The sequence below is a fragment of the Amia ocellicauda genome, chromosome 6 (assembly GCF_036373705.1).
Source record: "Amia ocellicauda isolate fAmiCal2 chromosome 6, fAmiCal2.hap1, whole genome shotgun sequence".
NCBI classification, from domain to species: Eukaryota; Metazoa; Chordata; class Actinopteri; order Amiiformes; family Amiidae; genus Amia; species Amia ocellicauda.
In genome coordinates, this window is record NC_089855.1 from 45,058,760 (window position 1) to 45,180,762 (window position 122,003).

Below are 122,003 nucleotides of genomic sequence, written 5' to 3' on the forward strand. Positions count from 1 at the left end.
AGTGGTAGGAGAAGCCGTGGGAAGCGATGAGGGGGCCCAGGGAGGGAGTGTAGAGAGAGAACAGGAGCGGGCCCAGGACAGAGCCTTGGGGAACACCTGTGAGGAGAGGTTGGGGGGTGGATGAGGAGCCTCGCCTTGTCACTTGGTAGGACCGGTCGCTGAGGTAGGAGGAGAACCAGGTGAGAGCAGTCCCAGAGATCCCAAGGTCGGCGAGGCAGGAGAGGAGGATGGAACACACACATAAACAGTATACAGTAATACAGTATTTACTCATTATTTTTTGATCAGTCAATCAGTCAATTTCTATTATGCTTTCTTTCTACCTCTCTTTCCTCTCTAAAGAAGTTATGGTGGGCTCTTCCAATATTGGCACGGAGACCAGTGCTGACTGTGGGTACGAGGCCCTCGTGGAAGTTGCGAGGGTGGAGGCTGAGGAGCAGTTGACGGAGCCAAGATGTTACCTACAATGTCAAAGGAATGACATTAGACTTCTAGGAGTAAGTGCTGTTCTTTATATTATTATATATATGTTTCATTTGCTCTGCTTCTTTGCATTTATTTTTATTGGATGAGAAGTGCGAAGAGAAATACAGTTGAGAAAACATATTTCTATTGTGGTGTAAATGGGTGGATTATTTCATGGTAAGTGCTTCAAATCACCAGACTTTGCATTTACTTGATGTTCTGTTCATTCAATGCAGGCAGATTGACAACCCTCACACAATAGAAGTACAATTCAGTGTACTTGAAGTATACAGGGTGTCCAGTATACTAGCCTATCAAATCTTTGCATGGGATGAGGTAACGCACCCTTGTATTACGTTGTGTGGAGCACTGTCTGTTTTTGGAAAACCATGGATAATAATACTAATAATAATGATTGAGATGATGGTGATGTAGTGTTAAGGGAGGGTGTATTTTCATAAGAGAATTCTAGCTCTGAGCTGGAGCTCTGATCTAAAGAAGACTTCTCCCCCAAAGTTACTAGAATTCCTGAGCTCATCGGCCCATGAACTGTTCTATGTCAAAGTGACAGTTTTGGAAGTATGGCTCACCTAGAATGGGCCAAATGGCTTGGAATCCCTGCTGTGAAAATGTCTGAGGAATATGGCCTGGAGGTAATAAAACCCTTTGAAGCGGGCGAGAGCTGAAATCCCGAAAACAGAGCTACGAACCTAGGCCAACCAGCATTTCCAAAAGATGGCATGGATTGACATCAGTCATAAAGCCTCCACCAATAGGACACTGGGGCTGAAACCGTAATCCAATCTCGCAAACTCAAGAACCAATCACCTATGATCTATCAGACATAAAAATTAGCGCACAGCACTTCTTCATTCTCACTCACCTGAACCAGTAACTCGCTGCCTCAACTCAACTTGTAGCTCTGTTGCCAGAAACGGAATCGGAAACCAACCAAGTCTTTGCCGGCAACAAAAGAGTTTAACTGGGAGAAGGAGATTGAGCCGTACGAAGAATTATGTAAAGAACTTTACTAAGTAAAGAACTTTAGAACCTGCGCTGCCCGCCTGTGCCCACCTGATCAGTGGAGTGTGTGCAGCTCGACAATTGACTAAGTCGACTGTAATACGAAAGTGTTCAGTCATTTAAATAGCTATTGAGTCTTAAGAAACTTGACCCTTGGAATCGAATAGGGCCCTGCTTTCCTCAAAGACTTTGTCTTCAAGTAACTATGGTGGAAATCCCTGTTTACAAAGAAGACATCCTGTGCACACCCTTGGAGCCTTCAAACCAGTGGAAAATCATTTTGGAAAAGACTCTACTTTCGCGAAACCCCAACTTCCAGGTGCATCAACTGAGTGGAAGTTCTTGGACAAAGCCAAACCGGACTGCCTTTGTTCCAAACCACACGGACCTTGTGCCGTGTGTTTTTATTTGAGCACGAAGACAGAGAGGCCTCTCTGCGATGAACTTCAGATGAGTTTAACAGTTTGGAGTTAATTATTCATGACATTTGAGAAATCAATTAGAAATGTTATTCTGTGAGTCATAAAATTTAGAATGGGTAATATCTTTTAGTATTTTCTTAAATAAAAATGAGTGCTGCATTAAACTGTTTGACAATTTTAGAAATAAAATCTGTCAACGCTGATAAATATCTTATCATTCCTGTTTAGTCTGAAATTGACACACATTAATAGACACTAGATTATAGGTGGCCCTGCCTATCCTTAATCATTGAACAGTAATCAGTTAAGGGAAATTGTGGTAACAAGAAATGATAGAATCTTTCTCAGCACCCAAATGTAAATGAGACTGATATATATAACAAGAAGTTATTTGACATAAATACTAACCTGCATAGTTATTTTGATGTCAGACTAACAATACTAATGAGAGACTCGCCTTCGTCTTACTAACCGGTATTGTACTCAATGTGTTTGTAATTTTGTGTAACGTTTTGTGTGTTATCATATGCGATTCCATGTTCTTTGATTTGGTCACGGAAGTGTATTGTCTTTGATTTGATGATCTTGAATTAATTTTAATTAGTTTTTCCCTTTTTGAATGACTAATGTAGTGCTACATTTTATCTTTGTTTTTAATAAATTTGAGAATTTATATATTTAGAATTGGTGTCTGCATCCAATTATTGCAGAAATTGAGTTCTACAAGATTCTAGGATTCTTGATAAGGTGATACTTAAATTCACTTCTTTAACTGAAATGTATAAGTGTACCTTACGCTACAGTGATGATGATGAAAATTACAATAATAATAGCCACGTTTCATTGCGGTCTCATTGACACATTTTGGCTCTCCTGAATCACACCGTTTGTGTCTTTCCCAAATTCAGTTACTATTTACACATATCTTCTCTTCCAAGAAATATATAAAAATGATAAACACGACCGACTTACAGAGACCAGTGTGTGTTGTTTTGGGTTTCTTCCCACCTGTGTTCGGTATTCCACTTCTGGCCTTAATTTAATTCCCATTCAGGGCTACCTTTAGGAGAAGTAGAACCATCATAAAGTGTCCCTCAGAATCACATCCTCACCCCCAAAACTAAAGCAATCAGCCTGCTGATGCTGTTCTGAGCCCATTCTCTTGTCTCTGTGGTCACAGGCCGCCCAGCTGCTGGTTGGCATAGCGACAGCTGTTCTTGGAATCATCCAGCTCACTACGCTCCCCTCCTCCATGTGCAGTGTGCTGCGAATCCCTCACTTCACTGGACTCCTGGTAAGTGCAGTACCTTTTATATACATTGATTATTCCCACCCTTTTAGTAGCCCTAAGTGTAAACTGCCCAATCACCCACCCACCCACACACACACATACCTTCCTGTTGCTAATAACACTTATGTGAATGTAGCCCTGGTTCAATTGTGACCAGTCTGCTTGAGCTACTTCTGCTCTGCACCAGGGTCAGAAGGCTGACCAAGAACAGCACACAAGAGGCCCACTGAGTTTTCGAGGTGGTCTATAAGGAGTGGATGGTCAATAGTGTCAACCTTAAATCCAAGACAACAATAATAGTTGTTACCTATGTCAGAGGATAATAGGACATCATTAAATAGTTTAGTGAAGGCTGTTTCAATACTGTGCCCAGGGTGAAAAGTTTATTGCAATTTTCCATAGATATTACTATTTATATAGGGTACATTTGTGGAAGGGGGGCTGTGGGGGATTGGACCTTTGAACTTGAGTTGAACTTAGGAGGGCTTCCTAGGGGGCGGGGGGCCGTGTCACTGAATAATTACCATATTGATGGGTGGAGTTGACAGGGCACTGTAGGAATGTACAGGGTGGTGGGGGTCTTCACCTGTTTTTCAAACCCTCCAAAAGATTTGTCTTTAAGCCAGACTGATTCTGTAGTAAAATAGCTCTTTTTCTCTATATGTGTGAAGCTCCAAAAGAGCTCTATTTATACCCTCCAGATTCCTTTGTAACATAGACATTTTTCCCTATGCTAGTGATGCTCTAAAAGAGCTCTATTTAAGCCCTCCCAATGATTTTGTAACGTAGATATTTTTACCTAAGTGAGAGCCATGAGGCGGTCTCTTCAACAGGGTCAAAGGGGTTACCTCTTTCAAATGACCAAGGGTTTTGTCGGTCTGGAGTTTTTTGTTAGCTAGTGGGGGTGGCGAGGAGAAGTCTACGTCTTTTGTAACCTCAGAACGGTGAAGAATTAGTATATTTGGGGGTGGAGTTGACAGTGCAGGAGAAGAAATAGCGTATCAGGTTAGATTGCAACTTTTACTTTCAGAGCTAAAGAATGATAAGTCAGGCTAAATGGTCTAAACTTTAGAAAATCCTGAATATGCACAAAAGTAAAAGAAATGTACTACAGAAAATGTAATTGGAACTTTCAGTAATCAACATAATATCAGTAAATACCACTCCTACCCAAGACCTATATTTTCCTGCATTGTAGAATATATCAAACTTATTATTTAAAGAAAAGGTAAATGTAAAGATTGAATAAATACAAATATTATGGTTTTAAATGTGTGTGTGTGTGTGTGTATTCACAACACCATGTGATGTAAATGAAATGTAACGTTACTAAGTTAACTTAAGAAATCCTTAGAAAGACCATAGAATATATATGTAATATAAGAAGCATAGAAGCTTATACACTCACCTAAAGGATTATTAGGAACACCATACTAATACTGTGTTTGACCCCCTTTCGCCTTCAGAACTGCCTTAATTCTACGTGGCATTGATTCAACAAGGTGCTGAAAGCATTCTTTAGAAATGTTGGCCCATATTGATAGGATAGCATCTTGCAGTTGATGGAGATTTGTGGGATGCACATCCAGGGCACGAAGCTCCCGTTCCACCACATCCCAAAGATGCTCTATTGGGTTGAGATCTGGTGACTGTGGGGGCCAGTTTAGTACAGTGAACTCATTGTCATGTTCAAGAAACCAATTTGAAATGATTCGACCTTTGTGACATGGTGCATTATCCTGCTGGAAGTAGCCATCAGAGGATGGGTACATGGTGGTCATAAAGGGATGGACATGGTCAGAAACAATGCTCAGGTAGGCCGTGGCATTTAAACGATGCCCAATTGGCACTAAGGGGCCTAAAGTGTGCCAAGAAAACATCCCCCACACCATTACACCACCACCACCAGCCTGCACAGTGGTAACAAGGCATGATGGATCCATGTTCTCATTCTGTTTATGCCAAATTCTGACTCTACCATCTGAATGTCTCAACAGAAATCGAGACTCATCAGACCAGGCAACATTTTTCCAGTCTTCAACTGTCCAATTTTGGTGAGCTTGTGCAAATTGTAGCCTCTTTTTCCTATTTGTAGTGGAGATGAGTGGTACCCGGTGGGGTCTTCTGCTGTTGTAGCCCATCCGCCTCAAGGTTGTACGTGTTGTGGCTTCACAAACGCTTTGCTGCATACCTCGGTTGTAACGAGTGGTTATTTCAGTCAAAGTTGCTCTTCTATCAGCTTGAATCAGTCGGCCCATTCTCCTCTGACCTCTAGCATCAACAAGGCATTTTCGCCCACAGGACTGCCGCATACTGGATGTTTTTCCCTTTTCACACCATTCTTTGTAAACCCTAGAAATGGTTGTGCGTGAAAATCCCAGTAATTGAGCAGATTGTGAAATACTCAGACCGGCCCGTCTGGCACCAACAACCATGCCACGCTCAAAATTGCTTAAATCACCTTTCTTTCCCATTCAGACATTCAGTTTGGAGTTCAGGACATTGTCTTGACCAGGACCACACCCCTAAATGCATTGAAGCAACTGCCATGTGATTGGTTGATTAGATAATTGCATTAATGAGAAATTGAACAGGTGTTCCTAATAATCCTTTAGGTGAGTGTATATGTAGAAACTGTGAAATTTCAATAAAACTCAATAAAAGCAGCATTTGTAATAATATTAGTAACAAAACATCAAATTATTATAAAATAATTATCTTATGTAATCCATTCATGCAATAAGATTAAGTAAATGCAAAAACCTATGTGTGTATGTATATTTATATCATTTAAACATTACAATAGCTTGGGGGTGCAGTCTGAAGACCTTAATGGTCTTGGTTGTATTGACAGTAAGACATTTGAACAGTCTTCAGTACAACTAACTAGTAACATTCTTACAGACATAAAGAACGAAAACACGATTTTAATAACGACAGTAAGTACATGAAACTAAACCACACTTATTTAACTTAAGAAATACAGTATATAACTGACATTTAACTGAGCACAGCTCTCTTTGTTAGTTAGATAACTCTCAAACAGAAGCCTTATAGTAGTAACTTTCTTACAGAAATAAAGAATGATGTTAAGAAAAAGTAAAATTAAAAAATACTGAAGTAACTTTGGACATATTAAATATATATCATTCATTAAGTATGTGTCTATTAAAACTAGTAGATTTATACTTTTTGTAGAAAAATTATCTCAAGTCTCAGCATCTCAGGGAGTAAAACCGACCCAGCAGCACATCAACACAATACAGACAGAGGCAAGAAGGAGCAGCAACATTAGAGATAACAGCGAAAGATAAGCGTAGGGAAACACAGTCACACTGGAGTTACACCGGATCATGCGTGAATCAAGCGGATCTGTAGTGAGATAGTTAACCCAAAACATTAGGGAAAGAAAAAGAGAGATTGGCTAGAAATAGAGAAAACTGATAAATAAATAACTTAATACATAAATAAATCACCATAATAACAGGGTGAGTTATAAAGAACAAACCAACACAGTCGAATATTTGAACGTTTTATTAAGAATTTGCTTCACCAAAACAGTTTACACAGTCACTCCACTGATGCCCTGACAGGATCACACTGCAGTGGAGGGGCTTCACAAGCAGCACGTCCTGCTCTCAGCACCGCGGTGGGGGTTTGCAGGAGCGGCAACAACACAAAACAGACCCCCTAATGACTGAGAATTTATCACCAGAAAACCTGTACAAATCCAGCGGTCAGGCCCTTTTTGAACCTTCAAATAAAGAGTTCAAAATGTCCTTATTAATCATGCACAGTAAACAGAAACAGGGCTGATATTGTACAGATATGAGAGACACCAGATGTATTTCACTTCAAATGTTTAGTTTTGCAAACTGCTTTATGAGACTCATTGTCTGTATCTAAGCAATGTACAATTGTGTTGAAACATGCACAGTGCACTGAAATATGACATACTGATTTGAGTATTTCGCTACAAATGTTGAAATTTGGGAAATGCTTTATTATTATTATTATTATTATTAGTAGTAGTAGTAGTAGTAGTAGTAGTAGTAGTAGTAGTAGTAGTAGTCGTAGTATTTCTTGGCAGACGCCCTTATCCAGGGCAACTTCCAACATAAGTGCAATATAAAATGTATATTCTATATCCAAGTCAATTCCGGTTGTAACAAAGCATACATAGCAAACAGAAATAGTGTATACTTTATATTCAAAATACTTTGTGGGCTTATTGCATAAATCGATTTTATTATTATCGATTTATTGGCATTCCTTTTAAGTGTATGTAGTCTGGTGATAACATAAACCTGTTTTTTTATGTTTATACATAGTGACAGACTGACAGACAGACACAGCATCACCCTGAACAGATCTGTCAAATCAACAGCTAGGACCTAACAGCGTATAGCTTAAGCATCTAGGGTTTAAAACGGCATCGCAGATTCTCAGTCACCCGGCCAATAGTTCACTGATTATCTTTGAAACGTGAGCAGAAACAGAACCAGCGCAATTCAGATGAATATTCTATACATTGAGCTGATGTAGCATCATTTCCTTTCTTCCCACCTTGTGTATGTTATTAACATTAAAGAAGCATTTAATAAAATAGATACCTCTCTGATTCTTATTTTGTACAAAAATATGTTCTTACCGGCTTGTGTCTCTCCCTGCTAAATCTGATTTCGCTTTACTGAATAAGCCGTACCCCAAATAATGTAAAAAATAAGTAAAGTAGTTAAAAAGACAAAAGTTATACACATCAACCTGTTCAATGTGTCTCTGTATACAAACTAATTTAGTATTGTTTAAATTACATCCTTTACTTCCTTACACACTGGGTCATCCAATGTTTTGCTAAAAAGGTCTGATCTGGCATGAGAACTGCAAGGTCTTGATGTTTTTAATTTTCATTACTAAGGTATTATCATTTCCAGACAGGATCAGTAAACTAAAGGAAAATAAAATGAAATATTTGTGCTTTAAAAGATTAATTTCACTTTTACATTTGTATTGATTTGTATTACAAATAACTTAAATAATAACTAAACTGACCACCCACCACCGCCTGTTCGGGAAGAAAGGTTTCTGTGAGCGCTAAAGACAAATTAAACTTTCCAAATAGTGACATTAAAAATAAACTAACTTGAAAGTGTAAAGATTGCATCTGTCACGGGTACCTCAGGTACGGGAACAGTGGACCCAATTGCAGAGCGCGGAAAGGGTGGTTAATTCAATTCAACCCATCGTGCTTGCTTGGTGTCCATTAATATCTAAGTGATCCAAGGATCCTATCCAGTCTATTTTTAAATTTTCCAAAACTTTCAGCTTCTATCACATCGCTGGGTAGTTTTTTCTAGATTGTGACTACTCTCTGTGTGAAGAAGCGTCTCCTGTTTTCCGTTTTGAATGCCTTGAAGCCCAATTTCCATTTGTGTCCCCGGGTCCGTGTGTCCCTGCTGATCTGGAAAAGCTCCTCTGGTTTGATGTGGTCGATGCCCTTCATGATTTTGAAGACTTGAATCAAGCCCCCACGTAGTCTCCTCTGTTCCAGGGTGAAAAGGTTCAGTTCCCTCCGTCTCTCAGTAGGACATTCCCTTCAGACCTGGAATAAGTCTGGTTGCTCTCCTCTGAACTGCCTCTAAAGCAGCGATATCCTTCTTGAAGTGTGGAGCCCAGAACTGTCCACAGTATCCAGATGAGCTCTAACTAGTGCATATACTACTATAAGGCTTCTGTTTGACCTTGGAGAGTTATCTAACTAACAAAGAGAGCTGTGCTCCGTTAAATGTCAGTGATATACTCTATTTTTTAAGTTAAATAAGTGTGGTTTAGTTTCATGTACTTACTGTCGTTATTAAAATCGTGTTTTCGTTCTTTATGTCTGTAAGAATGTTACTAGTTAGTTGTACTGAAGACTGTTCAAATGTCTTACTGTCAATACAACCAAGACCATTAAGGCCTTCAGACCGCACCCCCAAGCTATTGTAATGTTTAAATGATATAAATATACATACACACATAGGTTTTTGCATTTACTTAATCTTATTGCATGAATGGATTACATAAGATATTTATTTTATAATAATTTGATGTTTTGTTACTAATATTATTACAAATGCTGCTTTTATTGAGTTTTATTGAAATTTCACAGTTTCTACATAATATTTGTATTTATTCAATCTTTACATTTACCTTTTCTTTAAATAATAAGTTTGATATATTCTACAATGCAGGAAAATATAGGTCTTGGGTAGGAGTGGTATTTGCTGATATTATGTTGATTACTGAAAGTTCCAATTACATTTTCTGTTTTACATTTCTTTTACTTTTGTGCATATTCAGGATTTTCTAAAGTTTAGACCATTTAGCCTGACTTATCATTCTTTAGCTCTGAAAGTAGAAGTTGCAATCTAACCTGATACACTATTTCTTCTCCTGCGCTGTCAACTCCACCCCCAAATATATGAATTCTTCACCGTTCCGAGGTTACAAAAGATGTAACCCCCACTAGCTCAAAGAGTTCCAAACCGACATAACCCTTGGTCATATGAAACCCTCGCGGCTCTCACTTAAGTAAAAATATCTATGTTACTTAATATTTGGGAGGGCTTAAATAGAGCTCTTTTGGAGCTTCACGAGCATAGGTAAAAATATCTATGTTACTAAGGAATCTGGAGGGTATACATAGAGCTCTTTTGGAGCTTCACACGTATAGAGAAAAAGAGCTATTTTACTACAGAATCAGTCTGGTTTAAAGACAATTTTTTTGGAGGGCTTGAAAAACAGTTGAAGACCCCCACCACCCTCTATATTCCCCCCCCCCCCGAGTTCAACTCAAGTTCAGGTCAAAGGTCAAATCCCCCGCAGCCCCCCTTCCAAAAAAGTGCCCTATATTACTATTGATATTATTTACTGTGAAAAATGACTGTAGTTAAGCTGAGTCACTGCTTTCTTTGACATTTATGAGAGAAATGGAAGGTTTAAGGTCTATTGTCATATTTACAATGAGATAAACATTTTTTAAATAGCTCAGTAGGTAAAAGGATATAGTGCATGTAAAGGATACAGTGGGTTGTAATGTAGAGATCAACAAGGTTATTTTTGATGATTAACTGGGCAGAAACATTCAAAGGCTCATACACTCAAAGCCAGCCAGCCAGCCAGCTGGCCATGACTGTACAGTGAAAGCAGCCCGCTATTAAAAAGTAATAGCAAATCTAGAGGAGCCAAGATGCTGCCTGTGAGTAATGGCTGCATGTGTCTCTTTTTACTCTAGTTCATTTGTGCAGGGCTCCTGACTTTAGTGCTGGACAGTTACCCTCGTCTTCAGCCTGTGAGTACAGCTCCTCTCCATACTGCTTCTTCTCTTTCTACTCCTCCTCCTCTCTCTATTCATTTTCCATCCAGCTCTGTTGTACTGAAATAGTTATATATGAAGGTGACACACACAGAGATGCAGGTGACACAGAGACACAGGTGACACACACAGACTTAGATGACACACACAGTGGTAATGCTGTTCTGTGTCTGTGCCCAGGGGTTCTTCATTGTCAACTGGGCGTCCTTTGTATTTGTCCACATCGCAATTGGAATCTACATCTTTGACCTGGTGAGTCCTGTAACCTTTCCCTCTTCACCATAATGGGCACCAGTTCTTCATGAGCGAATGTGTGAGGTCCACAGGTATAACACACGAATGCCTCATGCACTGCCACTGAGTCCTGCCATTAATCACATGTCAGGTCAGGCAGGGCTAGGTTGACAGACTGGGTTTGTGGGTCAGCTTAGATATGTGATCAATATGAGAACTTCCTGACTCATACTTGTGGCATTCATATATGAATTTAATAAGAATTGGTGCATGTTATGGTAAAGTATGACTTCTTTATGTATTGTCTACTTTATTACAATGTTTTTTGATCATCCAATGTGTGAGTATACCTTTGTCTATGTCTTTGTTATCTGTGTGTGTGTCAAGTGTGCTACTCTGTTTGTGTCTGCCTGTGTGTGTGTGTGTATGTGTGTTCGTGCTTCCTCATCTATCTCATTGTCCCTGTACATGTGTGCCTCTGTACATCTGTGTCTCTGTGTGTGCAAGCATCAATGTCTAGGAGTGTGAGTGTGCGAGTGACTAGGAAACCAGCAGAAAGTGCTAAAAAATAAGCTCCCCAACACTCACACAGTGCAGCCAGGTGCCTCCCCAGCGCACCGCACCACCCCGACTCCCCAACGCTGGCTGCTTTGGGCGGCCTGGTGCAGGAGCCGGGCTTCAGAGAGCCTACATAGCCACACTGGGATGGGCATTGGCAGGGACAGTTGGTTAATTTGTACTACAGGGGCCCTTTAACAGAAACATTTAGTATGTCAACCCTTTCCAATGAGTTTCCCTGTTTTTCACAGTACCTTTCTTTTGCTTCCCCTTTGTGCATTTATTCTTCACTTATTTATTTCCCCACACAACTTTGTTTGTCTGTTTTTCTCCCACACAGGGCTTACAAATGAAGACATCAACAATTACATTTCAAGAGAAGGTGAGATACACTCAAATGTGCAAAGCATGTAGTCAGATTCAGCGATTTGTTAGTTTTATCATTTTTGGGGAATGCCACCTTGAATAACTGCCAGCCCCACAGAGAAGCAGACAAAGCACATTTCCTTGATTGGTTGTTATTAAAGATTCTGAGGAGGGATTCTGTGGAACAGCCTTCAGGCTATTCATGAATTTTGGTCCCTATGTCTTCTCCATGGCCAATGTGGTTGTTTATTTCCTATCTTTTTATTAACTGTTTCAATCTCAAAGGCTGCACTGTGAAAGGCGGTGTACCCAAAAAAATACCCACCTAATTGTGTAGTGGTTTTAGTAAATCCTAGGATACACCAATGAAGAAGTAACAAGTTTATTATTCCATAAAATATAAATATAGGTTAACCTGGAGCCCTCCTCTAACATGGAGTGGGGAAAAGAACTAAGGATGTGACTTTGGAGAAGTCTTTTGCATCTTCAGATAGACAATAGGTCTTATCTATCGGAAGTGATTACATTATATTAAAATACAGTTGGTCAACATAGTTTACCTCCTGCATATTAATTAACATAGTTTTTTTTGCTGTTGTTGAAGCGTTTGATGTGCTGATTGGTGCTGGTCAGCGTTCTTCAGGTAGCAGATGTTTATCAGATACATTGTTGTAAGTCCTTAATCAAATACCTGAGCCCCAAATCACTCAACTTTTATACTGTTTAACTGTTTTAGCTGATTGCATATCTTGCATAACACAGTGGCTGAATTAATTAATGTAAAGCCCATAGCTGATTGAATAATTCTAAAGACAGAAGTTGATTGAAATAACAAAAGACAACAGCTGACTAAAATAACCTTAGACCGAAATGCATTACGAACTAATAATGTAGCCCCCAAAACAGAGTAAATACAAACTGATGGTTGCTTTATAGACAACACTAAATTAACAACATGAAACAATTATTAATATGTAGAATATAAAGAAAATAACAAAAGTAAATGTTCCCACTATAATTGATACCGAGCTCAACAGAAGCTTGTTATTGATGGTACAAAGGCAGGTCCACAGTGATGTGTCCTCGCTCAGGGTGGGTCTGGGTTTCTGGTACTATGGGCAAAGGGAGAAGAGGTATTAAATCGACTCAGCCTTTCAACTCTCCACTGCCCTGTCCCCAGTAGCCAATCAGCATTCAGCTGCTCTCTGGACACTTGTGTTGTCTTTTGTCTGGTGTGTGTTGTGCTGTTTTGTATTGTTACTGTGTTGTGCTGTGCTGCAAGTAAGAAATGCGCAGTAGGTAATTCCGCCCGTCATACTTCATTTCCAAATCACACACTCACAACATGTCATCAACTGCAAAAGACAGTGTCACATTGACATAACAGTTGTTGTGCTTTGTTGTGTTTTTGTTATTTGTTTGTTTTATTGTGTGGCACAGGATACCTCAACTGGAAACAGATGCTGAACACTCTGCTACACCAGAATGTGCCTGGGTGACCCTACATAGTATATTATATATACATTATACCATATTAGGGGATATGTGTGTAACTGTGGGCTCACTCTGTGTTCTGCCTGCAGCCCCTGGAGCTTCTGTATCTGGTGCTGATGGCACTGGCTGTTCTGGAGATAGCCTTCCTTTACTTCTTGGCCTGCCTGATTCAACTAGAGAAGAAGGTAAAGAGCAGATATACAGGGGGTGTGGGGTGCTGGGGAACAGAGAATTTTACCCAAGGTTTGGGGACAAGGGTAAGAGAATAGGCAACTATTTAGGGGGCCAAGCAACAAAGTTGCTGGAACCCTATTGTAATTGTTAGGATTATTCTTATTTAAAAAAAAAAAATTAAAAGCCTATAAAAACCAAACTGCTGGACGAAAAGTCATGAAACTTCATACAGTGATAGACGGCTATATGTCACATGGTCTGGTGGCCATATTAGTTCAAGTGACAAATTTTGGACAATCTACAAAAATCTTCTTTTCTGAAACCACAAATGGGATGGATGTGCAACTTGGTGTGTGTTGTTATGTTATGGTCTATATTCAGATTTGTTCAAGACAAGTTGATAGGTCACATCGTTTAGCAGCCATATTGGATTGGACAAAAATCTTCAAAGATCTTCTCCGAAACGGTTGGTCTGATTGATACGAAAGTTGATTACAAAAACAAGATGGCCACCAATCAAATTTCAGAGATGGTTAAATTGCATGAAGTTGCATATAGTGCAGTATTGAACTATATTGGAATATCTTGAACTCAATGTTACTTGACAGAAGTAATCCCAATGTCAAAATGGTGGTCATAGGTCACATGGCTAGGCAGCCATTTTTAATTTGAAAAAAAATGAAAACTCATGAAACTTCATAAAATTGTAGAGCCTTATGCAGCGCTATGCCATATGGAATATGGCTGCCATATTCCATATGTCACATGGCATGGCGTCCATTTTGGATTTAATGCCAAGTTTGTATAACGTCATCTTCTCTGAAACCGCAGGTCCGATTGCTTTAAATTTTTTTGCAAATGCCTTTGGCTAGGTCCTCCATCAGATTTGTTAAAGGTAATATGATTGATGAGACAAGATGGCCACCATGAGCCAATCAAGTTACAGATATGGTTAAGTAGCAAATAAATGCATATTTTGCATTATTGAACTATGTTTGAAGGTGTTGAATTGATTATTACTTGACAGGATTGACCCCATAAGGAATATGGTGGTCATAGGTCACATGGGTAGGTGGCCATTTTCAATTTGGAAAAAAATGAAAACTCATGAAACTTCAATAAATTGCAGAGGCTTATGTAGAGCTATGCTGTATGGAATATGGAGGTCATATGTCACATGGCATGGTGTCCATTTTGGATGTCTTTGGATCATTTTCAAACATCTTCTCTGAAAAAGTTGGTCCAATTGATGCGAAATTGTGTACACATCAAAGGTCCACCATCAGATTTGTTTAAGGCAAAATGATTGATGGATCAAGATGGCCGCCATGAGCCAATCAATTTTCATCAATGGTGAAGTTGCATAAAGTGTCATAAACAGCAATTCTGAACTACATTAGAATGTGCTAGACTGAGTGGTACTGTGTAGATGTGTATTTGGCCCCCTGTTATATTTAATATTTAGTTCTGTGACCAGTGGGAAACTGAAACGCAAACCTGAAATGTCAGACTTCATCACTGATTTCCCCTCCTAAGCCACTGTGTGTTCCTGTGTGTGTCTGAGTGCCTCTTCTAAGAAGTAAGTAATAATAATGATTATAATAATAATGTAAACAATGAGAACAATAATAATAATAATAATAATAATAATAATAATGACTATAATAATTAGTATAATAATATTAATAATAGATTTTCTCTCCCTTTCAGCAGCTCCCCACCAACATAATGGCTCTGAAGCTGCTCCCAGGAGGGGGAGTGGAGATGGCTGCCCTGTGATGTCAGCACCTGGCTGGACTGGGGGGGCACAGGAGAGGGTGGGAAAGGTACAGCCAAGAAGGAAAGAGGAGAATGGGTCTGTTCTGTATTGTCTCTCTCTAGGACTAGGGCTGGATACCCTGCTGTACTGTACTGTATTATACCTGAACCCAACATACATTTTGACTTTGTAAATTACACACAGTCACACACTTCATAATTATTCAGTTTCCTTTATTGATTTCTGTTTCTGGAATGTCACAGGCAGAGTAACTGAGTCCAAGATGGCAGATGGTTTGTAAATTTAAGCAGAAGATGAAGAATGCCATCAGGCTGCAGCTCATCCACTCCTCCAGCAACCAGACAGGGCATTCAGGCAGGCTAATGACCTCAGTCACCTCACAGGGTGCACTCATAGAATTCAATATTCTACTAGAAGCACGCCATCTTACGAGGGTCTGACAACTTCCTTACAAAAATACTGTATTTCAATAAAACTGCAGCAAGAGTGTGCAGCCTGTGGAACCCATCTGAAATTAATCAAGTATACAGAACAACATATCTATAAGTTGATAATTGTGTTATTTTAGCAATTGAAGTACTAAAACATTGCATTAAATTGTCTATAGGTAGCAACTGGCATAACAAGACATACTGTAAACCATCTCCATAATGTTAGTTACAACACAATATGGAAGGATCATGAAAGTGTGCTTATTTGTACATAAATGCCTTCATTTTTGGTTAGTTTTATATCAATTTAAATTCCACTTGAACTACAATTTTAATCTTTAGTCTATTTGCAAAATATTGTTAACACAAAGACAATTTAGCTCGTTTTAATTTTGGGTGTAGCCTCATCCATTAACTGACAATTATGTGTGTGTGACTATTTTATAAATTGTGACCATCAATGTTTTTCTTGAAAGTTTTGTAATTAATAATGAATGTATAATATGTTGGTGTAACAACTTCAGGGACAATGATGGTGGATCCAATCACATGCTCACTAACTAGATGGGTTTCTCAACCCAAACAATTAATCCAACAAGGGGAAATCCAAAAGGCAAATTAACAAGAGCACTCCAGTGGTCAGTCGATTAGGCAAACAGAGAAATCCAAGAGAGGTAGTCAGGAACGAGAAGGCAATGGTCAAAACACAGGCAGCTACAAAGACCAGACTAATGCTCCACAATGACTCTCAAGAGAATACAAGACTTCACAAAGTACCAGGGGAACAGAGGGTGTGAGTGCTGGATGAATGGAAAGAGGAGGAGGATGGAATAAGTGCACATGGGTTGTGAGGAATGTTAATTGGATGATTGATCCTGGTGCTGGGGAATGTGAGCAACAGGGTTTATTATTCAGGTGAGAAGGACCTCTGGTGGTGAACTGAAGTAGGGTGAAGTGAAGCTGTGATAGTTGGTGCTAAAATGTCTGAAACTTTGAGAGCTATGCAAGATGGAGTCAACAGCTGCAATGCCTCTTTTATTCATTGCTATGGGTGCACCAACCTACAAAACACAGCACACAGACACATGCTGACACAGATAGATAGACACTCAGACAGGAAACCCTGTCAAACCCAGAAAATAATGTCTGAGATATTTGTATTAAAACTATGATTCTATTAACTGTGTGGGGGTGGGTGTATGTTTGTGGAGGTCTGTGTAAACGACAGATATCAGTATATAGTCAGGTTGTAATTTGCTTTGAAATGTTTCTGACAGTTTAAACTGTCAAATGTAAAAGTCGCCCTGGATAAGGGGCATCTGCAAATAAATGAATCATAATTATACTGACTCATGATTATCACATGACAATAAAGGCCAATCCTTACAATAAAATAAGTCAATCTGTAACACAAGTGTCTCTGCTGGAGTTTTACAGGCCCTCTATGCAGTATAGGGTCCAGGGCCTTGTGCTGTAATTACACTGTATGTTTCTATTGGACTGTTTTATACCATACTCTATTGTTTTGTTCTGTGTTCTGCTTTATTGTACTGCATTGTATTGGACTGTAATGCATTCTATTGTACGGTATTGTATTGTATTCTACTGTATTGTATCTATACCAAAATCAACATCAATAAAAATGTGTTAACAAAAGGGCCCAGCCATCTAAAAAGGCAATATCAAATCAATAGGCCAAGTTATAAGAAACTAGTGGGATAAGCTTCCCAACATGGAGATATTAGATGCATCAGTCAAATTACAAAAAAACTATAGGGTCACAGTTGGCCAGTGTCAAGATTGTAAAATTGTAAATTGTAAAATTGTCCAATTGTAAAAGCGATACTGGAAATGATGAGTCTAGGAAAATGCGGACCTAAGGACACAGTCCATGTGGGAGGCAACAAGAATTGCAAGGGTTAGAGACGGCAGTGCTTTACTGGGCAAGCTGAAACTCTGGTGCTCTCAGTTTGGTCTACTGCTCAGGCTGGTGTGGTCACTGACTCTCTACGAGGTTCCCATGACAACAGTGGAGAAGTGAAAGCTTTAGTTTTGTCAACATCAGGAAATGGTTTTCCACGCTGTCTCAGCAGAGTGGGAATTCATGGTAGAGGAATTCTACAGCTACCAGTATCCTCTCCAACTGAGTAGTTTAAGTGTGCCAGGGTATGTCTGGAAATTAATTTAGAACATAAAGACAAATATGTGAGGGAAACAGCACCCTTGTTGAAAAACGGAAGAAGATGGGCAGCAAACAATGCCGTGGAAGATTCAAAAGCTGTCTTTTGAACTGGTGAAATCATGAGGCAGGTTTAGCATGAATCTTGGTCTCAGTTCAGCACCACCTATATGGCACAAGGCAGCCCTACCTCAACGGAGGAAGCTGGTAGTCAACATAGTGCACAAGCAGGAAGAAATAATGAGGTGTGTAAAGGCAGTGTCCCAGGCCAGGCAGGGACATTGGATGACATGGGAGTGTGTGGAACAATGCAAGATTGGCTGGTGGGTCCTGTGGTCAAAACCAAACCTCTGGACAGGAGTGGATCCCTTGCTATCTCTGTGTTCATCACCTGCAACTTTTAGGCACATTTTGACAGGATGTAAAGTGAGTCTCAACCAAGGAATGTGGTTTACTTGGCATCATGATCAGGCACTGCAATTTTTGGCCTCAGCATTGGAGGAAAAGCCTAACATGATCAATAAGTTGCCAAGTTCCATCTAAATTACAGGCAAGTGCAGCATTCCTCCATCCTGGGAAGAACCCCCCGAGAAAGGTAGTAAACCCAAGTCATGTATAGGACAACTGGAAGCTGCAGGAGAGTTTGCTGTTTGAGACCACAAGACAATATCTGGTCTAAGGTTAGTTGTACCAATTTCAGGTGGGAATACATTAAATTGGCATGAAATTGGCACCACTAACCCTCGATCAGACATTGTCTTGAACAGCACACCTTGTTCACCTGGTAGAATTCACAGTGCCATAGAAGGAGGCTGTGGATGAGGCATACAAGAGGAAGACACCTCGGTATTCTCATCTAGCTGTTGAAGTGGAACAACAAGGATAGAGAATGCAGGTTTATTCAGTGGAAGTAGACTTTTAAGCATATGTGGCCCACTCTACAGCTAGGTGCTCAGGATATCTATGGCATCAACATAGCTCTCAAGTCTCAAGCATTGGGCATGAGTCTCATACATTGAGACCAAATCTCACGCTCTCACACATCATTGCTGAAATCTCACGCATTTGGCCAGAAATTGTCTGTGTGCACCCCCTGCTCTACAACATACCCACACACACAGACTTTAGTTGACAAGAGTGGTTTCTGTCATTGAAACTTGTGAGCTATGCATCAAATGGAAGGAAATGCAAATGGATGAAGACTCAGATGGATCACTCACATGTAATAGAACTCATCATAGCACCTTGAAAGATCGGTTTGGATGTTTTTCATGTACATGCCCAATAGGGGCCTTGCTGTCAGGAGAGACCCACCCCCGGCGTCTGTGAAAAGTCTCCTCCTGACTGCAGCTCCCTGCCATTTCTTCTTTCACCTGCCCGTGAATGTGCTGACGGTTTCACTTGCAACCCTGAAGCTTGAGAAGTGCGCTCCCCTACTCTTCGGAGTTAGGTTTTCCTCATTGGATTATATTCTTGATTAGTCTTTCTCTATCTCTATCTCTTGGAGCTCAGACTACTGTCTTTTCTCTATTATTATTTGCATTTCAGCTTCTCTTGGAGGTAAGTGTGCATTAGGAGTCTCGCTTGGAGCCGGCTTAGGCTTCGTGATTTACTGCACAATTTTACTTTCTGTACCATTTTTATTCCTTTACAGATTTGAGTGGCGATAGGAGAGGGTATCTTGGGATCCTTGGGATCTTGACCTCTGTTGGCGTATTTTAACCCGCTTGACATGCCGAAAACAGCTCTCGTCACCGAGCTCGTCGATCACTCAACCTTGTCGACATCGACCAACCCCACCGATTCCTCGCCCCTGTTGCTCGACATCAATCAACCTCATCAATCCCTATACCCTGCTGTCGACATTGATCAACCTTGTCGATCCCTCGACCCTGCTGTCGACATCAATCGACCTCTGCGATCCCTCAACCCTGCTGTCGACATCGACCTACCTCATAGATTCCTCAACCATCGACATCTCGATGAGCTCATGTCGACCCGCTCTCGACCTCTGGACACCCGTGTCGACCTCTCGGACCTCGACGTTGACAACCTCGACTTCATCATCAAGGGGGACAGTCTCAGAGAGGAGGAGTTTGGTGAAGTGCTTCGATATACTTGGACGGTCTGGACCCGGACGATCTAGAGACAGACCTTCTCACAGGCATGAAGCCTAAAGGGGCTTTCCATCGCTGTTCTGGATGCCAGGGCAAGCTGCCCTTGGATGATGGACATGATCTGTGCATGCGTTGCCTAGGAGAGGAGCATGCCAGGAATGCGCTGACGAGAGAAGGATGCTGTGTGCATTGTGCGGCTTTTACTGAGGCAATGCACTGTAAGAGGACTAGAAATTTCCCGTCTGCCAGCTGTCACAGCAGAAGCTCCGCTCACCACTCCTCTGTGGGCTCTGCTCTGCGGGGTACCGTAGCGAGCACTTCTCCAGGGCGGAGACGCTCGTCCTCATCTCGCTCCTCCTCAGCAAGAGTGCAGTCGGCTTCCCCATCTCCACCTCCACCTTCACCTCCTCGCAGAGCACGCTCTCTGAGACGCAGATTTCCGAGGGCGAGACGCTCCGGCTCCGCGAACCCCTCCACGTTGCAGGAGACAAGAGACTGAAGGGATTGCGTCACTGATCAAAACAGTCGGGGTGCTGGCGGACAGGCTGGACTCTCAACAACAAATACTGAACATGGTGGTGGCCTGTCTTCCTACTGGAGATGAAGCCCCCCATCTTCCACAGCCGCCACCCCAACTACCACCGCCACCGGAAGAGGCGCTATCTCACGTGGCTTCTCATTCCAATATCTCAGATGCGTTTCCTTTGCGGAAGAGACCGAGAGAGTGAGCTCAGTGTCGGAACTGTTTCAAGGACCGAGCATAGAGTTCAAAGGCGGCTACGGCATCATCTGTGGGGACATCAGCAACCAAACAGACCATGGCCGAGGCAGAGGAGACCTCAAGCTAGACCGCAGTGGCTAAACAGCCCAGTGGCTCGCAGCCTGACCAGCGCCACAGGAGCCAGCTGCCGGTGAGGGGAAAGAATAGATTCTCCGGCTGGAAGCCTAGGGGCAAAACAGATGCCCAGCAGCCCCATGCGAAGCCGCAGCAGCATCCCTGAAAAGGTGCAGCCGTCATCGTCATCGCCAACCCCACTCCCCCACAACAGACTGACTGGACTCGATGGCAAGCCTGCACCCAGGACTCCTGGGTGCGAACGACGATGATCCACGGATACGCCCTCCAATTCCACTCTGCCCCCCCCCTTCAAGGGGATGCTGCCCACTACTGTCGGATGTCCCAAAAGGGCTCAAGCTCTCTCTCAGGAGATTGCGGTGATGCGGGATAAACGAGCAATACGACTAGTGGCCGCAGAGGACTTTTGAGCAGGCTTCTACTCGGGGTTCTTCCTGGTGCCTTAGAAGGACAGAGGCTTCCAGCCCATTCTCGGTCTGAGGGTCCTCAACATGTTTCTGAAGAAAAGACCTATCCGCATGTTGACTGTGCAGCGTATCCTCTGGTCCGTCTGGCCAGGTGACTGGTTCACGTCAATAGACCTCAGGGATGCCTATTTCCACGTCCCCATCCTCCCGGCGCACAGGAAATACCTGAACTTCGCCTTCCAGGGCCAGGTGTACGAGTTCAGTGTGCTGCCGTTCAGCCTCTCTCTGGCTCCCCACACCTTTTCAAAGTGCATGGACGCAGCCTTGGCCCCCCTCAGGACTAAGGGGATAAGGATCCTGAACTACCTGGTCGACTGGCTGGTGTGCGCAGACTCCAGGCTTCAGGCGGAGGAACACACAGTGGAGGTCATACGTCACGTGACTGCACTGGGTCTCGCAGTTCACACAGAGAAAAGCTCCCTCGAGCACAGAGGGCGACTTTCCTGGTAATAAGACTGGACTCTCAAAATATGCTTGCCTACCTGTCCAGAGACAGACTCGAGTCGTTGGAGAAGTGCCTGGCATCATTCAGAAAGGCATCGACTCTCCAGCTGGTGAAATCTCAAACGCTGATGGCGGCCGCCTCAAATATTCTCCCTCTGGACCTGATGCACATGCTCCCATGCAATGTTGGGTAAACACCCACAAGCTACACCCAGCGAGACACAAACACCGCCCACTGACAGTGACCATGGCGTGCTGGCAGGCATTGTCCTGGAGGAGAAACTGCAACAACCTGCACCTCGGCTCCCCCCTCAGATGCCCACACAGATGGGAATTCATCACCACAGATGACTACGGAACAGGCTGGAGCGCCGTCTGGAATGGGAGGGGAGTCCAAGGAGTGTGGAGCGGCCTCTGGTCAGCTGCACACATCAACGTAAAGGAGCTAAAAGCTATGCAGCTGGTGCTGCACCACTTTCGTCATGGTCTGACAGACAAACACGTCCTGGTCCGGACGGACAACACGTCACTGGTGGCCTACATCAACCATCAGCGGGGTTTACGGTCCCCCAGACTACATTGTGTGGCATTCAGACTTCTCCTGTGGGGGCAAGACAAGGAAAGGCAGAGGCTGGGACGAGCTTGGGTCGACCTTTTTGCTACACAGGCAACGACTGACTGTCCTCTGTGGTTTTCCCTGGAGACGGGAGGCGGCCCCCTGGATGTAGATGCCTTTGCTCACCCATGGCTGCAGGAACTGTTGTATGCCTTTCCCCCCACTGCCACTTATTCCACTGACACTGGAGAGGATTCGCCAGGACGGAGCTTGAGTTCTCCTGATCGCCCCCCGGTGGCCGAGACAGTTGTGGTTTGCAAAGCTGGCACAGATAATCAGCGCGGACCCTTGGCAGCTCCCGCTTCGATGGGACTTATTGACTCAAGCAGAGGGACTGTTGTGGCACCCCAACCCAGCACAGCTGCAGTTGTGGGTCTGGCCCCTGAAAGGCACCGTTTGATGTCTCTAGGGCTGCCTGTGAATGTCGTGGAAACGCTGCAATCGGCCAGGGCTCCCTCCACCAGGGCCCAATATACTAAGTGGTCAGTTTTTCAGAACTGGTATGTAGAGAGACGTGTGGATCCCGTGTCGTGCCCCATATTGACAATCCTGTGCTTCCTGCAACAGCTGCTTGAAGACAGGAAATCTGCATCTACAATGAAAGTTTATCTGGCTGCCATATCGGCATCTCACAATAAAATTGACAATGTCTCCCCAGGAATGCATGTCCTGCCGATCCAGTTTCTGAAAGGTGCGAGACACTTGAGACCACCGATAAACGACACAATTCCAGCCTGGGACTTGGAATTAGTGCTGAAAGGACTGAGCGGTGCTCCCTTTGAGCCCATCTCCACAATGGAGCTCCGCTTCCTCTCGCTCAAGGTAGCTTTTCTTGTAGTGATAACGTCAGCAAGGAGAATTAGTGAAATTCACGCCTTGTCTGTGGATAAAGCCTGTCTGATCTTCTCGGGAAGCAATGACAGAGTCACTCTCTGGATGAACCTGGCCTCCCTGCCCAAGGTCGTGTCGGCGTTTCATATAAATCAACCTATTGTCCTGGAGTCTTTCCATCCCCCTCCACAAGAATCAGATGAGGACCGCAGACTACACACACTGTGCCCTGTCCGGGCTTTGAGGTGCTATATGCGGAGGACTGCGCAGAGACGCAAATCTGACCAGCTGTTTGTCTGCTATGGTTCCACCACTAGAGGGAGGGCAGTTTCAAAACAGTGACTGGCGCACTGGGTGGCGGACGCGATCCGGCTCACCTATGAGACTGCTAATGTTCCCATGCCTGAACACATCTCAGAGGACTCAACGAGGGGACAAGCCACGTCATGGGCTCTTTTTCACGGTGCCACACTGCAAGAACTGTGCAATGCTGCAACCTGATCCGGGCAACAGACCTTCACAAGGTTCTACCACCTCAACGTTGCGGACCAGCTGCGCCCAGGCTTGGGCACGCAGGTACTTCAGTCAGGTGTCAGGACTCGTGACAGCTCTGGTATAGTCTTCCCATTAGGTAATGGCTGTCTTTCGATTTGAAAGGGAACAATAGGTTATTATCATAACCCCAGTTCCCTGAAAAAGAAAGACAGCCATTACTCTTCAGGGGTTGCTTGGCCAGACGACCTTCCTGATGAAGAAATGGCAGGGAGCTGCAGTCAGGAGGGGACTTTTCACAGACGCCGGTTGCGGGTCTCTCCTGACAACAGGGCCCCTATTGGGCAGCTTTGGTACATGTTTTCAATGATTGGCAGGTCAGAAGGCTCTTCCCATTAGGTAATGGCTGTCTTTCTTTTTCACGAAACCGGGGTTATGATAATAACCTATCGTTCTGTAAAGTGAAGGAAGAGGGATGTGAAATTTGAAGCTTACTTTTCAGGTATGAAGAACACAGTAAGGAATTGAAGTCTTTGAAGCACAGAGAATAATATATGTATTTAATGAGCTCGGAAGAATGATGTGCGAGGGTCAACCCCGCAGTAAGACTTAGTTCTTAACAGATATGAGTACAGCTTTAAAGTAAAAAATGACATAGGGTACTGTGATCATTATCCAATCAAAAAGCTTAAAAAGGTGCAAGCTCTACATCAGGAAACCAGATCTCTTCCATTGATGGCATCCAAAGTGTCATGATCTTCCTTGACAAAGGTCAATGAATTAATCATTCACTATAAAGTGACATCTCCAGCCTGTCTGGAAAAACAGTAAATCCACGAACAGACACTATGCAAACTGACAGATGTGGACTGTTTATCTGTTGGGTGATCCTCTTATAATAATCAGAAGTCAAAGTGGAGAGAGGAATTTCTAGAGGGTATGCCCTGAACAATCGCCTTGTTGGCTTTCGCTAGCTCGATAAATCTAATTTGCACAGTCTGTATACATGCTATTATTTCTAATGCTAATAATAATAGAAAACATTATACAGTTAATATAAAAAAATTATCCAGGGTTTCTCAATGTACAAAGTCCATAGTGAACAACTCCACGCCTGTCCCCCTCCTCCATGTGTGTATAACTGTTAATGAATTACTTTCTTTACATATTAAATCCTGACTTCTAATTTTATTCCAACACTCTCTGTCATGCAATGTAGTAGACTCCTACTCCATCTCCCCCTCTCACTCTCTCAACTGACTGAACGGTTACCTTTTCTTGCTCTATCTCTTTCTCCATTGCCCTTTCCCTCTCTTCTATCATTCTCTGTCCATTAACTCTATCTCCTCAGACGTGTCTGTTAAACAATGGCAAACTCGGTGGAAATAGTGAGCCCCTATCTCTTTCGCTACAAAGGCTTTGTCTTCGCTCATGGAGATACCACCCCGGAGTACATCAACTCACTGCAGGACTTCGAGATCCGCGACAGTGATGTATTCCTTGTCACCTACCCCAAGTCAGGTGAGTGCTGCTGTCTGCCTGAGAACTGCATCGACACTTTTAAAATAATGTTTTTACACAACTGAATTTTGAATTTTGTGTGACTTAATTATACTTTACTAATCATAATTAATACTACTGCTGTTCTATTGATGTACTACACTTCTATAGCTACTGCTACTAAGACTTCACTACATGTTACATCTGTTATTGCTACGAGTTATTATTGATACACAGACTGACTGATACATTGACAATTATACTGGTATCCTGTTATCTACCCCGCCTAAAAGAGGTATGAGATTAAACATTTTTCTGTATCAATGGATTGATGATCTAACATTGATTATTTATTGTCATCTGTCCTGGTCGATAGTATAAAACTAAGAAGTGTGGATAATAGTCATGTAGACACTCGATTTTAAGAAATTAAATATTCCCTGGAAGTATTATACGATACCATACGTGTAAAATACACTACAGTCCGGCGAGCAGATTAACACTTTGGACCATGCCACTAGGTATACTGTGTGTACAACAATGGTATGTAAAATATCTGTAAATACATGTTTAAGTCTAAAATGTTTGATTGCTGTATTTATTGTTCCTGAGCACTGGACCTGTCTGTCTATGCTTTGGCAACACAGGTGTCAAATATTCATGCCAATAAAGCTTTTTAAATTTGAAATTGACTGTGGATACTATGTGCATTTGAGAGATTGTAAACCAGTTTGAAAGCATAGAGCCTGTTTTGGCGACTTTTATATTATGCAGGAACAATCTTCTTACCCCCTCTCTCTCTCGCGCTCTCTCTAACCCTATCTTCCTCCCCTCTTCCCCCTCTCTCTCAGGCACAGTATGGACCCAACAGATCATCACCCTATTGTATGAAGGAGAGGTAGAGGAGGCGACGCAGAGGGCAGGGCTGACCTACTCCAACAACCTGGAGCGAATGCCCTGGCTGGAGTTCAGAGGGGACCGTTCAGACTACAGCCTGCGTCCCTCCCCCAGGCTCTTCTGCTCCCACCTCACCCCCACCCTGCTGCCCCGCGGCCTGAGGGAGGGGAAGGGCAAGGTCAGTCAGTCAGACAGTCAGTGTATCGGTCAAGTAGTCAGTGAGTGTATCAAACTGTATAAAACATTTAAGAAAATGCAACTGTTTAGTGTAATTTGGTCATGTCAAACTAACGACTAATCAGACATTTGTCAATCATGTAACAGATGTTTAAGTAATCAGAAATTGTTCAGTAATAAAAATCCAGTCTAGTCCATTTATATGTAGCCCCCTGTTAGTCTGTGATGCCTTTCTTCTCCGCTATTCAGATTTATTCTATTTTTAATATACTTTTTTTTTTTCAATTAATAGTGTGGAGTGTGGTGTGTTGATAAATGATAAACTCTGAGGGACTGACACAACAAATTGTGAAAAAATGTCAAGGGGGTCTAGACTTGCTATAGGTTTTCATGTGTGATTCATTGGGAGGCACACAGTTTACTTCGTATTTTTCCCCTCTTCATGTGTAAGTATGGATAATTAGCTTACATAATAATTAGCTTAGCAGCAGTGGCAGGAGCAGCAGTATGATGAGGATGTTGATGCTGCAGGTGGTGTATGTGATGAGGAACCCCAAGGATGTGGCAGTGTCCTACTACCACTTCTCTCAGGCCATGACCAAACTGGAGACACCTCGCAGCTTCCAGGACCTCCTGGACAAATACCTGGAGGGAAATGGTAATGAGAATGTGTGTGTCCATAACGTCAGTGTGTGTGTGTGTGTGTGTGTCTGCATGCATCACATCTCATCTCTACTCTGATTGGTCTGCAGTGGGCGGGAGTTCCTGGTTCGACCATGTGAGGACGTGGCACAGCAGCAAGGGACTCTTCAACATCCTGTTCCTCACCTATGAGGAGATGGTGCAGGTGAGGGGGCTGGGACAGTTGGTGTATCAATGTATACGTGTATGGCTTTCTTACTGTGTGTGTGTGCGAATATATATATATAACAACTTGTGTGTGTGTCAGGACCTGCGTGGGGCTGTGCAGAAGCTCTGCACGTTCCTTGGCCGGCAGCTGGACAGCACGTCTCTGAACAGGGTGGTGGACAGGGCCACCTTCCGCAACATGAGGGCCGACCCGCGCGCCAACTACGAATTCCTGCCTGCTGACCTGCTGCTGCGAGAGCAGGGCCACTTCCTGCGTAAAGGTCAGAGGTCAAAACCCCAAACCAGCAAGGGGGTTAGAAGAAAGTGTTCAGCTTTGGATCAGAATGAGTGTGTTTGAGAGTCAGTGTTTGCAGGAGTGTGCAAGTAAGTGTATGTATTTGAAGGAGCATGTGTTAACAAGAGTGACAGACAGTAGGTGTATGCAAGTGTGCGAGAGACTGTGTGTGTGTGTAGTGGATGAAGGTGTGAGTGCATGTGCATATTTCTAAGCCTGAGATTGTGTGTAAGTGTGTGAGACCAAATGAGTGTGTAAGAGTGAGTGTAGTGAAACCTGGAATGGCCAACGCCACCCTGCTAACCGGGCTGCTGTCAGGAACCCCCCTGTCGAGTGTAGTATGGCACGAGGATATTAAAATTGATCCTCTGTATGCAAGTTATTAAACGTGCTAGTTTTATTTGTATTGAGGCAAAATAACAATGCTGTAATTATTCCAATCCTATAGATTTTTTGACAGAATAAACAGAATTTGACTGTATCCATTTTAAACAGTGTTCACGGTTCCAAAACATGGCTGATATGAACACTATTTGGGCTGCGCCCTCGACTTTTAAATCAAAAGTATGGGCTCACTTTAGATTTTACAACATTCAAGGGAAGCACCTTTATTGATAGGTTCAGAACAGCCAAACATAGCAAATATTGTTTTTCTATGTTCATACAGCTCTGGAAAGAAACCACTACAAGAGACCACAGCAAATTTGTCTTAAATCAGCATCTCTACATGTATGGCAGCCATTCCATTCCAGTGTCTGTTGGCACAGGCACACCTCATTCTACTGAATGAGGTACTGATTAGGTGATCACCTGAACCAAATCTTATTTAAAGAGGAAAAGTATAAAAACCACTGCTGTGATCATCACTTTCCTCTTGCAATAGGATCAGCTGGATGGCAAAAACAGTGCGAGTGGTACCTCAAAAGTAATTGGAATCAAAAAATAACTATTGACCATGCCAAAAGAGCTGAAAAAGAAAGTTTTGAGTGAGGAAAAGAAGGGTTCAATTCTGGCTTTACTGGCAGAGGGATACAGTGAATGTCGGGTTACTTCAATCCTTAAAATTTCAAAGACGGCGGTTCATAAGAACAAGGTCAAGCGGCAGACATTGGGGACAACAAAGCTACAGACCGACAGAGGGCGAAAACAACTCTCCACTGACGGGGTCAACACATTTGAAAGGCACTCAACAACCGTAGGATGACATCAAGTGACCTACAAAAAGAATGGCAAACGGCAGCTGGGGTGAAGTGCACGGCGAGGACGGTTCGAAACAGGCTCCTAGGGGCAGGGCTGAAGTCGTGCAAAGCTAGAAAAAAGCCTTTCATCGATGAGAAGCAAAGAAGAGCCAGGCTGAGGTTTGCAAAAGACCATAAGGATTGGACTGTAGAGGACTGGAGTAAGGTCATCTTCTCTGATGAGTCCAGTTTTCAGCTTTGCCCAACAGCTGCTCATCTAATGGTTAGACGGAGACCTGGAGAGGCCTACAAGCCACACCCCCTGTGAAATGTGGTGGAGGATCGGTGATGATCTGGGGGTGCTTCAGCAAGGCTGGAATCAGGCAGATTTGTCATTGTTAAGGATGCATGAATCAAGCCATGTACAAGGTTGTCCTGGAAGAAAACTTGCTTCCTTCTGCTCTGACAATGTTCCCCAACTCTGAGGATTGGTTTTTCCAGCAGGACAATGCTCCATGCCACACAGCCAGGTCAATCAAGGTGTGGATGGAGGACCATCAGATCAAGACCCTGTCATGGCCAGCTCAATCTCCAGACCTGAACCCCATTGATAACCTCTGGAATGTGATCAAGAGGAAGAAGACTGATGGTCACAAGCCATCAAACAAAGCCGAGCTGCTTGAATTTTTGTGCCAGGAGTGGCATAAGTCACCCAACATCAGTGTGAAAGATTGGTGGAGAGCATGCCAAGACGCATGAAAGCTGTGATTGAAAATCAGGGTTATTGCACCAAATATTGATTTCTGAACTCTTCCTCAATTAAAACAGTAGTATTATTTAAAAATTAATATTAACTTATTTTCTTTGTATTATTCGAGGTCTGCAACACTGCATATTTTGTTATTTTGACCAGTTGTTATTTTCTGCAAATAAATGTTCTAAATGACTATTTTTATTTGGAATTTGTGAGAAATGTTGTCAGTAGTTTATAGAATAAAACAAAGATTTTCATTTTACCCAAACACATACCAATAAATATTAAAACCAGAGAAACTGATCATTTTGCAGTGGTCTCTTTTTTTTTTCCAGAGCTGTATATACATTTTACTTTACAATTTGAAAAGGCTGAATGCACTAGCGATTCTTATTTAAATATAATCAGTTAAATACCTAAAGGCACAGTGCACTGGTCAAGTCTTCTTCAGTCCATATGCAGTGTTCAACAGCTGTGTGTGCTGCTCAGTCTCTGTTGAGGAATTTTATTTAATTCCTAACTCTTAGAGTGTTCTAAGTAAATTTAATTGACAGACTCATGGTTACTGTATTATTCAATGTATTTTTGGAAAATTGTGTTTGGAAGTATGATTTAACCGTTTGCAATGGTACAATGATGAACAATAAATGGCAATATCGAATCGCAATACATATACAATTCTGAGGATCGGAAAACAGTGCAATACATACACTCACCTAAAGGATTATTAGGAACACCTGTTCAATTTCTCATTAATGCAATTATCTAACCAACCAATCACATGGCAGTTGCTTCAATGCATTTAGGGGTGTGGTCCTGGTCAAGACAATCTCCTGAACTCCAAACTGAATGTCTGAATGGGAAAGAAAGGTGATTTAAGCAATTTTGAGCGTGGCATGGTTGTTGGTGCCAGACGGGCATGTCTGAGTATTTCACAATCTGCTCAGTTACTGGGATTTTCACGCACAACCATTTCTAGGGTTTACAAAGAATGGTGTGAAAAGGGAAAAACATCCAGTATGCGGCAGTCCTGTGGGCGAAAATGCCTTGTTGATGCTAGAGGTCAGAGGAGAATGGGCCGACTGATTCAAGCTGATAGAAGAGCAACTTTGACTGAAATAACCGCTCGTTACAACCGAGGTATGCAGCAAAGCATTTGTGAAGCCACAACACGTACAACCTTGAGGCGGATGGGCTACAACAGCAGAAGACCCCACCGGGTACCACTCATCTCCACTACAAATAGGAAAAAGAGGCTACAATTTGCACAAGCTCACCAAAATTGGACAGTTGAAGACTGGAAAAATGTTGCCTGGTCTGATGAGTCTCGATTTCTGTTGAGACATTCAGATGGTAGAGTCAGAATTTGGCGTAAACAGAATGAGAACATGGATCCATCATGCCTTGTTACCACTGTGCAGGCTGGTGGTGGTGGTGTAATGGTGTGGGGGATGTTTTCTTGGCACACTTTAGGCCCCTTAGTGCCAATTGGGCATCGTTTAAATGCCACGGCCTACCTGAGCATTGTTTCTGACCATGTCCATCCCTTTATGACCACCATGTACCCATCCTCTGATGGCTACTTCCAGCAGGATAATGCACCATGTCACAAAGGTCGAATCATTTCAAATTGGTTTCTTGAACATGACAATGAGTTCACTGTACTAAACTGGCCCCCACAGTCACCAGATCTCAACCCAATAGAGCATCTTTGGGATGTGGTGGAACGGGAGCTTCGTGCCCTGGATGTGCATCCCACAAATCTCCATCAACTGCAAGATGCTATCCTATCAATATGGACCAACATTTCTAAAGAATGCTTTCAGCACCTTGTTGAATCAATGCCACATAGAATTAAGGCAGTTCTGAAGGCGAAAGGGGGTCAAACACAGTATTAGTATGGTGTTCCTAATAATCCTTTAGGTGAGTGTATATTGGCACCTAAGTATAGTGATAATATTGTGATAATATCGTAGCATGATGTCTCTCAATTCCTGCTGACTGGGCTGTTCTCCGTGCTGCAGGGACCACAGGCGACTGGAAGAACAGCTTCACTGTGGCGCAGAGCGAGAGCTTTGACAGCGTCTTCCAGGAGAGGATGAGGGGCCTGCCGCTGGAGTTCATATGGGACATTAACAAGCAGCCAGAGTGACTGGACACAAGAGGACGGGGGGCAGGGAGGGGAGACTGAGTGATTTTTTTTTTTTTTTTATATATATAATTTTAACCAAAATATAACATATAAAGACAAATAACTTGATTGTACTGAAAAACGTTATCTTTAAATCTTAAAACAAAGATCATTTGATTTGTCTGACATACTTTGAATATATAAGATTCTCACTCTTTAATCATCTGCTGAACAATGAGTCAAACACTCTGACTATTAGAGAACAGTCTTGTATCTAGAACTTTCCAAAGACTGATTTGTGTTGTACTACATCAAATGTATAATAACGGCACTTTTAAAGTTAGAAAAACACAAACCTGTACTTTTGCAAATCAAAACTAAATATCTCTGCATAGGCTATGTGAATTTCTCCTGCATATCTGTTCTTATAGGTTACTAAATATTTGAATTAAATGCCTATACAGCGTTTCAGCTGTAAACTAATCAAAATTCATGTTCTAAATACTTTCTTCTTCAAATACCAGACCTAGTTTATGGAGTAGGCTACTGAATATAATTTAGACAACAATCTGGGCTGTTATAAAATTGTCAGTGAAAATTATTGACTGCAGAAACGCGTAACTTGCTACACAACATATATTGATATATTATCAATTTTTTAGCAGATGTAAAATTTTTGTAACAATTGAAGAATCGCACCTGATAAAGCTCTCATATGCCTGTCCTCCGATCGGCTCGGCTTTCCTTGGAATTCAATCTTGATCACGTTGCAAACTCAGGTCATTAGATCACTGCCTTGATCAGTCATCAGTTTGATCATTGACCTATGCTAATTCTTTTGGGTTTTAAATCCAACCAGTTGATTTAGCGTTTATTAAGACTGCTGTTGGCACTACAATTCAGATCTATAGAGGACTGAGAACATGCCCCTCAGACTTCGGTCAGCACCGCCCACACACACACTAGAAAGAAATAAAGACACTACCAGGCTGCTAAATACAACTGATGTACATAGCTGTAGCCCGACTGAGCTATTTCAAAGTGCTGTCACATTGCTTAAGGGGTTATATTTTAGTTTTTTGCAATGCTACATGGTTAATGTTTTATACATTGCAGGGAATTGATTATGGTACTCTTCCTTATATTTCTGGTCGACGGTTTTTGCATTCCTGCTTGTTTTGCTCCATTTTCTAGGCGGAGTATCCATTAGCTCGCTAGAAATTTCAAGAGACTCCACCATGCTTCTTTTCGTATGATGAAAACATAGTAAAGAGCATGGTATGGAGCACTCATTTGTCAACTTGCAGGGATTAATCAATCAGCGACCACGTCTCTCAATGTACTCAGAAATCGGGTTTACACTGACTGACAATTTCCAGGGGTTTCCCCGAGAGTAGTAATTCCTGCGGCAAAATTATGAAAAACCAATGAAAAAAAAAACAATCCTAATTGCTGTTGAGCGTAATAGCGTGATCAGCATTATAAAAGCATAATCATTACGTCTAAATCATAATGGTTGGCATGACTGTGTAACTTGTTAATTAATCCTGCTGCTGAAGACCCAAATGTGTAAGTACATATATAAAATCATGAATAAAATACATTAAAAAGCCCATAAATAACAGCAGTGCAGCCCAGTGTTTTGACAGCTCGTCTTTATTATTTATGATTTTAGTCCATGTTACAGCTGGTACAGCCCCACCTGGGCTCTTCGACCCGTAAGTTTGGCCCATGTGGTCGTCCACTCCACTGCTCAGTTTTCCTCATCTGAGAGCAAGAGAGAGAGACATTTAAAATTACTGGAAACTACCCCTTCAATTCATACTTCACCCCTCCAGACTGACAGTGAGATGGACAACACACAGGAAGACATACAGAGACAGACACACACAAGACATTTGGGGCCACAGCATGGACACAATTACCACTGTTAAATACATGTGCTCACACACATAATCACTCACATACTCTCTCTCTCACCATCATCCTCTTCGTCCTCCTCCTCCTCTTCTTCCTCCTCATCCTCCTCGGAGCTGAAGGTGCCGTCGGGGAGACTGTACACCCGGATCACTTGCTGCAGATGGACAGAGACAGCTGAGGTACTGGTGTGTGTACAGTCCAGTCTCTCTCTCTCTCTCAACCTGTTGTGAGGTTTATGTTATAGTCCAGTCCAAAGGGTGGGTGGGTGTGTGTCTACAGTCCAGTCTCTCACCTTGTTGGGGTCCTTGAGGATGAGGTACTTGCCCTCCTCCAGGCGGCGGCAGGTGTCGATGACGCAGCGCAGGATGCCCCAGGCATTCTCCATGCTCAGGTTGATCTGGCTGGCAAACTCATTGGGCTTGAACTGCTGGGTTCCAAGGATCACATGACGCGCAGAGTCCTTCACATGGTACCGGGACACATACCTGGGAGGTGGGAAGAGTATGAGTGCATATTGGAGACGCACAGTCTTTCACATGGTACCAGGACACCTACCTGAGAGGGTGAGGGGGAGAGAATGACAAGACAGACGGCCACACACACAGAGACAGAGATGGAGACAGACACACTTGAAGAGAACAGGCTCAGTGACCAAAGCCTGGCCATGGAAACGGGCTGACTCAGGCAGACCTGGCTGCCCAGAGAGGACCAGTGCTGTGGTCACTGAGACAGGAGAGATGGACACAGAGATGCACTTATTCTTGCAGAGACAGACAGGCATACAGAGAAAAAGTCTTACCCAAGCTTCAGGTACTCGGACCCAGCCAGCATGGCACAGCAGGTCCAGCGGGCCAGTTTGTAGCTGTTGTTCTTGAGCTCAGTGGCCAGAACCGCCCCCCTCTGGGAGTCCAGCTTCTGGCGCCAGTCCACTCCATTACAGTACTGAGAGAGAGCGGGTCAGAAAAGTAGTAAATAAAATATAAATACAAGCGAATAAAAGCAGCACAAATCCACAACAGTCTCAAACCGATATTACAGTGCATGTATGTAGGCTAGTACATATTCAGCAGCTGCTCCCTCTCCAATAGGCTGGGGAGTCACAGTGCTGCCCAAATTCAACCACCTGCCTCACATTTCAGGAAAGATTCCTCCTGTATTTCTCTATTTGAAAGACAACAGGAAGGGTGTCGCTGTTCCGAACTGGCACCACCGCTCTTCCCTGGCCATGCAGGATGTTTAGCAACATCCTTTTTCAATTGATTTGTAAGTGTCCAGCCAATTGAATGTTTCTCTGTCCCTCTCTCTCACCCTGGAGTCCCACTCGTTTAGGGTCTTGACGTTGATGAAGGACACTTCTCCGTTGGCACCTGTCATCACTCCATCGTGCTCACAACGCACGATCAGGTCAATGTCATCGCCCAGCTTCCACCGTCGGTATCTGAGAGAGGGGGAGAGAGAGAGACTGTCAGTAGGAGCCACTGAAGGCCAATGGGAGTCAATGGTGTTTAGTGGGGGTCTTCTACAGGACAGTGGAAGGGGGCAGGACTCACCTGTAGGCCACAGATGCCACTTCGCTCTTGTCCATGTCCTCCTCCACGAAGGGGTTGGGGTTGGGGAACTTGTACTTTTCTCCTCCCTGAGAGAGAGACAGACACCAGGACAGTTTCAGTACAATGCATTTCAGTAGTGTGCTGTGTCAGTACAGTGTGTGAGTTGTGCATCAGTGAGCTGCCCAGACCCATACCATGCGCAGGCACTGCTGGGAGAAGTTGTGGTTGATGTAGGTGGCCTCCATGGCAAGGTTGCGGGGGGAGTTGAAGGAGTTGCCCTCATCCTGGGGGGGCTCGTTCGCAGTCTCACTCACTGTCAGCAGGTCTGAGACACAGGCAAGAGTCAGTCCATAAGGATGGCTCCAGTATGGGCCCCTATACTATAGTCCACGTTGCGTGATGTTACTGGTTTGGGGTAGAGGGGGGAGACTCACCAAAGTCAGAGTTGTCCCTCTTGTCAAAGAACAGCTTGTTGCCCACCCTCTGCACGATGATGTCCCAGGAGTACACTGAGCGTGTGCAGCACATCAGCGTGGCCAGGATCGCGTCTGTCGCAAACACATTGCCCTGCGTCTTTGCCAGCTAAGAGAGGGACAAGGAGAGAGAGATGGGCACAAAGACAAAGAGGGGGAGAGAGTGAGAGAGAGAAAGATTGTTAGACAATAACATTGACCAAGATTATTTTGTGTAGAGCAGGAAGTCAGTGTGGGGTGACAGGGGTGTACAGTTCAGGGGTTGGGGAGGAGGGGGCGCTGACCTTGCGGATGACCGGGTCGTCTGTGGTGGTGACCGTGTGGAAGATCCTCTTGATGCTCTTGAGCTGCCTCTCGTTGCGCGTGGTCACTCGGTCGAACGCCTTGTCATAGTGCTCCAGAGCGCCACAGCACTCACTGACACAGAGAGGGGGGGAGGGAGATGAAAGGAGTAATCATAACATAACCATAACAATAATAACTGTAGTAATTAAGAAAAAGATACAGAGCCACAATGACATGAGGAGGAACCGTCATACTACAAGAACCGTAAGAATATTAACAGTAACAATTAGAATATCCCAGTCTGGGCCCCTATACTATTCTATAGTCCGTCGTTTTTCAAAGTCTGGGTGGGGTTAAAAATGTGTCACCAAAACAAATTGTAGAATATAATGTCTGTTTTTCTCTCAGAGTATAATAAAATTAGTACCTGCAGTACACCTGATAGCCACATGAGGCAATATAGTGCAGAGCACTCTAAGCATGGCTATTTAGTGAGCGCCCAAGTGAAACAGCCACTGGACCAAAAACTCAGCGACAGCATGCTGTCCCGATCACTAGTGTCGTCCATCACCGAACTATAAATGTGCAGCTATGCTCCAACTACTCTAGACCCAAAACTGATTAGAGCAGACATGGAGGATGAAGCGGAATTTTAATTTACACATAGCCTAATGGTTTGCATGTCAAAAATCTGCAACAGCTGATAACAATAATACTGTAGCAACTTGACCAAACAAGGGGGACTTGTGTTCAAGGAAATGGGGGATGGGATTTGTACATAGTTGGCTAGTCACAGGGTTCGACATTCCCCATGGCCCACAGGCCCGGGGCCAGTACATTCTTCTTAAAAGGAGTATATAATATTGTGTTCAATTTCATTATGCTGATAAAACACGCATGGTTCTAAAACATTGACGGAGAAAATCACATTTTCCATGTGATCCAAAAGTGGTACTTTCCGTTACCATGACAACACAGCCTCTAATTAAGAGGTTGACCGCCAGAGAGAAATTAAAATGTGTTTTCCATAGGATTATTGTAACATTACAATTGTGAACAGTGGTCTCTGGACAATTGCATAGACTTGGAAACGTGATGTTATGCACATAAGAAGCAAGTTATTGAAATATAATACAAATGCTATATAGTATATATAAAATTCATTTTTCGATTGAAAGGTATTAAATATGAACAACTTTGTTTGAAGAACTTAAATATTCATTTCTATAAAATTAAAAAACACCATACAAGAGATCTCACATAACCTACTGAAAGCTGTCATGCGTGGATTATCCAAATATTAAGTGATGGCATTTTTCATATAAAATGCCCATTCCCCACTGGACAATGATTGCTAGCAAACGTGTTTGTAAATGAAACCCATACAACAAGCAAACTCGCAAATATGCAAGAACAAGGCACATCATTATCACAAAAGGATTGGATCAAATAAAGAAAAATGTAGTAAACGCAGACACCAATGCAGATAATCAGAAAGTCTTTGTACTACTATAAGTTGTCTAAAACTCCAGGCTTTTTTTTTTTTTTAAACGGTATGTTTAAGATGCTGCAGTCTCCTTGAGTTCATACTACTACTACCAGCTCCACTCTGTTGTAGGGATTTAGGTTTTATGTAGTTGAGTTGTTCACACTCGGCTTCCTGGGCTTTATAGTCCAGAATCATTTAATGGCAAACTAATGTATCAGTATTATTACACAATGTCGGGCTATAAACTCCGATTAACTATTTTCTCTAACCAGAGCGCGGGATATTAGTTGGCGTGGAAACAGCGTTAAAGACGAATTCCACAAACTCATTGTACAACAGTTTTAATCCGGCCCCTGCAAAGGTGGTGTATCATTGAGTAATTAGGACCGCAACAGCTTGTGAATTAGGAAATTGCGTGTGAAAACTACAATTCCCTTCAGCCATTGCGAGTGTCATTGGCGCGAGGTGGGGTTTTAACAGCCCATCACAGGCTGAGTTACTGTCCATGCTCCTGTTCTTTCAGTAATATGCAATAAACTCAACTCAAAATGTCCAAGAAAAGAAAAATCGACAAGGAAGATAGATTGTTTCAGGAAAGATGGGAGTGGGAATATCTGTTTGTGGAGCAGAGTTTAAAACCTGTATGCCTCGTTTGTAAGGAGAGTTTAGCCATGATGAAATAATTCAATATACGGCGGCACTATGAGATTAAACACAAAGAGAAGTACTATGGGTGTTTGGAGAGAGAGCAAAGGCTGCACAAAGTGGCTGAATTAAAAAAAAAAAACTACAGCAAACCATGTGTAGCAGGTGGCTACAATTTAAGACTAATAGGGTTTCTCAGTTTGATGCATCGTACCCTAATTTCAACCGAATTCAACTTGACTAATTGTCAAGTTATTGCTATTTACACTTGCTGTTGTTTTAAGCAACAGATGCTATTTCACAGAGACAAGGCCATTCTGGCAGTGTTGGTTTCTGCTGTTGTTGGTAAGTCTGGCTGCATCGCCTAAGTATTGTATTATATTCTGTTAAATCACATCTATATTGTAATGTTATCTATTTATAGGGCAAGATTGGGTGGCGCATTTCGCATCCTGGCTGTGGTTGCCGGAGGTAAATGTTTTTATTCTCTTTTAGTGATGTTAAGCAGTTGCATTTACCAGTCACGGTACCACAGACCCGCCTGCACGCTGCATAAGACCTCTCAGTGTTTGAAGCACAGACCAGTGCGAACAGCTGTTTCACTGATGAAGCTCAGCAAATCCCCCCAAACATCACGACTAAGTATAATTCTAACTTTTTAATTTAGAGTGTTGCCAATTTTTTTCAATTGACAGTGAATTATAAATAGGGATGAGTAAATATTTATGCTGCCCTCGAATTAAACTTGAAATGGCCCGTGGTAAAATTGAGTTAGACACCCCTGGTCTACAAGAAAAAGAAAGGGATACCTCCACTCGTTACAGTACAGTACAGTACGAAGGACTGGTAATACTGTGATGCTAATACTGTACTTAATGAGAAAGAATGAACGGTCTGACACTGCGATGACTCGACAGAGAAAAGAACGTGCATCTTAACTAAGAGTCATAATGGTGCTTAATTACTATGCACGGCAAACAAATTTTATAATTAAAATAATGAATACAAAATATTTATTTTTATGTATTTCATTATTATTAAAAATTAGAATAGTAATAAGTTCATGAATTTGAAATCACTAATACAGTCTAATACTAATACACTTTGTTTGTTAAGATTAAATTGCCATAATGTGTTTTTTGGAGGCAGGATGCCTCTGATCTCAATGACTTGATTGTTGTGCCCAGTAATTCAGTAATATGATTCATTTTAGCAAATGTGTAGGAATAATTAACATGTGAATTTATTTGAATTTAGCAGCAATTATAAAATCACGTTTAAAAACATAACGGGGTTGTAGGTCCAGGTAAGAACCCTACTTAAGAAAGGGAAAAGAAAGAATAGTCTGGTGTTATAACAACAATGTTTTACTTATTGAGAAATTGGTGGTATATAAACTCTGATTGCATATTCAGTACTTTTTTGTGTAGTCATTGTCAGTTGGGTTGCGAAGGTTTGTCATTCAAAAATGTGGGTCACCTGAAAACACCCACACAGCGCTGGCTCCACTATACTATACTCCACACAACAACAGCCCTGCCTGCCCACACTCACATGTCCAAGGGGTCAGCCACCTCCATGTAGCGCATCTTCATTAGCCGGGGGAAATCCATCTCCTCCTTCACCTCCCAGTCGCTCCGTACCTCCACCGAGGAGTCTCTGGGTTTCAGCTAGGCCTTACAGAATGTCGGAGACGCACAAAGGGGTCAAAGACGCAGAGTCAGAGCTAGATACACAAAGTGGGTCAGTCAGGGATGCACAGAAAAACAGCAGCCTTTTACCTGTGACTTCTGGTCCCACTTTTGACGCACCCCAAACTGCTTCTGAAACTTCTTCTGCAGACGCATACGATCCCTGCACAGAGACGAGAGGACAAATTTAAAGAGGAAAGGAGACAAAAGGTGAAAATCAGATCACACTAAGTGCACAGGGGAATATGGCAGAAGTGCTCCAATCACAGGGAACAGCCTCTCTATCCCATTTTCACCGCTCTCCTCTCTCACCTCTCCTTCTGCTTGGCGCTCTTGGGAAGGGTCTGCATGTTGAACTGCATCATGTTCCTGCGATCCTTATCCCGACGCAGATTCCTCTGGTGTATGGACAGACAGATAAATGGTCAGTGCCTGGGGGAAACTCATGGGGCTCATCTACGTGTGTCACTACGGCAGGACAGACTCTGTAAAGATCGTGTCACTACCGCTGTACAGTGAGACTGACGGACATCGTGTTAATATAGCTGTGAGAACCTCATGCTGTTTCACTATCAGTGTCACTACGGCTGGACTGGAAAGACGCTCAGGGGCTGGTCAGAGTGGTGGACAGTGACGTGGTCAGTACCTGTGCGAATCGCATGCGGTTCCTCTGGTAGGCCGTCTTCTGAGTCTTGGCTGTGTCCACCAGCTGGAAGCTCGTCTCATCCTCCTCGTGGAAGTAGGCGTACTGACTGCCCCCCCCGAACTGGGACGAGTACTTATCTGCACACACAGACGTACACAGACGCACGTTAGGATATCTGCCTGCAAGGCCACAATCCTGCGCGTCACCGACACACTGGCTTTACTGAGCGTGTACTCTGGGTGTCTGTGTATGTGCAGATACACATTTACTGTTTTGGTCAGCTATGCCATCTATCTATATAAATGGCATGTTGACTTTTCAGTTTTGCCAACATTTTAATACAATTGTGCTATAACAGACCCGTGCACAGCCGGGTATAACTGTGCGTTATATATAATGACTCACTTGTGTATCTTTTGTCCTGGTAAGTGGCTCCTGTCCAGTCAGCCACCTAAGAGAATCCAAGAGGATGAAAATCAGAGAACACCAAACATGAGACACATTCCAATGTAAACTCAATGCTAAGCTTAACCTTCATTGCTACAAACTTTGTCACTTTCCCTCTCACTCTCTCTGTATCTTTCCTCTCTCAATGTGTCTTTATCTTTCACTCCCACTCTCAGTCTTTATCTCTCTCTCTCTCTCTCTCAGTTTCCATCTGTTTCCGTGCGTGTATGTGTGCATGTATGCTCACCTTGCCCAGCCTGTCCCCCTTGCTGAATGGCTGGTATGGCATGTCTTTGAACTGGTCAGGCATAGCACAGGGGCCCCAGCCACAGGGATTGTCCTGGATCACTGGGGCATTGAATTTCGCCATGGCCTGAGAGGGAAGGGAAAGAGGGGAGTACAGGACAGCATGTTACTGTAGATAGAATAGAGCATTACGCTATTGAAGATCGGCTTGTCACTGGAACAGCCTGTCAGTGTGTAGGAAAAGACACTGCACCCAGAATACAGTCAGTGGGGTCACCAGGCTGTGCTGCACTAACAGCAGCAATTGAGGCATTCAACCACCACGCCACCGACAAAAGCTTTATTTCAATGCATGCAGGGATGTTAAAATGTTCCACTTCTGAAGGGGCCTATGGTGAGGCACCAATACCCACCCTGTCTCTCCACCGAGTCCCAGCTTGGCCTCAGACTCCAGTTCAGCACTGCTCTCTTCAGGGTCAGACAGCCAGTAGGCCACCAATCAGCTTGCGCAGTGGACTAGTCATCACTGACCCCTGACCTCACAGCCTGCCCCCCAAACTGCCCTCCTATCCCTTTGTGATCAATACATTATTACTCTAATTAGGATTTTTTTGTTACATTCCAGTTACAGAACAGGACATGCCTGACCACACTGGTAACGGTCACACAAAAGACCCTCACCCCACTGCCTTATATTCCCAATAGCTTGAGGTCTCCATACAATAGACTGTATGTTCAAGTCTATAGATTCGCATCATTCAATAAGACGCAGTATTTGCTATCTGAACAGCCTGGCTATAATGTGGGGGAGGGGTGGCGTTCTATGTTCTTGGATAATTTGTAATATAAGGAAAACGCCCAGTATGGTTAGGCCTCGCCGTGGCTTCAAAACTTTACTTTTTTTTATATAGAAAAACACGCAACACCGGATAGCAGTTTCGCTCGCTCCTCACTGTAGCAGAGAAGTTGTGACGGGGACAGAATTCACCAAGGCACCATTTTACCGGTTTCTTCTCTGATACGTAGCTCGACACAGCCTACTACACTTTCCCGCACATATTAAAACAGCATACACTCCTTTAGATATATAACCAAAGGAATATGCGTTTAACAGCCAAGTGAACATGTTCTGGGCTTTGCACATATAAAACAAAATGTGTCGTCCGATTACAAAGGTGTGCTTTTAGCTATTTTTGTACCGTAAAACCATCTCTTATGAAACATCACCAATAAAGGAGTATTATCTGTATATGTAGGGTTTATCTGACTTCAATACTGCCCAAGTCGCAGTCTCCGGACGATTTTCGATACATACCATGCTTGCTTACCTCAATGTTGGCGACGAATGCGCGGATGTTAATAAATTAGAAATCGCCAGCTGCCAAACAATTCTAACGTGAAATTTCGCCAACGCCGGCGGAAGAGGGCCAGAGAGGGTGCCGTAAAGCGAGCTAGTCTTCCTGTCGTGATTTGTAACTTTGGTCGTGTATTTCAGATTTACGCAGTTCTGCGCAGATCTGCAGAAATCCACCGATCCCATTGGTGGAGCCGCGCAGATCCGCGCAGAACTGCGGAAAACTCTGCTACACGAACGTTGCTGCCTATTAGAGAGAGAGAGACAACAATAATCATAACTGTTATTATTTACAACTACACCACAATGATGATAAATCTTTGAAATATTCTTATTATCAATGTTAATTTTAAGAAAGATCAGGTTAACATATATGTCTGGCTGTACATCTGCGGCGAAAACTTAACGACATCATAAGTGTGGTGTATGCTCATTCTCATATGGCACCTCTATCATTCGGAAATGGCGCTCCGATGACTCGTAGCCAATGACGTCACCAGAAACCAACAAGGAAAACATTAAATAGAGAATAAGCCAATGAGCGGCGAGGATCCAGATACTCAGGGCCCAAACGACAACTGGGCCTGCTTTACGGCAGAGCTGATGCAGTGAGAGAGAGAGAGAGAGAGAGAGAGAGAGAGAGAGAGAGAGAGAGAGAGAGAGAGAGTGACAGGTAAAGAGACAGACGTGTGGGGGGAGTTTGCCGGCTGTGACAGGTAACAAATACGAGACACTCACTCACTGGAGTGGAAACCAGGGCTTTTTCTGTTAGTAAACTTTACCGAAAGAGCCCAGTAACGTACAACTACCACGGTACATATGTAAATTACACATTGTACCTTAGTAGGAATGCAAATAATTCAAGACACATATAACCACTATTACTATTAATAGTAGCAGCAGCAGCAGCAGTAGTAGTAGTAGTAGTAGTAGTAGTAGTAGTAGTAGTAGTATTTGTTTTCTTTAGTCAGACATAACGTTTTATAGTTGTGACAGCTAACGCCCTGACACTATTGTACAGCACTATATTGTTATATAGCCTACCGTCACAAATATATATTGGTTTCTAACAAACTTATCTACAAAACAACAAACACTTGCAAATGAACATGTTTGACAATTAAAAAAAAAAAAAGTTACTATTCCATCACGTTACTTTAGTTCACATCAGTAGGCAGAAAGGCCAAACGGATGACTTCTCTGTAAGACCTCATGTGCAGAATGAGCCAAGCTGCACTGGCGTGGGGTGTCCTGTTGAGTACTGCGTGCCTGGGCCTCATATGGCAGATAAGACATTCTAGCAGCTTTTGTGTTGTGTTCTGTTCTGTTCTGATGTGTCCTATTCTCTCTGGGCAGGCAATGCAAATCTGGCTCCGAATTCTGAACGTATTACAGCGAGAAACGGTCCGAACTGCCTGCCTAGTGAGTGTGTGCGCGCAAATGTGTGTCTTCCTGTCTGTCTATACGTGCTTATTATCTGTGCGTGGGTATGTTTGTCTATACGTGCTTGTCTGTCTATGTGGGTTGTGTCCATGTTTGTATCCATATCTCTGTCCAGGGGTCATCAGGCCAGGGTGGACCCAAATAATATTTATTCTCTCCTTTCCTTCCCTGTCTCTCACTCTCAAATTCAAATTAAAAAAACAAGCTTAATTGGGATGAGGACTTGGTTTTGGTTTTGCCAAAGAATTTAGATACGCTCTCACACACACTCTCTCTCTCTCTCTCTGTAGGCCGTGTTGCTCAGTGTGTTGATGCTCCCATTGCTAAGGACTGTGGGACTGCGTGTGTTCTCCATGGCAACGGAATCCTACGTCTCCGGGACTCACTCTGCCGCCTTTGTCACCTGTCCTAATGAGCAGGTGGCCAAGGACCTGGCCAGGTAATTGTAAATTAATTGAAATTAATTAACTGAATTATTGAATTAGCAATGCAATGAGGGTCGGCACTTCTTTACACTAAGAGTGACAGGGGTCTGTCCCAGACGTGAGCTAGAAGCTAACTGGCTGACTGACATTATGTGACTGAGACACTAGGTGATTTTGTTCTCCTCTTTTTATCCAGAGGTATTGTGGAAAAGAAGCTGGCTGCCTGTGTGAACATTGTGCCAAAGATCACATCAGTGTGAGTTTGACTTCCCTGGATTGGATTGGACTGGGAGGGTGCTGGACCTTGAATGGATTGGTCTGTACTGGGAGGGTGCTTGACAGAACTGGACTGTACTGGAAGGGTGCTGAACTAGGCTGTACTTCACTGAACTGGGCTGTACTGGGAGGGTGCTGGATTGAACTTGACTATGTGGTTTCAGGTACGAATGGCAGGGGAAGATCGAGGAAGACAGTGAGGTGCTCCTGGTGAGGTCCCTTTTATAATAATTATAATTATTGTATTGTTATTATTAATTTGGCAGTGCATTTATGAAGAGGTTTACAGGAGAACAATATAATAATGTAAAAGACACTGTATCGCACACAAGCTTTTGTAAGGATACACTGCACATTAAAACAAGAGCCCACAACGCAGTACGGTACAATAGAATACACTACAGTACAGTAAAATGAAGAACCACAGAGGTCCTGTCAAACGTCAGCACAGACACTTGTGTTATTGATATATTTATTTTATTGTGACAATTGGCCTTTATTATCACATGAGAATTTTGTCTGTATAATTATTTATTTCTCAGCAGACACCCCTATCCAGGTTGATTAATGTTTACATAAGAAACTTTTCAAAGCAAAGCATAGTTGTATTGAAGGGCTGCATCTGTTTCCTCAGATGATTAAGACCAGGAGCTCCAAAGTGTCGGCTCTGGCTGATTATGTGAGGTGAGTGTCACTATATTTACATTCCACAAACTGTGCCGGGGTGCCGTCAGTGTGGAGTCCTGCTTCAGCCCCAGAGAGACCACTGTCTAGGATCCAGCTGACTGAACTGGGCAAAGTTAGTGGGTCAGTGAGATTGAGATCAGCGCTTGTGTGTATGCAAGCCTGGGACTGACACTAGATGGATTTCTGAACATTACACACAAACATACAGACACACACAGTAAACGCTAGTAGTTTTATTGACAAGGCTTCAGATTTTGTTTTGAAACTCTCTTGAAATTCATTCTGGGCTGACCATGTGTGTCCCTGTGTGCATCTATCTGTGTGTGTGTGTGTGTGTGTGTGTGTGTCTTGTAGGTCGGTTCACCCCTATGAGGTGGCTGAGGTCATCAGCCTGCCCATCGCCGAAGGCAACCCCCCCTACCTGAAGTGGCTGAGTGACACTGTGCCTGAGTGACCTGCCTCACTGGCACTATCTGGTGGACAAACTGCAACTTGTTTTCATTATTTTTATTATTATTGTTATATATTTTTGTTAATTTTACAAACCATCTGACATCTTGGAATCAGTTACCATGGCTGTGACATTCTGGAAACACAAATCAATAAAGGAAGCTGAATAATTCTGAAATGTGTGAATGTGTGTGTAATTTACAAGTCAAAATGTTTGTTGGGTTCAGTAATAGAACAGTACAGCAGGGTCTCCAGCCCTGGTCCTGCAGATACACAGTCCAGACCTCTTTGCACTGCCAGGTGCTGACATCACAATGTGGTCATCTCCACCCCCTCCTCTGGAGCAGCTGCAGAACGATTGAGTTAGTGGGAAGCTGCTAAAAAGGGAGAGAAAAAGTATTATTGTTTACATTATCATCATTATAATTATTATACTTATCATAATTACAATATTTATTATTATTACCTTCTTAGAGCAAAGCCAGTTGAGCCATATATATATATATATATATATATATATATATATATATATATATACACTCACCTAAAGGATTATTAGGAACACCTGTTCAATTTCTCATTAATGCAATTATCTAACCAACCAATCACATGGCAGTTGCTTCAATGCATTTAGGGGTGTGGTCCTGGTCAAGACAATCTCCTGAACTCCAAACTGAATGTCTGAATGGGAAAGAAAGGTGATTTAAGCAATTTTGAGCGTGGCATGGTTGTTGGTGCCAGACGGGCCGGTCTGAGTATTTCACAATCTGCTCAGTTACTGGGATTTTCACGCACAACCATTTCTAGGGTTTACAAAGAATGGTGTGAAAAGGGAAAAACATCCAGTATGCGGCAGTCCTGTGGGCGAAAATGCCTTGTTGATGCTAGAGGTCAGAGGAGAATGGGCCGACTGATTCAAGCTGATAGAAGAGCAACTTTGACTGAAATAACCACTCGTTACAACCGAGGTATGCAGCAAAGCATTTGTGAAGCCACAACACGTACAACCTTGAGGCGGATGGGCTACAACAGCAGAAGACCCCACCAGGTACCACTCATCTCCACTACAAATAGGAAAAAGAGGCTACAATTTCCACAAGCTCACCAAAATTGGACAGTTGAAGACTGGAAAAATGTTGCCTGGTCTGATGAGTCTCGATTTCTGTTGAGACATTCAGATGGTAGAGTCAGAATTTGGCGTAAACAGAATGAGAACATGGATCCATCATGCCTTGTTACCACTGTGCAGGCTGGTGGTGGTGGTGTAATGGTGTGGGGGATGTTTTCTTGGCACACTTTAGGCCCCTTAGTGCCAATTGGGCATCGTTTAAATGCTACGGCCTACCTGAGCATTGTTTCTGACCATGTCCATCCCTTTATGACCACCATGTACCCATCCTCTGATGGCTACTTCCAGCAGGATAATGCACCATGTCACAAAGGTCGAATCATTTCAAATTGGTTTCTTGAACATGACAATGAGTTCACTGTACTAAACTGGCCCCCACAGTCACCAGATCTCAACCCAATAGAGCATCTTTGGGATGTGGTGGAACAGGAGCTTCGTGCCCTGGTTGTGCATCCCACAAATCTCCATCAACTGCAAGATGCTATCCTATCAATATGGGCCAACATTTCTAAAGAATGCTTTCAGCACCTTGTTGAATCAATGCCACGTAGAATTAAGGCAGTTCTGAAGGCGAAAGGGGGTCAAACACAGTATTAGTATGGTGTTCCTAATAATCCTTTAGGTGAGTGTATATATATAAATAAAAACATACAGCATGAGGTCCATGTGGTGTGGTACAAAGTCAGTCTGGTTCGGCTTTTTCCAATAACTTCCACTCTGTCGATGCACCTTTGCAAGCAGGGTTTCCACCATAGTTACTTGAAGACAAAGTCTTTGAGGAAAGCAGGGCCCTGTTCAGTTCCAAGGGTCGAGTTTCTTAAGACTCAATAGCTATTTAAATGACTGAACACTTTCGTACTCCAGTCGACTTAGTCAATTGTCTAGCTGTAAAACTCCACTGATCAGATGGGTACAGACGGCCATGCGCAGTTTCTAAAGTCCTTTAAAATAATTCTTTGTACGGCTCAATCTCCTTCTCCAGTTTAACTCTTCTGTTGCCGGCAAACACTTAGTTGGTTTCTGGTTCCGATTCTGGCAACAGAGCTGTAGGTTGAGCTGTGGCAGCGAGTTATTGGTTCAGGTGAGAGAGAGAGAGAGAGAGAGAGAGATGCCATGCGCTACCCTTTATATGCCCGTCAGATCAATAGACGATTGGTTCTTGAGTTTGTGAGATTGGATTTCGGTTTCAGCCCCCAGTATCCTATTGGAGGGGGCTCGATTTATGACTGATGTCAATCCAGCTCTCGTCCACTTCAAAGAGGTTTATGACCTCCACGCCATATTCCCCAGACATTTTCACAGCAGGGACTCCAAGCCATTTGGCCCATTCTCAGTGCCATCCTCCCACTTTGACGTAGAACAGTTCATGGGCCGATGAGCTCAGGACTTCTGGTAAATTTGGGGGAGAAATCTTCTTTAGATAAGAGCTTCAGCTCAGAGCTAGAATGCTCTATCAAAATACACCCCCCCCTTAACGCTACAAAAGTGTATTGCTAGTGTAGCAGTAGTAGGTGTAGGATGTGTCTCCAATAAGATTAGATTATGACTGAAGTAACAGCAGTGATTCATGTGAAAACGCTGTCGTTAGGGCGTGTGCGTGTGGAGTTGGGTCTGTCTGTAAGGACACCATGTAAACGTAGAGCTACATCAATAAGGAAGGTACAGTGAGGGAAAAAAGTATTTGATCCCCTGCTGATTTTGTACGTTTGCCCACTGACAAAGAAATTATCAGTATATAATTTTAATGGTAGGTGTATTTTAACAGTGAGAGACAGAATAACAACAAAAAAATCCAGAAAAACACATTTCAAAAAAGTTATAAATTGATTTGCATCTTAATGAGGGAAATAAGTATTTGATCCCCTATCAATCAGCAATATTTCTGGCTCCCAGGTGTCTTTTATAAGGGTAACGAGCTGAGATTAGGAGCACTCTCTTAAAGGGAGTGCTCCTAATCTCTGCTCGTTACCTGTATAAAAGACACCTGTCCACAGAAGCAATCAATCAATCAGATTCCAAACTCTCCACCATGGCCAAGACCAAAGAGCTGTCCAAGGATGTCAGGGACAAGATTGTAGACCTACACAAGGCTGGAATGGGCTACAAGACCATCGCCAAGCAGCTTGGTGAGAAGGTGACAACAGTTGGTGCGATTATTCGCAAATGGAAGAAACACAAAATAACTTTCAGTCTCCCTCAGTCTGGGGCTCCATGCAAGATCTCACCTCGTGGAGTTTCAATGATCATGAGAACGGTGAGGAATCAGCCCAGAACTAAATGGGAGGATCTTGTTAATGATCTCAAGGCAGCTGGGACCATAGTCACCAAAAAAACAATTGGTAACACACTACGCCGTGAAGGACTGAAATCCTGCAGCGCCCGCAAGGTCCCCCTGCTCAAGAAAGCACATGTACAGGCCCGTCTGAAGTTTGCCAATGAACATCTGAATGATTCAGAGGAGAACTGGGTGAAAGTGTTGTGGTCAGATGAGACCAAAATCAAGCTCTTCGGCATCAACTCAACTCGCCGTGTTTGGAGGAGGAGGAATGCTGCCTATGACCCCAAGAACACCATCCCCACCGTCAAACATGGAGGTGGAAACATTATGCTTTGGGGGTATTTTTCTGCTAAGGGGACAGGACAACTGCACCGCATCAAAGGGACGATGGACGGGGCCATGTACCGTCAAATCTTGGGTGAGAACCTCCTTCCCTCAGCCAGGGCATTGAAAATGGGTCGTGGATGGGTATTCCAGCATGACAATGACCCAAAACACACAGCCAAGGCAACAAAGGAGTGGCTCAAGAAGAAGCACATTAAGGTCCTGGAGTGGCCTAGCCAGTCTCCAGACCTTAATCCCATAGAAAATCTGTGGAGGGAGCTGAAGGTTCGAGTTGCCAAACGTCAGCCTCGAAACCTTAATGACTTGGAGAGGATCTGCAAAGAGGAGTGGGACAAAATCCCTCCTGAGATGTGTGCAAACCTGGTGGCCAACTACAAGAAACGTCTGACCTCTGTGATTGCCAACAAGGGTTTTGCCACCAAGTACTAAGTCGAAGGAGTCAAATACTTATTTCCCTCATTAACATGCAAATCAATTTATATATTTTTTTGAAATGCGTTTTTCTGGATATTTTTGTTGTTATTCTGTCTCTCACTGTTAAAATACACCTACCATTAAAATTATAGACTATAATTTTAAATATTAAAATAATATAGACTTATAGATCATTTCTTTGTCAGTGGGCAAATGTACAAAATCAGCAGGGGATCAAAAACGTTTTTCCCTCACTGTATGTGGATAGAGTTTGGTTTGAGTTAAATGTGTTTATTTGAACGCTGGGTTATTATGGGACAGAATCACAATGGTCTTCTAATATAATGGCCATTGTGACGTAGAGCTGGAAAACTAGTGGAAAACCTGTTTAAGTGTTAAACCAAATTATGTCAATAACTGCGGAGGAAGTTTCATATTAAAAAATAAGTATATGACCTGATATGCAGAAGATTCTCTTTAATACATATGAACAATATACTTGCAATACTCATTTTAAACAAAGTGCATCTCTGAAACTGTCAACTTTTTATTTATTTTTTTCATCGTTCTATAAAAGAAATTATAAATTATTTGTTAAAATTGTTACTTGATGAAGGATTTCATTTTTCTGTCTACATTTGGGAAGGAGTTGTCTGTTGTGTATGAGTATCCTCGGTGACAACCCTTGGTTTTCTGAAGACTTATCTGAGCTTATTCATGAGAGAACTCTGGTTTGATTTTACCTGAATGACACATCTAGAATTTGAATAATCCTTTTCAAATTGTGGAAAGTTATTAAGTGCAGGTCAACTCTTCCTGTAGTGCTCTCCCAACATGTATTACTGTGAACACCAATATTGTTATTGATAAGTCTCGGATTCATTTATACAAATTGTATCTAGAGAATGCACAGCCACACCTGTTAATGACTCTGTGAACAATGAGACTTTTTAACTTAACATCGTTTACTATCAGCTTTGATTAATACTAATATGTCAGTTGGTCCTGATGATGTGGATCCATATCTTCTGAAATGACCCCACAAGGCATCCTACATTTATGTCATTCATTGGAAGGAATCCCTCGTGGTTCTAGTAGGTTCCAGGTTCCACACACAACCATCTGTATGGCTAGAAACAGGATTCACAGTCACAGTCCTGTTGGGAACTGTTTTGTTGTTGAAAACTGCCAACTGCAGCTGGTTAATACTGCATCGCCTCAGAGGACAAATTAACTACAGAATTATTTTATTTATTTTTACATCATGATGCAGCTATTAATTTAGTCTGAATGTGTTGTGTACAAACCCCAGCTTCCAATTACCTACTGCACTGTTTACTAGGTAGGGCTTTAGAAATAACTAATTAAAATATACATTTCTTAAAACTTGTCCTTTAACTGGTTCATCCAGACACTGACTGACTGAGTGTCTCAGTCTCCCTCCCCTGTCCCCTGTGCTCTTGTCTCCAGTCACTCTGGCTGCTTGTTAATGTCCCAGATGAACTCCAGCGGCAGGCCCCTCATCCTCTCCTGGAAGACACTGTCGAAGCTCTCACTCTGCGCCACAGTGAAGCTGTTCTTCCAGTCGCCTGTGGTCCCTGCAGCACAGAGAGCAGTGTGGAGTAGTGGTTAGGGCTCTGGACTCCTGTGGGTCATGGATTCAATATCATGTGGGAGACACTGCTGGTGTACTCTTGAGGAAGGTATTTTACCTAAATTGCTCCAACTGCATAAATGGGTAATTGTATGTAAAAAATAATATATTGTAACACTTATCAGTCGCCAGGGATAAGGGCTTCTGCTATGAACTATAATAATAATAATAATAATAATAATAATAATAATAATAATAATAATAATAAAGAGAAAAGCCCAGTCAGTGTCTGTAGGTGTGACTGAGGGTTGGTACCCAGAGATGAGCAGTTCTGTCTCTCATACACACATGCATAGGCTGGAGGAAGGGAGGGTTTGACCTCTGACCTTTGCGCAGGAAGTGACCATGCTCTCGCAGCAGCAGGTCAGCAGGCAGGAATTCGTAGTTGGCGCGTGGGTCAGCCTTCATGTTGCAAAAGGTGGCCCTGTCCACCACCCTGTCCAGAGATGCGCTGTCCAGCTGCCGGCCCAGGAATGAACAGAGCTTCTGCACAGCCCCATGCAGGTCCTGACACACACACACACATACACACACACACAGATTATACATACATACATACACACACAGTAAGACACTTACACATATATCCACTAATACACTGACTGACCCAGGACCACCCCCCCTCACCTGCACCATCTCCTCATAGGTGAGGAACAGGATGTGGAAGAGCCCCCTGCTGCTGTACCACGCCCTCACATGGTCGAACCAGGAACTACCACCCACTGCCGACCAATCAGAGCAAAGATTAAGGTTATATAGCATCTTTCACGCCAGATTAGAGTGCATGCACACAGAGACACACACTCTCACTCTCTCTCTCTCATTTTCAATTTCAAGTGCTTCATTGGCATGACTGTTTGATACAATATTGCAATGACAGAACATTCTATCAACAATTAACATGTAAAACAGATGCAAATACAAGAAATACAATTTACAAAAACATCAAAATATACATAAACAATACAACCATATTATATCATGTATATAGTATATTGAATTCATATATAGATGTGTGTGTGTATATATACATACACATACACACGCATAATAATAATAATTATAATAATCACAGAGGCTGCTCTGTCACAGAGGAGAAACACAAAAAATACATAAATAATAATAATAATAATAATAATAATAATAATAATAATTATTATTATTATTATTATTATTATTATTATTATTATTATTGATGTATTTATTTGTGTTTCTCCTCCCTATGTGAGGGGCCTCAGTGTCCCTCTCTGTCCCTTAGGCTGTGACAGGCACCTGTGACTGAGCAGCCTCTGTGATGCAGCTGGTTTCCTCTCCTAGAAGGATGGGGAATGTTTCATGGTCAGGTAGTCAGGGAACTGTATGAAAAAGTTTTGTATTTTTGAGAAGAAGGCTTCCCTTGATGTGCTGTATTTGGGGCACTGTACTACAAATTGTAGATCTGTCTCCACCTGGTTGAGAGGACAGTCCTCTCTGGGCAGCCATGTCTGCCTGTGCCTCTGTATTGGCCAGGCTGTGCTCACTGAGCATGTATCTCGTCAAGGTCTCTCCCCCGTGCCAGGTATTCTGCCGGGGTGTACTGTATTTTTAGGGCCTTCCAATTGACTTGTGTTTCAGTGTGTGTCCCAAAGGGAGAGGTATTCTTGTGTGTTTTGTGCTATAATGTGGTTGACTCTGATTGTCTGTGTTGGAGTGCTGCTGACAGTGTGGGTTTGTGTAGTGAACTTCAGGATCAGCTGGCTGAGGGGACTCTTCTCTGGGCTCTGCTCTTGGTATGAGGAGGGCTTCATGGTGGTAAGAGTTGATATTACGATTGTTTAGATGCAGCCACAATTTCATAGCTCTTTTTTGGATATGAATCAGTAGTGGGTATTGGCCTAATTCAGCTCTGCATGCATTGTTTGGAGTTTTCCTTTGTATTTGCAGGATACATTTGTGGAACTCTGTCTGTTCTACATGCATTTTCTTATAGTGCATTCACAAACACACACACTGGATAGTTAGTTACCCTTTCCCTCCAGGTATTTGTCCAGGAAGTCCTGGAAGCTATGAGGCGTCTCCAGTTTGCTCCAGGCCTGAGAGAAGTGGTAGTAGGACACTGCCACATCCTTGGGGTTCCTCATCACATACACCACCTGCAGCATTTTTTAAATAAATAAATGCAAATATGAAAGACTTGGGTGACCATACCTCCTGGATTTAAATTAAATGTTGTGATGTCCTGAAAATTCTCTCAAAATCATTTAAATGTCTTGCTTTTTAGTTTGCCCTTCTTGAGATTCACTTCAAACTCTTAAAATAATTTTTTTATGTGATTGGTTGCATGAAAAAGTGAACATATGTATGCATTTAATGACTGCAGAATTACATCACTACCATGAAAAATGTACGATTAATACAACCGCTACCTGATCCATTGACAACGGTCTCAGGACAAGGTATTTGTCTTAAGGAATCACAAGTTGATGCTGCACACAATGTTATATATGTGTGATTAATTTATATAGCCTTATAAATATATAGATTATATATTTATATACTGCACTGTACTGCACAGGGACAAATAGTGCAAGATGTTTTTACTGCAGTAGTTACACTGACTGACTGATACACTGACTGACTGACTGAGGGGCAGGAGTAATCAAAGCAGATGAGATTACCAACCTTGCCCTTCCCTTCCCTCAGGCCACGGGGCAGCAGGGTGGGTGTGAGGTGGGAGCAGAAGAGCCTAGGGGAGGGACGCAGGCTGTAGTCTGAACGTCCCTCTCTGTACTCCAGCCAGGGCATTCGCTCCAGGTTGTTGGAGTAGGTCAGCCCTGCCCTATGCGCCACCTCCTCTACCTCTCCTTCATACAATAGGGTGATGATCTGTTGGGTCCATACTGTGCCTGAGAGAGGAAGGGAGTGGGGGGGTAGAGAAGGAAGGAGATGAGAGAAAGAGGGCAGGATTGTTCCTGTGTAATAAAACACAAAAATGTCTTCCTGACACTGAAAATATTTGAAACGCTTTGACAGTTTTCACAGTCAAATTCAAATGCAATAAAGCTTTTTTGTCAGGACTGTTGCCAATGCATTGACAGCCAGGTCCAGTGCTCAGGTACAGGGCAATGGGAACAACAAATACAGCAATTACACATTTTACATTTTAACATGAATTTACAGATGTATTACATACGATTGTTGTACACACAGTAGTCTATATGTAATGTCATGTAACTAGAGTGCTCAGCCTGCTCACAATAGTGTAGTTTACATGCATAATATGTATAATACTGCCAGGGACTCTGGCCAATATTTTATTTCTAAAAATCGAGTGTCTACACCGTTGTTATCCACACCTCTTACTTTTATATTTCCTGACCAGGACAGATGACGACAAATATAGAAAAATCTCATAACATTTTGTGGCAGGAGTATAATTACACATTACCAGCATAATTGTCAAAGTACAGTGGTTCTCAAAAGTATTAACCCCCCTTGGACTTCTCCACATTTCTTTGTGTTACAACATGAAATCAGAATAGAATTAATTAGGAGTTTTTGCCACTGATCAACACAGAAAATGTCCATAATGTCAAAGTGAAAAATATAATATGCAAATTGCTCTAAATTAATTACAAATACAAAACAGAAAATAATTGAATGCATAAGTAATCACCCCCTTTACTATGATACACCTGATTAGGATGTGGTAAAACCAACTGTCTTTAGAAGTCACGTAATTAGTTGAATGAAGTCCACCTCTGCTCTGTACAATTAAGGTGTGTCACATGATTTCAGGGTAAATACACCTGTCTCTGGGAGGTCCCACAGTTGGTTAGTATAATTCCTAACAAAAACTACATCATGAAGAGGAAGGAACATTCAATGCAAATCCGGAATAAGGTTCTTCAAAAGCACCAATCATGTGTAGGATTGTCCTGGAGTGTCAAAGGCTGGACCTCAATCCAATTGAGAATATGTCGAAAGAGTTGAAAATTGCTTTTCACCAAAGGTCCCCATGCAACTTGATGGAGCTTGAGCGATTTTGCAATGAAGAATGGGCAAAAATTGCTGTGTCCAGATGTGTGTAATGTTGGGGTCCGGGAAGTGGTGAAGAGATCCCCCTGGATTCCGACTGGATTCCGACTGGTTATTATAAACGGGTTTTATTCACACACGCGTCTCTCCTTTCTCGCCCCCTACCACTCCTCTTGCAATCATACACTTCCTGTCTTACCCATACTGCTCTAGCATAAACTTAAATAATGTTATTTATACCTATAGCTAACAAACATTTATCACACAGTTTAAAGGTATATCATAAAGTAAACATAAAGCTAATGCTTAAACTGGTGTTCAATTCTCTTTTAATATATTAGTAAAATATATTTATTCTAAACAATTATTGGAACAATTTTACATGTGCAACGCTAGAGACTCATGGCTGTAATTGCTGCCGGTACCTCGACCAAATATTGACTGAAGGTGGTGATTATGCATTCAAGCATTTTCTCCTGATTACATCCATTCTGATTTCATGTTGTAACACAATGACATGTGGAAAAGTCCAAGGGGGTGAATACTTTTGAGAGCCACTATATCAGTCAGTCCGTGTATCAATAATCACACTAATAATAAGACTTAACTTGTAGTACAGTAGTACGTAATTACTACTGTGTGGCGTGCGTGTCACTGTCACTGGACGATGTTTCGGTTGTGTAAATAAATATAGTTTTAAAATAGTCAATGCGGTTGCAGGGCAGACAGTGGGGGCGCGGGCAGGGCCGGCTCTCTACCCGGGCAACACTCACCGGACTTGGGGTAGGTGACGAGGAACACGTCGCTGTCGCGGATCTCGAAGTCCTGCAGCGAGTCGATGTACTCCGGGGTGGTCTCTCCGTGCGCGAAGTTATAGCCTTTGTAGCGAAAGAGATAAGGGCTGACTATCTCCACCGAGCTCGCCATTGTTTAACACACAGGTCTGAGGACAGAGGAGATCGAGAGAGAGAGGGAGAGGGAAAAGGAGAAAGTTCACGGTCAGCTGAGCGAGCGAGAGAGAGAGAGAGAGAGAGAGAGAGAGAGAGAAATGTAGGGCTGGTTGTCAGAGAGCGAGAGGGGTAGAAGGAGAAGTCCTGGTCTACCCCAGTGTGTGTAAAAAAGGGGGAGGAGGGAATAAATGTTAGGATAATGTATGTAAAGAAATAGTAATTCATGAACAGTTATACAGATAGAGACGGAGGGCTCCCTATAGCGGACTTTGAACCGATTCCCGGGACAAAACGCCAACTTAGGGCGAGAAGAGGAGCTTCAGACTTCACATCCCCGGCATAAAGTGTTGACTGAGAGGGACAGTGCAGTAAAGGATGCAGATCATTACAATAACTGGAGTCTCATTAGCCTGTATTAAAACAATGATAATAATAATTTGGTGATAATCATTTTATTAGGCTGGTATAAATTCTTCTTCTTCTTCTTCTTCTTCTTCTTCTTATTATTATTATTATTATTATTATTATTATTATTATTATTATTATTAGCTGTTTAACATCATCCTTTATCCAAGCCTTTATGGTATTGAAAAGACTAACGAACAATATTTATTTATTTATTTATTTTAGTTCTAAACTGTTACCTTAATATGTGGAAACCAACTCAGTCTAAATGAAAATAAAGTCGGACAAATCAGTGTCAAAAGAGGTAAGATTAGGCTGGCTAAAAAATGTGATTATTATTATTATTATTATTATTATTATTATTATTATTATTATTGCCCCCCCCCCCTCCCCCCAAGTTCATCCAAGCACTGGGACTGGTCAGCAGAGGAGAAAACACTGTCAGCACTCCCCCCCCCGCACTAACACCAGAGAAAACACCGTTGATCAGCCCCACTATAACTTCAAGTCGAGAAACGCCCCTGGTCCTTAGCCTGTATGTTTATAGGGAAATAAACTGTGTTGTTTGTTGCATCCAACGTCTAGTTGCTTTTCGTATTCTGTAGTCTACCACACGTATCCAGGGGAAATGCCTACAGTACTATCCACCCCCTGTGGGAGTTTCTTATCTGTCCCACCCACTCCGGAGAGGGACGATGAACAAGGGGCATGGGAGGTAGACCTCTTCACCACAAAAGAGAGACCACTCAGTGCTGTTCTCCATCTGAGATTGCTCCTGAAAGCTGGGGATGGACGTGCTGGCTCACACATGACCACTGCTCTCCTCTATGCATTCCCCCTTTTCCTCTTCTCCCAGTGGTCCTGGAGAAGATCAGGAGAGAACATGTGACAGTCTTACTGATTGCCCCCAGTGTCGTTCACACACTTTGCCTCCCTCTTGTGAGGACAGCTGTGGCAGCTCCCCCTTCATGCAGATCTGCTGTCACAGGCTCGGGGCACGCTGTGGCACCCGCTGTTCCTGCTCTGGGTCTGGCGTCTGAGCAGGACTGCCTAACTGCTTTATGTCTGTCTGGCGAGACCTCCCTCGAAGAGGTTCCAGTATATGGCAGACTTTTCAGTCATGGTGTCAGGACAAGGGTAAAGATCTGGTCACCTGCCACATTAGGATCATTCTAGTGTCTGCAGGAGCTCTTGGACAAGGGCAAGTCTTCATCCATGCTCAAGATGCACTTGGTGGCCATCTCCACTTGTTAAGTCCGCATCAGTGGTGAGTCACTTGGATCCCATTTCCTGGCTTTATCTGGGTTTATTTGGCAGTTTCTAAAGGGGGTGCACAGGCTTCGGCCTCCCAGCACACCATTCTAACCTGATTGGTGCCTTGATGTAGTACTGGACGTTTGAACCACTTCACTCAGTTGCTGAAGATGCTGTTTCTTTTGGCCATTGCATCTGCCAAACGCATGAGTGAATAATATAAATATCAGGCCATGGTTATTTGTCAGGACCTTAGTGATCATTGTTTCATTAAATGTATTCTTAGTGGTTAAAATATAAGCTTCCTCCACTTATCTTGTTTAAAATACGTTTAAGGAATTGTACTGAATAAGCCCTTTCACAAGATTTAGCATTAGTTGACTGAAACAATGTAACACTTATTCCTACTGTCGAAGATTCATGGACTTTTTTTTAAGTTAGTTTTCTAACTATGTTTAATAAACATGCTCCTTTTAAAGAGATTCGATATTTTAAATCGTATCTCCCCTTGGTTTAATCTATTTTATCCTGATTTGTCTGTTGTACTAGAACAAAAGAATCTTGTGGTGGAATGCGAAAGCTTTAAGGATCCAACTAAATGTCTCTGCTTTAGACATATTAGAAATAAGTGCACACAAGCCCAGATACTTGTAGTTCTCTAACTGCTCAAGAACAACTTTACTTAAAGTACCAATTAATTATTTAAAGTGCATAAACTTTAAACCCCATATCACCAAACCTTGGCTGTTATAGATAAGTACTGTGAAGAGAATCAAAGTCAGCGAAATGATAAAAGATTAAATTTGCAATGGGGCTCAATGTCTATATGTGCTCATTAGGATGCCATAACCGCTCTGTGAAACCAGTAGAGAATATAAACCCATGTCAGAAAACCCAGTCTTTTGATGGCTTTATCCTCCACTTGGTGGTGCTGTGCAGTGTGTAAGGTTCGCTACACAGAGTGATTGCATACAACCAGGGAGAGCGCATGCCTTGACTTGATCTTTTCAAATGACCAAGATAGAGTCAGAGGGACACTAGTTAGAGAACCAATGGCCAACTGTGATCACAATATAGTTAACTTTGAGGCATACATTCAAAAAACAAGGACCAAGTCTAAAACTATGGTCTACAATTTTAGAAAAGCAAACCTTGAAGGTATGAGGCGGCACTTAGAAGAGTTAGACTGGGGCACATTGGATACAGATTCAGTTGAAAATGGATGGTTATATTTTAAGAATATTCTACTTGAGGCTCAGGAGCAATTTGTAACAAAACGTAGCAAATTGAGGACCAAAAAACATTGGCCAAAATGGTTTAATAGAAGTTTGCAAAAAAATATAAAGAGAAAGAATATGTTGTATAGCGCATACAAAAGGGATAGAGATTAAACAAAACACAAAGAATATGTTGAACTGCAAAGAGATCTTAAGAAAGGGATCAGTAAAGCAAAGAGGGAAATAGAAAAAAGAAACATAGCTCTTGGAGCTAAAACTAATGCAAATAGGATCAGAGGTCCCGGTCCCGGTCGCCGCCGAATCAGAGGTCCCGGTCCCGGTCCCGGCCGCCGCCGCGAAACCAGAGGTCCCGGTCCCGGCCGCCGCCGCCGAACCAGAGGTCCGGGTCCCCGCCGCCGAACCAGACGTCCCGGTCCCGGTCCCGGCCGCCGCCGCGAAACCAGAGGTCCCGGCCGCCACCGCCGAACCAGAGGTCCCGGTCCCGGCCGCCGCCGCCGCCGAACCAGAGGTCCCGGTCCAGGTCCCGGCCCCCGTCGCGAAATCAGAGGTCCCGGTCCCGGCCGCCGCCGAACCAGAGGTCCCGGTCCAGGTCCCGGTCGCTGCCGCCGCCGAACCAGAGGTCCCGGCCCCGGTCCCGGTCCCGATCCCGGCCGCCGCCGCGAAACCAGAGGTCCCGGTCCCGGCCGCCGCCGCCGATCCAGAGGTCCCGGTCCCGGTCCCGGCCGGGAAACCAGAGGTCCCTGTCCCGGTCGCCGCCGAACCAGAGGTCCCGGTCCCGGCCGCCGCCGAACCAGAGGTCCCGGTCCCGATCCCCGCCGCCGCCGCCGCCGAACCAGAGGTCCCGGCCGCCGCCGCCGCCGCCGCCGAACCAGAGGTCCGTGTCCCGGTCCCGGCCGCGAAACCAGAGGTCCCGGTCCCGGCCGCCGCCGCCGCCGAACCAGAGGTCCGGGTCCCGGTCCCGGCCGCCGCCGCCGAACCAGAGGTCCCGGTCCCGATCCCGGCCGCCGCCGCCGAACCAGACGTCCCGGTCCCGATCCCGGCCGCCGCCGCCGAACCAGAGGTCCGGGTCCCGGTCCCGGCCGCCGCTGCCTCGAAACCAGAAGTCCCGGTCCCGGCCGCCGCCGAACCAGAGGTCCCGATCCCGGCCGCCGCCGCGACCCATGCCTTCACGACGATCCCTCGATCCAGCACTCAGTGTTGCTGATGCAAAGTAGGCCCTTCATTACCAAACACCAAGTAACTAAATTAGGATACAATTACGAGTCATTAGCAAACTGTTAGTTAAACATTAAACTGTTGGTTACTTTAACACTAACCTTCATCTGGGTGATCACAGGGATATGTGGATATTTGATGTGTTAACTGGTTGCCTATGTCAATTTATGTCAATTTATCTCACGACTCGTTAGGCAGAGGAAAGCTATCAAACATTGTCTACTTAATCAGCTGAGTCAGTTTACTGGCCCATAGAAGGAAGGTTTGCAAAGTGATCTCATGGTCCCGTGTAAAAGTATTTTTAAAATACAGTAGTTTATTTTGATACATGGTATGGCTGCTGTATTTAGTAGTTTATTGTGATACACTTAAAATTAAGGTATTTGGTATCTTATTTTAAAATACATTTTGATGTATCTTTGCCCATCCCTGGACACAATTAAGCAGTTAACATCCTATCATGCTCTGTGACATGCTGAGCAGGCCCAGTTGACCTTGGTTTTGGATCAAAATGGAAAGAGGAAAGGATCTTGTGACTTTGAAAGAGGGGACATTATTGGGGCAAGAATGGCAGTAGCTTCAGTTACAAAGATACTGTTTAATTGGGTTGAGTATTTTACATTTCAAAATAATAAAAACATTAAAAAAAAACATCATACTCATGATTAAAATTTGTTAAATCAATCTTCTAAAATCACTTAATTTTTTAAATCTTAAAGTGATTAACTTAAACAAAATACATAAACTCAAATAAACATGTGCTTAAATCAGTAAAACAATAAACTTGTGATAAAAGGCAAACTGCCAAATCAACAAAAAAGGTCAAATACATTGAAAGTAACTAAAAATGCATCGGATAAATCAAAAAATAAATAAAACCATAAAAATTTAAAATTAAAAACCAAACGGCCCATGTATTTGACAAAATAAGAAAACAAAACAACCAAAAAAAAAAGTGAATTTAAAATCAACTAATTCTTTAAAACAATTAAAATTAGTTTGGTTTTTTGTTTTAATCATTTTTAAAAACAATCATTCATTAAAAAAGGTTAAAAGATCTTGGACTCGGGCTCCAGCAGGGGGAGATGGCCGTCCCGGAGGGGGGTCCCATCACAGGATCCTGAGCTCCCCCAGATCTCGTATTTGCCAGTTGTTGAAGGCTTCCTCCTTGCCTGTCTGAAATGCTATCAACATTGAGGAATAATGTATTAATTATGATAGTGTGAACGTTTACCGTTTCAGAGATCAGTGCTATTTTCAAAAATGAGCATGATGCTGTCTGGCTAAAATGGATATATTGCGTTTTGATATAAATCAAGTCACATTTGTTTTTAACTTTGGGGTTACAATACATAACTCGGTTACGATTACACTGTGTATACTATGTGAAAAAGGTACCCTCTAGGATATCCATAGCAATACCTTGAATTTTGTGTGTAATTGGCTTCATTATCACGTTTTGCCACGAAGCTCTTCAAATGTTTTCGATTCGGTGCAGTTTTCGATTGTAGTTATTTTTCTTAACACACTTGTCTATTAATAACCTTTCTTGACAAAAATCGAACAGTTATTTGAACACTGCGAGCCAGGAAATCAACAATAACAGTATAAACAGTACATGGACGTAAGGGCATATGAAACGCACTTTAATGGACTTTAAGTAGTTCTAGATTTGCCTGAACACTTAATGTGGAGTTTCATGATTCAATTCGAGGATCGTTAGACAGACAGACAGGAGTTGGATCAGCTGTGATTATCAAAACGTTCACGTACAAGAATAATAATAAAAAACTTTACACAATACATTGTATAAATCGGTATGCACATACCGTAGCAGACATATACAATTATAAAACAAACCAGTTATAAAATTAGCATGAAACTGAAATATGACATAGCTATAGTATTATGCAACTTGAAAGCGCTTTGAAATGGCTCCGTCTCTGTATTACAGCTGTGCATCAATGCAGTAAACGCGCTTTTCAACACTACAGTGGCCACATATAAAATACGCATCTAACAGGTGACTGATGACAGCATTGATCCAGAGAGCTGGGTTTGCAATGTGATCGTGATTGAATTCCAAAGGAGAGTTATAAACTTGCCGAGCAGATCACAGGCAGGCAGAGAGAGCTAGCAGGTGCAAATCTGCTAATTAAATAATGACACTGATATTATTATTATTTCTTGGCAGACGCCCTTATCCAGGGCGACTTACAACATAAGTGCAAACAAAGTGCAAAAATACAGAGAAGTACAAGGCATCAATCATTACAAATTCAATGTAGCTAAAACAACAATTCAAAATAATACATTTTACAATTTACAATTTACACAAGTACAGTAAAAGACTTCCTACATCCTGGACGGTGAAAGCTAAGTGCTGTCAAGATGTAGGGTTACAGGCGAGGGCTACAGGAGAGGGAGCAAGGAGGAAAACATTCAAGAACGAGAGGAGCATAATAAAACTGTGAAGTGCTATCTAGCAGGGATAGAGGACTAATATTACAGTTGCTGTAGGAAAATGATTCACACATTTAACTTAAACCTTGTGTTTTTTTCCACATTTAGTAAGTATTGTGTTTATTTAAATAAATACTTAAATACTAAATCTCTGTTTGATTAAATATTTAACTAAATCCTAAATATCTGATTCACAAAATAAATATATTGTTTTTAAATAAATATTTAGTCTAAATATAAATGTTAAATATAAATGTGGAGTTTGTGAAATAAATATATAGACCTTCAGACCAGGAATAAGTCAGGTTGCTCTCCTCTGAACTGCAGCGATATCTTTCTAGAAGTGTGGAGCGCAGAACTGCAGATCTCCAAGAATATGGTTTTCATTAAGATGCTCCTCTATTTTCTGTCTAATCATTTAGTGAGACTGATTGGTCTGTAATTTCCTGGCTCAGTTTTGTCCCCTTTCTTGTGGATTGGTATGACATTTGTCGTCTTCCAGTCAGTTGGCACATCCCCTGTTCTAAGTGTCTTTTGGAATATTTGAGTTTGCGGCCTATAAATAATTTCCCTCATTTCTTTAAGTACTGTCGGAGTACCCATAGACTGAATGGCTTTGGAATTTAATTATAAAGCATGTTTTTAATAAAAGTTGTTGACAATCGCTTTCTACATATTACATGTGTTTATTTTATACACCCTTTTATTCTCATCTTTATCAATGGTGCCAGTATTTTTGTCGGTGACTGTGCATGTGTGACGTTTTTCAAAGGCAAGGTGGATAGATCCAAGAGCAGGCTCTGTAGTAACAAAGCAGAAAGGCAAACAATCCAAGAGGGGAAATCCAGAAGGGAAAACAGGAACAGTTCAGGGTCGCTCTATCAGGCAAACAGGTTAAATTGGGAGATCCAAAAGAGGTGGTCAGGGACAGGAAAACAGGAGTCTAAACACGGTAGATAAACAAAGAATAATGCTCAGAAATGTTTCAGGAGAGAAGACAAGACTTAGCGATTATACTATGGAACAAAAGGGGTTTATATACTGTGTTTAGGGAGAAAGGGATGACTGGGTAAAGGGTGAAAGACCAATGGGGAGAGGGAAAGACAGAACAAGTGCACGCGAATAGAAGGAATGTAATGTGACTGAGTGATGCGGGAACTGAGAGAAAGAAGCACCGGGATTAATACTCGGGAGAGAGAGACCTCTGGTGGTGAGCTGAAGGAATAGCAGGTGAGACCGTGACAGTATTCATGTATGTATGTATGTATGTATGTATGTATGTATGTATGTATGTATGTATGTGTGTTTCTTACCTAAACATAAACTGGGACATCACATGCTCTTAATGAATACAATGCCCCTCCATTTGCCTCTTGTTAAATTATGTGAGCTGCATTAGTCTGGCGCTGTTATCTGAGCAGTTGAATTAAAGTGCTCTGCAGGTTACATTAATATGAACATGAATATGAATACGGCGGCCGGGATCGGCAACAGGATGTTTGATAAGATTTTGAGAAATTGTGCAAGATTTTGAGAAAAGACTCGGTTTCAGTTAGAATTTAATTTCCAGATTACTTATATATTTACCAGACGTCCCGGTCCCGATCCCGGCCGCCGCCGCCGCCACCGCCACCGCCGAACCAGAGGTCCCGGTCGAGGTCCCGGTCGCTGCCGCCGAACCAGAGGTCCCGGTCCCGGCCGCCGCCGCGAAACCAGAGGTCCCGGTCCCGGTCCCGGCCGCCGCCGCCGAATCAGAGGTCCCGGTCCCGATCCCGGCCGCCGCCGAACCAGAGGTCCCGGTCCCGGCCGCCGCCGAACCAGAGGTCCCGGTCCAGGTCCCGGTCGCTGCCGCCACCGAACCAGAGGTCCCGGTGCCGGTCCCGATCCCGGCCGCCGCCGCGAAACCAGAGGTCCCGGTCCCCGCCAAACCAGAGGTCCCGGTCCCGGCCGCCGCCGCGAAACCAGAGGTCCGGGTCCCGGTCCCGGCCGCCGCCGCCGAACCAGAGGTCCGGGTCCCGGTCCCGGCCGCCGCCGCGAAACCAGAGGTCCCGGTCCTGGTCCCGGCCGCCGCCGCCGCCACCGCCGAACCAGAGGTCCCGGTCCCGGCCGCCGCCGCCGCCGGACCAGAGGTCCCGGTCGAGGTCCCGGTCGCTGCCGCCGAACCAGAGGTCCCGGTCCCGGCCGCCGCCGCGAAACCAGAGGTCCCGGTCCCGGTCCCGGCCGCCGCCGCCGAACCAGAGGTCCCGGTCCCGGCCGCCGCCGACGAATCAGAGGTCCCGGTCCCGATCCCGGCCGCCGCCGAACCAGAGGTCCCGGTCCCGGCCGCCGCCGAACCAGAGGTCCCGGTCCAGGTCCCGGTCGCTGCCGCCACCGAACCAGAGGTCCCGGTCCCGGTCCCGATCCCGGCCGCCGCCGCGAAACCAGAGGTCCCGGTCCCCGCCGAACCAGAGGTCCCGGTCCCGGCCGCCGCCGCCGAACCAGAGGTCCCGGTCCCGGCCGCCGCCGCCGCCACCGCCGAACCAGAGGTCCCGGTCCCGGCCGCCGCCGCCGCCGAACCAGAGGTCCCGGTCCCGGTCCCGGCCGCCACCAAACCAGAGGTCCCGGTCGAGGTCCCGGTCGCTGCCGCCGAACCAGAGGTCCCGGTCCCGGCCGCCGCCGCGAAACCAGAGGTCCCGGTCCCGGCCGCCGCCGCCGAATCAGGGGGATGTGGAGTTTGAGACGAATATCCCTAGTAGACAGCCACATTTCTTGCCCCGGTTGGTACTGAGGAGCTGGATACCGACATCGGTCTTCTTGCATCTTCTGTCGGCGAACAGCCCGTTGCAGCCGGACATTGGCAGCTTGCCAGACGGCAAGGGACATCAGTGGTTTCTCCAGTCCAGGGAAATAAAGGCGGCTGGTAACCCAATACACACTGAAAGGGAGTAAGCCCAGTGGAGCAACTGACAAGCGAGTTTTGGGCATTCTCTGCCCAAGGGAGATATCTGCTCCAGTCCTGTTGGTGATGACTGCAGTATGTACGTAGGAAACAGCCAATCTCTTGATTAAGTTGTTCAGTCTGGCCATTGGTCTGACAGTGATATCCTGACGACAGGCTAACATTGATGTTAAGGGACTGTAGGAAGGCGGACCAGACCCGAGATGTGAACCGGGGACCCCTGTCCAGGTCCCGGCCCCCGTCGCGAAATCAGAGGTCCCGGTCCCGGCCGCCGCCGAACCAGAGGTCCCGGTCCAGGTCCCGGTCGCTGCCGCCGCCGAACCAGAGGTCCCGGCCCCGGTCCCGGTCCCGATCCCGGCCGCCGCCGCGAAACCAGAGGTCCCGGTCCCGGCCGCCGCCGCCGATCCAGAGGTCCCGGTCCCGGTCCCGGCCGGGAAACCAGAGGTCCCTGTCCCGGTCGCCGCCGAACCAGAGGTCCCGGTCCCGGCCGCCGCCGAACCAGAGGTCCCGGTCCCGATCCCCGCCGCCGCCGCCGCCGAACCAGAGGTCCCGGCCGCCGCCGCCGCCGCCGCCGAACCAGAGGTCCGTGTCCCGGTCCCGGCCGCGAAACCAGAGGTCCCGGTCCCGGCCGCCGCCGCCGCCGAACCAGAGGTCCGGGTCCCGGTCCCGGCCGCCGCCGCCGAACCAGAGGTCCCGGTCCCGATCCCGGCCGCCGCCGCCGAACCAGACGTCCCGGTCCCGATCCCGGCCGCCGCCGCCGAACCAGAGGTCCGGGTCCCGGTCCCGGCCGCCGCTGCCTCGAAACCAGAAGTCCCGGTCCCGGCCGCCGCCGAACCAGAGGTCCCGATCCCGGCCGCCGCCGCGACCCATGCCTTCACGACGATCCCTCGATCCAGCACTCAGTGTTGCTGATGCAAAGTAGGCCCTTCATTACCAAACACCAAGTAACTAAATTAGGATACAATTACGAGTCATTAGCAAACTGTTAGTTAAACATTAAACTGTTGGTTACTTTAACACTAACCTTCATCTGGGTGATCACAGGGATATGTGGATATTTGATGTGTTAACTGGTTGCCTATGTCAATTTATGTCAATTTATCTCACGACTCGTTAGGCAGAGGAAAGCTATCAAACATTGTCTACTTAATCAGCTGAGTCAGTTTACTGGCCCATAGAAGGAAGGTTTGCAAAGTGATCTCATGGTCCCGTGTAAAAGTATTTTTAAAATACAGTAGTTTATTTTGATACATGGTATGGCTGCTGTATTTAGTAGTTTATTGTGATACACTTAAAATTAAGGTATTTGGTATCTTATTTTAAAATACATTTTGATGTATCTTTGCCCATCCCTGGACACAATTAAGCAGTTAACATCCTATCATGCTCTGTGACATGCTGAGCAGGCCCAGTTGACCTTGGTTTTGGATCAAAATGGAAAGAGGAAAGGATCTTGTGACTTTGAAAGAGGGGACATTATTGGGGCAAGAATGGCAGTAGCTTCAGTTACAAAGATACTGTTTAATTGGGTTGAGTATTTTACATTTCAAAATAATAAAAACATTAAAAAAAAACATCATACTCATGATTAAAATTTGTTAAATCAATCTTCTAAAATCACTTAATTTTTTAAATCTTAAAGTGATTAACTTAAACAAAATACATAAACTCAAATAAACATGTGCTTAAATCAGTAAAACAATAAACTTGTGATAAAAGGCAAACTGCCAAATCAACAAAAAAGGTCAAATACATTGAAAGTAACTAAAAATGCATCGGATAAATCAAAAAATAAATAAAACCATAAAAATTTAAAATTAAAAACCAAACGGCCCATGTATTTGACAAAATAAGAAAACAAAACAACCAAAAAAAAAAGTGAATTTAAAATCAACTAATTCTTTAAAACAATTAAAATTAGTTTGGTTTTTTGTTTTAATCATTTTTAAAAACAATCATTCATTAAAAAAGGTTAAAAGATCTTGGACTCGGGCTCCAGCAGGGGGAGATGGCCGTCCCGGAGGGGGGTCCCATCACAGGATCCTGAGCTCCCCCAGATCTCGTATTTGCCAGTTGTTGAAGGCTTCCTCCTTGCCTGTCTGAAATGCTATCAACATTGAGGAATAATGTATTAATTATGATAGTGTGAACGTTTACCGTTTCAGAGATCAGTGCTATTTTCAAAAATGAGCATGATGCTGTCTGGCTAAAATGGATATATTGCGTTTTGATATAAATCAAGTCACATTTGTTTTTAACTTTGGGGTTACAATACATAACTCGGTTACGATTACACTGTGTATACTATGTGAAAAAGGTACCCTCTAGGATATCCATAGCAATACCTTGAATTTTGTGTGTAATTGGCTTCATTATCACGTTTTGCCACGAAGCTCTTCAAATGTTTTCGATTCGGTGCAGTTTTCGATTGTAGTTATTTTTCTTAACACACTTGTCTATTAATAACCTTTCTTGACAAAAATCGAACAGTTATTTGAACACTGCGAGCCAGGAAATCAACAATAACAGTATAAACAGTACATGGACGTAAGGGCATATGAAACGCACTTTAATGGACTTTAAGTAGTTCTAGATTTGCCTGAACACTTAATGTGGAGTTTCATGATTCAATTCGAGGATCGTTAGACAGACAGACAGGAGTTGGATCAGCTGTGATTATCAAAACGTTCACGTACAAGAATAATAATAAAAAACTTTACACAATACATTGTATAAATCGGTATGCACATACCGTAGCAGACATATACAATTATAAAACAAACCAGTTATAAAATTAGCATGAAACTGAAATATGACATAGCTATAGTATTATGCAACTTGAAAGCGCTTTGAAATGGCTCCGTCTCTGTATTACAGCTGTGCATCAATGCAGTAAACGCGCTTTTCAACACTACAGTGGCCACATATAAAATACGCATCTAACAGGTGACTGATGACAGCATTGATCCAGAGAGCTGGGTTTGCAATGTGATCGTGATTGAATTCCAAAGGAGAGTTATAAACTTGCCGAGCAGATCACAGGCAGGCAGAGAGAGCTAGCAGGTGCAAATCTGCTAATTAAATAATGACACTGATATTATTATTATTTCTTGGCAGACGCCCTTATCCAGGGCGACTTACAACATAAGTGCAAACAAAGTGCAAAAATACAGAGAAGTACAAGGCATCAATCATTACAAATTCAATGTAGCTAAAACAACAATTCAAAATAATACATTTTACAATTTACAATTTACACAAGTACAGTAAAAGACTTCCTACATCCTGGACGGTGAAAGCTAAGTGCTGTCAAGATGTAGGGTTACAGGCGAGGGCTACAGGAGAGGGAGCAAGGAGGAAAACATTCAAGAACGAGAGGAGCATAATAAAACTGTGAAGTGCTATCTAGCAGGGATAGAGGACTAATATTACAGTTGCTGTAGGAAAATGATTCACACATTTAACTTAAACCTTGTGTTTTTTTCCACATTTAGTAAGTATTGTGTTTATTTAAATAAATACTTAAATACTAAATCTCTGTTTGATTAAATATTTAACTAAATCCTAAATATCTGATTCACAAAATAAATATATTGTTTTTAAATAAATATTTAGTCTAAATATAAATGTTAAATATAAATGTGGAGTTTGTGAAATAAATATATAGACCTTCAGACCAGGAATAAGTCAGGTTGCTCTCCTCTGAACTGCAGCGATATCTTTCTAGAAGTGTGGAGCGCAGAACTGCAGATCTCCAAGAATATGGTTTTCATTAAGATGCTCCTCTATTTTCTGTCTAATCATTTAGTGAGACTGATTGGTCTGTAATTTCCTGGCTCAGTTTTGTCCCCTTTCTTGTGGATTGGTATGACATTTGTCGTCTTCCAGTCAGTTGGCACATCCCCTGTTCTAAGTGTCTTTTGGAATATTTGAGTTTGCGGCCTATAAATAATTTCCCTCATTTCTTTAAGTACTGTCGGAGTACCCATAGACTGAATGGCTTTGGAATTTAATTATAAAGCATGTTTTTAATAAAAGTTGTTGACAATCGCTTTCTACATATTACATGTGTTTATTTTATACACCCTTTTATTCTCATCTTTATCAATGGTGCCAGTATTTTTGTCGGTGACTGTGCATGTGTGACGTTTTTCAAAGGCAAGGTGGATAGATCCAAGAGCAGGCTCTGTAGTAACAAAGCAGAAAGGCAAACAATCCAAGAGGGGAAATCCAGAAGGGAAAACAGGAACAGTTCAGGGTCGCTCTATCAGGCAAACAGGTTAAATTGGGAGATCCAAAAGAGGTGGTCAGGGACAGGAAAACAGGAGTCTAAACACGGTAGATAAACAAAGAATAATGCTCAGAAATGTTTCAGGAGAGAAGACAAGACTTAGCGATTATACTATGGAACAAAAGGGGTTTATATACTGTGTTTAGGGAGAAAGGGATGACTGGGTAAAGGGTGAAAGACCAATGGGGAGAGGGAAAGACAGAACAAGTGCACGCGAATAGAAGGAATGTAATGTGACTGAGTGATGCGGGAACTGAGAGAAAGAAGCACCGGGATTAATACTCGGGAGAGAGAGACCTCTGGTGGTGAGCTGAAGGAATAGCAGGTGAGACCGTGACAGTATTCATGTATGTATGTATGTATGTATGTATGTATGTATGTATGTATGTATGTATGTGTGTTTCTTACCTAAACATAAACTGGGACATCACATGCTCTTAATGAATACAATGCCCCTCCATTTGCCTCTTGTTAAATTATGTGAGCTGCATTAGTCTGGCGCTGTTATCTGAGCAGTTGAATTAAAGTGCTCTGCAGGTTACATTAATATGAACATGAATATGAATACGGCGGCCGGGATCGGCAACAGGATGTTTGATAAGATTTTGAGAAATTGTGCAAGATTTTGAGAAAAGACTCGGTTTCAGTTAGAATTTAATTTCCAGATTACTTATATATTTACCAGACGTCCCGGTCCCGATCCCGGCCGCCGCCGCCGCCACCGCCACCGCCGAACCAGAGGTCCCGGTCGAGGTCCCGGTCGCTGCCGCCGAACCAGAGGTCCCGGTCCCGGCCGCCGCCGCGAAACCAGAGGTCCCGGTCCCGGTCCCGGCCGCCGCCGCCGAATCAGAGGTCCCGGTCCCGATCCCGGCCGCCGCCGAACCAGAGGTCCCGGTCCCGGCCGCCGCCGAACCAGAGGTCCCGGTCCAGGTCCCGGTCGCTGCCGCCACCGAACCAGAGGTCCCGGTGCCGGTCCCGATCCCGGCCGCCGCCGCGAAACCAGAGGTCCCGGTCCCCGCCAAACCAGAGGTCCCGGTCCCGGCCGCCGCCGCGAAACCAGAGGTCCGGGTCCCGGTCCCGGCCGCCGCCGCCGAACCAGAGGTCCGGGTCCCGGTCCCGGCCGCCGCCGCGAAACCAGAGGTCCCGGTCCTGGTCCCGGCCGCCGCCGCCGCCACCGCCGAACCAGAGGTCCCGGTCCCGGCCGCCGCCGCCGCCGGACCAGAGGTCCCGGTCGAGGTCCCGGTCGCTGCCGCCGAACCAGAGGTCCCGGTCCCGGCCGCCGCCGCGAAACCAGAGGTCCCGGTCCCGGTCCCGGCCGCCGCCGCCGAACCAGAGGTCCCGGTCCCGGCCGCCGCCGACGAATCAGAGGTCCCGGTCCCGATCCCGGCCGCCGCCGAACCAGAGGTCCCGGTCCCGGCCGCCGCCGAACCAGAGGTCCCGGTCCAGGTCCCGGTCGCTGCCGCCACCGAACCAGAGGTCCCGGTCCCGGTCCCGATCCCGGCCGCCGCCGCGAAACCAGAGGTCCCGGTCCCCGCCGAACCAGAGGTCCCGGTCCCGGCCGCCGCCGCCGAACCAGAGGTCCCGGTCCCGGCCGCCGCCGCCGCCACCGCCGAACCAGAGGTCCCGGTCCCGGCCGCCGCCGCCGCCGAACCAGAGGTCCCGGTCCCGGTCCCGGCCGCCACCAAACCAGAGGTCCCGGTCGAGGTCCCGGTCGCTGCCGCCGAACCAGAGGTCCCGGTCCCGGCCGCCGCCGCGAAACCAGAGGTCCCGGTCCCGGCCGCCGCCGCCGAATCAGGGGGATGTGGAGTTTGAGACGAATATCCCTAGTAGACAGCCACATTTCTTGCCCCGGTTGGTACTGAGGAGCTGGATACCGACATCGGTCTTCTTGCATCTTCTGTCGGCGAACAGCCCGTTGCAGCCGGACATTGGCAGCTTGCCAGACGGCAAGGGACATCAGTGGTTTCTCCAGTCCAGGGAAATAAAGGCGGCTGGTAACCCAATACACACTGAAAGGGAGTAAGCCCAGTGGAGCAACTGACAAGCGAGTTTTGGGCATTCTCTGCCCAAGGGAGATATCTGCTCCAGTCCTGTTGGTGATGACTGCAGTATGTACGTAGGAAACAGCCAATCTCTTGATTAAGTTGTTCAGTCTGGCCATTGGTCTGACAGTGATATCCTGACGACAGGCTAACATTGATGTTAAGGGACTGTAGGAAGGCGGACCAGACCCGAGATGTGAACCGGGGACCCCTGTCAGAAATAATATCCTCCGGCAATCCATATTGGAACACCCGAGAGAACATAAATTCAGTGGTTTCGATTGCTGAGGGAAGCCCCTTCAGGGGAAGGAGCCTGCAGGACTTGGATAACCGGTCTACAGCTACCAGGATTGTGGTGTAGCCATTTGAACTTGGGAGGTCAGTTATAAAATCTATTGCAATGTGGGACCAACATATGACATCTGGAATGATGGCCACCAAAACTTTTTCTGAATGAGGGTTAGGGTGCGATGAACACCGGGATGTCCCGAAGCTGGGGATGAATATAGCGAGTGAATCAGACGGGAGCGAACAGAGGAGCGAACATATGTGCGGTCGGCAGGGCAGATGGGAGGAGTCGGATCAGAGGCGAGAGCTTGTCCTATCTGGTCCAGAATATCCCATCTAATGGGAGCCAGGATACATGTACAAGGGAGAATGGGATCTGAGGAGGGCGGAACAGTATCTGCATCGAACTGACGTGAGAGGGCACCCGCCTTGGTATTCTTGGAGCCTGGGCAATATGTAATAGAGAAGTGGAAGCGGGTCAAAAATAGTGCTTGACGTGGATTCAATCGTTTTGCTGACCGGATATATTCTAGGTTTCGGTGATCAGTCAATAAAAGAAATGGATGTTTAGCACCCTCTAGCCAATGTCACTGTTAAGGTACAATGCTTCAGTTGAAGCAACCCTTTGGATCCCAGTGAATCAGGCACCCCAGTGAGCGCTTCCAGTAACAGATGAGGCTTTTCAACAGGAGACAGGCCCGGGAAGTAAAGTCACTGACACAATGTCTGTTCGTTTATCTTCATTTATTGAAAGTTTCACACAGCCTTTTATACATCTACAAGCAATATTTCAAAGGAGGTTCGGGGCTGTCCGGAACCTGGATGATATTTTCTTGGCATATGTCCCGGGGCAGTTCCGAGACATGGGAAGCAATAATTGATAAGGTATTCTTTCTAATTGGGGAAACAATATTTCATCCAGACATGGAAGCACTGGTACCAAGGACACAGCACACACTATACTGATAAGAACATGTTATATAGTTTTGGTTCGTTAACTAAAGAATGTCCACGGCAGTAGAAATTATCTCTATCTGCTGCACAGATAAGCCTGAGCAGAGAAATCTTAATAAGAACAAGGAAACCCTTATAAGAGTAAGTTTTAACTAGTATCTTACTGGAAAGCAATTTTACCCCAACAGTCACCATTCTTCAAATGCTAGTTTGATGGCCAGGAGCTCTTGATTTCCTATATCATAATTGCGCTCTGATGGGGAGAGCTTCTTTGAGAAGAAAGCGCATGGATAGAGTTTGGGCGGCTGGCCGTGGCGCTGGGAAAGCACGGCGCCCACTCTGGACTCTGAGGCATCCACTTCGACTACAAATGGTAAAGAAGGATTAGGGTGCTTCAAAACAGGAGCTGTGGTGAAAAGCATCTTAAGGTGCTGGAAGGCACCTGTTGCTGATGCTGACCAGGACAGAATGCGAGGGGAACCTTTAAGAAGAGAGGTGAGTTATGAGGCGATGGAACTGAAGTTACGCATGAAATGTCTATAGAAGTTGACAAATCCTAGAAATCATTGCAGTTCTTTGATAGTATGAGGCCAGTCAGTGACAGTGTGCACTTTATCCTGATCCATATGCACTGCATGGGAATCAGTGACACATCCAAGAAAGGCTATGCATTGTTGGTGAAATTCACATTTTTCTGACTTCAGATACAGACCATTATGTAAGTGTAGGACCTGTCAGACATGTGAAATGTGTTCAGCAAACGTGGGGGAATAAATCGGGATATCGTCAATGTATACAATGACAAACCTACTAACAAAGCTCCTTAAAACTTCATTGACGAAGGCTTGAAAGACGGAGGGAGCATTGACCAAACCAAATGGCATCACTAGGTATTCATAGTGGTCGCTACTAGTTATGAATGCTGTCTTCCAGTTGTCTCCTTCTCTGTTCCGGATCAGGTTATATGCGCTGCGCAGGTTGAGCTTTGTAAAAAAGCGGGCTCCTCTGACCTGTTGCAGCACTGCTGGCACTAAGGGAAGCGGGTAGCGGTATTTTATGGTAACTTAAGTCCTCTGTAATCAATAAATGGGATGAAGCCCTCCATCCTTCTTTGAAAAAAAAATGAAACTTATGGCAGCTGGAGAAGTAGAGGGCCGAATGATCCCGAGATCCAATGCTTCTTTAATGTACTCATCGATCGCTTGTGACTCTGGCAGCAAGAGGGGATATATGCGCTCCCGGGGGGGGCCAGCGCCGGGAAGTAAGTTGAAGAGCCCCCAAATTCCTCACCCGTACATGAGGTTACCAAAAAGCACATAATGAGACCAGCTTCTACCGGTTTGTACCAGATGCATCTCTCTGCAGACAATACAAATTTAGTACAGAACATACGTTCTAGTAAAACCACAAGAAGATGGGGAAGTGGGTACACAACCCCCCATTGCCTATCTAGACATGCATTAGATACGTGTGGAATATAAATAACGAAATGGCTACATTTGTCTCCATATTTGGGCATAAAATAGAAAACATTGTGTTTAAGCTTAATCAGGAAGATAGTGAGGATATCATAAAATAGGGAGTGGTCTCCCCCTTATTGGTTCAAACTCACCCTGTCCAGGATATCGCAGTATGTATATAACACCCTGTAAGCTCTATGATTTTAGGGAAGTAAGGACAGAGACCTGCGTGTCTGTGTGTATTACTTTTCTCCAAGCGGCTTGAATAAAGACTCTGTTTGATTCAATCTACTCTACAGTCTGATTTCTGAAAGCAATTAAAAAGGGGAGTCTTCAAAGTCAATTGCACAGTCTCAAGAAAGGTGTGGTGGTAATCGAGCTGCCTGGGACCTGCTGAATACAGCTGCCGGGAAGGAAGTAAACGCTGGAGATGTGGAGAGAAGAGGGCTTTCAAAATGGGTCAAAAAGGGTAAGGAAAGACATCGAGAGAAACATTGACGGCCCCAGGAAATGATCTCTGCATCTTTCCAGGAAACGGTCGGGTCATGGTGTACAGGTGCAGGTGATGATTAAATAATCGGTAAGTAAACAAAAACCCAGTAGAGAATACAGGAAAGCAAGAGTGGTCGTGAACAGAAGTGCAGAGTAAGTGTGACAATAACCCAAACATTAGTATTGACCTTTTGGAGTGATGAGCAGGTGCCATATGAGTTAAATATATAAGTAATCTGGAAATTAAATTCTAACTGAAACCGAGTCTTTTCTCAAAATCTTGCATAATTTCTCTAAATCTTATCAAACATCCTGAATACTCATACCACTTGAGAACATTTGATTATCAATAAATCATATTATCATTATTGATCATGTAAAATATTTAAAATTCATTATTTGGAATTTAAACTAAATGTATTGGGTAAGTCTAAAAGTCTAAAAATAATATGATATTCTTATTATAATTGTAATTATATGAATTTTACCTTATTTAATCATATTAATATTATATTTAATTGACTTTGAGGGTTTTAAAATGTATTGCATTTAACCCACTAATAGTTAACAGTACAGACAATACATAAAGTGGGGATCTTAAAGGATTTTAAAGGATCCTACAGGATCCTGTCAAGATTTTTAACAGTGAATCCAAGGAACCAGAACCCTGTTGTGGGTGCATTGTCTGAATTCTGTTTTACAAACAATGTTGAAGTACATAAGTAGTAGATAAGTTTCCCTGGATCTGCTATGTACATACATAAAACATTAAATGTGACTGAATTTGATCTTGTTATTAATTCCTTTGCCTTGATCTTCAAGGTTCTTTATCTTGTATTATTATTTTGTTCACAAACCTGAGAAATCAATTTCTTGTGGCTCCTGATAGTTTCTAAAATATCCAGATTCCTGATTCCTTTTATGGTTGGTATAAAATCATATTCCTAACAAGGTTGTACCCAAGATTCCTGAACAGGGTTTTGGCCAGGATCCTGTTCCTGAATAAGATCCTCTGGGGCAGGATCTGGGAAACGATCTTGATCTTAATCTCAATTGTGTTGTACTAAACGGATCAGGGCTCAATATGAGCTCAGATCCGAGGTCAAAAATGATCCTGCTTTTGAACAGGATCAGAGCCTGATCCAACTTTTTAAAATGCAGGAACTCTGTTTACTTCATCTAGATTGCTGGTGTCAAATACGCAGACCCGGGTATTTAAAGACAGGCAAAAGCCTTTAGAGGTTTTTCATGAGGAAGACATATGCAAGGGGTATAGATTAACAGCATGAAGTATATTTAACCTCACAGACATAATTGATCCTGTTTTAGGACCTACAATTGAAGCACAGTCACACCTTACCAAAACGTTTGAAGCTGTTATCGTTGAGATATTTTGCAACCAGCAGATTTAAGCAAATAAATAACATTATCGATGTAGACAAATCTAGTTAAGCATAGGAAGGTGACCGAGCCGACATAGCAGCTCCACGGCTGTGCAACGCTTTGAGAAGCAATTGGTTAAAACTCACCTTTTTAAAAAGCTGTTAAGGGTCTCTCTTAGTTGCAAGTTTTTTTTTAATACTCTTGAGTTGTATGGGCTCAAATTAGCGCCATAAGTAATGCATTCAAAATAAAAAATATTGTAAACAAAATAAAGTTGAGAAAAAATTGATGTTGAGATCAAAAATAAAACAATCGAAAGCAAAATGTGTAGAATTGTTAATAAAAAATATGTATCGAAAGCAAACAAAACCAAAAAAACTTGAAAGCAAATAATGTTCAATTGAGAGCACAACTCCGACGCGCTCGCCTGCAGTCCGTCTGTGGCTGCGATGATTCGAGCTTCACTTTCGCCGTCAGTTTCTTTGCTTTCGTTTTTTTTTTTCGGTTACGAGTTTTGGTGCTGTTTTGACGGGAGGGCGGGATTTACAGGGAGGCATGGATCATGGGTCTCCATTGGTCCAGTAGGTTTGAGTGACAGTTCTTCCTAACTCAATCAGTGATCAGGGTGGGCTGGTCTGGGTGATCTCTGTGTGGGATGGGAATCGATAGTCTCGGTTTCAACAGCAGCGCTGATTCAGCAACTGCTTAAACATCCTGTGTGTGCAGAGACCTGCAGTCAAAAGCTGGCAAATCACTGGATCGCACCGCCATTTGAGCCCTTACAGTCATGGTCCTCTAGTGCTCCCCCTCTATCCCCACTAGGGGCCGCCATTTCCCTGCCTTCTCCCTGCTCTCCTCACTCTGTCAATTAACATTCCGGTCACCCATGTGCACTCCTGTTCTATCCCTCTGTTCCCATTCGCCCTGCACCTCCCTACCTGCTTTCTGTTCCCTTTATAATCCCCTCACTTCCCTCAGTCAAGGTGAAGTTTTGCCAGTCCCCACTGCAATGCCGAGCCCTTGTTCCTCTGACCATGACCATGACCATGACCATGACCATGACCATGACCATGACCATGACCATGACCATGACCATGACCATGACCATGACCATGACCATGACCATGACCATGACCATGACCATGACCATGACCATGACCATATTTGAGTCCCTGTTCCCGAGGCAAACGTGACAGAAAACTTCGCCGCTAAAAGGACCCAGCGATGCTGACCGCCTTCGCTACCCAGGGGGGGATGATCGGGGACAATACGCGGCTGCTCCAGGGGCTAATTGCCAAATTGAACCTGAAGCTTGAGCGTCTTCCCGTGCAGCAGCCCGCTCTCCCGGCCGCCCAGCAAGAGTTCCCGGTCCCGATCCTGGCCACCCAGCCGGAGTTCCTGTTGCCGATCCCGGACGCCGCTGCCGAACCAGAGGTCCCGATTCAGATCCCGTCCGCCGTATTCATATTCATGTTCATATTAATGTAACCTGCAGAGCACTTTAATTCAACTGCTCAGATAACAGCGCCAGACTAATGCAGCTCACATAATTTAACAAGAGGCAAATGGAGGGGCATTGTATTCATTAAGAGCATGTGATGTCTCAGTTTATGTTTAGGTAAGAAACACACATACATACATACATGCATACATACATACATGAATACTGTCACGGTCTCACCTGCTATTCCTTCAGCTCACCACCAGAGGTCTCTCTCTCCCGAGTATTAATCCCGGTGCTTCTTTCTCTCAGTTCCCGCATCACTCAGTCACATTACATTCCTTCTATTCGCGTGTGATGTGGGATGAAAGGGGGTTTTGAGACCCAGCCCTCTGCATTAGATCAGAGAGGCATGGCCAATGTCTAAAGCAGTTACTGTACTGTATGTCTGTTCTGTAGGGTGACAGTCTGAAGCTTTAAATTACAGGTGTTTTAAGTTAATAATAATAATAATATTATAATGCTTTGATAGAAATGTGTACTTAGAAATTACACACACAAAAAAAACAATGCTGTATTTGGCTGGGTAAAATACAGTAAAATTGTGTGAGAGTGGGAAAAGGGCGGGTGCTGACGGTTAAATATTGTGAGAGCTGGGGGGAGGGGGTGCTGACGGTAATGTCTTGTGACAGCGGGGGTGGGGGCTGACGGTCAAACCTTGCGAGAGCTTGGGGGAACTGACAGTATAGTCACTGAAATGCCTCATCACTTATATATTATTTTTTTTGGGGGGGTGGGGGCATTTTGCCTTCTTTTTTGAAAGATCCGCCATTACATTTTTGTTTTGTAATTGTTTGTTCTATTCTGATACCGTTTAACTCCAGTAATATATTTATACTTTTTTTTTTTTAAATGATCAGGAACCAAACCCAGGTCACCAGTCTCAAACACTGTTCTCTAACCACTGGGCCAACTGCTGTGCAACTTCAACACAAAACCTATTTTAAGTAGCCTGCAGCTGTCACTGCCAGCTGTTCTGACTAATTGTATAAAACTTAATTATTGGGGTTATAATCTCAAATTAATGTATGTTTTGAATTGATACATTATAAATAATAATACAAAATAGTTGTGTGTCTGTGTATATATATATATATATATATATAATTTATATAGCCTGCCTACTATATACATGTGTGTTCTATGGCTCTACAATAAGTGAATGCACTCATGGTTACAAATGATCAAGTGGAGAACGTGTAATGATGGGGGCGAATTGATGCGGGGACGAACTGTCGCAGGGAGGAATTGTCGCTGGGACCAATTATCGCTAGGACGAATTGTCGGGGATGAATTGATGTGCTCCCATTTAAAACCCTGTAGAATGAGCTGTTAAATTGCATGTTTCAAATGTACAGGGAGAGTAATAAAGAACTCTCAGAAAGTGATTGTGTTGCTGTGCAAAATACATGCCCTGCAAGTCCCAAGTTGTTGTAACACTTTGTTACCTGCTGCCAAACAATGAGGTCAAGGAAAGAAAATGAGTTTTATGGAAGATTTCAGAATTCGACAATCATAATTGTTTAATTTCCCCAAATTAAAAACTGAGGTGCAGATTTCCTGTAAAACAATCAAGTATGGTATGGTATTTTTTAAACTATCAGTATCCCTCAGATCTGAATCTTTCCAGCGGTTCAGTGTGCTTTGTGTATCTTTCTCCTAAGAGCATGTTTGCATCAAGGTATTTTTATTAGTTCTAGTTAGTTGTATTTGTTTATTCGTTTTTTGTATTTTTTGCTAAAATTGTATTGTATGGCTTGTGAAGAACGTAATTGTTGTTTATTTCATTATGGTATTATTGATTAGAATTAATTGTAACTTTACATTATGTAGGCTTAATTGTCTTGTTCTTGCTTACCGGGACCAGGTCTGACCTGACTTCCCCAATGCATTAGCACATAGACTGTGTTAATTTACTATACATAGGACACATTATAAGTTTTGCAGCCATCATTCCTGCAACACCAACACATAAACCCAAGAGCCGCCACTGGATCCTCCCATAACCACAATGCTGTGTGCCCTAGAGCTCCTATTACAAAGGTATGCAACAAGACCAGCCACATCCTGCAACACAGTACAAAGCTCTAGTTGGGAGGTGCACCACTCTGACACGATACAGTATCCATTACATTTCTGTTAGGAGGTCTATCTCTCTGTTACTACCTATGATTTGCCAAGAAGATTTGGTTTTCTTTCTGCTGTTGTGCGGTTACAGTCAATCAGCTCAGGAGACGCAGATATAAGCAAAGAAATGCTCAGTATTCGATGTGCAGTCAGAACCAAAGGATTTATTGTTCGCACTCTATGTCGATGCGTTATGTTTGGGTTACGCAATTGCCGCCTGTGTGTGTGAAGCTGTGTGTCTCAACTAAAGCCTGCTTAGACATATTTCCCATTTTTCTCCATTGTACCTGGCTCTGGGGACAGCTGCATCTGTGTCAAAAATCATTCCCTCTCAATCTGCCGAAAATTCAGGATCCAGTAATTTGCATTTGTGTTTCTAAATACAATCTCAAAGAAGTGTAAAGATACATGTGTGTTTGATCCTAACGTATGATATATAATAAGTTAATAGGTCGTGTGAATGGTGTGTCTTATTGTATAAGAGACACATTTACACACTGTGTGCAGTTTGCCCAAACTGCACCAGATGACACTCTTCTATAAACAGACAAACCCTTCACACAATCTAGTAACTTATAAGAGATACCACTGGCAAAGACACGATTTAAGAATTCCTGTATTTCTTCCAACTGTAGAAGCGATTGTATGGCCTTGGGAGCATAAATAAAGTCCATGATTGATTTATTTACTATTTATTTATTACATCTTGATGCAGTTTTTCACATGTGCTTCTTCTTCATTGTGTAAAGGTGTTTAGCATACCGTAACACTTAAATAATACCAATAATAATAATATTATTATTATTATTATTATTATTAATATATTTGTGTTCTTCACATGCAATAGCTGATTGTATTTGTGTGCACACGTAGGATCTCTGGTATAACTTGACTTTCATAAAAATGTGTACTAAAGATTCGATTTTGCTTGGAATGTTACAGTATTTGTAGAAAGATAAATTAAAGCTTAAAATAGTATGTTTGATGTGATCCATCCATTCTTCCATTACCAACAACTGCTGCATCCAGTACAGGGTAATGGCAAGCTGGAGCCCAACCCTGAACGTGACACCAGGACATCACTCACCAGCACTAATACCATGTTAACACTGTCCACGCTTAGGCGCACCTTGGCCTGTCTGTGCTGCATTTTTATTTCTTCTACTAAGTATGAAAAAAGTATTTGATGGAGGTCTGAACTTCACTGTAGTGGACTGCACAATGCAATATCAGGTGTAAAATGCATTGTGAGATTGTGAACGGGTCCACACAAATGTATGCACTAATCCAAATTATGCATTAAAACTAAATGCATTAAACATATTTCCATTAAAAGCAATGCATTTTAAAACTAGCTGCTTGCTATCCAAATTAAACAGAGTATGCACTTATCCAATATACAATTAAAAGGAGCTGACTGTTTTAAGTCACGGCACTGTATTGCAGTCTGATGCAGTCTTTTCTCCAGCAGGATGTACCAAACTGTGCCTCCTGAAACTAGTTTGGGTATAGGCGGAGTTGCACCTGAGCCACAGTGGAAATGTCTGGACTCAAATGAACAGGCCAAAGTGCAGCTAAATATGACCAATGGAAATGGGGCATTACACTCACATACAGACACACATGCACTCATACACACACACAGACAGATACACTCACACACAGAGACACAGATACAGATACAGACAGACAGACAGACAGACACACACACACACTCACACTCAGACACTTACATGTGTGAGAAGGGAGCCGCATGGGTGTGTGGGAGAGACGTCACTGTGGTCGACACACCTGGCGCCGTTGAAGGCACTCTCGAATACATAGTGAAGCAGTGTCTCTCCCTGTGTGCCCCGGGGCCCCACGCCCTGCTCCTGGTCATCCCGCTGGACCAGTGCACCGGGAAGGAGGAGACGCTGTTCCAGGAGGTGCAGGGGGCTGGGAGCTACACCATGGTGCTGTTCTCCAGAGGAGACAGGCTGGGGCCGCACACTGTTGAGGAGTACCTGCAGGCCGAGGGCAGGCTGTTGCAGGGGCTGCTGGGCCAGTGTGGGGACAGGTACCATGTCCTCAACAACACAGACAGGAAGCAGCGTGCGCAGGTGTCCCAGGTACTGGACAAAATAGAGCGCATGGTGGCAGCAAACAGAGGCTGGTGTTTCACTCACACCACTGACCCTGAGAGGCAGCCTGAGGGGCGAGAGCAGGAGGTGGAACAAGACGGGGTGGTTCGACCACTAAAGAGGAGGAACAGCATGGATCGGCCTGAAAGTTGTAACATTGTGTGGCCTATTTGTGCCTGACCAATATTAACAATGCTGTACATATAAATGAGTAATTTATCCAGATTTTTTCACTGGTTCTGTCCAAGGTGCCCCCTGCCCTGTGCTCTTTGCCTGCTGGGCTGGGCTCCAAATCACCATGACCCTGTATTGGTTGAAGCGCTTGCTGACACTGGATGCATGGATGCTTTAGACTTATTTTGAGTGTTTGAAATCAAGTGCAATTAAGAAGCTTTTTTGTTTTTTTTCCAGTTTCTGTAACAGAGGGAGCAGCCACAACCTCAGTGGATTCCTTTGCTGGAGTTCCTCAATCTCCCACAATTGCAGGTGAGCAGGAGGAGCACGGTCTCTGTCCAAAGCCTTGTATATGAGTTCAGCAGCTCCTGAAAGAGTCTGGTCCTGCAGACTCCCCTGGTGGACTGTTTATCCTCAGATGGCAGCACACTACTTCTCTCAGCACTCAGATGAGCTCATAGCACAATCATGGCCCTTTAAAGTGCTCCTTTCATCCACACAACCTGTGTTAGTTCCTGCAAGTGGGAGCAACCTCTGGGCAAATTGTAAATCTAAATAATGTACCAGTTACTTAAAGGGCCAGCGTCACAAAGCCAAGCAGCACTAGTCCTGGACACCAAGTGTTATTGTTGGTAGGAGACTCGTGCTGATTGAGCTCTTGGACACCAGCTAGAAGCCTGTAGAGTCAGGAAGAAAGATTACATGGTTTTAACAGACAAATTCATTTGTCAAATTCTATTCATGTCACAGACAACAGTGCTGGTTGTATTTAGGTTAACAAATTTGCTGCATTTATCCAAACACACGCAGGTTGTTTAATATAGAATGAATACAGTGGTAATTGAAGGTGCTGAATCCTTGCATGAATTTTAATAATACCAGGGTATTAAGTGGTGTACAATATTGCAATCAAAAACTGAAAACAAAGGGATGCTTGTTGTCAACTAGAATATGCACTGCTGCCCCAACACACAACTGGTCGCCATGGCCACTAAAATGGTCCCTCCTGTGAGCACTGCCTGTTTTAACACACAAATAATCACAGTTACAGAAGATTGTTTCTTTGGTTAGGAATTACTCATTTTCACATATTCTCCAAAACACACAGGTGTCAATCCAGGATTTCAGTGTCATATGGATATTTTGTACTAGGCATAAAGCATGTCAAGCTGCCCCAGGGGCCAGTTGTACTTGCGAGGCCACAAATTCGTATTGGATCTGAGGTTACTGGACCTGGGTCATAAAGATACCATGTTTACCTCATCCGCTGAAAGTGCCAAGGCAAGTGTGTCTCTGTCTGCTACAGTGAGCAGATGTACACAGGCCCTTTATGAGCCTAATTTTTATTATTTGGATAAGTTCAATATAGTTGCTAATCAATACTAGAAATTCTCACAAGCATAAGGAAGCACAATTAAATGAAGTGCATAATACAAAGAATGCTGGACACCCCAGGAGATCAGGATGCTGTATTACAGGTACAGACTGAACAGAAATGTCAGTAATCGCCAGAAGGTGGTCAGGGGCCTGACATTAATGGTTGTTCCAGCACTTAGGGGTGAGCGTGGAAAAGGAGTGGCCTCCTTATTCTTCATGGGGAGGCCTTCTCTGCTGTGCCTTTTTATCTCATTCAGCCATTCATGTCAAAGCACTCCCCACATCGCCTCCTCTTCATCTTCCGCCTTTGAAGGTGGCCATTCTGATGTCCTTAACAAAATCATGAACAGCTCAGGTTGAATGGACTGTAGGGGAGGGTGAGGGAGACTAGTGCAGGGGGATGAGAGCCCCACCTTGCTGAGTAGGGTTGAATACAATCTGAAACATATGCCCAGTGCTGCAAACAGGCTTGTGCAGTCCACAAATTGTTAGCACCTGCCCCATCAGTGTCAGCAGTGTTTCGTGTTTGGACTTTCACCCCCGCCCGCCCAAAACGCTGTGCACAGGGCTGGCTACAAAAGCGTTTCACTCCAAGTCTGATGGGGGGTGGGGGCAGTCAAAATGTCACAGCTCTTTTTTATGAGTATAAAAGTTATACATGTATATTCATTAAAGTCAGCCAAGAACTCACATTTCATTACCATTATACAGTACATACATGGAGACAATACATTTGATGAGTGCATGCATCAGATTAGTGTGCAGCGTAGTGCTGCTGGTTTGCTCCTCAATTTTAGGACGTATTGCACTACTAGCTGTGGGTAACTATCAATGTAACTGAATCTCTACATATCTTCATAGATGGAGGTACCTGTAACCTAGAGAGAAAGATATGTGGTGTGTGCTGGGGAGGTTACCACAGTGTTTTAGTAATGCAAAAATACCAGTGGTAATAAGTAGTGTGGAATTTTGAGAAAAAACACAAAAATGTCACCATGGCAACTAAAATAGTCCCTCCATTGAGCACTGTATGCTTAATGTGCAAACAATCACAGTACAATTGTTTTGTGTATTAGGGTTAATTATGCATTTTCACCTATTCTCCACAACACAGGTGGATATTTTCTTTATCTATATGTATTTATTCTATATGTATTTATTTAGTGAAAAAAGAGAGTATCCAGTGGAGATGGCTCGGGACCGAACCTGGCAAGAATTCCATCCACTCAATTTCCCCCTCCCCACAGGCCCAAGAGGTGCTGGCCCAATCCCCGATGACACAGCAACATAAGTAAAATTATGATTTGATGACTTGGTGTGCAATAAGGATGTGAAAATGTAATTACATACAACAGTGTCGCTTATATGTGGTTAAATTGGTAATACAATTATTGTTAAATATTTTGTTACTACAGTCTATGGAATTGTATATATGCTGTGTTAGTGTATGAACAGAGGAATAGTTTAATTCCAGTGTCACAGAGAAAACTAAAGATGTAAATCTAAGGTAACAAAAGCACAGATCCTTTCTGCTTCCTGAGCGTCACTGCTTATAGGCAAAACCAATTCATTCACTATAGTCAGTGTATATCAGTCAGTTCAATCAATATTAATTTAGTATAGCGCCCTTCAGGGTGTAGCCTTTTCTTAACCAGTGCAAAGATTCTTATCCCTAAAACTCCCAGAAAATCACTGGGAACAAGTTGTATAATTGTGCAGAATGTGTCCCTGTAGTCTCCACAGTACACACACTTGTGTGTTGGCTAAAAGTGTAACAGTGTGACAACTGAGAAGAGTGTATTATGCAGGGAGGCGTGCTGACAGATGGGGGGTACTCTTTTGAAGAGTTTTATGCTTAAGCAGTGAAGTCGCTCAAATACACATTGATCCTGTTTAGCAATGGAGACTCTGTGCAAGAAAGCATCAATCAGTGGATTCAGAAGGGGGACAAGGAGCTGAGGCTGCTTACCGAGATGTGTGGTAACAGGTATCAGCTGCTCAACAACAGAGACGGGGCTCACAATGGCCAGCAGGTCCAAGAGCTGTTAGATAAAGTGAGAAACATGGTGACAGGCAATAGAAACAGGTCTTACACCAGCGAGATGTACTGTACTGTTGACAAAGGCAAATGGAGAGAAAAAGAGAGGGCACAGTAGGTAGAAGAAAAGCTGGAAGCAGGAGTAGAGGCCAGGGAGGGAGCAGAAAGGAGGCCAGGGAGGAAGCTGTGAGTGGTGTTGACTGTGAAGAGCTACCTGTTCTCACTGGGACCAACAGTCCAGCCTGGCTGGTAGCGAGGAGGGCAGCAGTGGCAGAGACGCCAGAGCCTGCGGATCAGGAGAATACAGCCAGTAGCATACAATGAGCGCGTTCCACTCCAGGGGTGAGGTCTCTCTGTGAAGCAGTGGAGAATGTCCTGACATCAACATGAAAATGGGCTTTATCAGACAACCAACCACTTACCAAGGTTGCACTTGGTGTGTCCTGTCAGTGTGCCAGTTCCTTTGGAGGCTTTTGTATTGGGAGTGTTGCATCAAATCAGCACCGTCAAAAAGAGAGCGTGTTCTATTACAATGGGTTTGTTTACATTGGGTGTGAATGTATCTGAGCCAGGGGTCCTCACTACACATGTCTCTGTGGCCTCAGTAACACTGACTATTTTACTTTATAAACATAAGGAAGAACAAATACACACATACACATTCAAATCATTGATAATTAATTTATATACCACTATTTTCACTCTTAATTTTTGCAGACTAAATAAAACTATTCTGAAAGAAATCTATTTTATATAACCAAGTGCCAAATGTGAATGGAAAACATAATTGCAGATATGTCCAAACTATGTCCAAAATTGAATAGACAGAAAAAGAAATGTCTCCTCTGTAATCATCTTTATTTTGTACAGGGTTATTTTCTGGTTCTGTTTTTCTTTAATATATTTTCTGAAATCTATTCTTGTTTTGAATTTGTCTCCAACAATCTACCGGTACCAAAAAAACAGGTCGATAAATTGTATGATGACGTTTATCGAGCTACAGCAGTTTAGATGTAAACAAAGCACTTAACCAATGAATACAATCTGTGGTTTGAAATAAAACCACAAATATTCCTTAACGAGTTCAAGAAAAGTATTAATTAAAAGTCTTTTTGGTTGGATCTTCCTCTGTGCCTTTTTATTTTGCACTTGATTCTCCTTCTCTGTCACGCAACAAATCCACCAAGGACAAAATAAAGGGCAAATTACACAATCACCAGTGTCGTAACAAAGACGTTCTCTTCATATGATAGTACCTCTTTTAAAAACTGTTTGTGACAGAAAAGTCACACGTTTCTTGATTGCTTTTTTTAATACGCAGGGCCAACAACCAACAAAATGTTTGGTGGGACGCAAGAACCCCAGGTGAGCTGTGGGCCACAGGATGCCCCACACTGATCTAACCTCTCTCTCTCTCTCTCTCTCTCTCTCTCTCTCTCTCTCTCTCTCTCTCTCTCTCTCTCTATCTGATCAATATAACCTCTCTATATCTTTCTCTAAACAACCGGTCAATTGGTAGATCAAGTGCAGCACAGGCAGCTTTGAATTCTATCCGCCTTGTCTGACACAGCAGATATAATATAGTCACATTTTTTCTATTATTATATTTTAAAACAAATTCTTACTATTGTATCAGTGTATATTTTACTTTGTGGTAGTGTTTCTTGGTATAAACATATTTATTGTAGTAGTGTTCAGACATAATTATAATCCATTGGAGAGTAGATCCGTGTTTTTATCCTTTACTTCTTGTGTGGGAATGGCCAAATAGGAGATTGTTAGACAAGCTGCAAACATATATCTGGTTTGTCATATTTTTTACTTCATTTTCTTTTTTTATATCATTTATATCAACAAATTAAACAAATCACACAATAAGACACCTATTTGAACCTGTGTCCCGTTTTGCTCTAGAGCAGTGGTTCCCAAACCGGTCCTGGGGGACCCCCTTCCCTGCTGGTTTTTGTTCCAACCGAGCTCTCAATTACTTAATTGAACCTTAATTGAAGTAACAATCTGCTTAGATTTTACTTTTAAAATTGTGTAAGAAAATAGTTGTTTCTTCAATACGTTTTTTAATATAATTCTATACTTAACTTAAAACCCCTACTGTTTAAAAAAATTTAAAGTCTCTGATTTAGGAAATTATTAGTTCAATTAAGGGTTCAATTAAGTAATTGAGAGCTCCCTTGTAACAAAAACCAGCAGGGAAGGGGGTCCCCCAGGACCGGTTTGGGAACCACTGCTCTAGAGAATATCACACTTATACCGTCAGTGCGCTACTTGAAAAGGATCTGGACCTTGTACACTTATACTATAGACTGTTGTCCTTATTTTTATATATTTTGTTTTCCGTGGTAACAGCCGGCTTATCAAACTGTATGTAGAATAAGGTGAAGGCGGACCCAAAGTCGCTGACGCCCAAATGAATACAGTCGTGTGCCAGCGCAGCATTATTCAATGATAAGTTTCGTTTTCTACATTTCGTCGCACAACTTCCGCCCGTCGGTGTGGTATTGAGCGCGGGAGGTTTCAATTGACACTCCAGGAAATACAGCCAGGTGGGGCATTTATTTTAGCGTTGCTTGTGGGAATCCGAAAAATTGTGGCTGGCAGGTAATAATTATGGGATGGTTGCGGGATGAGTACGAGTCGAGGGACAGAGCCGCTGTGTGTGCGCTCAGTCCGGGCAGGATGTAAACACCGAGCCGAGGCCTGGGCCTGGAGAGAGAGCAGTCCGCGGGATATGAAAATAAGACACGCTGGTGGGTGTGACTCATACTAAGACGTATCACAATCTCTATATTATTGATATTATTATTGTTGCTGTTAAAGAACAGAAATGCATCCCGGTGCTGTTTCGAATTGCTTTATTAACAATACTAAGGGTGATTTTACGTGAGTGAGCTGGCGAAGTGCAATTCTTCTCCCGACATATCATACACGGCGTGTTAATACGGGGAATCGGAGCTCGCAAAAGTAGTCTCTTCTCTTTCATCCGTCTCTTTTGTGTCCTCTCCTCCCAGCCATGGACTCACTGGAGTTCTTCACCCAGGAGGAGCTGGTTGACTTGCTCCACAGCCGCAAGACGGAGCTGTCCTGCCTCACTAAGCCCCGCCGCCTGCTCAACCAGCTCCGGGACGCTGACGTCATCTCCGAGGACCAGCACACAGTGAGGAGCGCTATACGATAATATACTATACTGTGATGAGCCTTGTTGTGCTGCATTGTCTACAGTGTTGTGTGCTATTGTGCTGTACTATGCTGATGTCTGTTTTACTGTGCTGTACTGTAGTATAGTATACTATACAATATTGAACTGTACTGTGTTATGTTGATTTTGTCTGTGTGTGTTGCTGTGCAGAAGGTGCTGCGTGCCAAGGGGCTGGAAGGGAGGGAGCAGGCGCTGTACCAGCTGCTGCACTGGCTGGAGGCCGAGATCCCACACAAGATCAAGGTCTTCTGGGGGTGTATCTTCCAGGAGCACATCATGCAGCACTACCCCCCCTTGAGACTACTGAAGAACAGCATCCTGGATGGTCAGTCTGCACACAGCACACAGCCCACCAGGCCAATCCAGTGCAGTCTAGTCTAGTCCAGTCCACCACTTGTGTGGTTAGGATACAGGGATCCAGTAACAGATACAGGCTTAGTGCTGAACACAACCATCATTGCACTGCAACAGAGGGAGCACTGTGCAGCCCAGGTCCTGCAGACACAGTACACTACAGCAGGGTCTCAACCCTGGTCCTGGAAGACGCAGTACAAGACAACATTTGTGTGTCAGTTTGTGTTCTACAGTGCACATTTCACCCTGTCACCACATTGAAGAGAACGCTTCGCAGTCAGTGTCACACAGCAGGACACTCCCGTTGATCTCCTGTAGTTTCCTTTTGAAGTTAATATTCTCTCTGTCTGTCAATGGCACAGGCACATACACTCGCCAGAAGAAGCTTGAGAAGGATGAGGAGATGGAGGAGGGGAAAGAGAAGAAGGAGGGGAAAAAGCAGGGGCAGAAAGAGGGTAGAAAGAACAACAAAATCACCCACGGTAAACCGCACCTTAAAAAAAAAAAAGCCTCTATACTGCTTAATTCATTATCTCACTAATTTTCTCTCTTTTTCTCTCAGAAAAACAAGGGCAGTCAGAGGAGAGTGAAGAGAAGGACAAACCCGGCCCCTCCACCCAGCCCACCCCCAGGAAGAAGAAGAGACCCCCCAAACCCATCTACGGTACCGCAGCCAGGGACCCAATACAGTCTGGAGCCAGCGCTGTGAGGTCTATAGTATAGTATGGTACAGTACAGTACAGTACAATAAATATAGGGGCCCAGACTGAAGCCAGTGCTTTGTGGACTTTAGTATGTAAAGTATAGCATAGGTAAAGATCTTCCATCTAAATCAGATAGTCAGCTCCATCTATTTAACATGGGAACTGCTGTCTTTGCCACAACAATGCATTGTGGGATTGCAAGGTGTTATGGTGATGATTTTCTATATAATGGAAATCCTGCTTAATTTCATATTCAAAGTTTTTACAATGCATCTGGATTGAATTAGAGTCATCCATGTCTGTGTTATTTCACGGTTTTCACATGGCCTGAAACAGTGAACAGTGAAACACTTTATTGCCAAAGTGCTGTCACTAGTTCCAGGATAATGGCAAAGGATAAGATCCTCGATCTAGGAGGCGTCATTTGTTTGCGAAAGACAAGTGATGGACATTGGCAGCAATTACAAAAATATTGATAGCATGTGGATTACTATAATTTTTATTATCATAAGTAGTAGTAGAAGTCGTAATACTGTGGCAACACAATCAATAGAAATAAGAATCTCTCCATTTTCCACTTTGATATTCTCTAAAATTTACTTCATAAATAACACAGGAAATCCCAAACACCTCTGAGACAGTAGTATTACTGATAATATCCATGTATAAATGACTAATAATAATAATAATAATAATAAGCCCATATGCTCTTATGTTTTGAGTTGCTGCCAATCTGTGCCAATAGGGTTATGGGGCACAGACTGGAATGTTTGGTTTGGGGCCCAGATGCCCTATTATTGTATTCTATGCTGTGATGTGGTGTACTATGCTGTACTGTACTATACAGTCCTGTGCTGTAGTACACTGTGTTATAGTGTAATGTGCTGTGCTGTGTTTAAGGTACTCCTCTGAATAAGAAAGGCAAGGGCTCTCCCGAGGCAATCTGGAACTGGCCGCTGTACAAGAGCCAGCTGCCTGTGACCTGTGGGGACAAGCAGGGCACACTGTACAGGGACAAACTGGCCAAGGGTGAGGGGCTCGTATCAGTCAGTCAGTGTCTCTGTGTGTGTGACAGTGTTTCTCTGTGTGTGACGGTGTCTCTTTGTGTGCACAAGGGGAGCGGTGTGTGCTGGCAGAAGGACGCTGGTTCAGCCCAAGGCAGTTTGAGGAATTTGGGGGCAAGAGCAGCTCCAAGAACTGGAAACTGAGCATCCGCTGCAATAAAGAAACACTGCACAGATTGATACAGGTGAGAGAGAGGTAGAGCCCATGCTGCACAGACTGATACAGGTAAGAGCGAGAGGAGGGTGGTGTGATGAAGCAGAGGCAGGGAGGAGGACAGGAGCAGGAGAGGATGGATGGAGAGAGGGAACTACAGAAAGGAATGTGGTCTATCTGTGTCTCTGTATCTGTATCTCTGTCTGTCTGTGTCTCACCATTCTGCAGTCTCCTTTCCACAAACATCTCTGTCTCTACAGGAGGGGCATCTGCAGTCTCCATTAAAGAAGAGGGGCAGAAGATACAAGGTCAGTCTATCTCTCTCCCAATCTCTCTCCCTCTAGTGCAGTGGTTCCCAAACTGTGGGAGGGGATCCGACAACTGTTCATGCAGCCCCCGCTGAAATCTCATTGGATAAACCGATTCCTTTTGCATAGACTTGTCTCTGAAACGACTTTTCCCACACTTGCACACATTAAAAATAAACTACAGTCGTGACTAAAAAGAGTGGAAATCGTTTCTCAGTTATTGGATTATGCCATATCCGGTAATTGCCAATAAGAATATAGGATTGTAGTGCACCGTCTGTGGGCTGCTTATTTGTAGTTTCAGACTTTGTGAGGTGATCATTACAATAAAATAAATATATACAAATAACTTGCAGTTCCAAAATGTCAATGAGTGGGGAAATGAGCTCACCAGGAATCTCTGCTGCAATTATTCAGAAACGCCAAAATAAAACGGCAGTAAAAAAAAAAAAATCGATGACTTTGTGCAGTTCCACATCAATCACAACTGAGGCAGACAGTGAAAAGACAACACTGCAGCTGGAGTCAGAGAGTCCATGGCCAACAAATCTTAAGTTCAGAGATAGGGGAAGAAAATAAACCTTATACTTCCCTTGATTGTGCAGACGGTAATCTCGGGCGTCATGTGTGTAGACATGTTTCTACCTTGTTCAATTTTAGAAAGTCGGCAACTGCAGAAGTTTATTAAATTAAATAATTTTCATAACAAAGATTCTATACACCGATCAGCCATAACATTATGACCACTGACAGGTGAAGTGAATAACACTGATAATCTCATTATCATGGCACCTGTCAGTGGGTGGGATATATTATGCAGCAAGTAAACATTTTTTCCTCAAAGTTGATGTGTTAGAAGCAGGAAAAATGGGCAAGCGTAAGGATCTGAGCGACTTTGACAAGGGCCAAATTGGGATGGCTAGACGACTGGGTCAGAGCATCTCCAAAACTGCAGCTCTTGTGGCATGTTCCCGGTCTGCAGTGGTCAGTACCTATCAAAAGTGGTCCAGGGAAGGAAAAGTGGTGAACCGGCGACAGGGTCATGGGTGGCCAAGGCTCATTGATACGCATGGGGAGCGAAGGCTGCCCCGTGTGGTCCGATTCAACAGACGAGCTACTGTAGCTCAACTTGCTGAAAAAGTTATTTCTGGTTCTGATAGAAAGGTGTCAGAACACACAGTGCATCGCAGTTTGTTGCATATGGGGCTGCGTAGCCGCAGACCAGTCAGGGTGCCCATGCTGATCCATGTCCACTGCAGAAAGCGCCTACAATGGGCACGTGAGTATCAAAACTGGACCACGGAGCAATGGAAGAAGGTGGCCTGGTCTGATGAATCATGAGTGCAAGGTGTTGACTTGGCTTCCAAATTCCCCAGATCTCAATCCAATCGAGCATCTGTGGGATGTGCTGGACAAACAAGTCCAATCCATGGAGGCCCCACCTCGCAACTTACAGGACTTAAAAGGATCTGCTGCTAAAGTCTTGGTGCCAGATACCACAGCACACCTTCAGAGGTCTAGTGGAGTCCATGCCTTGACGGGTCAGGGCTGTTTAGGCAGCAAAAGGGGGACCTACACAATATTAGGCAGGTGGTCATAATGTTATGGCTGATCTGTTTGTGTGTATGTACAGTGGGGGGAAAAAGTATTTGATCCCCTGCTGATTTTGTAAGTTTGCCCACTGACAAAGAAATGATCAGTCTATAATTTTAATGGTAGGTGTATTTTAACAGTGAGAGACAGAATAACAACAAAAAAATCCAGAAAAACGCATTTCAAAAAAGTTATACATTGATTTGTATGTTAATGAGGGAAATAAGTATTTGACCCCTTCGACTTAGTACTTGGTTGCCAACAAGGATTTTGCCATCACAGAGGTCAGACGTTTCTTGTAGTTGGCCACCAGGTTTGCACACAAAAAGTATTTGATCCCCTATCAATCAGCGAGATTTCTGGCTCCCAGGTGTCTTATATACAGGTAACGAGCTGAGATTAGGAGCACTCTCTTAAAGGGAGTGCTCCTAATCTCAGCTCGTTACCTGTATAAAAGACACCTGTCCACAGAAGCAATCAATCAATCAGATTCCAAACTCTCCACCATGGCCAAGACCAAAGAGCTGTCCAAGGATGTCAGGGACAAGATTGTAGACCTACACAAGGCTGGAATGGGCTACAAGACCATCACCAAGCAGCTTGGTGAGAAGGTGACAACAGTTGGTGCGATTATTCGCAAATGGAAGAAACACAAAATAACTGTCAGTCTCCCTCGGTCTGGTGCTCCATGCAAGATCTCACCTTGTGGAGTTTCAATAATCATGAGAACGGTGAGGAATCAGCCCAGAACTACACGGGAGGATCTTGTTAATGATCTCAAGACAGCTGGGACCATAGTCACCAAGAAAACAATTGGTAACGCACTATGCCATGAAGGACTGAAATCCTGCAGCGCCCGCAAGGTCCCCCTGCTCAAGAAAGCACATGTACAGGCCCGTCTGAAATTTTCCAATGAACATCTGAATGATTCAGAGGAGAACTGGGTGAAAGTGTTGTGGTCAGATGAGACCAAAATCGAGCTCTTTGGCATCAACTCAACTCACCGTGTTTGGAGGAGGAGGAATGACCCCAAGAACACCATCCCCACCATCCAATATGGAGGTGGAAACATTATGCTTTGGGGGTGTTTTTCTGCTAAGGGGACAGGACAACTGCACCGCATCAAAGGGACGATGGACAGGGCCATGTACCGTCAAATCTTGGGTGAGAACCTCCTTCCCTCAGCCAGGGCATTGAAAATGGGTCGTGGATGGGTATTCCAGCATGACAATGACCCAAAACACACAGCCAAGGCAACAAAGGAGTGGCTCAAGAAGAAGCACATTAAGGTCCTGGAGTGGCCTAGCCAGTCTCCAGACCTTAATCCCATAGAAAATCTGTGGAGGGAGCTGAAGGTTCGAGTTGCCAAACGACAGCCTCGAAACCTTAATGACTTGGAAAGGATCTGCAAAGAGGAGTGGGACAAAATCCCTCCTGAGATGTGTGCAAACCTGGTGGCCAACTACAAGAAACGTCTGACCTCTGTGATTGCCAACAAGGGTTTTGCCACCAAGTACTAAGTTGAAGGGGTCAAATACTTATTTCCCTCATTAACATGAAAATCAATTTATAACTTTTTTGAAATGCGTTTTTCTGGATTTTTTTGTTGTTATTCTGTCTCTCACTGTTAAAATACACCTACCATTAAAATTATAGACTGATCATTTCTTTGTCAGTGGGCAAACGTACAAAATCAGCAGGGGATCAAATACTTTTTTCCCCTCACTGTACATACAGTGAGGGGAAAAAAGTATGTATGTATGTGTATATAATATATGTATATAATATATAATAACTGGTAAAATCAAATGAAATGGAAAAAGACAAATAAGTGTATACATCTTTATTAAATGTTAGGGTTTTCAAAACTATAAATGGTAATATAAATATGAACATGTGAGACAAGGGGGATGGGGACACTAGCTGTGGCACAAATGCATAGATGGGGCACCAGCTGAAAAGTTTGGGAACTGCTGCTCTTGTGTGAATGCTGCAAGTGATTAGGCGGAGCTTGGGAGTGAGTGCTGGGAGTGGCTTTTGAAAGGGCAGAGCTTGGAAGTGAGCGCAAGTGGCAGCAGATCTGTCTCTCCTGTTGGTTGTACTGTTTTACAAAAGATACTCTATTGTCTTTGCCGAAGCAGTGCAAAGTGGGGTTGATTCTCCTTATCTATATAATTGGAAAACTGCCTAATTTCATATTCGCTTAGAAACGATTGCATTTCTTATTTTAACAAGCAGTGTTTTCACCTGGCCTGACAAGAATACTTTATTGGCAAAGTCCTGTTGCTAGTTGCTGGCTTCTTGAATGTGATGAAGGGCTCAGGGCAGGATAGCTGCACAGACCAGGAGAGGAGGAGGCTGAAGAATGTCCACAGGATACTGAATAACAATGTGAAAAAAACAGATGCTAACAATGTATAAGAATTATAGGCATTCCCATTTTATTTTATAACCATTTTAAACCCCTGTGCTGTGAAAGTGTAGAAATTGTTAAAGGGAGAGTTAGAGAGAATTAATAGAGTTAGAGAGAAAATGGAAAATAATTAATGGAGAACCATTTTTAAGTAAACTGGGAGTTGCTCATACGGTGAGCGTTTGTTTTTGGAAAAGATTTTAATTGGACAGAAATCACACAGACGCACACCCTGTCGAAGAAACAACTGATTGGACAGGAGTCGCACAGCTCTCTAAGAGGCTGCTGATTGGACACAAATCACCTAGTCTCACTTCTGTGAGGAATAATTGGAAAATACGGGCTGTGTGACCTGTGGAGGGAGATTCACAGTGAGGAACAGCAGCACACATGGGCACAGGGCAGAGACCACTGGCCAGGCTTTATTGTTTTAAACAGCATTTTGATGTCTTTTTTAAGATCCATTGTATTGTTCCAGTCATTTTTTCAGGTAATTATTGTATTAATAAAATTAGTTAAATGCTGTTTAAAGGCCCTATATAAATCAGTTTATTATTATTGTTCTTGTTCTTCTCCCTGTCCCTCTCCTTCTTGCAACGGTAACAGTGGGAGAAATGTCAAATTTTCTTTCTACATGTGTATTAAGTGTGTGTGTGTGTGTGTGTCTCTTTGGCAGGGCAGGCGCAGGCTCTTCAGTTCCGATGACCTCAGCAGCTCCTCCTCAGGTAAGCAAGGGGCCCAGGGTCTGAGGCCCACAGGCAGCCACGCTGATCTGCTGTGGAGTCCCATCTCTCCCAGCATCCATGACTGCCTAGGGCTGATCTCCACTCCCACTGTGATTGTGCTTTTCTGAATATTACCCAGCACTGTCATGCAGTGCAGTTCCGTGCAGTACAGCTGCAACATTACAGTTTTGTACAATATAATACAATACAGCTCAGTATAATACAGGTCCGTACAATACCGTTTACTACAATACAGTTCAGTTCGGTACAGTTTTTTGATTAAGGGGTTAGAGGTGAAAGCAGGGCTTCTGATGAATCACAGAGCATTGCTGGTGTGCTCCTCTCCCCCCCACAGCGTCCAACATGACCCACCCCCTGACCACGGACGGTGAGGAGGGAGACCAGGAGGAGGAACGCGGCGATGAAGAGATGCTGTCAGAGGTCCAGGCTGACCACCTGCCGGTCACCTGCGGTTCAGCCACAGGGAGCCTACAGAGGGACAGGTTTGCCAGCGGTCAGTGTCTCTCTGTGCGTTTCTCTGTGTCGCCATGTCCCTCTGTGTGTCTCTCACTGTGTGTGTCTCTCTCTCTCTCTCTCTCTCTCTCTCCCCCACCTCTCTCTGCAGGTCTAATTGGCAGGTGTATCAGGACGGAGGACCGTTGGCTAAGCCCCTGCGACTTCGCCAATGAGAACTCGTGTGGGGAGGATGGCTCCAACTGGAAGGCCTGTATCCACTGTGAGGGGCAGCCGCTGAGTGCTCTCATAGAGGTGAGAGAGAGCCTGGAGTAGGGGAGGATGGAGAGGGAGGGATTGTGTATTGTGTAGGGATTTAGAGCACAGAGCAGCAGGTTTTTGCCTGGAGCAGGAGAAGGGTTTAAAAGCCTCAAATTTGATTGGAATGTTGGGAAGCAAATGTTGGATTTTCTGGTGCATCTCTCCGGAGAGGCCAGGTAAAGTAGTTCTGTGTAGCGGATTCTTAGAAAAACTGAAAGAATTCACTGTTCACAAATCAGTGATTGTTTTCTTTCAAATCATTATTATACCTTTAATTTGAGCTGGAGAGCAGAGCGGAGCTGGAGCTGCACTAACTGGCCAGAGCAGAGCTGCAGCGGAGGAGTTCAAGTATTTTGCTGCTCCAAATCTCCATTATTGTCTGTATTGAGTAAACTCTCTGTACTGAGTACACTGAACACACTGACTGCAGTGTCTATATGACAGGCATTGTCTGATCCCTCTCTCTCTCTCTCTCTCTCTCTCTCTCTCTCTCTCTCTCTCTCTCTCTCTCTCAGAGACGTGTGCTGGTGCCACACTCTGTGCTGTGTCAGTGTCGTCTCTGCAGCAGCACTGAGTCTGACCGCTGGGTGAGATCATTTTGGACCAGAGACACACTCATACACACACACACACAATATCCAACTCACACTCACTCTCACTGTCACACACTCAGGTAGTCACTCACTGTCTCCCCCTCTTTTATCCCATCCTTATCCTCACCTTCCTCTCCCTTCTCTCATCTACCCCTCTCTCCTCCTTCCTTCCCTCCTTCCCCTTATCCTCCCTCTCCCTCGCCTTCCTCCTTCTCTCTCCAGCAGGACAATGATGATGACTGCTATGCCTGTGGGAGCCGGGGCTCTCTGGTTTGCTGTGACCGCTGCCCTCACTCCTTCCACACCAGCTGCCACTTGCCCAGACTGGAAGACCTAGAGGACAATAAGTCAGTACAGCACAGTCACTGAGACTGCAGTACAGTATAGTACACTACACTGACACTGCAGTACACAGCAGAACAGAATAGCAGCAGTTCCTTGCGTTTTCGTATTTACCTGTGTGTGTGTGTGTGTGTGTGTGTGTGTGTGTGTGTGTGTGTGTGTGTGTGTGTGTGTGTCTCTGCAGTGAGCCCTGGCTGTGTACATACTGTGTGCTGAAAGACCACCAACAATCTTCCCCGCCTGGTCCTCTGGCCCTGTCGGAGGCCCTGGACTCCAGACTTGAACACTACCTGCTGGTGAGATACTATTCTGTGCTGTGCTGTGCTGTACTATACTATACTGTATTATACTGTGCTGTCAGGATAGTAAGTCTGTCTGTCTCCGTGTCTCCAGCAATGTCAGTATCTGCTGCTTTGTCTCTACAAGGCCGACCAGAGCAAAGTCTTCATTCAGGACCCCTGTCAGACTGTGAGTGCCTGCCTGTGATTTCCGTCTTTTTTTTTTTTTTTTTTTTTTACTGTGTGTGTGATGATGATGGCTCAACTGCATGATTTATATTTCCAGAGCTCCAATACAAACCTCTCCAAAGCATAAAAAATCCAAAAGTGTGTCATGAATGTAAAACATATATATAATATACCGTATTCGTCCTAATAGACACATAACCCCCATTTCAGATATTTTCCCCCTGTGATATCTAATTTTGTATTTGCTAAAATGAGTTTTACTTAAAGTAAGAACATGAAATAAACAGGAATATGTAATCACTGACTGTCACCCACTGCATCAGGACTATCCATGCATGAACTACATACACTCACCTAAAGGATTATTAGGAACACCTGTTCAATTTCTCATTAATGCAATTATCTAACCAACCAATCACATGGCAGTTGCTTCAATGCATTTAGAGGTGTGGTCCTGGTCAAGACAATCTCCTGAACTCCAAACTGAATGTCTGAATGGGAAAGAAAGGTGATTTAAGCAATTTTGAGCGTGGCATGGTTGTTGGTGCCAGACGGGCCGGTCTGAGTATTTCACAATCTGCTCAGTTACTGGGATTTTCACGCACAACCATTTCTAGGGTTTACAAAGAATGGTGTGAAAAGGGAAAAACATCCAGTATGCGGCAGTCCTGTGGGCGAAAATGCCTTGTTGATGCTAGAGGTCAGAGGAGAATGGGCCGACTGATTCAAGCTGATAGAAGAGCAACTTTGACTGACTGAAATAACCACTCGTTACAACCGAGGTATGCAGCAAAGCATTTGTGAAGCCACAACACGTACAACCTTGAGGCGGATGGGCTACAACAGCAGAAGACCCCACCGGGTACCACTCATCTCCACTACAAATAGGAAAAAGAGGCTACAATTTGCACAAGCTCGCCAAAATTGGACAGTTGAAGACTGGAAAAATGTTGCCTGGTCTGATGAGTCTCCATTTCTGTTGAGACATTCAGATGGTAGAGTCAGAATTTGTCGTAAACAGAATGAGAACATGGATCCATCATGCCTTGTTACCACTGTGCAGGCTGGTGGTGGTGGTGTAATGGTGTGGGGGATGTTTTCTTGGCACACTTTAGGCCCCTTAGTGCCAATTGGGCATCGTTTAAATGCCACGGCCTACCTGAGCATTGTTTCTGACCATGTCCATCCCTTTATGACCACCATGTACCCATCCTCTGATGGCTACTTCCAGCAGGATAATGCACCATGTCACAAAGGTCGAATCATTTCAAATTGGTTTCTTGAACATGACAATGAGTTCACTGTACTAAACTGGCCCCCACAGTCACCAGATCTCAACCCAATAGAGCATCTTTGGGATGTGGTGGAACGGGAGCTTCGTGCCCTGGATGTGCATCCCACAAATCTCCATCAACTGCAAGATGCTATCCTATCAATATGGGCCAACATTTCTAAAGAATGCTTTCAGCACCTTGTTGAATCAATGCCACGTAGAATTAAGGCAGTTCTGAAGGCGAAAGGGGGTCAAACACAGTATTAGTATGGTGTTCCTGATAATCCTTTAGGTGAGTGTATACAGTAACAAACAAAAGCAAAAATTCAAGAGACATTTCTTACCACTGTGAGAACTGACATGTAGATCTGCAAGCTGAAGGACACTCCCTTCTCCATCCCTCCCCTACCTGTCTGTACATTCTTATCTTGACTAGAAACATAGGAGCCCCCTCACTTTACTTCCAACACAGTGTGTGTGTTGCAGTGTGTGCATGCTACTATGTGTGTTACAGTGTGTGTATTACGGTCTGTGTTACGGTGTGTGTGTTACAATATGTGTGTGTGTGTTGCAGGTGCAGGGCTATGCGCAGCATGTGGAGAGCCCCATGTGGCTGGACAAGGTCAGTGAGAAGCTGCTGGACGGCCAGTACAGCACAGTCAGCGCCTTCGTCAGAGACATTGAGCTCATCTTCCACAACTGCGCCCAGTTCAACCAGGTACCCTGAGCACCCCTGTCTACAGCACGGTGTAGGAGCCAGACTGCAGCCAGTGCTGTGTGGACTATAGTATAGTATAGGAGATCAGACTGTAAACATTTTTTCATTGTTTTTGCAGGACAATCAATATGGCCAGATGGGAGTGGGGCTGTCTGATCTGTTCCGGGCAGAATTCAAGAAGGTCTTTGGTGTGGGACACTGAGCAGCCCTCACAGCTTGACAGACCTGCCCCCTGCTGGCTTGGAGGAGGAACTGCACTGTGCACAAGTATGGGGGAGAATGGAGAGACACTGGTCTAGTTGCTTGCAAGGGAAGGAGAATCTTTCGCTCCATCGTCCCTGGGGTGACTGAGAGAGTACAGGGTTTAACACTCGCACTTTCACATACACTCAAAATCAGAAGCAAGGCCTTCTGAGTGGCTCAGTCAGTAAAAGCGCAGAGTCCTATGAGCTGGGGTTTGCCGGTTCGATCCCAGCTTGTATCATTTGCTCATTGTGACTGGGAGTGCTCAACAGTGGCACAATTGGTGAGCGCCACGCAGGCAAAGAAGGGCTAAATTGTCAGTGTCTCAGCGGCTATTGCTGAGCTGAGATGCATTAGCAAAATTTAATAAATGGAGAAATATAAAGATGGAAAGAGAGGTGAGAGATTAATATATTATAAGACTACGACAAAACAAATATCAGACTACCAATTAAATAATAATGCTATGATGACGAAAGTGCAATATTTTTAGCCCCCCAACCCCCCCCCCCCTCCTGAAGATGGCCAATCAGGGGCCTGTTGCACATCAACCCTTTGAAACACTCATATTTGTGAATATGTGGTGTGAAGGGGAGTCTCATGTTGTAGTCTGGGTGAGAGAGTATCTCTCTTTCAATAAGATTTACACCTCATATTAACTTATTATGAAAATAACTATTATTTACCTTAAATTAGCAACCACCCCCCCTTCTCCCCATCCTTACATGGTTTGGTCCAGGATAGGCTGTAACTGACCTACAGTAGCTGATCTGTATTGTGTTTTCATGCTGGTTAAACGTAAATAAAAGAAAAATCGTTTAACGCTCCAAGATTAAAATGATTACATTTTATTTGGTAAAAACAAGTAATCTGCTGTCAATGTTTTGGCTGGAAAGCCTTCATCAGGAAGCGTTTAAAACTATTTATTAAACAAATGTACATCCTGTAAGACCTGCACCACTAGCACTGAAGAATTGTAAATACTGTTTACTGTACTGGATGACTTTATACACAAGAAAAGAGGTTTAGGACTGTGTGGAAATGCTGCTCTGTGATTGGCTGGTTTCCCATGTGTGATTTAATAAACCGACAGATTTCACTTGAAGGAGCTGCTGTTATACACAAAAGTGCTAAACCAAATGCATTGGTGTATGCGTCTTTGTTACATTGTCCCATGTCTGGTGAATTGAAACGTGAACTCTAGCGGATTTACATAAAATGAAATAAAAAATGGATTTAAACTGCATTATAAGCAGGAAAATGAGTTTCACAATATCCAGTACTAGCCTGTAGATCAAGGGAAACCTGTCATCTAGAATTAAAGGTAAGGGTTATTAAAGAATTAAAGATTGTCTTGTTTTGTCAACGCATTATTGAACTGTCTTTCCTCCCTTTTAATTGATATCTGTAGGTTGACTTAAAAAAAAAATATATATATATATATGGGGTGATCCTGTGAATTCATGCATTCTTATGTATTTCAGCGCACCACTGCTTTAAACTTTTCCAAATGTATGGCGAGTCTTCTGTCTAACATATTGTCAATATATCAAATCAATCCATGCATTACAGAATGAAATATATGCCATGTTTGCAATATACAGGAAAACAATACCTACATACAATAGTCAAATCATAGTCAGATCATAGTCTGCACCCTCTATTAACATTGTTAGTATTTGTTTTGTAATCTATGTACATTTTAATATCTGAGATTTAAAAATATTTTTCTATTTGCACATTTTTATATAGCAGAATATATTTTTATGCACTCTCACACAGACGTAGACACACATCTACACTCAAAAAAATCATAGATACACACATGTACAAAGAATCACACGCATACCCTCCCAAACATACACACATATACAGGTGCATCTGTCAAAGTCCCCATGTTGTCCTGCAACAGTGTTAAATACACCATTTGAAACCATTACAAGAAACAATAAATCGGAAGTCAATCCATCCATTTGAGTGCTCTGTCCTCTTTTTTTCATTAGTCCAGTCCAGTCTAGTGAAGTAGTCAAACAGCTTGACAGTGAAGCACTGGTCTAGGAAGGGGTTAACCGCTCAATTACTTTATTGAACCTTGACATTTTATATAATATGTTCTTGATACAATTATATACTTAACTTAAAACTCCTATTGTTTAATCTACCGCTATAGCAGACACAATAGTACAAACTAGTGTATGCGTTTTTATTCTCAACATAAACTAGCAGAATGTTTTAAATGTCATATAAATTTCTTGGTTACTAAATAATAATAATAATAAGAATGTGAGGCATTAAAAATACGAGCGTGTGTATACAGAAACATCGAGATTGCACGCAGAGTTAAATGGGGTTTAAGTCAATGAATGAATTAGTAGTGTGCCACTGCTCAACACTGCTGTTTTGGCGGGCCGCCCCCCTCCCGGCAGCCCTCCTGAAGCACAAGCGCACGCCGTACGTCCTCTGCGCGGTAGCCGGAGCGTCTGCGTTCGTGCAGGCTCTGCGTATGACGTCACGGCTCCTCTGCCCAGAAATGCGCAGCAGGGTTGCGCAGATTTGCCAGACGACCAGCGAGCGCAGCCATTACGTTCGACACACTTCGATACTAAACAAGATTAAGAACAATTTTAACAGCGAGCCGCACCGACAAAAGCAGAAGAAGAAACACGCACGATCGCCCGACACACAAGAAAGACACGCACGACATTAACAACAACAACAACACAAGAAATCATTGAAAAAGTTTTCAAAACAGAGAGTGGGGGTACAGTAATAATAAATACTAGTGAAACACAAGATACTCTGCGCGGCGACAGACAATGACCGGAGCGCGGGGCAGCGAGGGGGCTCCGGCCGGGGACGGGAGCTCGTCTGCGCTGAGGGAGGACTCGTCCGAGCCCGCCGCCACCACCGGGACCGGGACCGGGACCAGCAGCGGGACTGGGACAGGCACGGAGACCGGCACCGGGCCGGGACTGAAGAGCCAGGTGGACCTGAGCAGCGCCTGCCGCATCCTTGTGTGTGAGTCCGCCCCCCTGCTGCCCTGAGCGCACTGACGCTGCCGAGCGGGTTGTTACGGGGAGGCTTGTAGCAGTAGTAGTAGCACTACTAGATGTTGGAGGAAAAGTGGTGTTATGATTGGTAGTAGTACTAGATTTTGTAGTTGGAGGAGGCGAAGATATGCCATTGATCGTAGTAATCGTTATTATTCAGTATAGTCCCTGTGCAATACAGCACAGACAAAACCCAGTCACTATAGTCCCCATACCAGGGGTCGGCAACTAGGTTTGGCCTCGGGCCAATTTGTTTCTGAGCTAATAGGCTGCGGGCCACAATGTAATTGGTATGTAATATCACGGGGTTTTCTCCGGGTAAGAGGGTGCAGGGGGTGGGCTGGTGTGATGGGCTGACGGTGTTTTCTCCGGTAAGAGCGGGAGCGGTGGGGGCAGCCTGTTGCCGACCCCTACCCTATACAGTACAGTACAGTACAGTACAGGGAAAGGGGGGTGGGGGGGAAGGAGAGAAAGAGGGGGAGAGGTGTGAGAGAGGGGAGGGAAAGGCATTCATTTATTTATTTGAATTTTAATTACAGTCGCTACTGGAAGGTTGATACAAGTTAGCATAACTCACGTAAAATAATCCGGTGCTATAAATATACCATTCCTCCTCCTCCTCTACTGCTACACAACACTAATAATACTTCAATAACACACAAATATTTACTTTAATAAGGCTGAGTTCTATATTGTTGTTATTATTATTGATAATTGGGGGTCTTTTCCTGCTCAGGTCCAGTGGAGACTGTGGCTGCCACTCTGGAGGGGGGGTCAGGGACAGGCTCCCCCAAGCTACAGATGCTGCCCCAGCCAGCGCAAGACACAGGTACGCCCTCAACACCTCCCCTCTCCCCCTCTCTTCCCCCTCTCTGTCTCCCTTTATGCTACCATAGTACAATACAGTATAGCATAACAGTATAATACAGTTGTACAGACAGTAAATGGTGAATTATCAATCTCTCTCTACCTTTCTTCTGGGATAGATGGGACCTGTACAAACCGGACGGTCTACATCTAAACAGAAGGGGGGCTAATGCATTGGGAGAACGTATGTGCAGAGTAATTGAGAATCTTTTAAACTAGGGACCAGGCGGGCAGGGAGGTCTGACAATGGGAGATGGAAACGAAAGGGAAAACTGCTAGAAGGAAAGTCCTGAAATGTTTGTACCTCAATACCAGGAGTATAAGGAACAAGATGTTAGACCTAGAAGCCACAGTGCTGGCGTGTGACTATGTTGTTGTAGGAGTGACAGAAACATGGCTTACAGAAAATGATGGGGATGAATACAAGTTGAAAGAGTACATACAGTTTAGGAGAGACAGGCAAAATCAAAGAGGTGGTGGGGTAGCATTATATGTCAGAAATAACATTGAGGCAGAAGAACTCAAATTAGATCCTAGTAATGAAACAGAATCTTTGTGGGTTAAACTTTTGAAAAAAGATCCAGAGGATTAGTGGCAGGAGTGTGTTACAGACCACCCAATTCAGATATTCAGAAAGATGTTGCATGGTACAATGTAATCAGGACTGCATGTAGCAAGGATGTGTTATAATGGGGGATTTCAATTTCCCAAACATAGACTGGGAAAGCCCAGTTGGGACTACAGAAGCAGAAATAAAAATGGTTGAGATGGTAAATGACTGCTTTCTAACTCAATTTGTCAGGGAACCAACCAGGGAGAGCGCATGCATTAACTTGATATTTTAAAATGACCAAGATAGAATCAGAGGGACACTAGTTAGAGAACCAATGGCAAACTGTGATAACAATATGGTTAGCTTTGTGGCATTCTTTCAAAAAACAAGGACCAAGTCTAAAACAATGATCTAACATTTTAGAAAAGCAAACCTTGAAGGTATGAAGCAGCACTTAGAAGCCTGGATAAAGATTCATTTGAAAGTGGATGGTTATATTTTAAGAATATACTACTTGAGAAATGTGTACCAAAACTTAGTAAATTGAGGACCAAAAAACATTGGCCAAAATGGTTTAATAGAAGTATGCAAAAAGATATTAAGAGAAAGAAAGTGTTGTATAGCGCCTACAACAGCGATGGATATGAAACTAAATACAAAGAATATGTTGAACTGCAAACAGATGTTAAGCGAGGGATCAGGAAAGCAAAGGGAAATAGAAAGAAACATACCTCTTGTAGCTAAAACTAATGCAAAGAGCTTTTTCAATACTTCAACAGCAAGAGGTCAATAAAGGAGGAAGTGAAATGGATAAAAGCTAAAAATTTATATATCTTGAAAATGTGGCAAGTAAATATATTCAAAAAAATGTTCTAAAAATTAGTATTTCACAGAGGTTTTTACAGAAGAAAGAATGGATAACATGCCACAGGTTAACAATTAGTCCAGTCAAACTCTAAGAGAGATCAGGATAAATGAGGAGGAGGTACTAAAGGGACTAGCAGAATTAAAAACAAATCACCTGGGCCAGATGGCATATTTCCAACACTACTTAACCCTTTACACTCAGGTTATATTTTGCATGGTTGGACTTAGATAATATCCATATTAAACAAGTGTTTAATATGGATATTATAAGGAGTACAGGTATATGTAGCGCACTATGAAATCCGTTAATGTTATTTCCAAATTCCGTTTTATTTTTTACCAAATTCCGTTTTTTTTAGTTATTTAGGTCCCTCAGACATGCCACTGAACAAAGCTTGGCCTCTCCACAAAGTGGCACAGGGGCACCTGGCATGCCAGGGGGTCTTGTTATATATTCAAAACAAACATCGAAAATGCGTGTACAACGCAACTACTTACATGTAATGGGCACCATTTCCGTGTCAGAATGCATGGGGGTGATGGCAGGTTATTACAACTTGAGACTTGATTTCGCGCTCGCGTCCTCAATGGCAGTGCGTGGGGTCCGCCCTTTGCAAATCATCCCGGGGGCGGTACGAGCGTTTACGTCATATTACTCTAACCCTGTCTGCCATAGCTGCCCAAAGCTGTCACTCCCGAAAACCGCAGGTCTTTAGCCTTCGAACGAGCCTATTTACGGCCATTTCCGTATAAGCAGCTGAGCTACCTCCCCTTTAAGAAACACGTATATATTTTTTTTTGTTGAGGAGGGGGGGGGGGGGGGGCGCACTCCATACCCTGTTACCCGAATCCTGTCCCTCATTGTCCAACGGGTTTGTCATTTTCGTACAGGGTAGGGCTGTAGCTTTCCAATGATACCAAGCACGCCCATATCCGAGCATGCTCAGCTGTGTTTGTGAGAAAGCTCACAGAGCGCACATGGGGAAGACAGGGTGCACACAGAATAGACGCGATTCACAGACAAAGTAGAGAAATGGAATCTGACAAAAAAGAATACACCTTACAAATCATAGATGCTGAGTCTGTTGACAGCACTATGAAAGCCACTGACAGTGTGCTCTGTGCAAGAATAAAACGCCATGGCAGCGTGCTGGCTGGGATGAGTCACTGCATCAACATAGACAGGAGCTGTTGTAAAGAATAGCCTGTGTCTATGTAATGCCTGAAGTGACAATATTCAAAAGCTAGATGTTTGGAATTATTTTTCCCTGTTTAGTATTCTTCTTTACTTGTATATAGTTATTCCCGTTGTTGGTAGTCTAATATAAATGGCTGTAATTTCTGTTCTGGAGGTCAGATTTGAGTTGTATTTTTTACACAAGTTCATAAGACTTTGAAGTTTCAATGTTCAGTGAAAAGCCTGCCTGGGGCAATAAAATGGTGTTATACTGACCATAAATTAATTTTGTTCTTATAAGCGTTTGTTTTTCTTCACTTTTTGGATTTCTGTATTACCATTGGTGGGACAAACACAATTATTTGTTATTTTCTGAATCTCCGTTTTGTGCTGAGTGTTTCCATATAAGAAACTTGCCTCTAGCCCTTGTAATTACTGAGTTATACGTAAACATATGACAACAGTAAAATCAAGCAAAAAAGGGGGGGGCCCAGAGGGTTAAAATAAAGTTGTATTGAAAGTCACTTCAAGTGCGTAACTGTATTAGTCTGTAACCCGACACTAATCAGCTGATGTATTCCACTGCCTGAGAGAGGTTTTTTTTTATTGGCTAGTTTAAAAAAGCAGATCTCCATGGCACATGACACACACAGTAACATCCTCTCCGTTGGTGAATTCCAGACCCATGTGCTGCTTTGCATATTGAATTTCTAAAACCAGGAAGTGCGCGATGTAAACAAACCACACATGGCTCTTTTCAGCAGAATCTTAGCTACACAGGTAAAAACACCACGTCCTTATCTCAAATCGTTTATTAGATAATGAATACTTTGTAATTGATGCCCCAATTTTGGGCAGATCCGCCTAAATCGTCCTCAGAGGGATTTATTAGATTTTTTTACATTCTGCAATATTCCACATTTTACAGTTGATTCCATTTTTATTACCAAATTCCACGATTCCGTCTGCATTTTCCGCAACACGGAATTCAAAGGGCCCTATAAATGACACCTATCAAATTGTACAACCTGTAGTATAATATTCTGCATAGTCAATCATGATTAGACGAACTATATTGCAGTACTAGCAAATTGTTTCACAAAAACAAAATGCATTTTTTGAAATGTTGACCTTTTTGACCTTTTTCCTCCATTAAAGTCTATGGGAAATCTTTTTTTGAACATGTTTAGTTGAAAAACCACTCATAATGAAATTCGGAGGAGTTGTTGGGTGAAAATACCATAAGAAATAAAGTAATAATGTGCATTTGAAAAAAACTAGCCTAGGTGGAAAAGTTTTGCAAAATACTTGCAAAAGGGCCATTTCTATATTATTACTATTATATGGTTGAAGACGACAATTTGGGAACATTCAAAAACAGACTGGATAGGATCCTTGGATCACTTAGTTATTAAATAGACACCAAATAATGCATGATGGGTCGAATGGCCTCCTCTCGTTTGTAAACTTTCTTATGTTCTTATGTTCTCTCTTCCTGCCTCCTGTCCTCCCCAGGCTCAGGCCAGGAATTCTCCCCCCAGGCGATTGTGCAGCTGATTCAGGCGGTGGGCCGCCGCTGGGAGCAGTATAGCACTCGGGAGCGGGGGCAGCTGTTCCAGGGCGTGCAAGAGGAGCTGGCCCAGAATGGCCTGGCCTTCCCCCTCGAGCGCATCCGCCGCAAGTGGAACAACCTGCTGGTCACCTACAAGAGGGTGTATGAGCGCGCGCGTGCTACCGGCCAGCACACGACCACCTGGGAGTACTACGAGGTCAGTAGGGACGTGAGCACAGTGCAGTATACTACAGTGTAGTAGTGTAGTAGAGTATAGTCAGTGCAGTGGACTAATCCTTCACACTGTCTCTCCCTTCTTCTCCCTCCCTCTCCCAGATGATGGACGCCTTCCTGAGCGTCTCATCAAAATCCCAGGGCAGGAAGGGCACCATCACCTCCATGGGAACCACCAGCACCATAGCCCCCCCGGCCGCCACGGCAAGTGCAGCCCTTTCCCTGGCCGCCTCCAGTTGCATCCTGGCGGCCCAGGAGGAGCGAGGGAGGGTGGGGGAGGAGTGGCGGCGGCGGGAGGAAGAGCGGGAGCGACGCAGGGAGCGGCGGGAGCGGCGAGCACTGGGCACACTGGGTCGGCTGGTCACCACGCTGGAGCTGCTCTCCTCCAAGCAGGACACTGTCAACACCCTGCTGCAGCGGCTGGCTGACCGGCACTGGGGGGGAGGGGAGGGAGAAGCAGGGAAGTAGGCAGTGATAGAGGTGATAGAGCCCCCCAGCCTTGTTCCTCCCCCCACGCACTCTCCTGCTGGCCGAATGGACACTTCCCCTCAGTTGTTAGAAAATCAAACACAGGAGAATTCAGGTGCCTTGTCTGGAATTCCATAGTTCACTGAAATCTCCCCAACTGTCACTATGAAGTCAAATGAAGTCATGGAGAGCTCAGCTGGAAAGAAGCCTGGCAGGAGAGAGGGTCCCTGGGGCCAGGCTGGGCTGGGGTGGGCTTGGGCTGGTGTCTTTTATGTGACACCGGGCTGGGCTTGTTGCAGTCAGCCTGGTCGCGCCCCCACAGCGGCGGCCACTTGCTCTCGGCCTAAGTCAAAGGTCATGCGGAGGTGCAGGGGTCAGTTTTCTGAAGGGGGGACGGGCAACACTCCAGCAGGCAACAGCCCTGGGAAAGAAGCCTGGGTTGCCATGGAACCCCCCTGTGCTCCTGCTGCCCCATGACCATTGAAGGCCTGTGTGCATGTGGACTACAGCCAGCCTCTATAATGTCACCTCCCTGTGCTCAGGGGCAGGGACTGGCTGCCCTGGGTCCTGTTTGTGTTTCTATGACAGGCCTCGGTGCAGTGATAGTTTGCAGTGTGTTATTATTATTATTATTATTATTATTATTATATGTGTGACTTTGTGTCCTCATTGTGCGCAGTACAGTACTGTTTTAAACTATATTTAAACCAGTAGACTAGTCTTAATTCAAGTTAGACTAGTCTATTATAAGTTAGATAGTTGCATAAATATTAACACTGACTAATCCTTAGCCTGAAAAGTTAGCCTCCTCAAACCCAGGCTAACTTAGAATTCTCAGGCTAATCTTCCCATTGAAACTGATGGCCTGAGACTATGGGACACCATCACTGATGATGTTAGGCGGATCCTCCCATTGACTCATACACAACGTGCTGTCAATCCCACAAAATATCAAGATTCCTCCCCAAAGATTTTAATAACCAAATTCTGTGCTTCATTTAGGTTGTTTTAGCACATTTCTCCATCATCTCTGCCTGTCTTTTACATACCGCTCACACGGCGGGTTGATGGCTTTACCTTTTATTTTATTTTAACCCAAATCTTGTGTTTCAGTGTGTTAATGCAAGTTTCAGAAAATGTCCCCCAAAGTATATATATTTCAATAACGAGCACAGCCATTCAATTACTGTGAACTGGTATCATTGCTATTTTAGAGAAGCAATTGTTGTTAAACCATGTTGTTTATCTTCTTGAAGTGATTTAAAATTCCCAGTATGTGTTGTGTGATTGATGAAGTAAGACCAGTCTAAGGAAAGATGGTTTTATGCAACGGTTTTAACTCAGTGTCTATTATCAGTATGACTTATAATTATACAAAGACAAAGACTTAGTCTGTGTTTATGCAACTGGTCCCTGGCCTCACTGTGGACAAATTAAGATTACTGCTTACTCACACACACACACATATTGACACATACATTCATGCATACACACAGACTCTCTCACACACATTGTGACACTGTTTGTGTGTCTGTGTGTACTGAATCCCAGAGTACTCAGTTGACAGCAACTCCCTCCCTGTGTGACTGCTGTATGTCTTTGTAGTCGGGGGGCAGGGGGGGATATACAACAACATGAAAGAAAATTATACATGACAAATCTTCATTTGCTTTTTTTCTTCTATCAAATGTTAAATTTTTTAGTTGATTTTTATTTTGTAGGTTTTTTTTCACTTCATAAAACATGCTTTTTTCCATTTGGTTCCTGTGTTTTTCTGTCTGCTATGGTCCATTGTCTTGCTACACAGTAATAATAATAACATGAATAATTAATAGGGCTGGGCTGTATACTGTAAAAAACTATATATGGGTATTCATTTACAGACCAGTTTGGACTTTTACTATACCTTCATATCGGTATTTTAAAGTTTCATATGCTAAATTGAATAATTTACTAATTACGGTCATTCAGTCATGGCATTCGGCTGCCAATAAACTTACAACTTGCTGCGCCAGGTGCTTGTGACTGCACTGTCTGACATCAGATGCATATGATCAAAGAATGCCTGTTGTGTTTATTTAGCACAGATCTGCACAGCTCCACCAATGGGATCTATGTCGATTCTGCAGATCTGCGCAGAACTTTGCCAAATCTGCACTACAAGAGGGCGACCGCCTTTCTTCAAAAACCCTACAGAAATCAGTGGATTGGATGACTTCATTTTTTATTATTTTTATATTATTTTCGTTTTTATTTCAAAAATTGGATTTGCCAATCATTTAAGTTACAACTTTATTGTGCACCACAGATTTACATTATATTTGTTAGAATAATTTATGTAATTATTTAATCAAGCATTGACCATGCTAAAGTACAGATCTAGAATTCTATATCTATGGTGTTGACAATGCTGTTCACAGCTTCATTATGTGATAAGTTGACGTTCACCTCCGCTAACAAGGGGGCAGCAGTAGGTCTCATTCAGCTTCACACGTCCCTCTTGATTTCTGCATAGCCCTTTGTCTCACAGCCACAACTCACCTCCTGCAGCAGCTTCTCAGAGATGCGCCGGGCTGAGGTGATGCTGAATTTCTGTGCAGAGCTGTGCTTCACGAACGTGACCCTTATTTTGGAATGAATACTGTTTCAGCCAATTAATGAAAATACAATAAATGACAATATTTCAGCTTATAAAAAGAAGCTGGAAAGAAAGAGTACAGCACAATTGCTTTAACATGTTCCAGTATTTTGCATTTATATCTTACTCTTACTCTCCTGTGTGAAATAATTTAATCCCATCAAACATTTACTCTCCAAAAATGCGAAGAGCATTTCCCCTCCGACTCTGATCCACAGAAAGGAAATCAATGGGTGTGTGACCCATTCTCATCTCTAAATGCAGAGACATCCTTGTTGCCATTGTTGGAGGACAAGCTTATGGACTTGTAAATTGACGAGGATCTGAAGTTACAATTTCAAAAACTGTCTCTGCCTGTTTTCTAGATCAAAGTAAATACCCACAACTCAGTGAAATGCCAGTCAAAAGCTTACTCCCATTTAATTCTACTTACCTTTGTTTTAGAATAGAACTAAAACTAAATACCGAAAGAGGCTGAGCATTGGAAAGACGCTCCGAGTGTCCTTGTCTGAAATTCACCCCCGGATTTAACTTGTGTCTACAAGGCAGGCATAGAAATCTCATTAAGAAGCTGGTGAGTAAATTAACCTAATAAAAAGTAAAATAAATACAAATAATTATGTATGTGTCTATATATATATACATATAATGTTCAAATTCTGAATATTATTGTGTGCATTTATATATGTGTGTGCTTATAAAGAGAAGCGTGTTACTGCCGTAGTTCTCATTTTTGTTTTTGTGCAGCAGTTTAATATATTTATATGTATATACACACCATACAATTATAAAACGTTAAATTATTAAATGTGTTAAAAAGAATTGTTGACGTAGATCTCTTGATCCAACAGTCTTCCCCACCTACTTCTTTGACCTAGTCAGGAGGCCCTGGACTCCAGCCTTGAACACAGTGCCTGCTGGTAAGATACACTGTGCTGTACTGTACTTAATTATACTATGCTATACTGAGTTTTACTCTGTTGTGCTGTACTGTGCTATACTGTGCTGTCAGGGCAGTAACAGTTAGTCTGTCTCTCTCTCTGTCTGCAGCACTGTCAGTATCTGACAAAGAAGTCCCTGACCTCCTTCCGGCAATTACTCAAGATGCATCTGTTCAGACTGTACTTGTTTATTAGTAATTTATTCTCCTGTAAAATTGCACTTATACAACGTACAACGTTACTAGTACTCGTATTGTTTATTTTGATTTCCTCTATGCCCCTTTTCCCTTAACTCTTAACGATGACTTCACATCTTGTCTGCACTTACTAGCTTTTACAATCTAGGATGTAGGAGTTGTATTGTTTACTGTATATTTCCTATACACTTGTGTAAATTGGAATTTGTAAATTGCATTATGCTTTGAACTGTATTGTATTATTACACTTTGTATTGCTCTTATATTTTGTAAGTCGCCCTGGACAAGGGCGTCTACAATAAATAAATAGTAAATAAATAAATAAAATGGCTGGGAGGACGACCAGTCAGGCAACTGTCCTTGTGTATGCCTTGTCCTTGATCCTGACCTGTGATGACCACCATCTGCACTTGGATGCACCACTCATTCAATCAGCCTAAGGGTTTTCTTTTTTCAGCGAGGTCGGCCGGTGTGGCATGCCACTTCTGATGGGCTTGCATGCTGGGCAAGTGGTTCCTAATAAAGCTGGACCAGAAGTACTCTGTAAGGACCTGGCAGTGCCTTCATCAATGTCAGTTGAGATGTTCGGTTTCAGGATAAACCACTTGAGGCAAGGATCCATCTAGCCACCCCATCAACAGGAGATTTGGAGTCACTGGGTACAGGTCTGCGATGCACTGTGTGTTCTGACACCTTTCTATCAGAACCAGCATTAACTTTTTCAGCAATTTGAGCTACAGTAGCTCGTCTGTTGGATCGGACCACACGGGCCAGCCTTTGCTCCTCACGTGCACCAATGAGCCTTGGCCGCCCATGACCCTGTCGCCGGTTCACCGGTATTCCTACCTTGGAAGACTTTTGATAGGTACTGACCACTGCAGACCGGGAACACGCCACAAGAGCTGCAGTTTTGGAGATGCTCTGACCCAGTTGTCTAGTTGTCCATCACAATTTGGCCCTTGTCAAAGTCGCTCAGATCCTTATGCTTGCCCATTTTTCCTGCTTCTAACACATCAACTTTGAGGACAAAATGTTCACTTGCTGCCTAATATATCCCACCCACTGACAGGTGCCATGATAACAAGATTATCAGTGTTATTCACTTCACCTGTCAGTGGTCATAATGTTGGTGTATATTCTTTGTTAGCAGACTTCTTTGCGAAGTCTTACCCGTCTTTATCGCAGCATTTCTGGGCCCTTTGTTTGTTATTAGCATTCTACTTACTGACCTTAGCTTTCCCTTCCTCGACCTTGCCTTCTGGATTACCCCTTATATTGTTTGCCCAATTGCCCGACCTCTTGCTAGTTCAAAGACTCTGATTTATGGATCTCCTTTGACACAGTTATTGCCAGCTCCAGACCTTCTGCCTGTTTTTTGGTTTAGTCTTTACTAGCCCTTCACTTGGATCCATCATTGCTGTCTACATAGGCATAACAGTTATGTTGTGTGTGAGGATTCTGTACCAAAAACACCAACATATTTATGTTGATTATATTGACTTTGTGCAGCTTTAACGATGATTGCATCAGAGCTGCAATGCTTCTCTATTCATTTTAAAAACAGTTCTTCAATGGTAGCCCAATACCCAATCACATTATCAAAGCGTTGGAGTCATAAAAGCAGCCCATCCTATCATAACAATACTAAACCAAACAAAAATAGCCTTCAATGATAATAATAAGATTAATATAATGGGGGGGTATGCCCAAATGTATTTCTGTTTAATAGGCTATGCAGAGTCAAACTACACAATTTATTCTCGCATAAATTGCTCATGTAGCAACCGTAATTACACATCTCAATTAGATTGACAGAAAAAGATTTACCCATTTTTAAATATGTTGAATAATTAGAACCCCACGTAGTTTTGTAATTGTCCACAACTCTATTTTATTAGAACAGTGATTCTCAAGCTTTTTGATACCAGGGACCGGCCTGTTGTCTTCCTGAACTACTGTGGACTTAGGGTAAGTGGATCATGGTGTGGGGTGTGCTAACGGATTGTCCCAAGTATGTATCACTGCAGACCAGGAGACATTAGAATGTGGGAGGAGTAACTGTCAATCATTTTGGAAAAATCTCAAATGCGTGAGATTTTACCTACAATGTGTGACAGCGTGGGGTATGAGCCACAAAATACCCTTGGGCAAATGCGCATGATTTTAGGGACAATGCATGAGAGGGCGAGGAGCCTCAATGCGTGAGAATTGAGAGCTGTATTTGCAGCCGCACTGTCCTGCCACAAGAATACACGCTACTGCACTGAAAAGCACAATAATGGCATTTAACGGTGTTTACACTTTTTTTAGGAAAAGCATTGAAAAGTATCGAGTAACAAAATTCATGACTTGGTACCAGTACCAAAACCCAAATTTTGGTATCATGACAACACTAGGGGGGTTTCTATCTTGGCAAGTAGCTCCAGGATATGTGCTTCCTCCTCTTCTTGCACATGATGCTGTGCTCTAGAAACTAGGTGCAAGGCAACCTCTCTGTAGCCAGAGTAGTCAACTTCATGGTGCCCCAGGTGTTGCAGTGGACACATTATTATTATTATTATTATTATTTATTTATTAGCAGACGCCCTTATCCAGGGCAACTTACAAAGTATAAGAGCAATACAAAGTGCAATAATACAGTACAGTTAAAATAATACAGTTCAAAGGATCTCATGTCTCATGCCTCGGGCGGCCTGCCTTGTTCCAATCATCACTGGTACACTCGAAGGACCACAATGTTGAGTAGAGCTAAGGGGACTATAAACCTTAGGGGTGGTGCTGGAGTATGTTCGCTCCTAGGTGTCAGTCAGAACACAGATGACCCAGACGATGATGTAATGTTAATATCATGAGCTTTGGGTGGCAATAGCATGTAAACACTATGCCAACCTTGGTTTAACGAGGAAGGAGACTCATCACCCCCGTTACAGGTTAATGATTATTATTCATGAGTAATGATTATAATATTGATGAGATGGAAAGGCTTAGTTTACAATGCCAATGAAACCACTGCTATAGTTATTAGAAATGACCATTCAGACACTGTTTATGAAATGTTAAATCCCCTTGGGGGCATGTCCAAGAATGGATATAACAGCTTTGTTCTACCTCAAAACTTTTGAAGAACAGTATTATGCTAGCCTAAAATAATTTGGGTTCTGTCTGCTGTTCTTGCCGTGCAGGTAATAAATTGGTTATTAGAACTTTCGACTCCAAAACAAATCACATTATTACTTGTCTACTGACTATTAAAGAACCTGTGCATTAAATACTTGGAATATAATTATTTTAAATTGGAGTAGTCGGTTTAACCAATTGAATATTAATCAAGAGCTTGGGCTTTAATAAGCCCACTCAAGCTTTTTTGGTGCTTTGGGGGGGTGTTACACAAGTGTGCACACACTGGTGTGTGACACAAAAAGCCACAACAGCACGTACATTGGGAGAAATTACAAGCAATTCTAAAACCTAGCAAAGATCGCCTAAAACTGGTAAAATCCCTAACCTAATAAAGAAAAAGACATACAATACATACAATCAGAAATACAAAAAATAATGCACTTCCCATGAATAAGGTGCAGAAATACAAATATCTTTATCTCCCACAATACCAGTGGAGCATAGACAGGTAACTGATTACTTAAGCAATGTGTATGTCTAAATATAGAGCATGTAGTTTACAATCTATCCATCTATCCATTTTCAAAACCACTTATCCTGGTGAGGGTCGCGGGGAGTTTACAATCCTTTATTATATTTATTATAACAAAATGAAAGGGTAATACTCAGCCAATTCTCACTCCTTCCTATCCGCAGCTCACATCCACCTGCTCCAGACCCAAGTCTTAGCACAACTGCAACAGCTCCGTGTTGTGCCGCAGAAAAACAATAATGCCGAGCTCCACTTCTCCAGGTAAACTTCAATGTCCTGTGCTCCGCCACTCCTGCTCTGGACATGCTGTAACAAATGTCCTTGAACGAATGGATGGGATCTGCTGAATGTAGTACCCTCACCGCCTGATCAGGGGGAAAATAATTATATTAAATAATGACAGGACACAGGAATGGTGCTGCTTCGTCAGAGTCTCTGTAATGTCTATGCAGCGCAGCTCCTCCCCTTCAGGTGAACGATCAGAAAACCAAAAAAAGCAAAAGCAATCGAGTCATCAGCTGCTCCAGTAAACTAGGCCAGAAACATCGATCATCACACATTAACAAGTGTAATGCCTACTATAAAGTACATTCAAATACACTCACTTTTAGTCACAGAACGTTAATACTCTCTGGTCTGTACTTATTTCCCTCATTAACATGCAAATCAATTTATAACATTTTTGAAATGCGTTTTTCTGGATTTTTTTGTTGTTATTCTCTCTCACTGTTAAAATACACCTACCATTAAAATTATGGACTGATCATTTCTTTGTCAGTGGGCAAACATACAAAATCAGCAGGGGATCAAATACTTTTTTCCCTCACTGTAAATCAAATCCATATTTGGTGTGACCACCCTTTGCCTTCAAAACAGCATCAATTCTTCTAGGTACACTTGCACACAGTTTTTGAAGGAACTCTTGGAGAACTAACCACAGTTCTTCTGTGGATTTAGGCAGCCTCAGTTGCTACTCTCTCTTTATGTAATCCCAGACAGACTCGATGATGTTGAGATCAGGGCTCTGTGGGGGCCATACCATCACTTTCAGGACTTTGTTCTTCTTTACGCTGAAGATAGTCCTTAATGACTTTCGCTGTATGTTTGGGGTCGTTGTCATGCTGCAGAATACATTTGGGGCCAATTAGATGCCTCCCTGATGGTATTGCATGATGGATACGTTTCTGCCTGTACTTCTCAGCATTGAGGAGGCCATTCATTGTGACCAACTCCATTTGCAGAAATGCAGCCCCAAACTTGCAAGGAACCTCCATCATGTTTCACTGTTGCCTGCAGACACTCAAACGTGTACCACTCTCCAGCCCTTCGGCGAACAAACTGCCTTCTGCTACAGCCAACTATTTCAGATTTTGACACATCAGTCCAGAGCACCTGCTGCCATTTTTCTGCACCCCAGTTCCTGTGTTTTCGTGCATAGTTGAGTCGCTTGGCCTTCTTGCCACGTCGGAGGTATGGCTTTTTATCCGCAAGTCTTCTGTGATGGAGTAGGCCAAACCCTCAGTTAAAGACACTTGAAAAAACCCTCCCAAACAAAGGCTTACCTGGGGTGTGGTGATGGAGCAGCCATCTTGGGGAAGGCAGTGGAGGGTTACATAGGACATCTTAGGAAGGGAATTTAGAGCCCTAGGTCACCTTCTTACTGACATGGGGAAGGGGGTTTAAGGTCCTGGTGTGGAATGTAATTTCCTTAGTTTATAGTTAAGGTTTTATTTTTTTTATCAAATCACTTTATTATAAGTTGTTATGTTTATGTAAACCTATTTTGCAAATGTATGTTTAGGGTTGTGTAATTTCATCTTTCTTCCTACCACCACTATTTTCTAATGGTTTGGTTCGGTAGCAGCCCTCAGAGTTAAGGTTAGCTTGCTACTTTCAGCCTATGTTAAGTTTTCATTGGTTGTGCACGAAAAAGTGGTTCCCAAACTGTGGGACGCATGATTGGATAATTTTATTTCTTTTGCATCTACCTATCTCTCTATAAAATTACTTTTTCCACACTTACACACATTAAAAACAAACTGTACTGTCCCGAATAAGAAGAGTGTAAATCAGTTCTCGGTTACTGGACTGTTCCATATCCAGTCAATGAGATTCAGTCCAATGAGAATAGTGGATTGTCAGATAGCAGCGTCTTTTAAAGCCACTAATTGGTAGTTTCAGACCAAAATACGCAGCATGTGAGGTGATAATTACGGTAAAATAAATACATAAGAATAACTTGCAGCTCCAAAATGTCATCAAGTCGTGGGAAATGAGCTCACCAGGAATATGCTACAATATTTTGGAAACGCATTAACATAGAAATATATATATATAATTAGGGATGAGACCGAATAGTTGAAAATATATATAAAATGGGTAAAATCGTATGAAATGGAAAGAGGGTGTTAATGTATCTTCAGGCTCACCCGTCTCATTAATTTGAGTGAGCAGCACTAGATGGCGTAAGAATAGGTTCATGCAGAGAGATTCCAATGTAAATGGCCAAATAAAATAGTGAAAAGTGAAATTCAGTATTAAAGTATTAAAGTGTATTCATCCTTGTTAAGCATTAGGGCTTTCAAAAAAATAAATGTTAATATAAGTATGACTGTGTGAGACATGGGGGGGGGGTGAGCTGTGACTCAAATGTTTTTGGGGGGGCGCCACCCAGAAACCTTGGGAGCTGCTGATCTATGCCATCATCTCAGCTGGCACATACTTGTAAAAGTACTCATATGGGTTCAGGGGAGGAGTTTTTTCAAATGATGGGATCTCAGTGTTGACTTTTGCAAATGTCCCCATTTGATTTAAGCCGGCCTGGAGCTAGAACTGAGACTGTGGAGCTGGAGCCAGCAAACCTGGAGCATTGCCCACCCTACTGCACAGAACAACATAATTAGTGCTACGTTAACTGAGATGTTTACTACAAAATGGAACCTCGCAACAAGTTACAAGAATCGGGGCAGGATGCGCTAGGAAGGCATAAAAAGTATATCCGAGATTTTTGTAAATACAGGCTCGTTCAGTTCCATCCCCACCCTCTCCCCCCACACACAAATAAAATGCAAGGTGTGTAATAAACTGTAAAAGAAATAAAAAATACAAAATACAAACCTTTTGAAATTCCCCTTTAAAAATCAGGTTGTGGACACATACTTGGATGCATTTGTAATCAAACCAGTTCAAGAAAATGGAATAACAAAGATGGAAAACAAGAACCACAAAATATATATATATATATATATATATATATATATATATTATATTATTAGAGATTTGATTTTCCATTTGGTTTTTCTATGCACTCCACTTCTGCTGCAGGAAGCCCCGCAGCACGGGCCCCATGCACACGTCTAGTGCCTGGATCTGGGAGGTGCAGCCTGCCGAATGGTGGCCATCAGGGTGTTAGGCAATGCAGAGAACATCACCAGGAAGACTTCACCCCCTCTGTCACTCTTGGGGATCACGATTGAGTGGAGAGAAGGGGATTGAAGCGCAGGTAGTGGGAAAATGTCAGAAAACTGAATGAGGGTCATGAATCCGGTGCGTGGTACAATAGGGCTAGGCAAGAGGCATAGTGGAGTCGGCAGGTCAGGCGATCGAACGAACAAGACAATCAGGCAAGGAGGCTGATGTCTGCCTGCACAGTGAGGTCCAGATCTTCATCTCCTCCTCCTCTGTGAAGCCCTCCGGCTGAGCCTCCAGCAGCACAGCCTCGGGGACGGAGGAGAAAGACCAGTAGATGGGCCTTGCCTTGAAGGAGAGGAGCATGAGCAGGAGGTTGCTGTCTGCCTCCACAGTGAGGTCCAGATCTTCATCTCCTCCTCCTCCGTGAAGCCCTCCGGCTGAGCCTCCAGCAACACAGCCTCGGGGATGGAGGAGGGAGGCCAGCAGATGGACCTGGCCTTGAAGGAGAGGAGCATGAGCAGTTAACGGTGTAAGTATGGGCGCACTTCTCCTGGACTTGTACTTGAGTGGAATAGCCAGGGGAGCCACAGTCAACATTTCCACATCTACAGGAAATATAAAATCAATCTCCATGGGTTCTTCCTCCATTTCATCGATCTCCATGGGTACTTCTATAGCCATCTGGGCCTGTTTTTTTTTTAACTGGTCAAAAAAGTCTTTAACTTTCTGTGTTACAAAAACTCTACACATCTTGGTGCTCTATTTAGGTTCTCTGTATGGTCTGGTTAATAATGAGAAGGTGTGTCTCTCTCTGTATTGACTGGTTTGACCATTAGAATACACATGAAGCATTCTAAAGTTGTTGTCATGGATACCGCATGTGGCACAATGCGCCATGTTACAGTAAGGCAGTGATGTCACTCTATTTCGCTCTGGCCAATCATAATGCAGGATTTGGACCTTTCCTATCTTCATCTATATGGCATATTAAAACTAAACTGATTTTAAATGGTTGGGCAATATTCATCATTTTCAATGTTCCCTTTTTTATTGTGATATTTTTCTTAAACATCCACATTTTCAGTTGATGCTGATACGGGAATGAATCAGTTTAAGTTCCAAGTCATGTTCAATCGTTAGAGAGGAGAGACTATTCACTATAACCCACTGTATTACAACAACAGGGTACTGGCCTCATTTTAGACCCAAATACCAGCCTGAACCCCAGCCCTAGCCAGTGCCAAAATGTCAAACTGAGCCCATATAAATCTACACCCAATTCAGTTAAACCAGCAGAAAGGTTAATGGGGACTCTAACCCTAAATAAATAAAAGCGTTTCAGTGTTACACAATATGGTGTAACTTGTAAAATGCACACACATGTGCCTTATTGTCATTAACAATGTTGTGCTGCAATGCCATTAAAGAGCAGGTTGTCAACCCATCCACCACTCCTTGGCAAGCTCTGGTGCTACTTGCTGATTATGTTTCTGGCTACATTTAAA

At 43.5% G+C, this 122,003-nt stretch overlaps 7 protein-coding genes across 15 annotated transcripts; 5 read left to right on the plus strand and 2 right to left on the minus strand.

The window, feature by feature from the left end:
* The first annotated feature begins 24,786 nt into the window (after positions 1-24,786).
* On the plus strand, positions 24,787-33,002 carry LOC136751517 (amine sulfotransferase). Its single transcript, XM_066707189.1, has 6 exons — positions 24,787-25,118; positions 25,949-26,172; positions 26,703-26,829; positions 26,924-27,018; positions 27,121-27,301; positions 31,272-33,002. The coding sequence occupies exons 1-6, from the start codon at positions 24,965-24,967 to the stop codon at positions 31,397-31,399; spliced, it is 909 nt and encodes a 302-aa protein (XP_066563286.1). The 5' UTR covers positions 24,787-24,964; the 3' UTR covers positions 31,400-33,002.
* Positions 33,003-33,016: 14 nt separating this feature from the next.
* eif3d (eukaryotic translation initiation factor 3, subunit D) lies at positions 33,017-42,233 on the minus strand. 4 transcript variants are annotated; one of them, XM_066707187.1, is made up of 16 exons: positions 42,099-42,233; positions 40,772-40,897; positions 40,483-40,528; positions 40,078-40,214; positions 39,744-39,829; positions 39,522-39,594; positions 39,295-39,410; positions 35,606-35,738; positions 35,283-35,430; positions 35,043-35,173; positions 34,849-34,934; positions 34,607-34,736; positions 34,098-34,240; positions 33,591-33,783; positions 33,347-33,452; positions 33,017-33,145 (listed from the first exon to the last, which is right to left on the minus strand). In XM_066707187.1, the coding sequence occupies exons 2-16, from the start codon at positions 40,892-40,894 to the stop codon at positions 33,132-33,134; spliced, it is 1,665 nt and encodes a 554-aa protein (XP_066563284.1). In that variant the 5' UTR covers positions 40,895-40,897; positions 42,099-42,233; the 3' UTR covers positions 33,017-33,131. The 4 variants fall into 4 exon arrangements, with proteins under 4 accessions (XP_066563284.1, XP_066563285.1, XP_066563282.1 ...); XM_066707188.1 differs by having other exon boundaries at positions 33,359-33,452; positions 42,086-42,233; XM_066707185.1 differs by having other exon boundaries at positions 42,086-42,233.
* Positions 42,234-42,725: 492 nt separating this feature from the next.
* On the plus strand, positions 42,726-45,583 carry LOC136751519 (protein CutA homolog). Of its 3 annotated transcripts, none has more exons than XM_066707190.1 (7): positions 42,726-42,840; positions 43,481-43,546; positions 43,858-44,006; positions 44,189-44,248; positions 44,433-44,478; positions 44,903-44,952; positions 45,310-45,583. In XM_066707190.1, the coding sequence occupies exons 2-7, from the start codon at positions 43,484-43,486 to the stop codon at positions 45,407-45,409; spliced, it is 468 nt and encodes a 155-aa protein (XP_066563287.1). In that variant the 5' UTR covers positions 42,726-42,840; positions 43,481-43,483; the 3' UTR covers positions 45,410-45,583. The 3 variants fall into 3 exon arrangements, with proteins under 3 accessions (XP_066563287.1, XP_066563289.1, XP_066563288.1); XM_066707191.1 differs by having other exon boundaries at positions 42,737-42,797; XM_066707192.1 differs by lacking the exon at positions 43,481-43,546 and having other exon boundaries at positions 42,735-42,840.
* A 4,448-nt stretch (positions 45,584-50,031) lies between these two features.
* Positions 50,032-56,316, minus strand: sult3st1 (sulfotransferase family 3, cytosolic sulfotransferase 1). Its single transcript, XM_066707193.1, has 6 exons — positions 56,016-56,316; positions 53,887-54,110; positions 53,231-53,357; positions 51,853-51,947; positions 51,552-51,732; positions 50,032-51,169 (listed from the first exon to the last, which is right to left on the minus strand). The coding sequence occupies exons 1-6, from the start codon at positions 56,167-56,169 to the stop codon at positions 51,042-51,044; spliced, it is 909 nt and encodes a 302-aa protein (XP_066563290.1). The 5' UTR covers positions 56,170-56,316; the 3' UTR covers positions 50,032-51,041.
* A 989-nt stretch (positions 56,317-57,305) lies between these two features.
* On the plus strand, positions 57,306-77,808 carry LOC136751881 (calphotin-like). Its single transcript, XM_066707634.1, has 7 exons — positions 57,306-57,312; positions 59,533-60,032; positions 64,603-65,193; positions 65,934-66,356; positions 70,927-71,517; positions 71,651-71,822; positions 77,594-77,808. Exons 1-7 carry the CDS (start codon positions 57,306-57,308, stop codon positions 77,806-77,808), a joined length of 2,499 nt encoding a protein of 832 aa, XP_066563731.1.
* Positions 77,809-88,384: 10,576 nt separating this feature from the next.
* Positions 88,385-102,863, plus strand: LOC136751521 (nuclear body protein SP140-like protein). 4 transcript variants are annotated; one of them, XM_066707196.1, is made up of 17 exons: positions 88,385-88,717; positions 88,979-89,124; positions 89,317-89,491; positions 89,883-90,002; positions 90,083-90,184; positions 91,125-91,253; positions 91,340-91,473; positions 91,703-91,750; positions 96,433-96,481; positions 96,837-96,995; positions 97,107-97,249; positions 97,771-97,842; positions 98,074-98,195; positions 98,375-98,486; positions 98,584-98,658; positions 100,505-100,648; positions 100,767-102,863. In XM_066707196.1, the coding sequence occupies exons 1-17, from the start codon at positions 88,594-88,596 to the stop codon at positions 100,848-100,850; spliced, it is 1,938 nt and encodes a 645-aa protein (XP_066563293.1). In that variant the 5' UTR covers positions 88,385-88,593; the 3' UTR covers positions 100,851-102,863. The 4 variants fall into 4 exon arrangements, with proteins under 4 accessions (XP_066563293.1, XP_066563294.1, XP_066563292.1 ...); XM_066707195.1 differs by having other exon boundaries at positions 88,388-88,717; positions 98,071-98,195; XM_066707198.1 differs by having other exon boundaries at positions 88,390-88,513; positions 98,071-98,195.
* A 393-nt stretch (positions 102,864-103,256) lies between these two features.
* On the plus strand, positions 103,257-111,420 carry LOC136751522 (uncharacterized). Its single transcript, XM_066707199.1, has 4 exons — positions 103,257-103,909; positions 104,678-104,770; positions 108,921-109,174; positions 109,294-111,420. Exons 1-4 carry the CDS (start codon positions 103,708-103,710, stop codon positions 109,657-109,659), a joined length of 915 nt encoding a protein of 304 aa, XP_066563296.1. The 5' UTR covers positions 103,257-103,707; the 3' UTR covers positions 109,660-111,420.
* The last annotated feature ends 10,583 nt before the right edge of the window (positions 111,421-122,003 follow it).

Coding starts and splice junctions, on each gene's coding strand:
- LOC136751517 (XM_066707189.1), top strand. CDS start 24,965: ATGGCAAACTCGGTGGAAATAGTGAGCCCCTATCTCTTTCGCTACAAA. Junction 26,830..26,923: donor CAAATACCTGGAGGGAAATG/GTAATGAGAATG, acceptor ATTGGTCTGCAG/TGGGCGGGAGTTCCTGGTTC. Junction 27,302..31,271: donor GGGCCACTTCCTGCGTAAAG/GTCAGAGGTCAA, acceptor TCCGTGCTGCAG/GGACCACAGGCGACTGGAAG.
- eif3d (XM_066707185.1), bottom strand. Junction 35,739..39,294: donor GTGGCTGACCCCTTGGACAT/GTGAGTGTGGGC, acceptor TCTCTGTGTCAG/TGAGTGCTGTGGCGCTCTGG. Junction 35,174..35,282: donor GAGGGACAACTCTGACTTTG/GTGAGTCTCCCC, acceptor CCTGTGTCTCAG/ACCTGCTGACAGTGAGTGAG.
- LOC136751519 (XM_066707190.1), top strand. CDS start 43,484: ATGCAAATCTGGCTCCGAATTCTGAACGTATTACAGCGAGAAACGGTC. Junction 43,547..43,857: donor CGGTCCGAACTGCCTGCCTA/GTGAGTGTGTGC, acceptor CTCTCTCTGTAG/GCCGTGTTGCTCAGTGTGTT. Junction 44,007..44,188: donor GTGGCCAAGGACCTGGCCAG/GTAATTGTAAAT, acceptor CTTTTTATCCAG/AGGTATTGTGGAAAAGAAGC.
- sult3st1 (XM_066707193.1), bottom strand. CDS start 56,169: ATGGCGAGCTCGGTGGAGATAGTCAGCCCTTATCTCTTTCGCTACAAA. Junction 51,948..53,230: donor CAAATACCTGGAGGGAAAGG/GTAACTAACTAT, acceptor ATTGGTCGGCAG/TGGGTGGTAGTTCCTGGTTC. Junction 51,733..51,852: donor CCTATGAGGAGATGGTGCAG/GTGAGGGGGGGT, acceptor TGTGTGTGTCAG/GACCTGCATGGGGCTGTGCA.
- LOC136751881 (XM_066707634.1), top strand. Junction 60,033..64,602: donor CCGCCGCCGCCGAACCAGAG/GTCCGGGTCCCG, acceptor GTCCCGGTCCAG/GTCCCGGTCGCTGCCGCCAC. Junction 65,194..65,933: donor CCGCCGCCGCGAAACCAGAG/GTCCCGGTCCCC, acceptor ACCCCTGTCCAG/GTCCCGGCCCCCGTCGCGAA.
- LOC136751521 (XM_066707195.1), top strand. CDS start 88,594: ATGAGTACGAGTCGAGGGACAGAGCCGCTGTGTGTGCGCTCAGTCCGG. Junction 90,003..90,082: donor GAACAACAAAATCACCCACG/GTAAACCGCACC, acceptor TTTTTCTCTCAG/AAAAACAAGGGCAGTCAGAG. Junction 97,843..98,070: donor GCACTGAGTCTGACCGCTGG/GTGAGATCATTT, acceptor TTCTCTCTCCAG/CAGGACAATGATGATGACTG.
- LOC136751522 (XM_066707199.1), top strand. CDS start 103,708: ATGACCGGAGCGCGGGGCAGCGAGGGGGCTCCGGCCGGGGACGGGAGC. Junction 103,910..104,677: donor CGCCTGCCGCATCCTTGTGT/GTGAGTCCGCCC, acceptor TTTCCTGCTCAG/GTCCAGTGGAGACTGTGGCT. Junction 109,175..109,293: donor CCACCTGGGAGTACTACGAG/GTCAGTAGGGAC, acceptor TCCCTCTCCCAG/ATGATGGACGCCTTCCTGAG.